This window comes from Micromys minutus (assembly GCF_963924665.1).
Source record: "Micromys minutus genome assembly, chromosome: 1".
Lineage (NCBI taxonomy): Eukaryota > Metazoa > Chordata > Mammalia > Rodentia > Muridae > Micromys > Micromys minutus.
In genome coordinates this window covers 101,829,007-101,973,185 of record NC_137969.1, presented here as the reverse complement: position 1 = coordinate 101,973,185, position 144,179 = coordinate 101,829,007, and the positions used below count along the sequence as shown (strand labels likewise).

Sequence of the window (144,179 nt, the reverse complement as noted above, 5' to 3'; positions counted from 1 at the left end):
ACCTTGGAATCCTCTTGTCTTTTCCCTCTCTCCCTCCCCAGAACTGGGGTTACAAGTGTAGACCATCAGGCCCCAAAATCTCATGTTAAAAAAAAAAGATCAACCTGTCTCATGCTTTGGAGGGATTTTGCTTGTAGAGGTAAATCTTGAAAGGATGGTTTATCCTTTCATCAGCCCCCACAGTCTCACTCAGCTCTGCTCTAGTGTGGAGCCGAGCTCACAAACTCTGTCACACAGTCCACAAGCCACCCTTTCCATGAGGTTCCCTTCCCAGGTGGTTCACTCCACCTGCCCTGTTACTTCTGTCCTGGGTAGATACAACTACCCAGCGTGTTCCATTCCTCCACCACCTGGCACAAATATGACTCCAAAGCCTGGTAGCTTATCAAGCAGGTTTATATATTAAATTCTCAATCCACAGACCCTCTACACAATAAGAATACATCCAATGGATAGAAATGCAAACTGCCCTTCTATATGAGATAAAATGTCCTCCAGAAACCCTTAAAAATATTCATATCTACCTATCACCAATTAAGACCACCTGGATCTAGATCCTCCTTCTCCAGCTCCATCTTGATTTCCTCCTGAAATCTCCCTTTCTCTCCTCCTCTTTCTTTTTTTTAGTCTTTTTCCCACCTACCTCTCTACTGAGCAATTCCTCCAGCCCTCATATATGCTTGTCTATGTACCTTTCTATCTACAAGTCTCTATCAGATCTGCTTGGACACAGAAAAGCAGATATATTTGGTACAAACTGTACCACCCCTTTAATTAAAAAAAAGAAAGAAAGTCTATAACCTCCAAGTTTCATTTTAACGGGAGAAACTTCTGGAAGGGAGAGAGATATAGATTTTATTTATGTTATATTTATACAGTGTCATCCATGGCCTCTCTTCCCATGTTAATCTCAGAGTGAGCTAGCATGCTGCCCAGGTGGGTTCAGGAGGCTTCTCTCTACCTCCCTGCCATGATATTCAACACGGGGCCTGTTAGCTGTGTACATCCCAAACTTAAACAAACTTGATGGTTCCATTCTGAACCACGTTACCCAGATTTCAAGAACATTGTAGCTTGTGGCAATGTCGGTGTTAAGCATTTTCAAGGTGAAAGGACTGCTGGACCCTAAGTTAGACCTGAACCGGCCACCATACTGGGAGAGTATTAGGGGAGTCAGGAAATGGGAGGAGTTTTGTCAGCTTTGCCTGGCTGTGAACTGTGTCACTCGTGTATGTCCATCATGGGTAGTACTTGCCATATTTCTGTTGTAGGAACAGTCTCCCCATTGCCATAGGTTTTTATTCATTTGTCTTGACAGATACCATTGTCCAAAACAACTCTGAGGAGGAAAGGGTCTGTTTCAGCTTACACTTACTCCCATCACTGAGAGAAGTCAAGGCAGGAATTCCGGAAACCATGGAGAAATCCTTTGGCCACAGGTTCACGCTCAGCTGGCTTGCTTATGCAGTCCAGGCCTACCTGCCTTGGGCTGATATCTCCTATTGTAGGCAAGCTCCTTTACATGCTGAGCCATCTTACTGGCCCTCTTCTTTGGTGTTTGAAACAGGATCTCATTCAGTAGCCCAGGATGTCCCAGAATTTATAAAGGTCCTTCTCTCTCAGACTCCTAAGAAGTGGAATTACAGACTGAGCCACCACATACAGCTGATGAATTTGTGTGTGTGTGTGTGTGTGTGTGTGTGTGTGTGTGTGTGTGTGTGTGTGTGTGAAGACCATCCTTCACGAGCATCCCTGCAGGCTAGTCTGAACTAGGCAATCCCTCAGTTGTTGAGGCTCTCCTGACATGGAACTCCAGTCTATGTCAGGTTGACAATTAAAGCTAGGTCAATCCTCTTAAAGAGATCTAATGTCCTGATCAGAGAGGACCTAGGGTCCTAACTCTCCATGCCTTAGCACAGCAGTCTCCCTTACACACACACACACACACACACACACACACACACACACATACACACCAGTGTGGTCCACTCAGTGGCATGCTACTTATGAGTCATAAGAAAAACTGAACCGGTCCCAGTGTCTTGCTGAAGTCTTACAGATGAGAACGCAGCCTGTGAGAAATTGTAATGAGTTCTCACCTTCTCACCTTAAACAGAGACATTGGTTCTGTGTACATGTAGCCCTCCCAGCCACAGCTTCCTGAAGACTGATGCAGCCCCAGACATAAAGTATTTAAAGACACCTCTACTTCTGTCCTACGTGCACATTGTTCTTTATGCCCTACAGTATATTTACATTATATATATATACACGCACACACACACACACACACACACACACACACACACACACAGCATTCACTATGTGTTGTGTTATGTATCATAACTAATCTAGCCATGGATAAAGCCTGTGTGAAAATGTGTGTGTTGGTTTGAGTGAGAACAGCCTCCATAGGCTCATTTGAAGACAAGGTTTCTAGTGGGTGGAACTATTTGGGAAGGATTAGGTATCATCTTGTTTCCTTTTTTCCCTTCTTCCCTCCTCCCCTCCCTCCCTCCTCCTCTTCCCCCTCTGTGTGTATGTGTCTGTCTGTCTGTCTGTGTCTATATGCAGCACAAATGTGTCCCTCTGCTTGTGGACCCTAATGTAAGCTCTCAGCTGCTCCTCTAACCTGTCGCCCTGTCCCCACTGTAATGTCTCAGACTCTAACTCCTGAAAGCGAAAGCACCCATAACTGGTCACGGTTTCTTTTCTAAGTCGCCTTCTCACAGCAATAGGAAAGTAGCTAAGACAACAGATGTGTTCTGCACAAGGCTAAGGGCTCACATGCCTGCAGAGCTGGGTGCTCCGTGAGCATCTGTGAGCCAGTCCTCCTCAGGTACAGTGCCCTGCTCAGTTCCTGAAACAGTCATTTTTAAATAGCGTTTTTATTTCCGCTCTGGCAGTTTCATACACATTTATATAATGTATTTGGATCATAGTCACTCATTCTTTTTTTCCATTTAACATGCACCCGGCCACCTTCATCTCCTCCTCCTTTCCCCTTCTCCTCACCGCCCTGCTCTCCTCCTCTGCTAACCCACGGAAAGCAGTCAGGGTTGCCAGTTCACATGATGGAGGAGCTGTGCACCAGAACCTGGATAACCTATCAGCAGCCACACCTCCAAGAAAAGGCTCCCTCACTCAGCAGCCACCAACTTCCATTAACTTCTCAGTGGGGGGAGGGGGCTTTGCTGCCCCTCCTCCACCCGTGCTGTGGAGTTGATTGGCTTGGTCTTGTGTGGGTTTTATGCATGTAAGGAGTTCTGCTGTGAGTTCTTGGAAGGGGTTGCCTATGGCACATCCAGAAGGCAGCAGCTCTTCCCCATGCTCTGGTTCTCTCATTCTTCCCATTCCCTTCCTCCACAGTGTGCCTTGGTGGGACACATAGCCTTCAGCTTTGGGACAAGTGCCGTCATGATATAAAGGCCCCAATTAGGGCTGAGTGCTCACAAAGAGTCTTTTTTGTTGTTGTTGTTGTTTGTTTGTTTAAGAGGACTGTATAAGGATTGGGGAGATCCTTGGTATCTGTTCATTTCTCCCCAGTTTTAAAGAAAATAGTCAAGGTCTGGGTTGGAACTCAGTGCTAAAGCACATGCCTACCATGTATGGGGTTCTAGGATTTTAAGCCCTGGTATTTCATGTATAGCCATATGTATACACACATGAGAGAGAGACAGAGACAGAGAGACACACACGCAGAGAATACCATTTTAGTGCATATTTGGAGTCTGAAATTTGTCTTTCTTCAAAGGAAGACAAAAAGAGGGATCATGTCTCTTTCAGGGGAAAAATGTAAAAGCCATGTTGAACAAGTGGCCCCATTTGGTTACTAGGACAGAGCCCCAGTTGCTATTAAATCTGAGAACAATTGGAAGGACCTAAGCCAGCAAAAGGCCAGAACACCCTTAGATACTTTTGGTGGACAGAAGTGAATGGGAACCTGGTGCTATCCCAAGGACTGGGGACCCCTCCCATTGGGCCTTGTGTTGCATTGGAGAGAGGAGGGCTTTCTGTTATTGCCTATTCCTGTAGCATGATCAGGGCAAGGGAGGAAAGGGTTGGCATCTGACATCCTGATAAAGGAAGTGGTTCAAGGTGGACTTTGGATTGGTTTGTTATATGTGGAATGTTTCACTTTCTAGAGGTTGGTCAGTGCTGCAATGGATAGCTCCCCTCCCGCCAACATCAGAAGATAAAGAGCGAAAAGCTGTAGTTAATACACACAGCTCACTAGGTTATTATCATAAAGATCTGAGAAAGAGGCTGGGGGTGTAGGAATAAGTATAAAAAGCACCTACATCCTGCATAGGACATGGAAGTCCAAGACAAAGCACGTGGTTAGAGCTACACTCCAGCTGGGAATTCCCCCAATGGATTCCTCACTTCAGAACCCTCCTCCCTTTCCGGGCCACTTATGGGACAAAACTTCTACATTGGAGAGGGGTCAGGGCTTGAAAGAAAACATAATAACAAAAGGGTTAGATATCCAAGGAGATGTAGCAACGGTAAACATGTATACACAGATCCGGAGAACATAAAAATGCATGGGGTAAACCCTGACAAAATGGAAAACGGAAAGAAACAAAGCCAATATTATGGTCTGGATCTTCAGCTTCTCTCTCTCTCTCTCTCTCTCTCTCTCTCTTTCTCTCTCTCTCTCTCTCTCTCTCTCTCTCTCTCTCTCTCTCTCTCTCTCTCTCTCTCTCTCTCTGTAACTGATAGAACAAACAGAAAATCAATAGTCATGAAGAGACCAGAGCAGGACTGTCAGCCAACCTGACATTAGTGAAATGTTAAATCTACTGACCAACAAAGGCCTTCCTCTCAAGTGCTCATGGAATATTTACCAAAATAAAATTCATGCTTGGAAAACCCATTAAGTTTGCATTTAAAAAGCCATGTACATTTGTTTTTAGAACACAACAAAAATAAACCATATATCCATAACAAAAAATATCTGGAAGGTGAATAATGGGTTTTCATATAACTAGTGAGTTGGGGGAAAAAGTCTCAAAAGAACTCTTATGATACTGTCACTCCATTCTCAAGGTATCTGATGTTCTCTTCTGACATCCATGGGTACTAAGCACATGCACGATACACATCCGTATATGTAGGCAAAAATACTCATATACATAAAATAATACATATTTTTTGTAAAAAATGAAAATATGGTTTACCAACATTTTTCAAATGATGCTAACAGTAGTGTTTAGAGGGAAATCCCTAGCTCTAGGTCCACTGCTATAACAAAATTCCTGTGGCTAACTACTTTATAAAGAAAAGGAGTTTCATTTGGCTAGCAGTGTAGGGCTTAAAAGCCCAAGTTCAGGCAGTCACATCAGGCGAGCCCTTTATGTTGCATGGTGTCTTGGCAGGAAGGCTGTGCTGGTAATGACTGTGGATCGAGCCAAATTGGTGGAATGAACTTGCTTGACTAAACTATTCACTGTCAAAGTTACAGGCCCAGTCCCTTGAGACTTAACTCTGCCCTCTGAGACAGCCATCAATCTGTTCCAAGGCTGGTGCCTCGTTGAACCTGCTCCCTCATACCAGATCCCACCTTTCAAAGGTTCTGCCGTTTGAACATGCCACACCTCAGTCAGTCAGGCTTCCAGCACAAGAACCCTTGAGAGGCACACCCAAACCCTGGTGATGTGTCAGCTCAGTCACCTATAACTTTCGGCAATGATGCTCTAATTATAGCAAATTAAGTTTTGTAAGAATGATAAAGAACTGTAGTACATTAAGACTAAGCCTCAATGGCGAAAAGAAGCAACACAGAAAAACTTCAAAGCCGAAAAATAGGAAACTGCAAACAAAAATAAACAAAACCCACTTTGAGCCTTTAAAGATGATCATCTGAACTAGTAAATCGTCAAACAGGATATACAATAAGATGACAAGACAGTTTTAGCCAGCACGCATAAGAAATGTGTGAGAGTCGGTGTGCCCATCCTGGTCAAGAACCGCCATGTCTACTGTTCCTCCTGGGCTAGCATGTGTTTGTTTAGGATCCCTGCCTTCTGACTGTAACTTCTTTTTGACTATGAAATTAGCAAGTGACGCCCCCCCACCCCTCTCACTTCTGCTTTCTGGCTTGTCTTGCTTACTGACACTTTGAGGAAAAGCCACTTCCCTAGTTACAAACACCACTTAACAGCAGGAAACCTCCACTTGCTGTTCTCTGCCTTCTCTCCGTGGTGGCCATCTCCATTTTCAAGCCTGCTCAGTCTGGTCCCTTCCACACTCCATGCTGCCTGGTGCCTGGGAGCCCAGGCCTTTTGTGACTCCAGGACAGGAAGGTAAGTCAGATCTGTAGCAATCGCTAATGGTGACCTACCTCATGGCTCTCTGCACCATGCGGGCATCAGAGAGCACACCGGTATCTGAGTGATTGTGTATGCTTCTCTACCCGATACTGTCCCTGTCCCCTGGGCTACGATCCACCAAGCCCTGGCCGACAACTTGTTCGTCCTGAGCTGCTGAGGAGTTGACAGTTACTGCAGTTCTCACGTGGCAGAGCCATCTTTCTCCCCTGAGTACATTACCGTTGGCATTTTCTTTAAGCGCTGGGGTTAACGTGTGTCTTTAGATACAGCTGTGAAGTCTCGGGAGTAATTCCACTGTAATCTCCTTGAATGTTTTACAGTCATGAATTTCAGAAAAAACAAAAAAAACAAAAAAACAAAACAGGTTTCCTTGAGCAGGTGTGGCATGTCCCTTGTGTCAAATTTGGGTCGTTTTCGGCTTCTCTAGAGGCCTTGAGGGCCCTGTGCACATTGTTCTTGTGAGGTGGGCAGGTGGGGAAGTAAAACAGAGCCAGTAGCTTCAGCCAGGCCCCACGGCCTACTGAAATGGAGTCTGCTGGTCACGTTGTCCACTGTGGCCTCGACCTCAGCCACCCAGCTGGGATTCTCTGGGAGGGGGCTTGAGGGAGGAACCAGAAGAATACTGTGACTTGACTGTTCCCCAATCCTAGATACTTTGTCCCAAAATGATGGCAGGAAAAACTAAAAGACATTCTTATCATGAAGTGTCTGGTACTTGATCGCTTGTTGCTATTTTATGTGTTAGTGTATGTGGTATGTGTATGTGTGTATATGTATATAACCGTGTGTATGTGTGTGTGTGTGTGTGTGTGTGTGTGTGTGTGTGTGTGGTATATGTATATATATATATATATATATATATATATATATATGTGTGTGTGTGGTGTGTGTGTGTATTGTACATATATATGTGTGTGTATATACCTTTATGTGTGTTTGTGTGTGTGATGTGTGTGTTGTGTGGTATATGTATATATGTATATACCTTTATTTGTATGTGTCTGTGAGGTGTGTGTGTGTGTTGTATGTATATATGTGTATATAACTTTATATGTATATGTCTGTGGTGTGTGTGTTGTATGTATATATGTGTATATATCTTTATGTGTGGTGTATTGTATGTGTCTGTGGTGTGTACACATATATGTGTGTATACCTGTATGTATGATATCTGTGTGTGTGTGTGTGAGAGAGAGAGGGCTGTCATGTGCACGCATGCTGCACATATGGCAGTCAGAAGACAACTCTGAGTGAGTGACAACCTCTTTGTTATACAGTGCTGCATGTGTAGTCTCCGTGGCCCATGAGCTTCAGGGAATTCTGTGTCCACCTCTCAATTTCCTGTACAATGATAAGTGCTTCCAGGAAAGTGGGAAGTGGCTTGAACAGTTCCTTGCTTGGCTTCTCTGCCATTCTGGGGGCTGTTCAGAACATCTGCTCTGCCTGCCCGGCCAGGCCAGGGGGATTATGGTCTAAGTGCTTCCCTCACGAACAGCGTTACATCAAGAAGGAAATTGCTGACATCCAGCAGAACTTTCCAAGTTTCCTTCTTAAAAATCACCAGGGGAGATGTCCTCATGAATTTTCTATTCTTTTGTCTCCTCGTGGAGTCCGTGTGACTCTAAAACCATGTGTGGAGCCGGCCCCTGAGCAGGTAGAAGCTTGGACCTGCAAGTATTTTCTTCCTTTGTTCCAGAGTCATCTGCAGAAAATGTTAGTCAGTCACATAAGGTGCGAAAAGTACCCGTGAGAACCACGGTTCATGCAGGCCTGGCTAGATCATGGCCCCTTTTATTCCCAGACTTTCTTCTCTCTACATGCTGCTAGGGAAACAGTGCACCTAGGTTCTCTCAGGCACAGTTGGTTGTTGATTAACTTGTGATATCCATTCTGCAGGTCTGTTCGGTGGATCCATGTTTTAGATTTGAAAGTTATATAAACAGGGGCTGGGGAGATAGCTCGATTGATAAGGTGCTTGTCACAAACACAACGACCTGAGTCCCGTACCCAACACTCAGATTTTAAAATGCAGAATGTTTAGACAAGTGGGTGTAATTCCGGTGGCAAGAGGCAGATCCCTGGGGCTTGCTAGCTAGGTGGCCGGCCTCCTTGGCAAGTTCCAAGCCAGTGGAACAGGAATGGGTGGATGGCACCCAAAAAACAGCATCTGAGATCCGTCTCTGGCCTCCATACGTGAATACCAACATATACATGAGCGTGTACAAACATGAAGTGTGCTTAGGTAGGCTGACTGCCTGCTCATAAGTAAACAGTTAATCTGTGGACTACAGGCGTCCTCTGTGACTTGTGCTAATGACATCCAGGTAGGCACAGAGACTAGCTTAGAGAACTTGCCTGTGAAACCTGAGGATATCCAGCAACCAGCTGAGACAGTCAACCTGTGCTGGGTGCGTTTCGGGCATTCTCTGCTCTGAAGCTGCCTCAGAAGGGTCAGAATATGCTTTTGTGTGTGTTATTGGCTCAGTGATAGTGGACATCAAGTAGGCCAGGCTTGGCTGTGCTTCCTGTCTTTGAGGCACGTCTCCTGAGCTGCTACCAGGACAGAATGGGGAAGTGCTCCACAGATAAAGGTGTGGCTCCTCCTTGGGAGGCTAGGTGTCTGTGCTGTGTGACATCCAGTCAGGGTACAGGATATCTGGGGGACAGAGCTCCTGTAAGAGAGCCTCCCAGATGATAAGCCAGTATCTGGCAGTGAAGCTGACTCAACTGCTCTAAGAGGTTCGGACCCAGGATCCTTTGTGTTCCACTCTTCCCTGCTTAAGCCCCACGTTTGGGCCCATGTGTTTTCTTCATGGTGAGACCTCCGAGTGGAAGCCATGTGAATACTCACAGTTCCAGGAAAAGAAGTTTCCGGCAGTCAGCTGTAGAGCTCAGTGCAGTGGGGTGGCCTGTCATCCACCAGCCTGGCTAGCCTAGTGAAACTCACTCTCCCTCCAGGTCAGGCTCATTCCTCTTTTTTTATGAAAATTAGCATAGCCCCTGGAGGAAGTTTTTCATTTAAATGAAGTTCTAGCATTTAATTACTCAACTTATGGCTGCAAGGAAATTTCCCAGGTACACTTGAGCGGGGCTGTTTTGCATTGGAGTGGCCATGTGGTTTCAAGTGCCGATAAACCTGTATTTGCATCTTCCTGATTTTGTTTCCCTGTGTGGCCCAAAGTGGGCAGATGTTACCCTTGGGTGGTGCTTTCCCAGAGAGCTGTTTTCTCCAACCACAGTCCACAATACACCAAGGGCTCTTGTGACCATGTGATGGGAGCACCAGCAATCTTAAATGGCTAGGACCTGCTAACAGTGTCCTGCAGGGAAGGGTCAGGGTAGCTGTAAGGGGAGGGGAGCTGCCTTACTAAGAACCCCCCTTGATAACAAGGGCAGAGGCTAGTCAGAGAAAGGGAACATGACACAGGCTGCCTCTTCTCTCCCAGTTCATGTCTAGCTAGAAAGTGTAGGAAATAAATTTTAATAAATAGAGTTGCATATAGGTGGATACCATCTTAACATACAAGGAATTGGTTTTCTCTAAACTGCTAAGGCAGCATTCTGGGTCTTTGTGAAAGAGATCGGGTCTTTTCATGGAAGTGTATGGAGAAGGGAGGATGTTACTTAGTGCCAATGAACACTTACTTGGTCATGGATTCCTTATTTAAGGATTCACCGTTTCTTGATCCTGGGGTGGATAGTGCAGTCAGCATGTTGCCTTGCAAGCACAAGGACCCGAGTTCAATCCCATGCACACTTACAAAACAATAGCAGTGGCAGCAGGCATGTTGGTTCACACTGCTCAGCCCTGGAGAGGTAGGAACCCATGGATCCCTGGGGCAACCTAGCCAGACTAGCCTGTTTGGAAAACTTCATGCTCGTAAGAGACCTGTCTCAGGAAACAAGACTGGTGGAGGGGGTCTGGGGAACAACAGCTAAAGTTGACCTCTGTTGGGTGTGTGTGAACACACACATGTATGCAGGAATGCACACACAAACATGTACAAACAGTGCACATGCACACATATTTTACTAAAATGTACTTGCAATCCTAGTCAGCTAGGGCTCTCTGTCTTTGTCTGTGGACATGCTCTAAATGATTTAGTTCTGTCTCTGTGAAAAAAAAAAAAAAAAACCCTCTGACCAAAAGTAACTTGTGGCAGGAAAAGGTTTATTTGGCGTACACTTTCAGGTCACAGTTTGTCATTGAGAGGAGTCAGGGTGAGAACTTAAGCAGGAACCTGAAGCCAAACCATGTAAGAATGCTGCTCCTGCTCACTTTCAGACTCGTGCTTATGTAGTTCTCTTATACAGCCTAGGACCACCTGCCTAGGGATTGTGCTGCCCATGGTGGGCTGGGAGTTCCCACATAAATCATCCATCCAGACGACCTCTCACAGACATGGATGCAGGCCAGTATGACCCAGACAATCCCTCAATCGAAGTTTTAGATGACTCCTCGTTTGTCAAGTTGACAGATGAGGCTAACCAGGACAGTGGCCCTCTTCTTGTCTCACAGCATAAACAGTGCCCATTTTCTCAATCTATTTAGGGTCACATTTTAATAGCAGTTTTTGTGCTTTTTGTTGGTGACGTCCCTACTGAAAATAGTCCCAAGCATGAGGCTGAAGTGCTGCCTACTGTCCCTAAGCACAAAAATTATGTGTAACTCATTAAATAAATTCCCGTGTTGGGTGAGCGTCTTACAAGCACAGGAGTCCTGCCCAAAGTTCAATGGACAATGGATATGAGTTATTTCTTTAACCAGATGCATATAAGGTTGTTCCTTGTCTGGCTGGCGGAAGTGTAGTCAGGGGATCTCCAGGATTAACCTTAAAAGTTTCCTGAGAAACAATGGTTGAAAATTTGCAAATGCTTAGACACTTCTGTAGAAAGTATCTATTTAGTTCCGTGCATTGGAAAGTAGGATCAGGGTCAAGGGTATGGATGAAACGTAGAAAGGGGTAAAGAGAAAGTCATAGCACTGAAGATGTGTGAGCCATGATGATTGTGATGATAAAATAACCTGAACACTGGGGTTCATCCCTGACCCCAAGCACAAGATGTTAAGTCCTGGGCTAGGATACTGCTGCCCCTAGGGAACCCAGGCAGAGTACTCTGGCCCCTGGCCCTTTCTGTATACATAGAGAAGAAGCGAGGGAAGATAGCATAAGGCTGACAGCATCCTGGAACATACCCTCAGGCATGTGTGTCTGAGCACCTTCTTTCCTCGACTGGATTCTCCTTCGCTCTAAGATGCTGGGTACCAGAAGGCCTTCTCCAGATTGCCAGAGCCCAGACCATTGGTTTATTGACAGTATATTGAGATATTTGCTAGGTGCTGCTTGTACCCGTGGCTTGCCTTTTGGTACCTGCTTTCCGGGGCAGTGCCTGTGCCTACCCTGAGAAATGCAATTCTTTAATTAGCTCAGTGGCCATCAGAAACATCATACTTGCAAGGACAGGCATAGCTGTTGCTCAGTGTCTCTGGAGGTCACTGACTGAGAAGATAATGCTACATTGGTGCCTGTAACAGGACAAAGGCACGGTCCTTTCTCCTCAGTCCTGGGGAATTGGCATGTGATTGTCTAATGGGAAAGGAAGTTTAGAAGTCAGTCGGTGAGTAATGTGCTTGTTCTGCAGCATGGGGACACTTCCAGCACCCATGAAAAGGCAGGGCTGGCAAACGTAATCCCTAGGATAAGGAAGCAGAGATAGGCAGAGCCCTGGAGCTCTGGGTTTAATAAAAGAAGCTGTTACAAAAACTAATGTGGAAAGAGAAGATACCTGATGTCAATCTCTAGCCTTCCTTCACATGTGCATGCATTATGTTCCCCCTCCCCCCTCTCTCTCCCTTCATCCCTCCCTCCCTCCCCGACTCTCACTCACTCTCTGTGTGTATTTATCACACACACATCCATGTCCACACACAATCGCATGCACACATACATGCACAGACACTCACAGGCACACAGCAGTATAAACTGGTACCCTGTCACTGGTTATGAGGACTGCTGACAGATGCTCAAGGTTAGCAGAAGGAGAGAAAAACTGCCCAGCACATAGCATTCAACCTTCTCCCTTACCTGAACTACATGTTTAGAAAGGCACCTTTAGAGAATGTGCCTTTGCCCTTGAATGTCTGTGATCTCTACTCTGCACACCCACAGAGTCTGCTTTACAATTGCAGACAACTGCTGGCCTCTGCCTATAGCAGCAGGAAGCTGAGAATCAACTCTGAGGGCTCATGTCTGAGCTAGGGGTACACAGACAGCTGCCATGCCTCTGGATTGAGCATTTCTTTCCTGGTGTCCTGGGGCTCCTGAGAAGCCTGATATGGATTCTCCGTCGTATCCAGAGATTGCAGGAAGTGTGCTCTGGTTAGCCCCTAGCTTAAACCTAACAAAGACCAAGCCTATGAAGAAGAATGGCTGTGCTCTGGACTTAACCAGCACAGTGCTCTGTGGGTGGGATGTGATTTCTGAGCATCCCACTTTTCTCATCCTGTTGTGTCTATCCCTGTTTAGCCAACCCATGCCTTTTTGCAAGCACATACTTCTATTGCTCCTTCTATCTGCCCAGAGCCTGCCATCATGGGGCGCCAGTTGCTGTGGTACCCATCTTCTTATCCATACCCAAAGCACTACAGTTGCTCTGACACTGTCCTCCATGTTAATAGGAGGATTGGTGAGGTGCACAGGCCATGCCAAATCAGATGGGACACCGGCAGATCTTGATTTTCGCTTCTACCCTGCATCCCAGCCCTGCTGCCTTCTAGGCTTAGAGGGCATCATAGCCAAGAGTCCCTCCAGACCCCTGCTGTTGGACAGCCCCATGCTTAGAGAAAGAGCTGGCATCCTCCTCAGACTAGTGGCTTCTGCTTGCAGGAGTCCACCAGGAGCCAGTCTGTGGACTATGATGTGACCTCAGAGAAGGAGGGTGTGATCGGGGTCATTAGGCCCACAAGCAATACTATAGACAGCCTCCCCAGTCATCTGTAATTGTGCCCTACTTATGTGTGCATAGGGCTTGGGGTCTCAGGGTGGGGCTGGAGTATGTAGGATGGGGGGAGAATAGAGAATGAGGGTTCTAGCTATGCAGCCACGGGGAAGCCATCATCCATGCTGGGTACTGATCTTCTAGTGTAGGTGTTTTATGTCCTCCATGGTCCTACCCATAAACCCCTCACCCATGTTCTATAACTAAGCCAAAAAAAACCCATTGGTCCCGAAGAGTGAATTTTGGTGGATTCTTTGGACCCTTATGAGGAAGGTGGAGATGTTGTTTATGTTTCTGCTGGGGAGGATTTTCCACAACATCTGCTCAGTGTTGAGAATGATCATCAAATAAATTGGGGGGGGGGGCTTTGAGATATTTAATAGATCAGTGAAACCAAAGACACAAAAACAGGCTGCATCAAATCTGTGGTCACATCACGCAACTAATCTTGTGGTTTTCAGTGTAGTAGAAGAGAAAGTTCCCACACCCTAAACACATACCAAGGACTAGTCCAGCCCCTCTGTCCTGTAGCTATGAGATGAAACCGTGAAGGGCTCTGGAGAAACTAGTGGACAGGAGTGGAAGGCAATGCAGCTGTTTTCGTATGTAGGAGTGGAAAGCAATGCAGCTGTCTTCATATATAAACAGAGGGTGGGGAGGGTGTTACAACTGCATGTGGAAGCGAAACTCCTCATTCTCCAGGAGCCTAGGGCAGATGCTGAACAGCTAGGACAATCCACAGTTGGGTTTGTAGACCCTTGGCCTAGACCAGAGATCGGGGCAGCAGCTTCAGGGCTGGCAATGCCTTAAAAAAAAGATTTATTTATTTTATGTATAGGAATACACTGTAGCTGTCTTCAGACACACCAGAAGAGGGCGTCAGATCCTATTACAGATTATTGTGAGCCACCATGTGGTTGCTGGGATTTGAACTCGGGACCTCTGGAAGAGCAGCCAGTGCTCTTAATCACTGAGGTATTTCTTTAGCCCAATGCTTAAAAAAAAAAAGGAGCCTGTGCAACATGAAATTATGTGAGAAAATTAGGGAAGCATGCACATGCTAGAGATATGGCCAAGTAGGAAGAATATATTGACTGCCTGTGGACAAGCCTTTGTGGTACTTGAGAGCAACACATGTGAATGGTGTCCTAGGGTTGCAGAGAAAAGGTGGGGAGTCCGATGAGATAGCATTTCATTACTGAAGCATGGAGCGTGTGACAGAGATCCCGTCACCACAAGAAACACGAGTTTGTGTAAGACATGAGTGAACTCCATCAGCACAGACATGGGGCTAGGCATTTGGACAGCTGGTGTGCAGGAACTTCTGGACTTAGACAAGTTGGACTTTTAGCATTTTCATTAGTAAAGTAACATCTACCCACAGTAAAATTTCTAAAGGAAAGAGGAACATGTGCCCGTTAAGCACAGGTTTTATGGACATCTGGTAAACCCTGAAACTTACATTTTCATATAATGGAAAGATGGAAGCAGTGTAGAAGGGAAATTGATACTTAAGTGAATTTAAATCAATGTAATGGGCAAAGACATGCCAAATGTGTATATGTATATGTGTATGTGTATGTCAGATCTTGAGGCTGTAGAGAGGATGGCAGGAACTTAGACCACAGGCCCAGGAGGGAAGAAAGTCATTAGGAAAAACTGTTGTAACCAGGACAGAATAAACCTGGCATCTAAGGCATGGAAGTACAGTGTGGGACACAGCTAGAGTGGCTGGAGTCAGGCCAAGGAAGGTCTTGTAGGCTGGGCCTGTAATTGCCAAGGAGGAAACAAAGAATGAGGACCAGAGGAGAGGACCAGGTAAGGCTGGGAGGTAGGAGTTACCACAGGCAGTGTTGAGAATGTCTGTAGAACACCAGTGGCTTGAGGAGCTATTTGCAGACTCTGTGTTACTAGGTAAACCCTAGAAACCTGACATCGAACCCTCTGGACCCTTCAGTTCTTGGCCACATTGGTAAAGATTGGGACTATTCTGCCCCAGCATGTACCCATGCTTGAAGAGAGTCTTTTATGAATCCAGGAATATGGAGGACAGGGGAGAGGGAAGGCTCCAAACAATCTTCAGCATAGTTTTTACATCGTTTTGCAGTTTCTAGATCACCTCTGTTAGGGGAGAAAGCAATATGGTGGTCCCTCAAGATGAGGGATCAGAGTAAGGAGTGGAGTTGGGAAGGTCAAGCTACCTTTGGGCATCCAAGAGTAATTTAGGCGAGACTGGATGTCCGTTCAATCAGCAAATTACAATCAGCAAAAAATTCTATGAGGATCTCAAAATATGGAAATTAAACATTTCCTTGATATGGGTGGTAGCTTAGTGGGTAAGGCGCTTGCTTTGCGGGCACAAGGGCTTGAGTTCACTAACCAGAACCCATGCAAAACATCTAAGCTTGGTGGTACATGCATGTCTGACATGCATGTCTGGAATCCTGCCTCCAGCCTTCAACACCTCACTGGAAAGGCAGCAATGGGGGTATGGAGTCAGCATTGAGGCCAAGGTTTATTTCTCTTTGGTAATTCTTCTGTGTGCAATGCTTTGCTATTCTAAGGCTAAACACCATTGGCTTCTGGTTACAAACTCTTACTAGCAGCTGCAGAGAAATGAGAAGAAAACTGTCTTCATTGCCAGTGGCTTTCTCTCTCCAGCTCAGATTCTTGCTGCCCAAGGGAGAAGTTTGGAACTTATTAACTCTTTGTGAACCAGAAAGAAAAGAAAAGGAGACCTCAATCACATGCACAGACCCATGCAGACTCTAGATGAAAAAGAAAAGAGGCTTGATTCATTTTACACACACACACACACACACACACACACACACACATACACACTCACAAGACCTGGTTCCAGAAATCCCACTCTGGCTGAAGAAAGGGCGGCCTCTGCCACCTCCGACGCTGGGTCCGGCTGCACCGCTGGGTCTGGCTGGTGCATGCGAACTCAGGTGAATGGGGAGAAAACCCAGCTCAGCCACAGCTTTTCTGCTGGGTCCAGGAGATGAGCTTTGCTGTTTCCGTTGCTGGGCTCAGTGAGGCGAGCTTTTCTGCCACAGCCATGGGGCTCCAGGCCAGGCTGACCTGAGCCTTCAGGATGCAAGTAGCTTTGGAAGAGAAAATCTCTTCCCAATTGGTGGTGTTATCATCTCTTAAAACAAAGGATCTCAGGCAGATGAATGACTTTTACACATATCTCTTTACTTTCCAACCAAGCTTCTGTATATATAGTTTTAAAATGGTTCAGAGTCTGATAACCAGTACTTCCTATTGGCTTGGCCTGAGGGCTAGTAGGAAAGACCTTGTCATATTTGTGGGCAGTCCTGCTTCTGCCTGTAGCTTCTGCCTATCTTATGTGATCACAGGTCATGTCTACCTGTGGAGGAGGGACTTGAGGTATGGCCAGTGCCCAAAGAGACAGTGTTGTGCTTATAGCAAGGATTCCTGACCCACGGAATTCCAGGAAGCTACCTGCCGTCTCACTCACTATTCCTGGGGCTTCTACCATCTCAACCGATAATCAGGGTTCCCAACACAGCCTACCTTCCCCCTCCAACATATATATATATATATATATATATATATATATATATATATATATATATATATATATATATATATACACACATATTTGGTAGATAGAACAAAAGCTCCCATGAGCAAGTTCCACTGAGAAAGTGCCAACACAGACGAAATTCATTTATTCTGAATGAAAAATAAGCTCCAACCTTTATTGCTCAGAGAAAGAAAAAGCTTCTACCTTTTTATTGTTGCAAGTAAGAAAAGACCCCTAAATAAGAAAAAAAGACCCTCCTCTTCATTGCTAATAGAAAAAAGCCTCGTCTCTCTTATTGGTGAAGGAAAAAAAAAGCCTTTTCCTTTTTATTGCTGGATGAAAGAAACCTTGTGTCCCTCATTCCTAGTTCTTATACTTTCTCAGGAGAATAGGTCAACATGGTTTTCCAAACATCTTTACATTCCGACAAAAGTTCATAGCAAGTTCAAGACATATCGAATCAATAAATCGAATAAGGAGTCACAGCAGAATTGTTTACATGTGTTTCCATTAAGACTAGTATCTAAATAAACATCCATTATCTATCGTCTAGACCCATAAGCTCATTAAAAGTTTAAAACCATAATTCTTATGTCATAAGTTAGCATAGTTTTGTCAAAAGGCAAATCATCTGCCTTGTGTTTCATTAGTATTGAAGTTTTGTATAGTTAAATTCAGGCAATATTTTATCTTTGGTTCTTTCACCTGTAATAAATTTTCCTTCCCAGTTTATGACCTTTAGTTATCAGAGAATGGTTTCCCAGCAAGCCTAGAAGGAATTTTTTCCTGATCATAATTTTTTCCAACCCTGCTTCCTTATTCTAGTGCAATTAGCTCGTGACACATGAACAGTTACAGAACTCTAATTTCAACTTTCATACTATGATGGCTCAAAATTACTTGGATAAATTTAGGAATGCTATATAATCTTTGTAACCATTATTAGGAATTACAAAATTATCAATCCATCTATACAGCATTACTACAGGAGAGTACATCCTCGTTGATCTGCAGAAAATCTGCCCACCATGGTGAGCTAGTGCCCAGGAGTCATCAAAATATGTAACGATGACAGGAAATCTCTTGTGGCCTTGCCTCTCAGAGCTCACCCATCAAAGGCCATGCAAAAATGGTGGCCCACTTCAGGAAATCATCTGCTAAACTTTAGCCCTTCCTAAATGGCTCCTGACATAATCACAGCACTGGGGATGTAGAGACAGGAGGATCTTGGGATTTGCCAATCACCTAGTCTAGAATATCTGACAAGCTCAAAACAAACAAACAAACAAAACAAAAAAAAACAAAACAAAAAAAAAAAAACAGAGTGATTGAAGACAGCATCTGAAGTTGAACTCTGGCCTCTAAAGGTGCACATGCACAAGTATTCACATGAACTATCATGTGTGCACACACATTTCCATGCTACTAAGGCCTTGCATGCGTAACTTACATCCTACAGGGCCCCAAGAGAGTGAGAGGTTTACTGTGCTCTGACAAGCTCCTCATATACCTCACTGCTGCAAAGCTGCCTATAAGGTGTGTGCAGAGGTAAGAACTGGCTAACTCTGGGCACCGGTAGAGTGAGAAGGAGTAGGGGGTCGGTTTTACTGGACTGGGGTCTTGATATCTTCCTTGAGTCAATGCATTTACAAAGTGGCTTCACGTACTTGTTGATGTCAAACTATTCAAAGATAGTGTTGGACTGAGAAGGAAGAGTGAGAGTCTCAGGACTGCCTAGGGTGTTCACTGTGAGCTGTGGATTCTCTCTGCAGTCAGAAGAGGGGAGCTCAGACATGACATGCAAGTCACAGTGGCTGGTACAGTGAGTTCAGTGGAGCCAGAAGGAGCACACGCGTTAGATAATGTTGGCTCTTCAAGAGGTGGCAACTATGGAAGTGCCAAGGGTGTGTGTAAGAGTAAATGCAAAACTGACTCTCTTCGGTTTTGTTTGTTCGAGGTCCTTTAGGAGTTGGTTTGGTTGGTTAGCTAGTCTCATTTCTATTGCCACGATACAATATTTTGACAACAAATAATTTAGGGGGAGAAAGGGTTTATAATTCCAGGTTGCACTCACTGTTGTGTTGTGGTAACCTGAAGGTGGGGACATAGAGCTTCCCACCCAGTCAGGAGAAGAGGGAAACACACGAACCCACGCTTCCTTGCCTGCCTGCTCGCTGCTTATGTGCCCCAAGCTTCCTGCACATGGCCAGCTGGGGCCCTGGAGGTGAAATGGTTCTGTCCATATTTGGAGTGAGTCTTCCCACGTCAACTAACAGCTGAAACAATCCTCCACTGATGTAACTAAAGGCCAACCCGATCCAGACATTTCCACAACTGGAACTCTCCCCATGCTGTGTCAGGATGACAGTTAAAACCTGCTTTGTTTCGATGTTTGTGTTTGTTTAGCTAAGATCTCACTGTGTAGTTCTGATTAGCCTGAAACTCACTGTGCAGCACAAGTTGTCCTTCAGCTTGAGGCTTACCTCTTCCTTCTGTGCTGGGATCACAGGCCTGTACCACCGTGCCCAGCAAAAAGCTGAATTTGTGAGTTTGGCTTCTTAGGCACAAGCTAATGTTTCAAAGCAGAGGTGAGACCAGTACTCAGTCTTGCCTGCCTGACAGGCAGAAATCATGTGGCCATCTTATAAGGTAGCCCATGGAAGAGGAGGATGGAGACCAGGATAAGGTTCCAGGTGGGCACTGGGGGTGCTAGCCCTGGAAAGATATGTATGTGGGGGCAGGAACTGATGTTATTCAGGTTTCGAGTTAGAGCAGGATATCACAGGAGCTGCCTCTGCACCCAACTGCCAGTGTCGCAGAGAGCAAGGTGCATCCTTACTTCAGCCAGCACCTGTATTGCCTATGACATCAGAAGTCAAGTGGCCAAAATTACAAGAGCTGATGAGCAAGGAGAATGCCAACACCAAGCTTTTCCCTTCCCACTGACACTGAAAGAGGCAGGGGAGAAAGGCTATAATGTACCATGTGGAGTGGTAATTCCCTAGGCTATGGGCCATGGGGGGGACAGGGTATGGAGTTACAGCAAGCCCCCCACCAGTGGGTCAGAAGTAACAGACTGCCTATTTCAAAACAGCTAAAAAGCAAAGGTTCTGAAGGGTCTCAGCCACAAAGCTAACAAATGTCTAATGTGACATTCGAGAAACACATTGTATCATCAGCCCTAGTAAACATAGATCAAAGCATCAGCTTGCCACATTGCAAGGCAATCACAAATGAATGGTACTTTGGAGTTGACTCCACAGTTTAGGGTGCTTGCTGGGCAATCATGAGGTCCTGAGTTCAAATCATCAGGACCCATGTACAAAGCCAGGTGTGGTTGTGTGATTTTGCACACACTTATAACCTCAGTGCTATGGGATGGGGAGGGAAGAGGGATCCAGGAGACTTCGAAATCATGAGGTTCGGGCTCAGTGAAAGACAGACGGAAAGTAGTACTACAACAGGATGCCTGATATCTCTCCTCTGTTCTCTGTGTGCACACACTCAAGTCCTGGCATATGCCACACACATGTGTGCACACAAAACAATAATCAAGCAAGAGTTAACTAATTAACAAGTGGCAAGGTCTAAGAGGCACCACGTATGTTCCTGGAGGGGTCCATAAATCCCCTATCCCTGGGCCTCAGCACTCCCTGCCACCACAGCTGCCCTCAACATGAAGACCAGCTGATGAGTTAAGGGACTGTAGTTGACATTCATGTAGTGAATTATGAAGCATTTGAACATGATTGTCTTAGTTGGAGCTATTAGTTAGTAAAGCTACATATAAAGAGGGGAATAAACGCCGGTGGAAACCTGAGGAGCTGGGAATAGTTGCTCTGCCCACCTGTGTGATGTTTGTGGTTGAGGCAGGTCTGCAGGGGAGGCCTGAGAATGGGACAGGGAAGGGACAAAAAAAATTGCCTCTGGAATAGAACCTGAGGGTTAGAGTAAGGCAGAGGGGCCATAGTGGCACTAGGCTGATGTCCAGCATGCTAGACTTAAGGCTTCCAGCAGGGAAAGCAGATGGGCTGTAGGGAGGATCTGGACCACGGAAGAGCAGCTGCAGGCAGTAAGGAGTGGGAGGTGATAGGTGAAGGCCACTGCAGTGCATAGGGTAAGGCAGTGAGAACAGAGATCATGGACACAGAGTGGTTTGCAAACACTGAGAAACTATAAAACCCTGGAACATTCCATGTTGCTTAGGCTCCTCCCTGTGCATCTCTCCGGCATAGACACCTGTCGGTTGGCATCAAGGTGATATATGATTGGACAGTAGAGAGTGGGGGAGCACAAAGTTTTTGTAAGGCTGGAGAGAGAGGGAAGGAAGGAGAGCCAAGGTAGAGTTGGAGAAGGAGGATCTAGTTCCAGGTGGTCTTAATTGGCCACAGGTAGATATGAATATTTTTAAAGGTTTCTATAGGTCAATTTGTCTCATCTAGGTGGGTGGTTTATATCTTTGTCAACTGGTCATAAGGTAAGCTTATTGTGTGAATAGATTGTGAATTGTGAATTTAACATAAAAATCTGATTGATAAATTATGGATTATTTGGTCATGATTTTGCTGGGCTGCAGGGAATGTGAGCAAAGTTTCCAGCTGGAAGAGAGACATCCGGGAGAGGGTGGCTAGGGGACCATGTGGCAGAGAAGCAGCAGTGGCTCTCGGCTCCGCTCAGATCCGTGGGAACCGGTAGCCACCGATCATTTTAATATTTACCACAACAGACACCCTGATGGGCTCTGCTAGATCAGTGAGTAGCATGTGTTGCTGTGGTGTCTGAGGGCTCTGCAATCAATCGGATACCAAAGGTTCCTAGAAAGTGTGATAGGGACAAGCTGAGGAGAGGTAGGAGGGCTCGGCAGAGAGAAGAATGTGACAATATGGATAGACTGAGAAGAAAAAGGTTGGCTGTCATTGTATGGGGACTGAGATGATGCTGTGGAGACTGGCTGGACAAAGGACATTCAATAGTCAAATATTAGAAGAAGCCCTGCATTCTGCGGACTGTTGGAACACAACAGAATTCACCTCCGTGGGGCTGCTTCAGGGTACGGGGTCAGGACACCATGTCATCTGAGCTTACATGGCATCTTTGGGTTGTGCAGCCACAGGAGGATACCTTTCTTGTAACTCCATGTGGTGTGAGTGTGGCGCGTCTATTCGTGTTCTTGCTGTGTTGTGTATATGTGTAGCATGTGCGTATGCTGTGTTAAGTGTGTGCAGTGTGGAGTGTGCTTGTGTATTCTGGGTACATGCCTTGGCTCTGCATGTATACTGTGCATGGTATGTGTGGGCTATGTGTTACAATGTATGTGTGCTGTGTGTACTTGTGATACGTGACATGTTTATGTTGCACATACCACGTGGCGTGTGTGCATGTGATATATGGTATGTGGCATATATTATGATGTGGTATGTGTGTATGTGGGTAGTACATGCATGTGGTGTGTAGGAGATATATGTTTGCAGTGTGCTGTGGGGGGGGGGGAGGTAAATTGAGAACACCGAGAGGTAATTGCTCTTTCCCCAGATAAAAGAATTGCATCATCCAGCATTTTCTTGATACCAGCACTTTTTACTTAAACATGCTTTGAACACTTTCTAGGTTGGTGCTGTGTATCTTTTCCATTCACAAATGTGTCCATGCATTCCTGTTCCTCAGAGGTTGTGTCTCCACAAGTCAAGTTCCTCATTACTGACTGTTCATCTGCCATGTGGGGGAGGTAGACCGAACCAGCCAGGGCTCTGGATGTTTCTCTTAGAGGCTCCCAAGGCCAGAGAGGGCACTCTGGGTAGACATCACTGTTTATAACTCAGTGAGCCACTAGCTGCTTTTTCTACCCCAGGCAGGAAATGAGCAAGCCTGTGGTAACAAGGCCATGGCTACAGCTTCCTAAGGTGTAACAGTGCTTGTTTATGTGAGGTAGGATCCACAGGCTTCAGATGTAGCTCAGTTGTATAGTGCATTTCCAGCATGTGACAGTCTTGCCTGAATACCCCATGACCACATAACTCAGATATGGTAATTTGTGCCTCTGATCTCTAACTGGGGAGAGGGAGGGAGGCAGAGGGATTAGAAGCTGAAGGTCATCCTTGGCTACCTGCTGACTGAGGTCAAGTTCATCTTGGGCAACTTAAAACCCAAGAGACTGAGGAGGTGTGCATAATTTTCCTTAGTATGTTCTGTGCCTCCTGGGACCATCTAGGGCTCTGAGTTCTCACTGGTTCTGTCCCATGAACCACTGTCTCAGGGTATGGAACTGTGTCAAAATATTACAGTGCACTTCTCTTTTTCTGTGCTTCCTAGAATTTCTTGTATCAACTAGAGAAAAAAAAATAATAGTGAATTGGGTCACCTTTGTCAAAGGCCATGGATTTGGTTAACTAACTTCAGGATATGTACTGGGAGACTGTGGAAATTAGGGGCTAGAAAAGACCACACACCAAATGCACACACCAGTGTGAGCATTCTAAACTAGAAAGGCTTGTATCCCTGTGGAAACAGTTCTGGTGGGCATAGCCAATGTCTCTTGCAGTCTGGGTGCCTCATTTTGACTCTCCCTTCTTTGTGGTCCCCAGGTACTTCTGCACATAGCTCCCGGAACTCTGAAGAAGTGCAGACATGGCGGGCAATGCCGCGGACAGTGCCAACCACCTGGCCTATTTTTTTGGCAACATCACCCGGGAAGAGGCTGAAGACTACCTGGTCCAGGGAGGCATGACTGATGGGCTCTACCTGCTACGCCAGAGCCGAAACTACCTGGGTGGTTTTGCTTTGTCAGTGGCATACAACAGGAAGGCACACCACTACACTATCGAGAGAGAACTTAATGGCACCTACGCCATCTCCGGGGGCAGGGCCCATGCCAGCCCAGCAGATCTCTGCCATTATCACTCCCAGGAACCAGATGGCCTTGTCTGCATCCTCAAGAATCCCTTCAACCGGCCCCCGGGGGTACAGCCCAAAACCGGACCCTTTGAGGACCTGAAGGAGAACCTCATCAGGGAATATGTAAAACAGACCTGGAACCTTCAGGTAAGTCTGGTGGGCCTGGACCACAGGACCTTCTAAACTGACTCAGAAGCCTTTGCCTCTTTTACACAAAGACTGGGACAGCAACTACCTGTGTGGCGCTGCCTCTCGCTGCCTTTCTTCCCATCTGCACATGGGCGAGAGCAGAATCCTCACTCCCCCTCTGCTCCCTGTCCTCCCCTGTTGCCATGAAGGAGAAGGTTGTGTTTTAACTTTTACTCCTTCGGGATTTTATTTTATTTTTGTAAATTAAACTCTGGTTATTCATTACGAAGATCTGTTGGGTTTTTTTACTAGGAAGGTAAAGGTACTTACTCCATTTCCCTCTTTTGATTTCCTCCTTGTTTCCACCTGCTCGCCTGGGTCTCCTCTAATGGCCTTCCTGCAGGTGTGTTGGGGTGGGGAAGATGGGACCAAGGACACAGCTGAACCCTGACAGATATGAAGCCACAGGTGACATCCTCACTCACATCATCCTTTCAAACTTTCTTTGGTTACATGTATCGATTTTGTGTGTTGGGGTCGGGTATCTACAGGTCGATAGCGTGTGGGGGGGGGATCAGAGGATTTGCAGGAGTCAATCTCTCTTCCACCATGTGAGTCCCAGCAATCAAATTGAGATTCTCAGGCTCAGCAGCAAGAACCTTTACTGAGCCGCTCTCTCATGACCCCCGACCTCACACACATACAGCTCCTTGCCTGTTACGAAAGTACTAGGTTTTCACACTGAAACTAGTTTGAGTATAGAGCTGTCTTTGGAGGACCTTAGCCCATCGGTATATGATCTACAGATTCAATTTGTGTGTGTGTGTGTGTGTGTGTGTGTGTGTGTGTGTGGCTTTTCAAGGGTCCATCTCTTAATTTCAAAGTATATACCTTTATTTATACACTTGAAGACATGCACGTGATATACCAAAGTCTTACTGGTTCCCTTGTGGATGAGAGAAAGATGAACGGGGGGCGGGGGGGGGGAGTAGAGTTTAGTATTGATAGGACCTGGGACAGATAGGTCCACGTTCTCTCTACCCGGCCAGCTCAGTTTCTTCATTCGCTGCAGGGCCAGGCTCTGGAGCAAGCCATCATCAGCCAGAAGCCCCAACTAGAGAAGTTGATCGCCACCACAGCCCATGAGAAGATGCCCTGGTTCCATGGCAACATCTCCAGAGATGAATCAGAGCAGACGGTCCTCATAGGGTCAAAGACCAATGGAAAATTCCTGTGAGTAGCAGGTCATCTACATCCCTACTCAGAGGTAACAGCTTCCCCCATTTAGAACCCAGGTGGCCCCAGGAAGATGTCACACATCACCATCTACCAACATGGGAGCTGCTGTCACTTGTGACCCAGCATGTGCTTTATCTAGTCTGACCATAAACTGTGACATCATGCCTAAAGAAATGGTGCTCAGCCCCATAAGGGTTGAGTTTGTTACCCAACATGGTGAAACCCGGAGTGCTTTGGATTGGGGGTGTTTTCTGATGGGGGAAAATATCTGTACACATGTAATGAGAAGTCTTGGGATCTCATCCAAGCCTGCATTAGAAATTCATCTTATGTTTTCAAAGCACTTGATGTTTATAATTTCTGGACAATTTCTTGTGTGTGTAGATTTTCCTGCTCATGCATGTAAATGTGTGTGGAGATCAGAGGTGGACATTGAGTAGCTGTACAGTTGCTTTCTGTCTTATGTATCTTAATATTGATTTCTTATTTATTATTTTGTGTGTGTGTGTGTGTGTGTGTGTGTGTGCACACGCACACATGCTGGTTGGTTAGTACTCATGCTGGTGAGGGGAGTACTTGTGCCACAGTGTGCAAGTGGAGGCCAGAGGGTAACTTTCATAAATTCAGTTCTCCCCTTTTACCTTTGCTTGGGTTTTAAGGACTGAACCCAGGCCACTGGGCTTGTGCAGTGTCTTAGTCAGGGTTTCTATCCCTACACAAAATATCATGACTAAGAAGCAAGTTGGAGAGGAAAGAGTTTATTCAGCTTACACTGTTCACATTGCTGTTCATCACCAAAGGAAGTCAGGACAGGGACTCACACAGGGCAGGAACCTGGAGTCAGGAACTGATGCAGAAGCCATGGAGGAATGCTGCTTACTAGATTGCTTCCCCTGACTTGCTCAGCTTCCTTTCTTATAGAACCCACCAGGCCTAACATCCCAGGGATGGCACCACCCACAATGGTCCAGGCTCTCACCCTTGATCACCAATTGAGACACAAAACCAACCAGTATACGAGGCAACCACCTTTATCCAATGAATTACCTCACTGGCCTTCCCTTCCACCATGCATTTTGAGAAACAGTCTCTCACTGAATCTGGGGCTTGCTGATTTGTCTATACTGACTGGCCAGCAGCCCCCAGGAGTCCTCCTGTCTGTACCACTCCAGTGCTGAAGTTACAGGTACTTCCTTCCACACCCAGTTTTTTACATGGGTTCTTGGAATGATCTTAGGCTTTCATGTTTGTTTTACCAACCGAGCCATAGTCCCTGCCACCTAGCATCAAGGCAATTTCCCCACAATATTTTTAGTGTTTTCAGGGTGCTTGACCTGAATTCTGCCTCCAACGAAGACATGGGACACAGAGTGTGGTAGTAGAGAAAGGTATGGTTTGTTCCCTCAGATCTGCCCCCAGATCTTGGACTTGAATTCTGTCTGTGTTTGGAGCTGAGGGCTAATGCAGACATTCAGGAGCAAGCTCCTCAGAGCAGCTTACACCAAATCTGGATGCAGCTGTCTGAACAGAAATATGTCTGTGGGCTTCAGCCTGGCCAGCTCAATAATGTGAAAGCTTGAATCTTGGATTCTTGACTTGGGTGTTTGCACTGGGGCAGTGTGAGCCTAAATCCAGAAGGTTTTGGAGCAATTGGACAGTGTAGTTGAGTGGAGTAGCTGGATATGATCTATGGTCCAGAGAGGTTAGGGGCAATCCTTATCCTTGTGTGGGTAAACCTTCTAAAGATGAGCCTGCCAAGGTAGGAATGCCTGCGTTTGTCACCTAGTGTCCCTACTCAGAGGCCTTCTAGGAACCACCACCCATTTTTCCCAGCAAAACTTTCTCACATTCAGTGGTTTAGCCTCATGGTCAGGTACGTTGCTCAGCACCAGACTGTCTTCCTAGAAACATAGCTGTTTTCTCTGCTTTTGCATCTAGATAAAAAATTTCCTCTTACTTCTGATATTTTTTTTTAAAAAAGATGATTTATGGTGCTGAAAAGATGACCCAGTGGTTAAAAGCACTGGCTGTTTTTCCAAAAGACCTGAGTTCAATTCTCAGCACCTACATAGTGGCTCACAACTGTCTTTAACTCCGATCCCAGCAGATCTATGTCCTCTTCTGGCCTTTGCATGAGCTAGGCATGCATGTGGTGCACAGACATATGTGTGGGCAAAACACCCATAGACATAAGAATAATAATAAAATAAAGGTTATTTTAGATTATATTAATCATTTCTTTTTGGAAAACGTTTTATTGGTTCTTTGTGAATTTAAAATCATGCACCCCAATCTCACTCATCTCTCCCTCCCCTTGTGCCCTCCTCTTGCAAATTCCCTGCCAACAGAGAAAAAAATAAATCTTGTGGAAGCTGTAACGTGTCACAGTGTGTCCCACAGTGTACGCCAGTGTCCACATGTCCGTGCTTGCAAACGCTCATTGGAATGACTTGTCGATCTGGTTCAAAGCCTGTGGCTTCTGCTACTTCCTCAATACTGGGACTCTTCTCAGATGTCCATGATTGCCCTGTGTCATGGCGATCCTGGCGATCCTGTGGCTTCGGATCTATAGGACCAGCCCGCACGTTCATAGATGGGGTAGATGTTGGGATGAGCCATTCAAAGCCCCAAGTCTGGGCAGGTAGTCTGTGTGTGGCTGTGATGTGGGCATGGCACAGGATGCACAGGTCACTCTGGGTGCCAGGGTCCATGCCGCTCATGCTAAGACAGACCCATGTCCTCTCTGTTTCTCCATCCCGCTATGAGGTACTCAGCAAGGTCTCTGTGTCTCCTCCTGTACGTGAGCTTGTGGACAGAGCATGCTTCATCTCCACTACCCTGTCTTGTTCTCAGTACTCATTGCAACAAGGAGAAAGCCTAGACAGTCACGCAGGAGCTCTTGGTAGAACCAGGAGACTGCAGCTCGATTCCATTCGGATCTGATTACGGTCCAGTGTGGCAAGTCCTCTGTTTTTGGGACAGCGTGCACTCTTGAATCCCGCATTAGTAGTGATGCACGGCCACTTGGGTGTGAGCACAGAAAGATCCAGAAGCCTTTCCCGCCTCTCTTTCCTTCCCCACTCTCTGTTAATTTCCCACCCTAATCTATCAGCTACCTGAGGGAGAATCACTGGGAATGGCAAAACAAAGGGAGTAGGGCCACCAAAGCTCCTGCCACACTAAAGGACGAACACAACCTACCTGTCCTCAGCCATGGTTTCTTCCCAGCCATCTGCGATGAAGCCAAAGGATGGCTACTCTGCCCTCGGGGCTGAGTTCACCCTGGAGTTCAACTCCTACACATGGAATGCCACTGTGACAGCTGAGACTCATTACCATGTCCTTCATCCCCCATTCCCTGTTCACACCAAGGAATTCAAGAGGGAATTCCCTTCAGGCCTTCGGCCAGAGCCTGCAGGAGCTGCTGACAGAACTGTGCAAACTATGGGAGTCCCCGGGGCAGTTGCGGAGGCTTCCCAAGAGCTATGCCTTTCAGATTTGTGGAGTCATCAAGCCAGGAAGTCACTGAACTGCTGTTTGAGCCGCAGTTCCTACTTTCTGACTTGTGACATACATTGTGAAAAAAAAAGTAGCACAAAGGCAGTTATTCATTCAACAAGAGAGCTGTCATGTGTCTGACTGTCAGGCAGCATAGCGGGAGCTGGGGCTCTATGACCATGCATGCACACGGGCCTTCCCCCCACATCATCATGCTTTTTATGTCAGGGAAGATGGCAGTCATTCAGGTCCACATGCTACAGAGCCCGTGACATGAAAACATGCCACTCCCTGCCATGGTGTCTCATAAAATATGTGTGTGTGTGTGTGTGTGTGTGTGTATTTATGTGCATGTATGCACATGTGTGTATGTATATGTATATAATTATGTGCATGTATGCACATGTGTGTGTGTGTATGTTAGGAAGGGGGTCAGAAGTCTACACTCAATGTCTCTCTATAACTTTCCACCCATTCTGGGTCCTTCAGGAACAGGAACTAGACTCTTGTCTTCAACAGCTGTAATCCTAGCTTGTGTAACCTCTCAGTGGGAGGAACTCTCTGAGGACGTCCAAGGAGCTCTGAGAGATAAAGAGAGGTTAGCTGAGGATGGTCATGTACTATTAGGAGTACCTCTGAGAGCCCTAGTGATCTTGTATTGCTGGAACATGTTACATGTGACCAGCCACGGGAAAGGATGTTCCAACGATGCTGTGGCAACTGCATTAAAGTCTTTACTTAGTGATGACTCAAGAGAAAGAGTAACGATGCTCAAGAGAAGCTGTGCTTGATGTGGTACTTAGTTCAGTGCCTTCTAGTTTTAGGCATATGCTGGGAGTCATGGCACGTGCCCCCTGTAGATCAGTGTGTGCTAGCCTCTCTCACCCTGAGTTATGGTGGAGATGAACTGGGCCAGGTGCATAGACGAGCCAGGAACTGTGATAGACGTGGGGTTCCTACATCCATGGATCTTTCCAATCAACTCTGGAGAATGCCCACTTCCCCTTTATCCTTCAGAGGAAGCATGCTGGGTTCCTTCTGTATCCTCTGCAGCCTGTTGAAGGTCTGTTGCCTCTTTTCTCGTGTCACATGGGTCTGTCACTATGTTTCTTCTCATATTATCTTTTGTCTGATCTCTGTCTAATCTGTAATCTGTTCTTTTACTCCTTGACTTTTTTAGATAGCTACATTTTTTTTAATGTCTAGAAATTAAATTTGGAGTAAGGTTTGTTTATCTTTCAAAATGCTTTCTCAACAATTTTAGGAGCAGCTCATTGATTGGTTGGTGATTCCTGTTTTATTTCTTTAAACATTCCATGCATAGCTAGTTTATATTCCATCTTTTGTGCTTTTAATACTGAGCATCTGCAGGTATATAATCCCATTTTCACTAGTATCTCTCTTGCCCAAATGCTCTTTTCTCAAAACTTACGCTTACTTCATCTGAGGTAATCTTTTTGAGCTCGTATATGGTTGATGCTCATCTGTGGGGAAGCTAAATGTCCTGTGTTATGAATGCTTTCCTTCAGGATTCAAGTGGCAGCTGCTGATCTGAAGCCCAAACTCTGCCCAGTGTAGGGCTGGTAATAGTGTTTGTCCTCAACCCCCCTATTGTCAGTGTGTGTGTGTGTGTGTGTGTGTGTGTGTGTGTGTGTGTGTGCAAATGCATGCAGGTGTACATGAGAGTGCATGCATATAGAAGGCAGAGGTCAACCTTTTATGTCACCTCTCTAGAGCCAATCACATTGTTCCTTGAGACAGGGTATCTCACTAGAACCAGGAGCTCATCAGTTAGACTAGGTTTCTGGGCTAGTGAGTCTCTCCACCTCCTCAGTGCTGGGATTTAAGGGATGCTTCATCTCCTCATGCTAGTTCAGCAAGCATTTTACTGACTGGACTATCTCCCCCAGCCCTGAGCCCACTGTTGCTTTTATTTGCCAAACAAGCTTGCCTCCTCAAGTTTTAGCTCAGGTTGTGATCTATGCATTCTTTCCAAAATTATGCTGTGGGCCATTACGCTGTGGGCATCAAAGAAATCCTTCTCTTTGTTCGTTAAGGGGTGGAACAGTGGCTGTTGTGATCCGGGACCACAGTGATAGCTGAGTTCAGTCAGTCTTCCCACACTGGTATGGGTGATCAAAGCAGGTCAAAAAAGCATTCATTTGATCTGTGTGGGTTTGCCTTAGGGCCATTTAAAAAAAAAAAAGAGCATCATAGGCCATCTGAAGAAAAAGTTCAAAGACAGCTGTGGTCTGTGTCAGGTGTCAGTTTACTGATGCTGCTCAGAGGCCCTGGGAAGATGGAGGAAAAGCCACAAAAAGGAACTCTACCTTTAGGTACTGGAGCAGAGAGACAAAGAGAAAGCTGTGTGCACCTTACACAGGGAATATGTGTTAATACTGGCAGTCAGCCTCAGGTGGTAGTGCTCAGGAGTTGTCCACCGAGTTGTTGAGCAGGGTATTCCACCCAGACCCGGGCCTTGTTGATTATGCTAGGATGACTACCTGCAACTCCCAAACATCCACCTGCCTTTGCCTCCCCAACACAGGGACTGCAAGCAGAAATCATGATACTTGGTTGTGTTTGCTTGTTTGCTGTTTGCTTGCTTGCTGCTTGCTTGCTGCTTGCTTGCTTGCTGCTTGCTTGCTTGCTGCTTGCTTGCTTGCTGTTTGCTTGCTTGACGTTTCCTCATTTGCTTGTTTGTTTTAATAGGGATTCTAAGATTGAACTAAGGTTATCCTGGCTGCAAGGCAAGCACCTTACCTTCTGCAACGTCTCCACAGCACGGGAAAGACATTTGTGAAAAAATGTTTTAAAAGATGTGTGGGTAGAGAACAGAAGTTTGGCATGCCTCAGATCTGGTTTGCTTTAGGGACTTATCTTTCAGGGTCTGCACAGAGGACACTCAGTGTGCCTATGTGTTGCTACTTCAAGGGTTTGGCAGATGCAATGTTTCAGTACCAGATGCCACTTAGTCCAGGATCCCTATCTTCTGTTTTCCTTAGCCCTCCTCGAAAAGCTACTGTGCTTTCTTAGACCTGAGCAATGATCTCTTTCTTATCTAGGATTCGCCTCTCTCTTCTCTTTCCCTCCCTTCCCTCCTCCCCCTCCCACTTCCATCCCCTCTCCTGCTGCCCATTCAGACAATTTTCTTCCTCTTGCAACTCTGACCCCACCACAGATGCCCCTGGACAATAACAACAGAGACTAGGGTTCTGTTCTCTCTGCATCAGATGCAGACCACATCCCTAGAATCTTAGACACCGCAGCCTTCTGTGTCTTGTTATCTCCCAGGCCCTCCACTCATTTTCTGGTCTCATCACCACCCACACCTTGAGCTACCGACCCTCCTACCTTGACCTCCTGTTGGTGTGATGATGTGTGCATTTCCTCCTCCCCCTTACCCTCACCCTTACCCTCACCCTTACCTTCCCCCTTACTCTCACTTTACCCTCCATTACCCTCTCTTTACCCACCTCCTTACCTTCCCCTTTATCCTCCCCTTACTCTCTCCTTTCCCCCTTTCTCGATTCACCCTCTCTTTCCTTCCCCCCCCCCACATACACACACAGTATTCTATGCCTACTTATTTGTGTTGATGTGCATACTCATGAATAAAATACAGATGCCTGAGGAAGACTTCCAGAATCTTCCTCTGTCAGTTTCCATTTATTCCTCTGAAACAAAGTCTCTTATTGAACAAAAAGAAACTCACTGCTTCAGCTGAGCTGGTCAACCTGGGAGCTCCTAGCATTTCTCTCTCCAACCTTCATCCATCACTGTGCTAACAGACACATGTAGACATGTCCAACCTGATTTTACAGCAAGTGTTCTTACCCACTGAACCATGTCCCCAGCCCCTTAACATATATGTGTGTATACACATTGTCTTCTCTGCAAGCCGCTTGTGTCTCTAAGATAGAGCCAGCACACATTGTGAATGGCTGCCCTAAAAAACAGGTTTAACCCTCTGTTTATATATGGTGTTTTATTGTGTGACTAGGCATCACCCAATAACTAACAAAGCTTTAATCAGCCACTTGGTCATCCAAAAGGAGTTAGCACCTCACGGTGCTGGTGACTCACTGTAGGAGGTAGCAAATGTCTCCACAGTGGCAAAATTTCAGAACACGCATCTACAGTTTCCCAGCCTTCACTAGCTGCCCCAAGCTTCAAGCAGAGGCTAGGAGGGAGCTCTGGCTACTCAGCCTGAGGACATGCATATGGCAGCAAAAAGGGAAGTGAGGTCACATCTGGTCCCAAGGCCCAGCTCAGCCTGAACTGTGGCTGTGGCCTAGACATTATGTACCTGGAGAGAGCTGTACAAATCACCCCAGTTTGCAGACATCCTTCTCCAGGTAGCTGGAACTTGACTGAGCTCTTCCCGAGTCCAACGCACTTGGATGTAGCTGACCGCTCTGAGAGTTCATCTTCCTTTCCTTAGCAAACACAGAGGACACAGAGGTCTCAGAGTTTCCCAGACCACACAGATGTCCTACAGACTCGTCCTTACCTGGACCTCATGATCAGAAGTCATGAGTTCCTAGAAAGGGGTGTAGTGTGGCCTCAGAGAGATGAGGCTCTGAACTGGAAGAGTCACACCTCTTGTTGCCATGTCAGCCCAGGTCACACCCTCTCTGGGGCCTTTCCACAAACCGATTCCTCCTCTGATGTCGGGACTGCCTTGTGCATGTGTCTCGCTCGGTTCAAGGGTGCACTTGTGTGTTGCCATTTGTCATGGGGGCCTGGAGTCCTACACGTAGCTCCTGATGTCAGGGAAACAATGAAGTCCTAATCCACCTACAGATGCCTGTTGGGCCTCAGGGGTGTCTCTGCTGGTTCATGCCACAAGGCTATCATTCCCGTCTCAGGTAGGGGATGCCAGCTGCTAATGTCACATAGTGTTTTAAGCCTGTCCCTGGCACTGAAGAGAGAGTAAGAAAGGGAAGAAGGCCATGGGAGTAGAAGCATTCATAATCTTTCATGTGTGCTCCAGAAAATGCTGTTGAAATGCTCACTGGATTCCCATCTGCCCTACACCTGAGTCTAAGGCTTTCACAGATACCCCAAAGCCTATGCCTGTTTCCCTGAGCTACACACAACCCAAGCTCTGCCATTGATCTCCAAAGTTTCATGGCCCTGCTGGACCTTTGCCATATCCATCTCCAACCCTTGGAATTTCCTTTATGCTGTCACACTGGCCCTGGTACTGAGCCCTCCTGTGATCTCGAGGTCTGGCTGCTGCCTGCCCACCACTGCTTGTTGATGCTGGTGACCTTCTGCGCACTAGGGTCCCCAGCTGTGGAGACGGTATTGCTTGTTCGGTTGAAAAGTCACAGTAGGGGTAATATGGTGTGCTCTCTCTCCCAGGATCAGGGCCAGAGACAACAACGGCTCCTATGCGCTGTGCTTGCTGCATGAAGGGAAGGTATTGCACTATCGCATCGACAGGGACAAGACCGGGAAGCTCTCCATCCCTGAGGGGAAGAAGTTCGACACCCTCTGGCAGGTATGTTTCTCTCTCTCTCTCTCTCTCTCTCTCTCTCTCTCTCTCTCTCTCTCTCTCTCTCTCTCTCTCTCTCTCCCCACCTGCCTCCATCTGTGTCCTTCTGTCTGTCTGTCTGTCTGTCTGTCTGTCTCTCTCTCTCTTTCTCTCTCTCTCTCTCTTTCTCTCCCCACCTGCCTTCATCTGTGTCCTTTTGTCTGTCTGTCTCTCCCTCCCTCTTCCCCTCCCTTGTCCCTCCCCTCTCCCTCTGCTCCACCCCCTCCCTCCTCCCCTCTGGAGGGCACAACGTAGGCCTACTAGACTGCTCTTTCCAAAACTCTGCTTCATACCCCTCATGAAAACCCATTTTCTGATTTCTAGAAGACTTATTTGAGAAATGCCCATACAGACCATCATCAAATCAATGACACCACAGAGGTTTCTGTCACCTGTTTAGAGCCATTAAGTTCCTGATGCCTCAGGATAATGTATTTCAAGGCAGTGTTAAGAATTTAAGAGAAAGCTCTGCCATCAGGAACTGGAGTAACATATGCACCTACACATACACACTCACACACACAAATACACACATATACACTCACACACACAAATACACACACACAAACACACACATACAAATATGCACACAAACACATTCACATACACAAACACTCCCATACACACAAGCACACACACATACAAACACACTCACACACAAATACATACACAAACACACTTAAACACACAAACACACAAACACACACACACACACACACACACACACTCATACATAAAAACACACACACACTATAAATGACCAAACAAAGAACCTAGGGACTGTGACCCAGCTGGTCTTGGAGCTCTGAAATACCAGGGTAGACACTGAATTTCAGGTGACATCATGGTGGCTAACCAATGTGGGGAGCACCCGCATAGACAAGCAGCCTCATAGCCGAGCCACCACAGGAAGTTAAAACAGCTTAGAGAGCAAGTCCACTCTTCCTGGGCTCCAGACAACTGCCTGTCCAAGGAACACTGCATGCCTGCTTTGCAAAGTGTTCATTCTCAACCTAGCCATCAGTAAACCTAGAGGAAACTCAAGCACCCCAACACTATTCATCCAGCTCCCCACACTTGCTACTGAGCACATTTCACTTCCTTAATCTGACATCACAACCAAATTATCTGTGGAGGCAGGAGGATTAAAAGTAATAAATTCAAGGCCAACCTGGGCTACATAGAAAAATCCTATCTCAGCAACCAAACAAAAAATTAACTCAATAAAGAACTATGTGGTAGAAATGGTATGGAAACCTCCAAACCCCAAATATATCATTATCTGGCTGCATGATTGTTAATTTTAATTGCTAATTTGACACCATCTGAATCACCTGAGAAGGAAGTCTCAAGGATTGTGTAGATTGGAGAGTGAGTATATCCATGGGGATTGTTTTGATTACATTAATTGATGTGGGAAGACTCGGGCCATTGGTGGGTGGCACCATTCCCTAGGCTTGAGTTCTGATCTCTATAAGACCAGAGACTGATTGCTAAGCAGTAAGCATGCATACACTCTCCACTCTTGACTATGGATGTGACCAGCTGCTTTGAGGCTAAAAAGTTCTTTGACTCTATCCTAGGACATCTCACACCCATCCCCAAGTACCCTGTGAAAGAGACTGTCTGGCATTTTGATGGTTTTAAAACCAGTGAGAGCTGTGACTTATACCAATGCTCTCTTTCAACCATTTTCTTCCTTGCTTCTCTTCCAGCTAGTGGAACATTACTCCTACAAGCCAGATGGGCTATTAAGAGTCCTCACAGTACCATGTCAAAAGATTGGCGCGCACATGGGTGAGTGATTGGCACAGAAGAGGCTCTGATTTGGGGGAACTGGTCGCTGTCAACCTGGTATCAGATCTGCCTATTCCAAACTCATACATAGTGAGGCTTTGATTTTACAAAAGTCAATGTCACGCCAATTCTCGGACTCATTAGCTGAAAGATAACCCATCACTATAACAACAAAAACACCCAGTGGGATTTAATTGCATGTCTTACCTGGATGGTGGCACATGTCTTCAATCCCAGCATTAAGAAGGCAAGGTAGGGAATATGTGATTTCAAGACCACCATCAGACCCTGTCTCAAAGAGAAAAACTTACTTAACTGAATGTGTCAAAAATTCAGGCATATTGATAGATATGAAATGTATGTGGTTTGTACAAACAGCGGCGGAAATTGAACTGCAACTATGGTATATTCTTCTTACAGGTCACCCAGGAGGTTCAAATACCCATCCTATGGTAAGTATTATCATAGGTGTCTCTGCTGGGTGCTGGGGAAGCACATAGGAAGGTCGGGTTTTAGTCAGCACAGGAAGTGTACTCCAAATACATCCTTGAAGGCCTGGGAATCTAATAAGTCTGGGAAACCATCAGCCTGTTGCCACTGCTAAGGGAGACATGTATTCATGGTTTTTTGTCTGTTTTATTTATTTATTTATTTTGTCTCATTCTCTAGAAGTAGTGTGCCGAGTGAGACAGAAACCCACTAGGAGATCAGAAAAGCCACTGATCAGACGTAGAAAAAGGAAATGTATAGTCCAAGTTCAATCTTGCGTTGTCTGTGTGAACTTGTGTGTGCCATGCATAGGCCTGCCAACATGCGTGTCAGTAGAACATGGCCAGCAGATAGGTATCTTTTTGAGGTTGGCTATCTAACTACTTTGGCCAAACCAACTGACACCTTATTACCAGGGACTTGACCTAAATTGATTTGACTAATGGTTAGGGGAGAGAAGAGGTGAGAGGGAACACTTGGTAAGATTTCAAGAGAAAGGTCCAGGGAAGGAAAGAGTCTTGGCCAGAACAGACACCCCTCTCTTTGTCACTAGATAAGAACGTACCCCAGGTGACCCTGTTTCATTGCAAAGAAAGAAGAACCGCAGGTCCCTTCTTTATCCAGAAGGATGTCAGAGCTGGTACTTAGGTTGTTACTTCACAAGAGTTGCTCTTCTCACATCGTAGGGACTTCAGGGTGCACATCCCAGCCCATAAGCACCACCAGGAAATAATTCCTGACATTTATCCTGCTAATTGCTAAGAAACAAAATCTACCAAAGGCCAAACACTTGCCCGGTCTCTACTGGCGGTGGTTGGCCACTTGCTACCAAAACTGTTCATCCCGGGGCTAGAGCTTCTTACCAAACTGAGAGACCTTGTGTAGACTAACACACCAGCGAGCTTGAGGGCCCTCTGAAACACAATGCCCCCTGGGGGCCTCACCTGGCGTTTATCATTCTGAGCTCTTGAGACAGCTCTGTGTCCAACTTGTAGCCTGAAGGCTGCATATGTTATAGGATTCTGTAGATAACAATATCATGTTGTAACCAGTGTCACCAAACAGTGACACCACTCAGCAGTCAGTGACTTGAGTCTTTTGTGGACCTCAGGACACAGGATTTCCATAGACAACATGGCTGTTTCATGTCTCAGCTTTGATTTTGTAGCCCCCAGTGGAAAATATTTATGGAGTATCTTAGACCTCTCTGCTCGGGTGATAGACTCTTCTGGGAGCATCTCAAATGATCTGAACTTGCATGCAGGAAATCTCCCTGGGGCAGGTGAAGGGAGCGGGCAGTGTGTTTGCAGAATCAAGGCGGGGTAGCATGTCATGAGGAAGAATGTCTTGCATGTGTTTTTTGAAACTAAATGCTCTATTCCTCTCTGCTGTTGTGGTTTCTAGACTTGGTCACCGGGTGGAATAATCTCAAGAATCAAATCCTACTCCTTCCCAAAGCCTGGCCACAAAAAGGTGCTAAAGTGCCCCTCGCTTGCAGCCCCTGGCTAAGTGGTAGGATAGACTCTCCTGCAGTCCATGCCTGGCTGGCTGTCCTGTAGCCAAGGAAGCTCTGCCCCCATGCCTCCTGCCTGCCATGACCTTGCAGCCCCATGCTGTTGTCTCCACACATCTCTTGATGCAGTGCATGCATGCTTTGCTCGTGGCTTCTCCATCACTGCTGCTGCACCGCCTGTCCTTGTAACCTCACTCTCTACCAACACATACCTCCAGTCACTTCATGAGCACAACCTTCTGGTTCTCATATCAGATGCAGCATTATGGCTTCCGATACATAAGGTTCTTCACAATGGAGCAAACCGGGGTCTCCAGGGGTGCTCTGTCCCCTGAAACATCAGGTTGATTTTTGCGTTTGGTTACGTGACTGAATTTTGAGGGACAGTGAAAAGGAGACCTTAATGGGAAGATGGCTTAGAGGCCAAAGGCAGTTGTCACCAAGCCTAACAACCTGAGTTTGGTTCCTGGGACTCACAGGAGAAAACCAGACTCCTTCCAGTTGCCCTCTGATCCCCGAGTGTGTGCCTTGACTCTTACACAGATTTTCTTCAGGGTTTAGAAATCAAACTCAAGTGCTCCACCACTCAGCTGTGTCCCAGCCTCTGGTTCTTGTTTGTTTTTAGTTTTGGTTTGGGAGACAGGACTTTACTCTGTAGCCAAGACTATCCTTGAACTTACCTCCACCTCCCAAGTTCCAGAATTATAAGACATCCTATCCTGACCTTTGTATTGTCTTGTTTATAGTGAATTACATATACAAGCACACATACACACATGTATATGTATGTATATACACAGATATATGTGCATATATACACACATATAATGTGTATTATATACATATATATATAATATATAGGTTGCTCTTTCTTATCTATTTTTATCTTCTTTAGGTAAATAATAACTCCAGTAACAGTTGTTTTATCTTTATATCAATGTTTTCCCAAGTATGTGGTTATATGATTAAGCCAGTGCACACAGAGTTGAACATGAATGTATTTATTAGAAACAAAAGCATAAATGCCCATGAATTTTGCTCAGTAATTATCCCCTCTATTGGCCGCTCACTAGAGAGTCCTAGTCCTGTTGGCCAGAGCACAGAAGAGAGAGGAGCGTGGTGCTTGAAGAGGAAGGAGGCCATGTTGTGCTAAGTCCAGTCAGTGGTGGAGAATCTGGAGACTCTTCTGAAGCTGCCTGATCTGTGCTCGGAGCCTTACACACTCTCCTTGCTGAGGGCCCCATGTGACTGAGGTAGCTCATGTCCTGCAAGCCCAGTGGGATCCAGGCAGCCTGGTACCGCACAGGTTAAGGCAACTAAACATCCCGATGGAGGGAGATTTTCAGGGGTGTCCTCATGTGTGCAAGGCGGGTGTCTTAGAGGCCAAGAGAGAACATTGGATTTTTCCAGAGCCAGAGTTACAACTGGCTGCGAGCAGCGAAGTGTGGGTGCTGGGAACCCAAACCTGGACTCTGCAAGTAGCAAAAATCAGTACATAATCTTAGCCACTGAGCTTACTCTCCAGCCCCAAGGCAGGTGAATTTTAACTTTAGGAAATAGTACTGTGTTTTGTACTCTTTACACTTAGCTAAGGCATAAGAGTACTTGTGGCCATTTAAAAATCTCCACTACTGTGCATCCTAGCATTTCTGCTGTGTTGGTTCCCTACATCTGTAACTATGGCCACGTAGACTGAAGGAGGCTTCCTGGCTATACACACTCCCTCCCTAAGACCTTTAAGTGGAAAACCACATACCCAGGATTTCTTATTAAACCCCAATTTCATGTTTTATTCAATGCAAACCTTGATGGCTGGGATTTGGGGAAAGCATAATCAGAAGAGACCAGGTCTCAGTTCTTTGCTGTGAAATAAAAGACTAATTATACAGGGCACGTTCTCATCTTTGGGTGAACCTGACCACGTCCCACCTTCCAACAGTCTGCCCTCAGCACACCACTTCTCCCTAGCCTAAGACTGGAAACTGTACCCAGCTGACTGAAGCCAATGTCCTGGGGCCCTCTGGCTTCTGGCCTGTGGGTGGGGAGTGTTACCACCCACACTGCCACCCTTACCTAGCTGGGAGCTGGGAGTGAAAGCCAAGGTCCAGGAAGCAAAAGGCAAGGCTGTGGAAGCAGGACATGGGGCGGAGGCCACCAGCTCCACAGGACAGTGAGTTTGCTGGAGAGCTCTGGTAATCACAGGCCTAGAGAAACAGACAGGCAAGTCCCCAGCGCCTACTGACAAGCCATTCAGCCAATGGAGATCCAGTGTCAAAAACTAGGGTGGATGGTTCCTGAAGAACAATGCCTGAAGTTGACCTTTGGCCTCCACAGGCACATACACACAATAAGCACTCAGCCACACACAGAATACCACACACACACACACACACACACACACACACACACACACAAGCATGTCTAGTGCATCCCCACTTTTAATGCATTGTGACAGAGTAGTTCGAACTCAAAATTATCTACCCAAGGTTGGATACCTGGCGCCATCTAGAGGCAACTAGAAGTTATGCATAGGTGGAAAGGTAAGGCTGATGCTGTCTGTTCTCTGTGCAGAAAAGACGATGCCAGGGAAAGGACAGACCACCAAGGACAAAGTGGAGAGATAGATACCACATGTTAGCTTTGTCTGCCAGCATTTCTTCTCAAAACAATTCACACTCCCCTCCGTTTTAATCTCAACCCTTGCCTTTGAGCTCATCCCTTAAAGAGACCCCTTGTTCATTTTCCAACTGAAGCTTTACTTCCAGAGCTCTCAGTGGTGACAGTGGTGACAGGAGTCCCAGGAAGGGCCTGTGGGAAGTCTGGAAGTGGGGCTTTGTATCTTCCTCTACACCTCAAAGCAGCCAACTGCTGCTCTGGTAATGGTCACAGTGCAAAACCATCCGTTCCTTCTGCAGGACACTCGAGTGAGGTGCCAATGTTCTCCTAGTCCCGGACAGGAGGCAAGAGGAGGTGGGTCCTGGGGCTGAGGCATCCAGATGAGAAAGGTTATGTGTCTCTTGGATCTCAGAGGCTCTGCCTGGATCTTGAATGCTTGGTCTCATACGGTGCTTTCTATTGGGCGGCACGGAAGTGAAACTCTGAGCCATACCAACTTGAAGAATCCTATTTTACAAAGGAGATGCCCAATTGTTTCCTTTGTCTGTCACCTAGACATAGAGGTGGCACCTGTCTATCTGGGTGTGAACTCCCTCCAGGAGCTTGGATGCTCAGGGCTCCACCTCACTGATCCCCTACATGCTTTTGATATACTGCCCCCCCCCCCACCTTTTAACTGATTTCCTAAGACCCTCATCTCTGCTATAAAAATATTCCAGGAGGTTTTGTTAGGAAATTGTGAGTCCTGGTTTTATTGTAACAAGCCTTTTGAAGTCCCCTTTCTCTAGAGAACATTCCAGAGAGCCTGCGTGAAGCCCCCAATTGGGGGCACTGAGTGTCAGAAGGCAGGAGCTCTTATACCCACAGGGAGGGTTATTATATATATACTGAGATACTGAGATATCCTTTAACTCTGTGATGAGTTGGGGATTGTTCTGGGAATCTCAGAGCTTTCCTGTGTACAGAGAAAAGTCAAAAGACTTAACACGGTAGTCACGCTAACCTAGAAAGACATTTAAAAACAACAGCCGGGGTCTGCTTATGGAATGAACAGAGCAGCAGGGTATGTACGGTAGGAATGCTCAAGTCCAAGCCAGGGAATTTCTGAGGCCAGGCCTCCAAGCAACACCCAACATGACTGAAGTTGTGTGTAAATGTCGAAGAGGTTACTGGGACTTAGGTCCCTTCCAGAGTGCAGACTAAAGAGAGAATTCGTTTTAAACCATGTAAACCTACATCTCACGCCTTTGTCTTCTGAAAGAATACTTTTAAATCAGTCTGTTCAACCATCCACCCATCTATCCACCCACACATCCACCTGTCCATCTACCAACTCACTGATTCAACCATCCATCCATTTATCTATCTATCCACTAAGCCATCCACGTATCCATCCACACGCCCATGCATCCCTCTATGGATCTGTCTGTGCACACACACACACATACACACACACACACACACACACACACACACACTCACTCACTCACTCACTCACCTATGCATCCATCCTCTGTGCTTTCATGTGTCTGTTGTGTGGCTCTTCTTGGCATCTATTACTAGTGTGGCACACTACTGAGCTTTGATTTAATGCCTAAGTCTGCATAACTTCTGCTCTGTTGCCATGGTTAGTCCTATCACATGGTCCTGCGGGAGAGTTGAGAGGGAAGGTGAGAATGTGGATCCTGTGACATCTGAGACCAGATGTCCTCTGGCTTCACTGAAAGAGGCCTTTTCCACGGGCATTGCCAGCCTCTAACTCGTGGTGAACACCATGACGCTAGTGAGTTGTAACGACAGAGTCAGACCCTGCTGTTGGTGGGTGGGATTTGTCACGTCGGTGAGGTGGATGAGATTTTGACATGTGCTTCAAGACAGTGGCTGCGTGATGTTAGCTGGATGTCTCTTTCTTTACACTTTCCCTCAAGTCTGGTGCTATCTCACTTGTTCATGGCAACGTGTGGATGCTGACAAGGTAAGTAGATACTCAAGACAAGACAATAAAAGGAGAAACCAGTCAGATCTGGACAGTGGATGGAGGTTTGCCTGAGAGACAGGTTTAGCAGCCACCACTTTGCTTTACTTTGTGAGTAACGATGGGTCAGAAAAAGAGAAAAAAAAATATGTTTCAAATAGAAAATCCTTAGGACTGTAAGAAGATTTGCCCCCTCTGCCTACTTCACGAAGCAAATTGGTGTTGACGGACTGAGAAGCCTTCACATGTAAGGGCCAGTGTGCCTTAGTGACCAGCCACAGGGAAAAGCGGAAGAGTTCTCTTCCCTCGGGAAGGCAGAGAGCGTCTCTGACAGTGCATGCGCCTGCTGCCATTATCACAGCCCTTATCATGAGAGTGGCCGCAGTGGGGGTACAGCAGGGTGAAGCTCCCCTCTTTGGAACTTGCAGCTCGTTGGCCTGGGCTACCCTGTGAAAGCAATGCCTTGCATCTAAATCTATATGGAAGGCAAAACTGGTGGGCATGGTCGACTTCACTTTTAAAATAACTTCCACATGACCTTAGATGAGAGCAGAAATGAGCCCATGGGGAGTAAGTGATGTCCTGCCATCTTCTGGGAGGTGTGGAGGGCACATAACTAGAAGAAAATTCTGGGGTGGACAGAGCAGATGCTCTCCCTCTCTGAAGCCATGTCGGGGGGGGGGGGGAGTTAGAGGCCATGAGCCTGTCTAGCCTTCTCAGGTCCACACAGTTGCCTGAAGAACGTGATGAACCTTTCTGACCTCTTCCGAATCCTCTTGTCTCCTGGCATAAGTTATCTGTGCATTTGAAAATGGTGGCATCCGGGCAGAAAATAACATCACCATCTGTGTGCTTCAGCCTGCCCCAGCCCAGGGGAGCCGTCCGGAGAGCACCGTGTCCTTCAATCCCTATGAGCCAACTGGAGGGTCCTGGGGCCCAGACAGAGGTGAGAGATGCACTTTTACTTGATGAACAGTAGAGCCGGGTGCACAGCTGCTTGCTGATGTGTAGAGTCAGCTTACAAATTCCTGGCACCACTCCAAATTCGCCTTAGAGGGATGGTCCTCAAACAGTGGTGATACCCAGCCACAGGCAGAAGATAGCACCTATCCATAAAACAAGCAGTTCTGCCTGGTGAAAATGGTCTCCTATAATTAAAACAAGCAAGCAAACAAACAAACAACAACCCCCAATGAGGTGTTAGCATTGGCAGTGTCATGCTATGTCTGTCACACTCCGTGGACCCCGGTTGCCTTTCTTGGAAGAACATGGTGGCAAAGGATGAGGATAGCATCTGGGTGCTTTTGACAGTAGGGACAACTCACAGGTTCCTCTAGATTTGTTCAGGGAGCCGTGATGACTGGGAGGCCACAGGGAACACAGTGTAGGAGGACACACGTGACTTGTTCCCAGAAATGGGTCTTCTTGGTGCCTTTCTTGGGTTCATGAGTATCTGCCTGTTATTTTTTTATTGGTGAGCTTTGTGTTTGTTTATTGCTATCAATCGCCTCTAAGGCTTAAAGCAGCAAGAGTCAGTCATCTCTCATTTAATTTATACCTTATGGCTAGGGGTGTGCGTAGAGTGTGTCTAGGATGCCCGGAGCACTGGGCTTCATCCCCAGCAGGGCATGAGCCAGGCATGGTGTTGCGCACAGTCAGCATCCTTGCTAGCTGCAGGTTGAGTTCGTAGCCTTTCTCACATGAGCTTCAGAGTCCTTAGCATCTCAGAGATTAAGCACGTTGGCATTTCAAAGCCTTGAGAAGCCCATGCATCATTTCTCTTGAGCTCTGTTGGTTCAGTTACAAAAAGCCAACAAGAAGCACATTGTCATTTGTGCCACCTCTCAATAGGAGACTGTCACACCTGGCTTAAAGCCTAAGGGAGGTTTTATCACCATTACTACTGATGTAGAAGACCATCTTGCCTCTTCCCTTGCTTCACCACTTGGCTGCATCCAACTGCCCTATAAGATGTAAGGAGTGGGGAGCAGGGTGGCCAAGGAGTGGTCCACATGAGTCTAAACTGGCGTCATCTGTTCCCTGACTATGATGCAGGCCTTCAGAGAGAAGCCCTGCCCATGGACACGGAGGTGTATGAGAGTCCTTATGCTGACCCTGAAGAGATCCGGCCCAAAGAGGTCTACCTGGACAGGAACCTGCTGACCCTGGAGGACAATGAACTGGGCTCTGGTAACTTCGGGACTGTGAAAAAGGGATACTACCAAATGAAAAAGTAAGCATTCCACCGCTGTCATCCTCAGCCATGACCGTGCATTCTGGAAAGTTCCCAGAACGCACCTAGAATGTTCATCTAATCCCAGACATTGAGGTTCAAGTACATGGCTAAGGACTTTTACACTAACATTATACTTATCATTTCTGATACAATAATTCTTAATTTTTTTTTGTGTGTGTGTGTGTGTGTGTGTGTGTGTGTGTGTGTGTTGCAGCACTCATGTGGTCAGAGGATATGTCAGTTGGTTTTCTCCTCCTCACACAGGTTCAAGAGATTAAACTCAGGCCATTAGGTTTGGCATCAAGTTCTTTTACCAACTGAGCCATCCTATAACCTTCATTTCTGACTCATTTATAATAAAAGCATCCTTTGCATATGCTAACTGTAGTGACAGTAATGATGCTTATTTAAGTCCATAGTATAGTATAAAATAACTAAATGGAAGTAAGTAAATTCATAAGAAAATAAAAATATACCTCCAGAACACCACTATCTGTGACTAACCTTGGTGTAGGTATTTATTGGGTCTTTATATGTGTGTGAAATCTTTGCTTCTGGTTCCTCACTTTCTGTGCATACACATGGAGGTCATGATGCTTAGTTTGATTTACAGTCACTTTTGAAGTTGAATATTAAGGAATAGAGAGATGGTTCAGGGGTTAATGGACATATTGCTCTTATAGATGACCCAAGTTCAGTTTCCAGCACTCATTAGACAGCTCACAGCTGTCTGTAACTCCAGTGCCAGGAGTTCTGCTGCCCTCTTCTGGACTCTGGGGGTACCTGCACTCAACAAGCACATACTCACACACAGACAAACACTTAGATACATCATTAAGTATAAATCTTTTGAAAAACTAAATATCGCTTTTTAGGTATTTGAACATAATCTTTCATGATCTGCTTTAGTTTATTGTATTTTAATTTATTGGTTAATTACTATGAATTAATATGGTTAGTTAACGTGGATTTATATACAATTTCAATCACAGAGAGTTGAGAACTGGTTTCTACCAAGACCATTGTGAGACAAAACTTAGCTCATTCTTTACTGTCTTTCAGATTTCTCTCAGCAGATTTGTTTAGCTTTCTGTGTCAGGGCTTAGTCAACTTCTCTTACATGCATTCTCAGGTTTTTTGTATGGAAATACTAAGTGCTTTTTGTACTCTTAGTAGTTTGATGGTAATGTGTGGCATCATGTAGCATTTTCCATTTCTTGGTCTTTTATATGAACTAAAACTGATTTTACACAGAGATGTGACAACCAGCAACACCGGTGAGCTCATTTGTGTTCAGTTGCAGTTTATCTAGCTAGTCTTTAGTGCAGAAATGCATCAATTATGAATGCCATATCTATATGTGTATGCATATATGTGTGTTTACTGGTATAAGTGTATATGTTTAGATATGTTTACAAGTATGTGTAGGTTGTAAATATGCACTTCTGCTCATACAAATGCACTTACAAATAAAAAAAAATCATTCCTCAGGACAGATCCACCCTGCTTTTTGAGGCAGGGTCTCTCCTTGAGATCTGGAGCTTACCAATTAGGCTATGGAAACTGGTCAGAGAACCACAGAAATCCATGTGTCTCTGCCACCCCAGTGCTGAGATTATAATTGTGTACCACAAACATCTTTTTACAGGTTGGAGTCTTGGGACTCAAACCCCAGTCCTCATGATTTCATAGCAAGCCCTTTACAGACTGAGCTGCCTCCCCAGTCCAACATTGGTACTCCTTAAAGAAAACCATGCCCAATCTTTATCCTTTGAGTATTTGTCCTCACTTTAGTGCCTTATCTAGGAATTGTAGAATCATGCGTTATAACTGGTTACAGACAGAGGTTCCATCATTCCCTTTGGCTTTGGGTTATATCTGTTCATGAGGACTGCTGTCTGACAGACTGAAGACATGCCATTCTGTTTTGATATCTCTGCAAGTTCTTAATCATACATCTATGCTGAATTTTGGTGAAGACTCTCCCTGCTCCACAAAGCTCATCCTGGGCTTCTTTTTCTCTACCGTGGTTCTGTGATGGGTTACACCCATTAGATTCCAGATCTTAAACATGTCCCTAGATCTTGCAGTAAACTCCCCTAACCTTTTGTCCACTTCATCTCTTTTCATAAATAACTGATTATAATCCATCAGTATTTGTCCCAGAATTTTCATGTATGTGCTCATGAAGTGCCTTAATCACTGTTCTATTGCTATGAAGAGACACCATGTCCAAGGCAACATATAAGAGGAAGCATTTAATTGGGGGCTTGTTTAGTCTCAGAGGGTGAGTTCATGAACACTGTGGCAGCAGAAAGGCACAGTATAAGAGCAGTAGCTGAATTTATATCTTATTCACAAGTTGGAGACAGAAAGCAAGAAACCTCAAAGCTCACCCCCAGTTGCAGGTCTCTTCCAAGAAGACCACACCTACTCCATCAAGGCCACACCTACTCCATCAAGGCCACACCTACTCCATCAAGGCCACACCTACTCCATCAAGGCCACACCTCCTAGTCATTCTCAAAACAGTTCTACCAACTAGAGACTTCAAATATATGAGCCTACAGAGGCTTTTCATTCAAACCACCACATGAAGTTATCAGCCAATCGCTTTCTTACAGTTCTCATAATGGAGCCTTTCTCTCTTATCTATAAAAGAGCCCAATGCCTGAAAGACTGGGAGTTTTATAGTCTCTTCCTAGGCTATGGTAAACAAACATTCAGAAATCAGAGCAATGGTCGTCTCTTAGAATTATTGGGGCATCGGATTTCTGTTCTGTTTCTCTAGGAAACATGGTATTTTCTTTTTTAAATGTTTAGAGAAACCAAGAGAACTTTGTTAACTTCTTAATTTAGATCTCTGCCTCACACCACAGATGTAATGATAGACCAACTATGAAAGCCAAAGTAGATGGCTAGAGATGACAGAATGGAGCCTCTCCTCTTCCCAGGAGGACCCAGAGAGATTCCCTGGTGCTGATAATATCAATATCCTCCTTTCAGACCACAGGCTGCATTCTAGAGCACCACACTGGCTGTGTGTACCTTCCTGGGTGCCTGTCCCACATATTCTGTTATTTGACTGAGTGAATTTGGTATGTGTGTGTGCCTCTGTGTGTGTATGTGTGTATGTTTATGTGTGGTTTTTGTCTGTGAGTGTGTTTGTGTGTGTCTGTTTGTGTGTATGTGTGTGTATGTGTGTATGTATGTATGTATATGTGTGTATGTGTGTGTATGTGTATGTGTACATGCATGTGGGCTGGGGACCAAGCTCCAGTCATCAACCTTGGCAGGAAGCATCTTTAGCCACTGAGCCCCTCACAGCCTCTTTCCTGATTAGTTCTGTGTTTATTCTCCAAGTTCAACAAAAGAAACAACTTCTTACACTTGTGGGAATCTTACTACAAGTCATTTCTCAAAGCACACGTAGCTAATGTTTGCTCTTTCACCTAAGCCACATTTTTGTTAGAAAACTTTCAAGAGTTCAGCATGATCTGTGGTGTGTGTTTTGTAAGAAAGTGAGGGAAAAAAAAAAAACCTATATTTTTGAAATACATTAAGACTTAAAAGTAACAAAGCCCAGTGGGAAAGAAGTGTTTCTTTTTCCTTAACTCTGAGCTTGAACAGTGTGTGGGCTTTGGATTGGGCAACTTGGGTTCACACCTGTGATCCCCACCGCCCCAGAGGCAGAGACAGGAGGATCAGAAGTTTAAAGTCATTTCCTGCTCTACAGCAAGTTTAAAGCCACAGTGAATTACATAAGATCCTGTTTCAAGAATTTTTTAAAAAATGTAAAACAATGTGTTTTTAAAAACCTTCTGGGTTCAGAGGTTCATTTTCAATATCATAAAGGAACTTTCTCTTCTTTTATGCATATAGATATAACCCAGCTGATAGATCAGGTGACATAGCAGCAAGCTGTTCGCAGGTCACAACTGGTGGGTTTTACTGAAGCTGTTTTGACTGTTTCACAATTCAGGGGCTTTCCTCCCCTTGGACGATTCTCCATTGCTGTCCACTAGACAATTTTACAGGAAGTGGGGCATATTTTCTGTCAATAAAAGAACAGCTGTAGAGAGGATCTCCTGTGTACGGTGTGGAAGTATTACCTGTCAATAGAAAGCTGGTGACCATTAGCTGATGCAGGAAATAGGAGGTGGGAGTTCCGGTAGGGAGAGAGGAACTCTGGGATATAGGCACAGAAAGAGACTCACTGCAAACTCTGAGCAAGACAGTCACATGCAACTGAAGAAAGGTAGCAAGCCTGGTGGCAGACTTAGGCTAGATTAAACGGAATAGTTAAGTTATGAGCTAGCAGGAACAAACCCAAGCTTATGGCTTAGGCATTTATTCATAAATAATGAATCTCAGTTATAATGTTGGGAACTAGGCGATGGTGGAAAAGCCCCCAGTTACGAACAGTTGATCAGGAGACTCGCTACTGTAGAAGCTTTTTGTAAGAGACGTGAACAAATATATATTCCTTCATACATAGCACCAACCACAAATCAGAGAACAATCCCGTAAGTCCAACTCGGGCTTACGTCAGAACAAGTATGCGGGGTTACCAACGAGAGCTGCGCCACTGAGAGGTCTGGCCTCAGTGTAGGTGGTGGCCTCTACAGGATGCGTAAGGTCCTCTAGACATCTCTCAGACTCCTGTTAACTTTCACACAGTCCTAGGCTCTAACACCTCCCAAGACCGTGCGTTTATATTCACTTAGGACAGAATCTCACACAGATGACTGTGAAGTACCAGAGGGAGTTCCAGGAATCCAGGGGGCAATCCAGGGACCATCTCTACCTCTTCCTCATATGGGCGAGCAACCAGCAGTCGGAGCTGGTCTTGCTTGTCTGTTGCAAAAGGCACAGCTGGCCAGATGGAATTAGCAGGTGTTACATTCAGAGGAAGTTAAAGACATGAAACCAAGGATCCTCTTGTCTCTACCTCTGGGGCGCTAGGCACCACCATGACCAGTTTGAAGCACACAGATTGTTCAAGCTCAGAGTTAAAGGGAAAGAAATGCTTCTCTCCCACTGGGCTTTGTTAGTTTTAAGGCAAGCCTCAGCGTGTTTCGAAAATATGGATCTTTTCCATTTTCTCACAAAAATATCACATGGATCATGCTGAACCCTTCAAAGTATGCGGACTGTGTTTCAGATGAAAGAACAAACATTAGCTATGTATGATTTGAAATTTGATAAAATTTCCCCAAGAATGAGAAAAACCGGTACTAGCCATTTATTTCTATGTGTGTGTATGTGTACGTGTGTGTCCATGTGTGTGTGTGTACAGGTATTCCTGCCACAGCACATATATAGAGGCCAAAGGACAGCCTTGGATGTCACCTCTTACCTTTCACCTTATTTCAAACCCTTTTTGGGGTTCACTGCTGACTCCACAAATATTTATAGATTCTCCCTTCTCTCTCTGCCTCTCATCCTTCCCTAGAAGCTCTGGGATTACAGACATATGCTACTGCATCCAACGTTCTGTGGGTTCTGAGATCTGAACTCTGGTCCGAACTCTTGCATGGAAGCACTTTCTACACTGGACTGTTAACCCAGCCTATGGCCATTTTGTTGTTGTTGTTGTTGGTTGTTTGTTTGTTTTTTTTTCCCTTTCTTCCTTCCTTCCTTCCTTCCTTCTTTCTGAATGTCTTTAAAAGGTTCTCATCAGGCAGCGGGTGTGTTGGCATCATTCCCCTCCGCCCACCCCCGCCCCCCTCCCCGCCCTGCTCCGCAGTGGCCACAGAGAAGAGAACCTCTAGGTAGTATGGAAAGTTCCTCACAAGTTACAATCTGTGTTACAGGGTTGTAAAAACAGTGGCTGTGAAAATCCTAAAGAATGAGGCCAACGACCCGGCTCTAAAGGACGAGCTGCTGGCAGAGGCGAACGTCATGCAGCAGCTGGACAACCCCTACATTGTGCGCATGATCGGAATCTGCGAGGCGGAGTCGTGGATGCTAGTCATGGAGATGGCGGAGCTGGGGCCCCTCAACAAGTACCTGCAGCAGAACAGGTGCCGCAGAGCTCACATGCATGGGAGTTGTGCGCAGTGTTCCCCCACTTTGGGCTGTGCTGGGGCATGATTTCTAGGGGATAGCTCTCTCTCCCTCCCCCCCACCTCCTTTTTCTCTCCCTCCCTTTCCTCCCTCCCCCTCCCCCTTTCCCCTCCCCCTCTCCCTTCCTCCCTCCCCCTTCATTCCCCTGCCCCCTGCACCTCCCCCTTTCTCTCTCCCCTCCCCCTCCCCCTCCATTCCCCTCCCCCTTCCTCCCTGTCTCTTTGAGGGTGTACACCTGTGTGAATGTATCATATGTCAATATCAGATATCGCCCCTCTATCCTCTATTGATCTCCATCTTTAATGTTTTCTTTTTTATGTGTATGTTGGTATGAGCGTGTGCCACACTCGTGCAGATACTCCTGAAGGCTAGAAGTCAGATCCCTTGGGGCTAGAGCTACAGCACTTGTGAGCCTCCCCACATAGGTGCTGGGAACCAAACCCAGGTCCTCTGCAAGAACAGTACCTGTTCTTAACCGCTGAACTATCTCCTTTGCTCTCCATCTTACTTCGTGAGACAGGTCTCTCCCTAACACAGGAGCTCACAAGTTCAGCAAAACTGGCTACCCACTGAGCCCTGGGGACTACAGGTCCTCACGGGCATACCTGGCTTTTGTATGAGCGCTGTGTATCCCGACTCAGATCTTCATCCTTGTACATCAAACATCTCCCTTAGCCCTGTCAGAGAACAACTCTGTCCAGGGATAAAATTCTCAGTGTGCGTGGACAGGGCACTGCCTACCAACAGGCAGAACATTCTTCTTTAGTAAACACTGTGAATAAACATGTTCCTAGGGCACCAGCTTTGTCCTGTCTGGCTGACCTCCTGAGTGCCTGCATCCAAAGGGGCAGCGGCAGCTCATTGATTCTGGTTACGTGGTCCGGGCACAGCTAGTTGCTCTTAGATTGCTGTCAACATAGAGTAACTCCCTGACTCCTCTGAGCCAGGGCTCATTTTGTAAGGTTCTTGTTATTACTTCCAGTACACATCTGTGAGTATGACCATGTGTGCAGGTGCAACAGGTGCAGCAGGTGCAGCAGGTGCAACAGGTGCAACAGGTGCAGCAGGTGCAGCAAGTGCAACAGGTGCAACAGGTGCAAACCACAGGTCAAGCTAAAGCAACACCCGTCCCTGGGATACCTTCTGCTTCCTTTGAGACTGGGGTCCCTCAGAGGCCCAAGCCCATCAATTAGACTGGTTGGGCAGGGAACACCAAAAATCCACCCATTTCATTTTCTCAGCTTTGGGATTCCAAGCATGTGTCACCATGCCTGGCTTCAATTTCACAGGGGCACTGGGCATCAAACTCGGGTCCTGGTGGTTGCAGGCTGAGCAATTTGCCAAAAGCTTTCTCCATAGCTCTAAGAATTTTTGTCCATCTCAAAGCATGCATGAAAATGAAGCCCACCAAGCACAGGGGAATGGTGTTCAGTCTGGAACAGCTGTGTGTCAGCAAGATTAACTGCCACACTCATGCCTCCTGTGGGTTTTCGAATTTCTGTGTGTGTATAGTGTGTGTTTGTGTGTGTGCGTGTGTGTCCATGTGTGTGGGTATACATGCCCATGCATACATGCAGAGGCCAGGAGAGAACGCCGTGTGTCCTCTATCACTCTTGCTTTAGCCACACCAAAGGGACTGACTAGGTTGGTGGGTTTCTGTGAGTTTGAGGCCAGTCTGCTCTACACAGTGCATTCCAGGCTAGTTAGGGTGTATAATGAGACCCTGTCCCCCCCCCCCAAAAAAATGGTTCTTCCACTAAACAGAAAGTTCTACTGGTTTGGTTTGGTGTGGTTTTGGCTATTCTGGTGGCCAGCGAGCCTCCAGATCTTCCTGTCTCCACCCCCTCCCAGTGCTGGGAATTACAGCACATGTGACCACGTGGGCTCAACTTTCTCACGTGGCTTCGGGGGATCAAAACTTAGGTCCCCAGGTTGTGTGTGCCACAAATGTTCTCACACCGAGTATCTTCCCAGCCTGTCCTGTTGTTGAGTGGACCCCTCTTCTAGGTGCACTGGGAACATGGCTGTGTGTTGGGAATGGCCATCATCCACTCTTGGTAATGATGATATCATGTGATTCTAGGCACATCAAGGATAAGAACATCATAGAGCTGGTTCACCAGGTTTCCATGGGAATGAAGTATTTGGAAGAGAGCAATTTTGTGCACAGAGATCTGGCTGCGAGGAACGTGCTTCTGGTCACCCAGCACTATGCCAAGATCAGCGATTTCGGTCTTTCCAAAGCCCTTCGTGCTGATGAAAACTATTACAAGGTAGGACAGCTCAGTGCAGGCCCATGGAGGAGGGTGAGGGGGCAGCTGAGTGCACAGTCAAGGGTGCAGGTCATAAAGACATAGAAAGATAAATGTGTGCTCTCTGTATTTTATTATGGTAGAAATCTCATTAGTAATCTTGGGGGAAAATATTCTTAAGATTGATTTTCTCAATCAAGAAACAAGAACCAAAAAATACGATACTTTTCGACTGGAGTCTTGTTCAGACTAGCGTCCTGTGTTGATTTTTGTTTTGTGGATTTTTTTTTTTACATTTACTTATCTTGTTCTGTGTATGTAGGCATGTGTGTCATAGTGTACTAATAGAGATCAGAAGGCAACTTAGAGAAGTTGATGCTCTCCATCTGCCGCGTATATCGGAGGAATCGAACTCTGATCGTCAGGCTTGACAGCAGGCACCTTACCCATTGGACCATCTTACTGGCCCTGAATGCTTGCGCTAACTTCCTTTGAAAAATAGAAACTGAAGGAGTTGGTCTTTAATTTTTTTTTTAAGACAGGGTTTCATGGGACCCAGGTTGGCATCCATCTCCTGAGTGCTGGGGTTAGAGGAATACACCACTATGACTGGGTTAACCAGTAGTTCTCAGTCTTCCTAATGCAATAACCCTTCAACACAGTTCCTCATGTTGTGGTGAGCCCCAACCATAAAATTATTTCATTGCTACCTTATAACTGTAATTTTGCCACTGTTATGGATTGTAATGCAAATATCGGATATGCAAGATGTCTGATATGTGACCTCCAAAGGGGTCACAACCCACAGGCTGAGAGCCACTGGGAACTTTATGCGTATTGAATGAAGCCATTACCAACTGAGCCACTTCCTTGGCCCCAGAACTGGTGGGTCCTTGAGAGATTTTCCCGAGTTCCTTCCGTTTGGTTTGACACTGTGAATTCCAGCAGATGCCTTTTCCTGCTCCTTAAACCCAGCCCCTCTGTGCATCATGCGCACGCCTGACCTAACTCATCACAGAATGTTCACTCTGCTTCCAGGCCCAGACCCACGGGAAGTGGCCGGTGAAGTGGTACGCCCCCGAGTGCATCAACTACTTCAAGTTCTCCAGTAAGAGTGACGTCTGGAGCTTCGGGGTCCTGATGTGGGAAGCGTTCTCCTACGGGCAGAAGCCATACAGAGTGAGTCATGCTTAGATGTGTGTGTCCTGTCTCAGCCTCCTGCACTGGGGAAACTGTCCCTTGGCATAGGGTTATTGCCACAGGAACCTGAACCCCTGGAGTCTGGGGACACCCTGGGGTCTCATTACCTTCTAACAGTGGGCGGTTAGCACAACCTAACCTAAGCGTGCACTCACTTGGGGAAATGACATGTGATGCTAAGTGAGCACATTCTCGCTGTGTGCTACACACATACATGCACCAGACACAGCCTCAGACCATCTTTCCTGACAGTAAAATAGAAATGGTGATACTGACAACATCAGGTATTTTAGTTATCATATGTGTGCACACCTGTGTATGTGCATGTGTGTGTGTGTATCTGTCTGTGTAGATCAGAGATCATTCTCAGGTGTCATCCCTCAGGGACTATCCACCTTGCATTTGATACAGTCTCTTCATTAGCCTGAGCTCACCCAGTAGGACAGCTGGCTAGCCAGTGAGCCTAGGGATCTGCCTGTCTATACCCTAGCAGTGAGGTTACAAGAATTCAATACCACTCTTGTCTTTTTACGGGGGTTTTGGGAATTGAACTCAGGTCCTTGTACTTGCAAGGTAAGCACTTTGCAGCCTGAATTATCCTGTGTGTGTGTGTGTGTTTCCTGAGTGTAGACAGATCCTAGGGTGTCACTCAATGGATTATCACAAATGAAGCTTCCCACAAAGCTCATTCCCTAAATGAGGGATCAAAACAGAAACTCCAAAGCACACCCCCTTCCCTACACACCCAGCCTTTCTCACTGGGCAGCCACATCTGACTCCAGGATTCCAGAGGAAGGGCTCCTAGTCTTGTGACTGATGTCACTTGAAATCTCCTGTGTGTCTGTGGGTGAAGAACGCTTGTTTGTATATTTTGAAAGCTTATATGCCTTTTCACATCTTAGGGGATGAAAGGGAGCGAAGTAACTGCCATGCTGGAGAAAGGAGAGCGGATGGGGTGTCCTCCAGGATGCCCAAGAGAGATGTATGACCTGATGAACCTATGCTGGACTTACAAGTGAGTGCCCAATCCTTCCCGCCATGGACCTGAAGGTTCTAGAAGTAGGTGGCATGGCTGCTGACCTAGTTTCATGTCTGTCCCTGTAATAAAATTCTGGGGCCAAAATATAACTTGGGGGGGTGTCTTAGTCAGAGTTTGTATTTCTAGACAAACATCATGACCAAGAAGCAAGTTGGGGAGCAAAGGGTTTATTCAGCTTACATTTCCACATTGCTGTTCATCACAAAGGAAGTCAGGACTGGAACGCAAGCAGGTCAGGAAACAGGAACTGATGCAGAGGCCATGGAGGGATGTTTCTTACTGGCTTGCTCCCCATGGCTTGTTCAGCCTGCTTTCTTCTAGAACCCAGGTCTACCAGCCCAGGGATGGCACCACCCACAATGGGCTGGGCCCTTTCATCCTTGATCACTAGTTGAGAAAACGCCTTACAGCTGGATCTTGTGGAGGCATTTCCTCAACTGAGGCTCCTTTCACTGTGACAACTCCAGCTTGTGTCAAGTTGACACAAAACCAGCCCATATGGGGGAAAGGATTTATTTTAGCTCAGAACTCCAGGTTACAGTCCATGACCACAAGAAAGTCAGGGTGGTGGACACTTAAAATCGTGTGGTCATAGCATATCAGAATGCTAAGAGAGAAGATGGAACACATGCTTTTTGGGTTCAGTTCTCTTTCTCCTTTCTTAGAGGAAGTCCCTGGTCCAATGACAACCCATGGTGGCCTGAGTCTTCACGCAAATAACACAATTAAGACAGTTCCCCCACGGGCCAGCCTATTGTCAACCGGTCCTTGTAGAGATTCTTCCCCAGTGGTTCCAGACTGTCAAGTTGACAATTAAAAGGAACCACAGCTGCTGTTATGGAATTTGTGATCCCTGGGAAAAGACCGCAGACTCGATTCAATTATAACGAAAAGATGTATCAATTAACTGCAAGCAGGACAAACAGTCTCTGAACCACGTTTTTGGAAATTGCTGTGAAGTGGGGGGTGTAAGGAAGGGTTTGTTGTTGCTGTTGTTTGCCCTTTGTTTTTGTTTTTTAAAGAGGAAAACCACAGGAAGACCTTCGATGTCTAAACAGACAACCAAAAAATAAGTCTGAAAAAAAAAATCTTCAGGTATCCGCATAAGCAAAAGGGCAGTCAGACATGTCATAACAAGTAGATGGCCGCTTCCATATCTTTTGGGGTGGAGATCGCTGAGTTGGGGTTACTGGGAAATTATCTCCCAGGGAGTGGGGTCAGAGACAAAGAACTAGAGGGCACCAAGATGGATGCTTGGGTAGAGCCATCACACTGAGTATTAAACTAAAGTGTGGGTTCTCTTGATGCATCAGGAATATGCTGCCTTCTCTGTAATGTCAGGCTCTGGGTGTGTCTCTCCTCCCTGACCTTGGCTGAGCCCTGTGGAGCTGTGGTTGTAACAGGACAGTTGGTAGAACGGGACCAACTGAAAACTTTGTCTGCTCCATCATCACAGACCAGAATCTAGCAAAGTAAGAGAAGCAAGGTTGGCATTCCAGGGTCTTAAGGCAAGCGGTTGATCCTCAAACCCCACGGTGTCTGCGCTAGCATGTTTACTGGATTATTTTTTAATCGCATCTGGGGTGAACATGTTTTTCTTGCCACTGTTGTCTGCATGCAGCATAGATTGACAGCTGTTCTCAAGTGCTACCAGAAGCCTAAAGGTGATTTCAAACATCAGAATTATGTGCAAAGACTGATCCATGTGAGCAAGGGGTGCATGTTTGTGTGTGTAGGTGTGTGTGTGTGCGAGCGCGCAATGCATGCATACACATGTGGAGACCACAAGCTGACTTGGCCTGCCTTCCTCTTTTATTCCTGTTTCTCTCCATCTAATCTCGAGGGTGTGTGTGCACTCTCGCACGCACATTCATGCGCATGCATGTGCATGTGCATGCATGTGCATGTGCAGGCATGCACACAGATGGAGGTCAGAGAACAACTCAGGCTTCAGTCCTCCTCTTTTCCCATGTGGGTGCTAAGGATCAAACTCAGATCCTGTGGTTTGGTAGCAAGTGTCTTTACCCACCAAACCACCTCCTGAGCCTCTCTGCTTTTTTCTCTGAGACAGTTTCTTACTAAGCTCAGATCACACCGCTTCTGCCTTACTTAGAGGGAGCAAGCCACATGGGATTGGCCCGTGTCTGTCCCTCCCCAATGCTGGGCTTACAGAAATGTACCCTCATCCCAGGCATTAATTCTTGGTGACCCCTACTCAGTCCTCACAGTTAGACAGAGGCACTTTTGTACACTCAGATGTCTCCCCAGTCCCTGAGCCACTTTATAGAAGGAACTTGAACGCCAGAGGACTTTGTTCCCCTTGGGGGCCTGGAACCATCCCCTCGTGAGCACAGATGGGGGTGAACTCCCTTTGAATTGTCAGATAAAAGATTCACCCATCACTTGCTCATCTCAGCATTTAACTTGTCGACGACAACACAGGTTTCTGGGCAGATACTTAGGGTTGGGTCCTCACCCAGACCACAGCCACAGAGATTTGTGACTTCTAGCAAGGGCACAAACCAACACCCCTTGAAAGTCCAGCTTGAGTGTGGGCAGGGTGTACTATAGCTGTGCCAATATTCTCCTTGTAAGATTTCGAGCCAAGGACTAAGGAGATGGCTCTGTTGGTAAAGTGCCTGGTGTGTAACTGTGGGGACCTGAGTTCGATCCCTAGAACCCATATAAAACAGGCCAGGCATGGTGGCAAGTGCTTTTGGTTCCAGCACCACCAAGGAAGATGGAGACAGGAAGATCCCAGATGCTTACTGGTCATGGTCAGCCAGCCTCACCTGCTTGACAAGTTCCAGGCAATAGAAAGACCCTGCCTCAAAAACAAAGCAAAACAAAGCAGGAGAGATGGTATCTGAGGAGGGACACCAAGGTTGTCCTCTGGTCACCACATACTTAAATCACACCTCCAAACACATGTGCATACACGGTTATGAAACTATACAGAGAGACTGAGTAAAACATCTGTAGATGTTTGATGCATCCGAAACAGAGGGTGTTCTGTACCTTAGTACCATAGTGCAAAATCTCTTCCAGATCACAAGGATATGTATCCTCGGGATGCTATAAAATGCGGGCTTGAATTCAAGCCCGATGCAGTCACCAGCATTCACCACCACTAGGGGGCGCAATGACTCATGTTTCCACAGGCCTACTGACAAACACTAATACATCCATCTCTTCCTCCTTCAGTGTAGAGAACAGGCCGGGATTCACAGCTGTGGAACTGCGGCTTCGAAATTACTACTACGACGTGGTTAACTAACAGCTTGGGTGCCTGTCCGTGGCAACCTCGGATTCTCACTCGATCACAGGAAATTCATTCATTCAGGTGAACTGGCTTTCAGAGTTTCTTCTCCCTCTACCCAGAATGAGAAGCAAAGCTAGGACTCACGCTCACAACAGTTCTGACCCCAAAAGACAGACAAGCAGCAAGACCTCGGGGGGCCTGTGACTTCGTCTATCTGGTTTTTGTTTGTTTCTATCTGTGTGGTTTTCGTTGCGGGTCACATTCGGGAACCAGTTCCAAATTCTCTTGACGTCATCATTCATCTTGACCTCTGGGTCCAGGATTTTAGTGTCCCTCTGCAGGTCAGAAAGAAAAGTGATATGCTAAATGACAAAGGACATAAAGAGAAACCTCACCAATGCTGTCGGCAAGCCGGAAGGTGGTTAAGAAAAAAAACGACAAGCCTGGGCACAATCTTTACTCTCAGCACTGAGACAGAGACACCATGTGGATGGGATACTGAGACATGCTGGCTTGGCTTACACACCCCTGGATCCACCTCCCTGCAGAATGACTTGAAGCCCGCTGTTGTGTGCTTGCAAGAAGAGGTGTAAATAGCATTCTGCATAGAGGCTGCAGGGGAAGATGGGCTCCCATGGTCCTCTGGGACTGAGCAGAGTGTGTCAGGCATGGGTCAGACTCCCTCCCCTCTGCAGAGGGAATGCATCCAGGACTTCTTGTTGCTGCCACAAAATACCCGACCAGCAGCTTCCGGGAGGAAAGGCTTATTTGGGCTCAGAGTAGGAGAGGATAGGCCATCATGGTGGAAAAGACATTACAACAGGCAGGAAAGGCTTGACGGCATGAACGGGAAGCTGGAAGGTCACATGGTATCTGCATTCAGGAAGCAAAGAATAAGCAGGAAGTGGGACCAGGCTAGAAGGCCCCAAAGCCCACTCCTGGCCACCCACCTCATTCAGCGAGGCCCCGCCTCCCAACGGTGTTCTACAAGTCTCTCAGACAGTGAATGCCAGTGCTTGGGAGCAAGGGTTCAAATAAAGAACATGAGCCTTTGTGGGGGGCACTTCACAGTTAAACTGTAAGAGGGTCCATCCATTTTCCGTTGCTGTAATGAACGCCTAGACAGGGTGATGGACAAAGAAAAGAAATGCATCTCTGAAGGTTGGAACCGCCACCAGCGAGGCGCAGTAGCAGTAGGGGCCTTCCTGAATGTCACAATGTGATATCCTGACAGAGCAGGTGAGCCTTCTCAGGTCTTTCCTCCTCCTGTGAGGTCCCCGATACCATCTCAGAGCCCCCCCCCCATGACCCTGCCTCATCTTAATCATCCCCCCAAGGCCCATGCCAGTGAGCCTAGGTACTACGTCTTCAACACATGAACCCTGAGGGGACACATTCATACTAGAGCAGATGGCAATGTGGTGACCAAGGCCGTCTCAGGATGAGCTTCTGTGTAACATTTAAATTCACAGTGAAACCAGAGACATGACCTTCCCCACAACTAAACCTTGCTAAGTGCGAGACTTTGAGCTGAGGACTCATGAAGTGAGAATTCCCCCTCTATCCTCCAAGCCTTGGCTAAGGTGTGGCTAACCACTGACCGTGCACCAAGTGTGACCCGTCCACAGCACAACTGCCGAGGACCTAAAAAAGGTAAAGGCTGCGTCACCTTTGATCTAGGTCTAGGGAATTGTACAAGTAAGAGCAACTCATCGTCGCCTTGGAGACACTGTGACGTACACAGCCAGCGATGGTACAGGAGGGCCCGCAGGCGGTGGCTTCAATGAACAGAAACAGTGAAATGAGTGTCTCTCTTTAGACCCGTGGTTCTCAGCCTCCCTAATGCCAAGACCCTTCGATACAGTTCCTCCTGTTGTGGTGACCCCTAAACCTATGACCACTTCATAACTGTTCGTTTTGCTACTATGATGAATTCTAGTGTAATATCTGATAGGGTATGCGATAAGCATTCCCGGGGAGGTCACACCCCCACAGGTTGGGAACCACTGCTTTTGATATGGAACCACTACACTTAGATGGTGGTTAATTGTGCTAGTGGGTCAATCGTCCCATTAAGTAGAGATCCCTGTATGCTGAACTCGCTGAACAGGTCTGCAGAACACAGCCTTGGCAAGGAAATCCCGTGGGACAGGGCTGTAAATTTAATCAGGAGAGGAAGAGCCTCTATTGATTATGGCTATTGGTATTGGTTATGGAGACAGGGCTGTCTGGTCTGAGCAAGAAGTTCTCTGCTGAGCTCCTGACCTGCCTTCCCCTGTCCCCAGGTAGAGCTATAAAAAGACCACCTTGAAGGTCAGGGAGCAGGTGTGAGAACCCTGTGAGGCCTCTGTCCCCTTCCTGTTTTGTTTGCTTTCTGGCCTCTCTAGCACTGTCTCTCCTTTCTCTGGAAAGGGCTGGTGGTACTGACCACTCGTTATCTGAATGTGACTAAGCATAATGTAGGCACAGGCTTTGCCTCCCTCCAGAAGGCCAGAACGGGTTCTTCTGCGCATGCGCAGAAGTCATGTGGCCGTTGTTCAGGGCTCTCATCTGGTGAAAACTGTGTCTTACGGCAGAAGAAGGCAGATGGGGAGAGGATCCTCCCTAGATGATGTAGACTATGGGTGCACACTAAACTTGCAAGGTCAGAAACTAGCCAAGGTCCTTCAGGCATCTAACCTTGGCTTAGGTCTCTTCACAAGCATCTTCTGATACTCTGACCTCCTTCTGCTTGGCAGCTGGGTTCACTGTGTGCCTTTACCTATGACCCTTTGTCTGCAGAGTACAAGGAGCCCCCAAACCCCACATCCCACTAAGTGCAGGCACCACATACCTCATGCAGAACCGAATGTCTCTCCAGTAAACACCCAAGCCAGCCATTCATAAAAACCTGTCTCTGTGTGCACTGGAACATGTCCTTCCTGTACCCAAACCTGCTCTGTGTGCCAGACGGGGATGCCACAGGGATGCCAGGCCTGTGACTGCATTGCTCCCTGCAGGTGGAAGCCCTGGGTTGTCCGTCTCCCACCCAGAGCAGCACACAGTGTTTCCCTGTGATTTCAGAAGTTATTTTTAATAAAGATTTTCTGTTAGTCTTGTGCTGATTTTTATGGATGCAGACAGGAGACTGGCTATACCCTAGACCAGAGTTGACCAGCATAAGAAATACAACCTGCTTGTGAAATATTGAGTTCTCAGCCATACTGCTACATTTGGGTGGTCACAGAGTCTCCAGAGCTCACATATTCTGCCACTGGAGGGAGCCTGCAAGTACGGCCTGGTCTTGTTGGGGGAACATCTGTGTCTGGGATTCATGGGCTGAGGACTGACAACCCAACTCAAACAGAGTAGAAAGTGGTACAAGGAGACCCAGAAATGGCCTGGGAGGGCGGGGCGAGCTTTGCCACTGTCTGTGAAGACAGCATGAAAGCAGCAAGGCAGACAATGTGACAATGTAAAGGTCCAGCACCCTGAGCTTCTCTCATCCTAAAGGGAGCTATGAGCAGGCGCACATGCATACACTACATAGAATCACACACGCACACATATTCATGTATGCATAGACAAGCATCTTATGCATGAGTACACAGGGACACATATACAAACACACATGCACAAACATGCAAACAAAAGCACACTGTGCACACAAACGTGAACCTGTGGACACATGTCCACGGTTACATGTACCTGCTGACATACCCTGGCTCCCGGTGCCACCTTGCTCACTGGCTAATCTGGACTTGGAGATCCTCCGTGAAGGGTCCCTTCCCAGGTGACTCTAGGCTGTGTGAAGCTGATAGTTTGAATCTAAGCGCGGTATGGAACCCAATGAGAACCCGAGTTTAGCACTCTGTGCCTACGGAAAGAGGCAGTGCATGGGCACATGTCTGCAGCCCCAGCTCTGGGAGGGAGAAGCAGATCACTACACAGATCACTACCGCTCACTGGCCATCCAGCCTCACCCAGCGAGGCTGCCACATTCCAGGTCTTCTGATCCTGTCTTAGAAAAATAAAGTAGAAAGCAGCGGAAGACTACACTCAGTGTCAACTTTCTACGTGCACACGTATGAACATGCACACACGAACACAGGCACACACATACACATGCATACATATGAACATGTATACATGCACACATGAGCTTGTGCACACACATGCACATGCATACATACAAGCATGCACACATGAACATGCACAGACGAACACAGGCACACACGTGCAGGCACACACATGCATATGCATACATATGAACATGTATACATGCACACAAGCTTGTGCACACACATGCACATGCATACATACAAGCATGCACACATGAACACACACACATGCATGCACACGCATGCCAAAGAATGCAATACTTCTGAAGAAACTCAATTTAAGGGCACTCACTGCATGTGCATGGATCAATGCTAGTCTATCCACACATGGATATGTGTGTAAGAGCCACAGACTTTTAAAGCTGGTAGGTTCGCACATTGAACTAATCAGTTTCCTGACACTGTAACAAATACCCCAGAAAATGAGCTTAGAAGGAGGAAAGGCTTATCTTGGCAACCGTTTCCAAGGCCTTGTTCCTGGAGTGATGGGTTGAAGCTGAGGCCCTTGGTCAACCTAACAAGCCAGGTCCGGCTGCTTGTTTTAGTTTCCAACGTAACCACATCAGGAAGCCACAAGCCCTCCTAAGCCCATCTTCTGGGGTCCAGGGGTGAAGTTTAGGTTTAAGTAGAGGACCAGAGATATGTCCAGGAGTAAAACCAGCTCCCCTCCTTGCTGGCACCAGCTTCAGCCTTTTCCTTCCCTACCAACTCCTTAGCATGCAGCTCTGCTGTCCTGATGGTCAAGGGAGGACACAGGGCTCTCGCTCCAGTAACCTTAGCCAGGACGATACAGCTGTGGTCACCTGACACTGCTGATTTGTATCTTTGGTGGCATAGCCGCTCACCAGAGGGACGCAGGGTGGAGGAGGCGCCTTTCTTACTGTGGTCAGGAAGCAGAGAGAGCTGGGAGGGATGTTCCCAATGTCTACGACAGCATTCCCCAGTGAACTGCTTTCCTTCCACAAGGCCCCACCTCTTTGAGTTTATTATTTTACTTTTATTTGTGTGCACATGTTTGCGTGTGTGTGCTTGTGTATGCAAGGGCTCCTACTGAGGACAGAGAGAGTGTTGGAGCTAGTTACAGGCAGGGGTGAGCCACCCAGATGCTGTGAACTGAACTCTGATCATCTAGAAGAGCAGCATATTCTCCTAACCACTGAGCCATCCTTCCAGACACAGAGGGCCTACCTTCTAAAAGTCTGATTACCTCCCAACTGGGCCTCAGGCATCTCTTTCTCTCTCTCTCTCTCTCTCTCTCTCTCTCTCTCTCTCTCTCTCTCTCTCTCTCTCTCTCTCTCTCTCTCTCCCTCTCTCTCCCTCCCTCCCCTGCTCCCTCTCCCTCCCTCCCTCCCTCTCTCTCTCTCTCTCTCTCTCTCTCTCTCTCTCTCTCTCTCTCTCTCTCTCTCTCTCTCTCTCTCTCTCTCTCTCTCTCTCTCTCTCTCTCTCTCTCTCTGCAACTCTCCTTCTCCCTTTCCTTCCCGCCCCCCTCTCTCACACCCCAGGGCAATAGAACCAAGAATTCCTTTAAAGAAAAGACCTTGATATCATTTGTCTACAGCAGGGGGCGCTCGAGTACTCAGTTTGACAATTCATCACAGAAAGCTGTATTTACAGCCACTTAACACTTGACAGCTTTGCAAAGTGAACCCACAGGAAGAGAAACACTTCCAAAGTTGCCACTACCAAACCCAGGAAATGGTCCTGGGCATGCCTCAGTGACTAAGCTCGAATCCTACCTCTTGCTGCCATCTAGGTTCATCCTTGCCAGCCATCACCAGGGCTGGAAGCCCACCGAGCTCTTTCCTTTCTCCCCTTTTCCTTCCTCTCTTATTTTTTTTAAAGCTAAGCATCTTTTGCACTGAAGCCATTAGTCACAGGCCCTGGGGCTCAGTCTCCGAGGTCTGTGGGTGACTCAGTGCACTGTGGCTGTCATCGAGCCACGGAACAAAGAGTTCAAAATGCAGACTACTCATAAACAACTCTCCCTCACTCATGGAAAATAAAGAGCCAGTGTCTAGGACACTTTCTTCCCCACAGCTCCTATCAGATGACAGCACCAATTTCTATAAATCACCAGGTCTGACGAAACCATGGGATTGCAGGCCATAAAGACTCTACCGCCTGGGAACGGGTTCTCAAGTTCCCCATGTCCCTCTATCTTTTATGCAAGAGAGAAAGGCCTCTACTCCAGAGGGTGAGGAGCGGGTGAGGAAGCAGAAGGCCCACTCACTGCTCAAGAAAGCTCACTGCCAGACCGGAAGTAGCTTTTCCCGGCAGGGTGGGCCAGCGGCATCACTGCACCAAACTGCATGAGGTGTGGCTCTAGAATGAACACAGAGGTTCTCGGAGCATCTCAGACAGCCTGGTTCCTCCCAGTTGTAAAAGTTCCAGACCGATTGTGTTCTGTTCTGCACACTGTCCCCTGCAATGGACACCCCCTTCTTGTTTTCTTTATTATTCAGCTGTGAAAAACAGAGCAGAGAATACTTGCCTAGAAAGACACTCTTAGAGACCTCTGCCCTGTGAGTGCAGCAGGGGAAACCCCATAGAGCGGAGACCAGAAGCTAAGCAAGCCTCCTGACAGGAAGGAGGGCAGGTCTTCAGGGGGTGGAGAGATAGAATCCTAGGAATATGGTGCAAACACCTTGGTTGATACTTTTTTCTGTGAGTAAAAAAAAACATTTAGACAAATGTTCATTCCAGAATGAATTTCCCTTGAAGTTAATAAGATACCACACATCAGTGTTTTCTCAGGAAACTCGTTTTTCTCAATTTCTTCCCAGCATTTTATTCTTAATTACCCCATTTTCATCAGTTCTCTCCCTGATAAAACATTTCGTCTGGTGGGGAAACCTCCTTAAGATTCAGGAAGCAAACAACTCAAAAGCTTCAGGAAATCCCTAAAACTGAACAAATGCACTAAGCCCCTCCCTCCCCAAGCTTATATAAGCAGTAAGGACTGCCAAGAGATCTGACAACCCAAGCTACCTAGAACAGACACTCTTCCAACCTATTGAGCTGCCTGGGAATTGTGCAGTGAGCTCCGAGGCCCTAGCTTCCATGAGCCATCACCCATGGTAGGGTGGACTTTTTTTTTTTTTTTTTTTTTTTGGTGTTGCCTTTATGTCATCTCTGCCCACACAATTAAGCCCTCACCCATACTCCTACTAGAGATGCCAATAAATTTATTGGTTGACCAAGTTTAATTTTTGTGGTAAGGTTACTTTGGTGTTTCATATAAATTCCCTATCTGTGGCTTGTTCATGACTCCCCAGAAAAAAAGGGTCATGCGACAGCACCAAGCAGTAGCCAGCCTCCTATATAAGGCCTGTGCAGGCGGGACTGCATGTGGCCCAATGCACCTGCACAGCCGTTGCACCCCAATTGGGATGTGGAGACAGTCTAGAGTGGGGTGCTAGGCCTTTGTTCTTTTGTGGTGTGATTTGGGTGTATCTGTTTTTTGTGTGCTTGTCTTTGTATGTATATGGTTGTGGAAGGGGCTCTATATGTGGTGTCTGTGGTGTGTGTGAGTGTGTATATGTGATGTAAGAAAGAAATGTGTATCTATGTTATCCATGTAATATGTGTGTTTGTGTCTCTCTGTGTATATGTATGTGTGGTGACCATGTGCATATATGGCACTCCTGTCTCACACCACCTACCACTGACTCTGCTGTATGTACTCATGTAACCCCAGAAAGCATGATACCATGAGAGGGCATGATCTCACAAGAGACCCTGACTGTAATGCCATAGAGCCAGGCCAATTTTGTTTAAGCAGTTGCAGACCAGTTACTCCTATCCAAAGTGGGAGTACCCTGCCCAGGAAGCCCAGGAGAGTCCCTGGCTCAGCCTTGGGAGATGGGGGTGGTTACCTCAACTCATAGGTATGCCCTAGGTAGAATCTGGACTCACATGTGACTAGAGTCTTTCTATAGCCAGTGCCTTCACCTGGCCATTGCCCACCTTGGAGTCAGCTTTATGACTGTCAGAAACACTGGCTTCCACCCAACAGTGGCCTGACTCAGGGAGCTAGCCTGTTAGGGACAACAGTGGCTGTCTGTTCCAATACAGCCAAAATCTGAGCCCCCATCATGGTAGACAGGGGAGAGATTATTCCTCTGTTTTCTCTCCTTCAGGTCTCTGGTGAGTTTCAGACATGCTTTTTTTCCTCATATTTTATTATTTGTATGTGCATGTGCACATACAAATTTAAGTTGCCAGATGTGGGTTCTGGGAATCAAACTCAGGTCCTTTGCTACCCACAACTATCTTTTGAGAGAGTCATTATTATTAACTAACTATAAATGAAACCAGAGGACACACACACACACACAAACACACATTCACAGAGACACAAACACACATACACAAACATATACACTCACACAAACACAAATTTACACACTCACACAAATACATATTCACACACACACACACACACACACACAGAGAGAGAGAGAGAGAGAGAGAGAGAGAGAGAGAGAGAGAGAGAGAGAGAGAGAAATGATCCAGGTGTCAGACTCTCAAACCTGACTGACCTTCAGAAGCAACCAGAGTGAGATTGGATATAATGGGTCTGTAGTGTGGCTTAGGGCAGTCCTCAAATGGAATGCCATAAGGTGAGACTGTCCATTCCAGCAAACCATGTGGCAGTCAGTAATTTACTAAGGTTTGGAAGCCACCTAGAGCCAGGTGAGCTCTGTTTTAGGGAGGAGAGGGTCAGACCTGACAGAGCCCTGGTCCTCTGGAGTGACCAAAGGTACAGGTTTCCTGTGTGGGGATGCTGGATTATCAGATGACCTCGGGGACATTGATTGACCTACGATGTCCGACTACTCCAAGCTGGGATTGGTGCTGACAACTTTTCCGATTCTGCCTTTTAAAACTTGGCCCTTTTATGATTTGGGTTTCATGGAAGAGTCTGTAGGTGACCTAGAGTCTGGTGAGGACAAAGCTGTGTCCAACCACAGTGATTTGGGAACAGAGCTGAAGCCTTGGACATACCTGTGACTCCTTTGCCTGAAGTGTGTGAGCTGGAGTTTTGGGCATTGGGGAGAGTCTGAGCCGGGCTTCAGGAGCACACATCAGCCTGGGGTAACCTTACAGAGGCACCGCTGTTCTAGAGAATCCAGACCCTTTTGGAGAAAAGAAGCCAGAAAACTCCAGCCTAGAGCACTCAGTACCGCCATGTCCGCCCCTGCTAGCTCTACCAGTGCTAAGTGATGAACGACACCGGAGATATTTTCAGCTTGAAACTATCCCATGCCAGCATCCCTGGAGTCTGTGTCTTCAGTGTTGAGCTATGTGTAGGAGATGCTGTCATCCTTGGACATGTACCTCTCTCACCAGAGAAGGCAAGGGTCTCCCAGGCTATTCTCGGGGGTCGGGGAAGATGTAGAACTTGATACTCGTGTGGCTTGGGAGATCTCCTTAAGAAAGAAAATGTTGGGGACTCTGGCTCAGGTTACGGAACCGCCAGCATTGCCAGTGACCAGGGCTATAACCTAGTCCCATGGCTGCCAACCACAGGGTGGGCCATTCTGTGTACAGCTGCTGCGCAAGGGGCAGCCACCAGCTGTTAAATTTCTTCTACATAGCTTCATTCAAAAGAGAAAACCCAAGCCGTGGAATACACCTAGTTGCATATGCAGGTGAATTGTCCCTGATTTTAAGAACTGGGCCTTTCTCTATAGCATCTCTCTGGGAGCCCCCTTCAGTGAGAAGATCATTGCATGAGTCCTCCTTGAAGCCTCCTTCATGAGAAGTACTCCCCAGGAGCCCTCCTCTGTAAGATGCCTTTCCCCAATCCCTTTTCAATGACAAGAACTTCCGCTGAGCCATGCCCCATGGTAAGACCTTGAAGTAACGCTGTCTCCATCTTGTCAAACCAAGATTGTCTTCCGTGTCCCCCACGCATTTAGGACTCTATACAATGAGCCGTGTGTGCATCCTATGCAGCCTTCGTGTCTCGAAAGTGAGTGGACAGTGAAGTGTGGGGTGAGCCACGCTGCCCTAGGTAGCTGGCAAAGGCTTAGCCTCCGCACAGAAGGAGGGTCCATCCCTTGAGTGAGTACCTGACAGAGTTCAGACTTCTTGTTTTCCAGCTCCCTTTCTTCCCTCTCAAACTTTGAGAGTGCCTGTGGCTGGGACTCAAAGGACAAAGAGACAGCTGTCCTGACAGATGGCGGGCAAAAAATGTGTTAATTTGGGAAAGTTCTTTTTAACAAAACATGACTGCCTTGGTACATCCTTTCTCGGGATCTTGGAAGGAGCCCATGCAGACACCAGAAACAGAGGGTCGCACTGAAGTGGCGGTCTGGCCAGGGGACAGTGTGCCAGGGAACAAGGAGGCATTAGGTTAGAACTCACTGTGGAGATGGAAAGGGAGACAGGATGAAGAAAGGGGCGTGGCAGGGGAGGAGAAGAGGAGGAGGGAGAGGAGGAAGGGAAACAAAGAGGGGATAAAAGTAGAAAGGGAGGGGGTGAAGGAAGATGGGAAGAAGGAGAGTCTGAAAGAAAGAGAGAGGGAAGGAAGGAGGAAGGAAAGGGGAGGGGAGACTGAGGGAGGTGGGCAAGGATGAGGGAAGAGAGAGGGACTGAGGGAGGAGGGAAAGAGTTAGGGAGGAGAAAGAGACCAAGGGAGGAGGGAGAGAGAGAGATTGAAGGAGGACAAGGAGGGTGTGTCTGTTTAATAGGTGTACTGAGGATGGGAGGCCAAGCACAGCCTGATAGGGCTTCCCAGCCCAGACCCTGACAACCCATCAGCACAGCCCACTGAGTGCTGACCCCCCCATTCCCAGGACCTGTGCATCATTAGCCTCCAAAAGAGCTGCTTTTAGCTCTTAGCATCTGCATCCAAACAACATATGCATTCTCTTTGGTGGCCACTGGCTACTTTGGTTAGAGATATGGCACAGGTAGGCTGATGTCCTGGCATTATCCATGTGGGGAGGGGTCCCTCTAGATGTCAAGGTCCTCACCTTAAACAGCTTCATGGGCTTTCTAGACCAAGACAGAGAGCAAGTGTCACCAGGTGAGAAGGAAGAGAAATTATGCATGTCACTGCTGACCTTGGTCCCCACAAAAACAACCCTTGGTGGAGTCCACCCTGTGCGGGCAGCTCCCAAAGCAGCCTGTGTGGCAGCCCTGGGCTGGCTGCTATCAGAGCAACCTATGTGGCTTTATTCAGCAAGATTTGTGATGTACCAGGATTCTTTCTGGTCGCATAGGAATAAGCACAGGGGTAGGAAGTCCTATCTCATAACTGCCTGGTCTCTCAAAAGACCCTGGAACAGAGCCATCTCTGCACCCAGGGGTATGTGTGGGGGGGAACACTTTGGAGAGAAAAGATGAACATCATCATTGTTGTCAGCCTTCCACAGAGGAACTAGGGGATCACTAGAAACACGCACACACATAGACACACATACAGACACACAGACACACACACAGACACACATACAGACACACAGACACACGTACAGACACACACACAGAGACACACATACAGACACACAGACACACATACAGACACACATACAGACACACAGATACACATACAGACACACACAGACACACATACAGACACACAGACACACATACAGTTACACAGACATACATACAGGCACACAGACACACATACAGACACACACAGACACACATACAGACACACAGATACATAGAGACACACACATAGACACACATACAGATACACACAGACACAGATACAGACACACATACAGACACACAGAGACACACGTACAGACACATAGAGACACATACAGACACACATACAGACACACAGACACACATACAGACACACATACAGATACACACAGACACACATACAGACACACAGACATACATACAGGCACACAGACACACATACAGACACACACAGACACACATACAGACACACAGATACATAGAGACACACATACAGATACACACAGACACAGATACACACACAGACACATATAAACACATACAGACACACACACAGACACACACACACAGACACATATAAACACACACAGAGACACATATAAACACACATACAGACACACACAGACACATTCACAACACACACACGTGTATGAGTGGGAGAGATGGCAGGGCAAGGAAGGGGGAAGACAGAACACAGGAAACAGTGGTGGTGATGTACATGCAGATGTACAGACAGAGACAGAAACAGCACGAGAAGACCTGAGCCATTTTGTGAAGCTAGGCTTGGCCGGCTGTGTCCTGTTCCGGCGGAGACTTGTTCTAACTCTAAAAGGGCATTCTTCTGAGGAGGGGGAGCTGAGAGCTGAGGTGATGTGTCACAAAGCCCCAGTCACTCTGACACATGCCAACAAGAAGTGCGACCGGCTGGGTTCCCGTTCTCAGAGCCCCCCACCCCTAGGCTTGTAGAAAGCCACTGTAAACTTCCCTTCAACTGTTCAGTCAGTCACAGTTGTGCCACTGCCCTCAAGACTGACTCGAGTGTCCTCATATCCTGCCATAGTATGTCTGTCTGGCCTCAGCCAGTCACCGGGATACCCAGGACCAGCTCTGAGCCCACATGGGAGAGAAATTCATTGGCCACCAGCTCAGGGTCTTTTCTTGGCATGTCTGTACTGCAAGCCCCTCAGAAGGCACCACCCAGAAGCTGAAATTCAAGCCCAATACCCAACCCTGAACTCCTTGCCTTGTACCAGGGTTTCCAGGGCTTATTGTATGTATCTCAGCCCCGGAACATGCTGTCCCTGTAACACCAACACAGACTTCTGGCCAGCCCTCCTGTACATGTATACCTGGGGGATGGGTCACACAGATAAGGAAATCCTGAAGCAGAACACAGACGATCATGAAGCAATGTCCAGAAGGCGGCTACTTCCTCTTCTGGATCATTTATTTTAGCCTGAACCATGTTAAAAAGCAAGCAAAACCAAGTCGGAGGATATGGGAGGAAGAAGAGGAGGAAGGATGGCTCGATCATGGCACCAAGATCCTAACATAAAGACGGGCATGCCTGGCCGGTGGTCACCTCTCCGTGCTGCACAGGAACACACACTTGTAAGAACACCAACTAAGAAAGTCAGCGCAAGTTTTCGGGAATTCTTCTGTCGGTGCTACTCTGCAGATGTCCAGTAGGTGGCACCAGATCCTTGGACAGGAGCACCACGGGGCAGACAGGCAGAAAATGGAGCCACTTCCTCCGTAACAAAGTACCTGTTTTAACAAGAGTCAGCTCTGCCAAGTGTACACGGCGGGAATCACATTCCAGCAGGTGCAGAAATAATATACAAGAAAGCAATTTCTAATCTTGGACATCAAAGTACTGCTGAGTAGGATTTTAAACGGATCTCTTTATTTATTCTTTCTCAAATCTACTTGGAGCTGAGGTGGTGGGTGGCTCAGTCAGTAGATGCTTGCCTAGTGTGTTCAAAGCCCTAGGTTTGTTTTAGTCCAAGTCCTGAATAAAAGCAGGGTGTATACGCTTGTTCTGCCACATAACATATGCAAAGCCTGACTGGGCAACTTGAGACCCTGTCTCAAAAGGGGGTGGGGGCAGTCCAATTTGCACAAAATCATTTCTGCTAGTTTGACATCAAAATAGTCATCTTGGGGCCTCTGATCTGCAATGGTGGGGTGCAGACTAAACTAGAAGGACCCCCATATCCCATCCTATTGGTCTCTGCTCCAGAGCCTCTTAATTAGTGGAACCTTGGTTCGTTTCCCACGAAGCCAGCGTTCTCCCAGACAGCAGGAATGCTCAGGTCTGCTAATGGCACCCAGAGAAAGCTGGGGTTTTGACCAAGGGAGAGTGCTTTGAAAACAAAGCTGTGAGCTTATGCGTCGCTGACTGACTCGTGAGTCATTCCAGACCAGAAGATTCGAGCTTCCAGCATGCAGGAGCCAGAGAGACAACCGTACTATACAAACCCCGCCTGCACTTTTGAGTCAAGGAAATGGCACCAGGCATATCCATGAAGCTTTCAGATGAGCGTGGCTTGAGACCTTAGCTCCAGGCTCTGCCCCGCCTCCACCCTGGTCCTTCTCCTGGTCCTAGCACCTTCTCATGCTCAGGCATGCTGTGTTGAGAGAAACCACAAGACAGGGACAACTAACGTCTCTCCTGGATTTTGAGACATGAGTCAAAACCAAAGATGAGCAATCCTCCTGACACAGCCAAGAAAATATCTGAGAAATGCCCGGGAGATAGGCGGTGCTTGGGTGGTGTGGAAGCGTGTTTGTCTGCAGGGCTCTCCTTTTGCTGACTGGGACCAAGGCCTAACGATGGTGGCGGGAGGGGAGAAAAGGGCTAGCCTGAGCACCTCACCAGGAAGCCAAACTTACTATTCAGTGCTTTGATCCTCCTTGGGACTTAAACGTCCTGAATGAGCATCGTCTGTCTGGAGCTGTCCCTCTCACGGCTAGGAATGTTAGCCATGCTTATACCCTTGTGGTCATAATATCTGACATGGCATCTTAAGGAGAAAAGATTACTTTGGGCTCCCAATTTTGGGGCTGTGGCTCATGAGGGGCCCGTGGAAGGGAAAGGCAGGGCAGAGGGCTTCAGCTGCTGACAGGAGTAATGGAGGGAGGAGCCTGTTCACACCATGGTGAACCAGAAGGCAAAGAAGGCATGTGACCTGGCTTCAAAGGCCACCCCCACAGGCCCACCCTCACAGGCCCACCCCCACAGGCCCACCCCCACAGGCCCACCCTCACAGACTGTTTCTACCACCTAGACCTCGCCTCTTAAAGGCTCCATGACTTCTCCGAACAGAGCCACTAGCTGGGTCCAATGTCTGTGTGAGACATCGGAGATTAAAACCACAGCCCTGGGACTCTCCGATGGGAAATCAAAGAGTGGACATGGAGCGATGCCCTTAGTGGCACGTTGGCAGCATTTTTCTCTTTTTCCCATTCTTCTGGCTGAACACTCTGCTTGGTACCAGAGGGAGCGAGATGGTGCCAGCACAGGGCAAGAACATGGCTGTATGGAAGTGAAGACATTATCTGGCCCTTTGGGCTCCTTCGTAATTCTGAGTTAACAGACTAAAAAGGTAGGTTGTGGTGACTGCTAGGGTGACTTGTTTAATGTCCTGAGAGAAAACAAAGTAGGCTATCACAAAAGAGGTGGCAAGGAGTCTGCCGGGGGCACGGGAGAACCCTAGCGCATCTCAACATTACTACACCTTGCACACGAAGTCAAGGATCGTGACAATGCGCTATAATGACATATTCTACGAGACAGGAACTTTCGCTGGACCTCACAGCCAGAGTTAATAATGCATCTTGAGGTCACTTAAGATGTAAGGCTGCTATCCTACTGTGGACTCAAACTGTTTGTTTAGTCTGCCTCTAAGAGAACGCTGTAATAACCCACCCTACTTGCCTCCGATTTCCCATGCAATCAGCTTTTAAACCTAAACTGATGCATGGCTGCAACCTTAAGTTATGTGCTCTTCTGTGCCCCCGACCTGCAATGACACATGTGTATCATTTGCTGCAGGCAGCAAATACAGAAGTTGAAAGCTTCCTAAAACCTACCATAAGATGGCAAGCATCCATTTATTTATGGATGTTGGTTGATAAACAGTGATGTTTCTTGTCTGGGACAGTTAGGACCAGTTGGAGCCAGTGATTTCATCCCTTGTAAAACTCTGTTAAAGATTTCTGAAAAGAATCCCATTCCTTCCCCCACAGGATGGTCTCCATGCCAGTCAATAAAGACAGAGGGAAGGCCTGTGGTAGGTAGGAACAGTCACATCACTCCCACACAGACACCAACCATACAACAGATACAGGGGGAGATCCTAAGGACAGCCTTTATTCAGGCACAGGCTTAGACTCATGCAACAGACAAAGGGCACAAGACCTGGGGAGTATAAAGTGGAGAGTTTGAATCTGGAATCCCCCTTGGTTAAATGGCTCCAAGGGCAAGTGCTTGTCTTTCCTTCCCCAGAGCAGTACTGACGCATTTTCGGTGGCTTGGAGCTAACCACTAATGTGTCTAATCTGCACAAAGGACAGAAGCCTAAGTCGGACTCTGGGGTCTAGATCCTTTAGGAATGGTGTTGTGGACCACCAGGCAATGATGAGCCAGAGAGGCTTGGAGTCTGACAGGGGACGGCAGAAGAGGTGACGAGGCAGCTGTAACCATGAGACAGGTCCAGGAAGCAGAGCAGTGGCTCTGGAGAGATATGCTTGTGTGTCAACACAAAATCGCATTCTGTTTCCTTCCCTTACTGTCTTCTCAGACAACACACAACATGCAGACTTTATGTAAGGATCTGAGTGCTGGTAAGTGTGACAGTTAAGATTGTCAAGCTTCTACGTTAGAATCTCCAGGGAAGGAAGTCTGAATGAGGAATTTTCTAGATAGATCGGCCCGTGGGGATGTCTATAGGGGATTATCTTGGTTGCTTTAATCCATGTAGAAAATCCAGTCTGAAAATGGGTTTGGGTTGTGTATAAGATGGCGAAGGGAATCTGAGTGGTAGCCACGCGTGGATTCACTCTCTCTTGACCTCACAGGATGTGGCATGACTAGTAATTTCCAGTTCTAGTGACTAGTTCCCTGTAACCTCGAATTGAGAACTAGAATGACCACCCTCTCCTCAATCCATTACTGTAATAAAACACCATGATCAACGCATCATGTGGAAGAGAGGCTTTACTTCAGCCTAATGTTCATAGCACAGTTCATCCCTGAGGGAAGTCGGGGCCGGAACTCAAGGCAGGAGCTGAAGCAGAGGCCGAGGAGGACCGCTGCTCACTGGCTCTTCCCTCATAGCTTGCTCAGCCTTATTTACTATCCAACCCAGCTCCACCTGCTCAGAGGTGGCACTGCCTATGGTGGATGGAGCCTCCTACATGAGTCATTCATCAAGAATTTGACAGATCTGACGATAGGCCAGTCTTACAGCGACATCCTCTCAATCGAGAGTCCCTTTTCCCAAATGGCTGGAGCTTGCGTCAAGTTGACATAAAACTAACGAGTGTGGTCAGGGTGTTTGGTTACAGTGGCAGAGAAGGGGTTTGGGGAAGGTTAGTTTTACAGCATAAAGACAGACTGTGTCACTCAAAGGTCTCTCTCTTCTGGTGACAAATTAGTGAATCTGAAGTTATGTGCCTCCTACTTGTATCATATTAAGTGTCATTAAGACTTTGAGATCACCCGACTGGTAGCTAAGTATCATTTAATGGTATGTACACTGGGTAGGCCCAAGATGGCCGCTTTTGTGCGTCATCTTCACCAGGCTACAGGTTACCCAGATGACTGGTAAAGCCTTCAGTATGTCTGTGTGGTTCCTTGAGGAAATGTCAGAGAGAGACTGGCATAGTCCTTGGTAGGCTGAGCTGGTAAGGTCCATTATGGGTGGGTACCATCCAAGCTGGTGAGGGGCTAAGCAGCGTATAAAGATACAGGAGGGTGAATTTGCTCTTTGAGCTCGACCAGGGACACCCACCTTCTTGCCTCAGGCAATAAGGGTTCTGTTTGTCCGGAGGGTCTCTTTAGTTACACCTGGATACACACCATTGGCCTGCTCTGCTCTCAGATCTTTGGAGTAGGCCCAAATGACACTGCCGGTTGTCTGGGGTCTCCAACTTACAAGTAGGACATTGTGGGACATCTCAGCCTCCGCAAGCACATGAGCCAGTCTCTACAATAAAAATGCATCTACTATGTTTCTCTGGAGAACCCTGGTCACCACTATTTGCTGTAGAGGAGATTAACTCATGTCCTTCTAGATCCCTGGGGCTCCCTGTAAGTCTTACACTCTGCAGAACAACTGGACAATTAAATCCAGTGAAACAAAAATTGATTATTTCGTAGCTAAAGCCTCACTGGGCAACTGATATTCCAAACACCAGCCTTCAGTCTGTGCATGCTGTAGTCATTGCCAGAGACCCCGGAGCTCCACGGGGAAGCAGCTGTTCAGGGAAGACAAGGCATCGTGGGGGACGCTAGCTCACAGACCTGCATCTTCTATGTGACATTTTTTCTTTCTTTTTTTTTTTTTTTTTTATTTTTTCAGACTGAGTGGATTTGCAGCAGGGTCACTGATACTTGCATGTTTCTGAACCATCTCTTTAGACGTCACCAATAAAGGGACAGAATAACCACACCTGGGGACTTTCCATAACTAAAGGCCTCAGGGCATCTGGTGCCCACAAGCCTCAGTCACGTGGCCCTATAGAGCCTCCAGGCCTGAGATGAAACCGCTGAGATGCCGTTCCAATCTCCACATCTCTATTGTATCTCAAGGGCCTTCTCAAACCCTATATGAAGATAGGCTCGGCCTCAGGAGTCAAGAACACTCCAGCTTGAGGATATTGGCTGTGCTTCTTTACCGGGTGGCCTTGAACACACGGTCTAGCCTCTCAGAATGCGGGCAGCTGTTTCTGCCGCTGCCCAAGGTAATCACCATGGTGATGGTTTGGGTACCTGTCTCTATTACCTCCTCGGAGCATGTCAGCTATGAAAATAACAGCACTTACCAGCTGCTGCTTCTCCATGCCCAAAGCCCAGGGCCAAGACTCTCACCACAGGGTGGGTCTGGAACATTCCCCGGAGGCCTAGCAGTTTAGGGAGCTTGGCATTCATATCACGAAACCTTTAAGAAACCTTCTGGTCACCTGAGTACACACCCGGAGAGGATTTTGAGAACCCGGTCTCTTCCTCTTTTTCCTCTGGCTCCCTGGTACGATGGGAAATGGACGCTTCTCTCTGTGTTTTCTTCTGTTGCCATGGTGCCCATGAACGTAGGAATCTCTAGCATTGAGCCCAAACAAACTTTTTTCTCTTTATAAGTTTATTCTAAGTTCCCGGGCACACTGACCCTCAGATTCACTGTCCCCAGCCACACTGCCCCACGACCCCCCTCTTAGATGGCTCTGGCTGAGAGGGTTTATCCTAGCCTCTTTCAAGGCTACAGAGAAGACATACCAGAGAGCAAAGTTTGTCTGGCACGTTTGTCAACAGTGTCCTACATCTGTTTCATCAAAACGAATTGTATTTAAAGGATGTAGGGACATTTTCCATTCCTGGGTATCTTTTGAGTGTGTATCTACATACCTGGACGTCTGTCAGCACATATCTTTATATACACGTGTCTGTATTTGTATACACGTGGCTGGATGTCTGTGCTCATTCTTGTATGTATTTGTGTATGTATACATGTTAGTATGCCTATACTCCTTTGTGTGTTTGTCTGTCTGTGTCTATATGCATGCATGTCTATATGTATATGCCATACAATTATGTGTCTGTATATCTATGTATTTGCAAACACATCCATGTGTTTGTTATGCCTATTTGCTTCAGTATGGTGTGTCTGTACATGTATCTGTGTGCTTATGCTTATATATCTGTATATGCATATATGCCTGTGTTTACATGTTTTATATGTATATATACTCATATATGTCTGTGTACAAATGCGTACACATTTCTATGCATACCTGTGTTTATGTCTCTATATGTTTACGTGCCTTGCTTGTGGCTATGTGTCTGTGTATGTGTCTGTAATTTCTGTCCTATGCATGTCTGTCAGTATGTGTGGAAGCACATTTACCAGCACATGGACCTACAGTGTGGACGTGGGCAAGTGTATCTCCTCAAACAGTACAGAACTTTCCTGCCCTGTGCCCTCCCTGATTCCCTCCCTGGGCTCCCTGGGGGACCACATGGTACAGGTCCTGTTCAGCATGTCCACAGGGACACTGTGTTCCTAAACATCCTTAGTATATCAGCCTATCATCCTACAGTTACAGCTCAGTCAGACTATGCCTGGGTCATTCCAGAATCCTAGTGACTCTGAGGCCATGCTACAACTCTGGGGAGAGAAGCTATGAAGAGAGAGCCCTTTCCGTGGCAAGAAGTAGGTGACCCCATCTCTCTGACCTCATACCAGCCTACCTGATGTTCCCAAACCCTACAGTGCCCCTGACAGCTCCACCAGCACCTGCCGCTGTCCAGTAAGTAAACTTCAAAACTCCTCATTACCCTTGAAGGCCAAAGTCAATTTTGAGAGAACAGCCTCTGAATCTGGTGGATACCTGAACCAGGGCTTCCTCTCTTGGATACCTGTACCCAAAGCAGGATGGATGTGCACACACTGGTACTAAATATAAAGCCTCCTCTTCCTTCACAGCTTCTTACTTCAGCCTAATGTTCATAGCACAGTTCAGCCTTGCTTCTTGGCTTGCTGTGATGTTTCCCAGTTACTCGATGTCTCATCGAGGACAAGTTTTAAATCTGTGGTTCTCAACCTGTGAGTCGTGACCCCTTTCACAGGGGTCACCTAAGACTGCCCGTAGTATCAGATATGTACATTACTGTTCACAACTGTAGTAGAATCACAGTTATCAAGTGGGAGCACCACAGCACTGGGAACTGTGTTAAAGAGTTGCATTAGGAAGGTTGAGAACCCCTGCTTAAGATGATTAGCATAAACCTTGCCCTTTGTACAGTGCCAGTTTTATGTGAAAATACAAGAAGGATTAAGGTGCGTGAGAAATTACTTATTGGTCCTACACAGTTTGCATTTTGTATCTCACATATGAGTTTCTCTCTCACCAGAACAGTGGATGCACTGCACAAAGCTAACTTAGTGTGCGAGTGCATGTGTGTGTGGCCATGTGTGTTGAGTGTGTGCATGTGCTTATGTATATGAGTGCCTTCATGTGTGAGTACGTGTGCCCATGTGTGCATGCATGAGTATGTACATGCTTACATACATGGGTATGTGCATGCATATGATGTGTGTGCATGTGTGTTTTTGCACGTGAGTGGGTGTACATGCATGTGGAAGTCAGAGGTTGATATCAGAAAAAAGTCCTTGGTCACCCATCATCCTTATTCACTGGGGTAGATTTCTCGGTCAAAACAAAGCTTGCTGATGACCAGCCTCACCAACTGGCTTGCTCTGGGGATCCCATCTCCTCCTTCTGAGGCTGGGATTACAGACAGGTAAGCAGGCTGAGATACTCACCCAGAATTTAGGTGGATTTCTACCCTCCAGTCCTCATGCTCATGAGGACTTCAAACCACAGGTGCTTTAACCACCTCACATCTCCCTAGCCCCTAACTCTGCCATTTTATTCCACTCATTGACCCGTGCACACTCTGTGTGCTGCTTTCCATGATCCACATGCACTCTGTGCACTACCTTTGGCTGCCCCATGACCTGTGCACACCACACGTACTGCCTGAGGTTATCCCATGACCCCTGCACATTCCATGCACTATCTCTGGTTGTCCTACAAGAAACAGTGAAAGAGCAGGCAGCTCACCCTCTGCCCTCCCTCTTTCCTGGACTGTCATGATATATATCTGGATGATATTGAGAAGTGGTTCAAAGGTGACAGGGTGTGACACGGCGCCCTAGTTGTCACTCCTTTCCCAGGAAGTCATTGACTTCTCTCTGTGTGGAGCAAGGTATTCAGATCAGAGCTGTGACCTTCCTAGGTCTGTATTCTGGTGGGATTTCAGGAACAGGAACATGTTCAGCACAGCAACTTGACCACCCTCACATCACCAGTGTAGTTACCAGCTTTCAGATGAAGTCTTGGGATGGTGCCAGTAAAAATGAACCCACCAGCCACAGGGACACAGAAACACAGTTCTATCATTTAAGTGGGACCTGTCGACTTCAAAGGATCTGTTTACAGAAAAGACTGGACTAAGGTCCCATCTGAGCCTGTTCGTAAGACCAGAAGGGGATGCTATGATCTGTGACATTCTATCATTCACAGAAAGGGAAACGGAAATTTCAAGGCTGTGCTTTCCAACTCTAGGGAAAAAGCAGATAGGGAGGGGCTCTGCTATCTGGGATGGACTTTTGGGGGAAGAGTATTGTGGATGGATGGATGTCTTGTTTCTCATCAGAAATAGGTGAAAGTGCCCATAGGGGGAGAAAACTGTTGTTTAAGAAATGGGTCTGCATGTACTAGTAAGTGTGTTGTGTATGTGCACACTCATGAATGCACACATTCTTATGTGTATTCTTCAGTGCACATGCATGTTACCTACCCACTCTGAACTGTTCAGGCAGTGCAGCAGGAATGAAGAAGTCTGTCCTTCTTTATCTGAGGTGCCAATGTGCTGTGCTCCTGAAGGCTGACTGGATTCCTCCATTTGAAGAAGCCAGTTTGTGGGCATCACATCATCTAGACCGAAGAACATTCTAGACTCAAGATAAAGTATGAGCTTAGCGCCCATCTACTTACCTGTCTCAGTGATGTTTGACCTCCTGCTATATCGTAGAGGAGGTCTCGCCCACTGTGCTTCTGCCCTTTTCTAACTCTCAGCCTCCCAATTCAGGATCAAGCATGGCCCTGGGCCTTTTATTTTTCGGGATAGCCCTAGAGCGCTCGTGTTGGCACCAGCTACCACGACAAAGACAAGTTATGTCTTTTCTTCGTTGGCATCTTCACAGCCAGGCCTTGTCCCAGATATACTGGCAGCAACTGGTCATCTCAGCCAATGCCCCTGAGCACAGAACTTATAAGCCTGGAAGCACCACAGACCAGAGCAAACAGGAGATGAGAACTTAGGGCTAAGAACAGTAATGTCTTAAAAAAGCCCATGGGAGTTCACATGTCACTATGTCTACAGCAGGCCTGCCTGAAAGCTTTGATCTTGCTTACATTAAGATCTAGAGAGACATATTCATACATAACATATATATGCTTGCACACACATATACATATGAAATACATACATGCATACACACATTTCCAACACATGACTGCATACGTATGCATGCACAGTATTACTCATACATGAGCATGCATGTGTACAAATACACACAACACACATGCATACACATATGCAACTCATGCACATAACACACATATGCAATGCATACATGTATGCACATGTGCATAGAGCATGCACACAGCACACAATAAACTCATGCATACATACTGCAATAATTTGGGCCTCAAGTATCCCCAAAGGTCAGTGTATTCCAGGCTTGTTGCCCAGATTGGTACATAGGTGAGCCAGTGGAAACCGTAGCTGGGCCTGGAAGGCTTTAGGCATTGGGATCTGCCCTTGGCCTTGAAGGAAATGGTGAGACACCATTCTTATTCTCCCTCTTCCATGATTTTATACCCTGGTCATGAGGTGAGCAGCTATGCCTCAGCACATGACGTCACACTCTCTCCATGATGTTTTGCCACAAACCCACAGTCAACAGGGCCAATTGATCAGGGACTGTATGAGCTACATAAATATTTTTTCATTATAAGCTGATTGCTAGTATTTGGTATACTTGCAGAAATAGAATACATGTGACCTACATATAATATGCAACATACACCTGAAGATATATACATATATTTAAACTTTCATTGTACACATATGCATGATACTATACACTCATATGAACACACATATACATATATACACAAAGAAAAACACTGCCTAAACTTCAGTTACCAAAACAACACATACATACACACACACACACACACACACACACACACACATACATAGATAATATATACATACCAACAGCCACATACATGCACAGAGACAAGCTCATGTATGCAACACACAAGCATACATGGCATACAATACACACAAGCATACATGGCATACAACACACACAAGCATGTATAGGCACCATAAACATGCATGTGTATACAAACAACACACATGAATATGCATATACAGTCATAAATACATACAAATGTATGTACACACATAAACATGTATATAGTCACATATATGCACATGCATACCAACACATGCATTACAATGCACATATACCTAAATACTTGCATGCATACCTATACATATATGTACATATATTATACATACTCACAGTTGTGTGAACATACCTTACATGCATGTACAATACACGTATGCATGCACACATGAGTACATGCACACATAAACATATGTGGCATTCATATCTCTTAACTGTAGTTAATTGGATTATCACAGATGATGCACACCCATGCACTGGCCCTAAAGAAGAAAGAACCATGTCAGCACTGCGACAACTGGCCTTGGTCTGTTTCAGGCTATGAGCAGGTCATGTTTATCCTGGCTTATTCAGTGTTTGGCTCTGCTTTATGATATCATTTGGGCTCTCCCATCCAGGGACTTGGACTCTAGCGCCACCTGCAGGAGTCCCACACACCTACATCAGGTGCTTAGACCACACTGTACTCAATCTCAGGCTTATCCAGTAGGAAGATATCTGATTCAGTCATTGTCCCTGCTGGTGGCTATCATGGAGGGCTCAGAGCTTGTCTCATTAAAGCAATGGCTCTCAACCTGTGGGCTGTGAACCTTCAGGGCACCAGTGACAGGGTCACCTGAAGCCATCGGAAAACAGGTGTTTGCATTATAATTCATAACAGTAGAAAACTATAGTTAGGAAATAGCAGCAAAATATGTCTATGGTTGGGGATGGGGGCATCACCACAACATGAGAAACTGTATAAAGAGTCACAGCAATTGGAGGGTTGAGAACCACTGCTTTAAAGAGTGCTGCCAAGAACCACATGAGAGAGAGGTGCTGGGATGGAGGTGAGGTGGAGGTAAGTGGAAAAGGAAAATGTCTTCTCAGACAGGAATGAGGCTCACTTAACCACCACCAAGGCCTGAGGACAATAGCTACCAGAGGTCACATATGTCAGAGCTGCCTTCAAAAACATAGACTTAACACGTTCTCAATAAAAATAAATGATCAGTACGTGAGCTGACAGATATGTTAATATTGTTCACATATATTAAGACTTCCCATTGCCTTCCTACATGTACAGAATTATTAGACGATTAATAATAACAATGTTTAAAAATGAAAGAACAAACTGTATCCAGGTGAGTTTTAACAGAAAGAAGGAGAGAGAGAGAGAGAGAGAGAGAGAGAGAGAGAGAGAGAGAGAGAGAGAGAGAGAAGAAAGGAAGGAAGAAACCCAGCTCCATACTGTATACAACTGACTCTCCATCATCCAGGAGGGGCATACAAGCCCTCTCCAGATCCCTTGCAATGGTCTCAATTTTTCCTCTGAAGACAGACAGTGTGGACAGATGAACATATGTGGACAGTTCCCTGCCGGTCCCCACCCCAGCTTGTAGCAGATCTCAGAGAAGAAGAGTTGATCAGGTAGAAGAAGCAATGTTCAGAAACACACAGATGTTGTATTCCACAGAGAGCTTCCAAAACACTGCACTTTAGCTGAGAGTCTGGGTCAGAGCTGAAGAATCTGCTACTTGCTCTGAGCCCAGCTCTCAACATGCCATAGGCCTGGATCCAGGACCTTTGCAAAACCTGCTGCAAAATGATGGGGTATCCCTAAACTGCCCTGTAGAAATAGCAACCACAGAAGAACAATTCCTTCCCTTCTGCCTTATAAACTATCCGTACATGGTTTGTAATTAAACAGAAAGAAAATTATGTTCAGAATCTAGTTTCAAGAGTTTAGAAGATGTGATTTTTCACTTCCCAGACTCTACACACTAGGAGAATAGACACCATGTAGAATTCTGGTCCACCAGAATCAATCATGACTCAGGATACAGATGTATCAAGACCTCAAATATGTTTTGGTTTTTTTTTTTTTTTGTTGTTGTTGTTGTTGTTGGTTTTTTTTTGGGGGGGGGGTTGTAGTAAGCTCTTGTACATCCCAAGTCTCCTGGAACCACACCTGTCTCTCCCTGTGGCTCTAAGACCAGATTTTATACCCAATAGTAATAGCCCATGCCTTGGGTTTTATAACAACATAAAAACCCCAATAAAGTCAAGAAAGATCACTAGTAGAAACATTCATGAATCAGTTTGATGGAAAATTGTCTAAACCCTGTACACAGCAGCAGTTGATACCCAATGCCCACTGAACCACATAGGATTAGGCAGCCCCACATATCACCACTTGTTGATAGACTCTCCTTCTGATTAATAATACTATCTACTCACCAAGAACTAGAGTCATCTAGGAGGCAAACCCTGGGAATGTCTGTGAGAGAGAGCCTAGGTTCAGTTCATTGAAGCAGGACAACCCGTGCTGACAGTGAGCAGGACCATCCCGTGGGCTGGGGGACTGGACTGAGTTTAAGGAGAGAGAACTGAACAGCAGCTTTCACCACTCCCTGCTGCCTAACTGCAGATATGATGTGACCAGAAACCTCATGGTCCTGCCACCATGACTTCTCTGCCGTGGCAGATGATGAGCCAAAAGAAACCCTTTCTCCCTTAAAGGGCCATTGAGCAATGAAATAACCTTAAAAACTAAAGGTAAATAAATTACCTAAAACAGCACAGCTGATATAACTCCCGAGGGAAGTGGGTTTTGAAGCCTACAGGACCCTTGAGAGGTTTTGAGAGGCAGTCAAACACCTCAGAGGGTATGATTTAAAAAAAAAAAAAAAGTGTGTACCATGGGGTAGCTCCTGGCAGCAAACTGGGGCCCTATGAGACACGCCTCTTGGGATACACAGGACTCAGCTTCTCAGAGCAGCAGCCTATGCAGAGGGCAGGGTGGTATCCATCCTTTGAGACACCCACAGAGCAGCTGAAATGATGGCATCATAGCTGCTGTTGCAACAGGAAGCTCATTAGAGCCAATACTTATGGTGTTCATTTCATAGAATTAGGTTACACTCAGCAGAATTTGGGACTCGGGGATATTTGTGTTTACTCAATATGTAAAGCACTCGGCAGGGACTGGGGGTGGATATCTGATGTCAACGATAGTCCTGTCCCGCTGAGATAGCCACATTGCAGACAGCATTAGTACTTCAGTGAAACTCTTCTAACAGCTGAGGTTGCCATCTGACTGAAGAGTGAGAGTTGAAAGTTTGTTCTCTGCTAACCAAAGGGCTGCCTGGGAATGCTTTTCCCATTGGCATCTTCTGATGCTGCACACACCTGACAGTCTTACTAATTCTAGCACCCAGTGCAGGTCCTGAATTATCAAACATCCCATCACTACTGAGACTGAAGCCCCATGAGGGATTCAGGGGTTCTGGCAGGGACTCTGTCTGGAGAAGAAGATCTGGGTTACATGTCACCGCAGAAAAGAAAAAATGGGAGCCTGGGGTCATCTCAACATACCCCATAAATGGAAGATGCCACTTCTGTCCCCAAACTTGATAAGCTCCAAGTGTCAAGAACATAAGGCTGTAATCCTGGAAGAAAAGTCTTGAGAGAAATGTGGACTGAGAAGGCCTGGCTAGTGAGGAAGGGAGCAAAGACCTAATTAAGAACTGGGCTAATTAGGTGACAACTTGGATTAAGAATCTCTGTGTGCTAATGGGCTTTTTAAAAACTCTGTGAGGTTTGTTTACTTCCCGAGTGCAGTAATCCTGCTTCTAGGAGAGGATGCATTTATTTGTAGCAAGAAATTGCTACACAACACTGTTTCTCAACATGAATGTGTGCACACTCCACGTGAACCCAGAGGACTAACTCCATAATTAATAAAGGATCTGTCAAAGGTGTTGGGGATTAGGTGGCTCAGCTGGTAAGGAGCACTTGACATCAAGTTTTGGAAACTGGATTTCATCCCTGGGACTCACACGATAGAAAGAGAGAACAGACTACCAAAAACTGTCCTGGGATCTCCACCCATGTGCCTTGGCACATAAATATATATACTCCCACACACAATAAATAATTGTAAAAAACTAGAAAGAAGAGATAAAAGGCTCTTCCTGATATGTTAATTTTGGAAGTGTGTGTAGGTATCAGTGAAAGAGCTGTTCAGAATCATGTCATCAAGTTCTAAGGAAAAGAGAACTGAATGTCAGCCTTGATGCAGAGAGTCCCTAGTGTGTGGAGACAGAAACACAAGTTTATTTTAGTGTTGTCCCTGAGTGCTGGGCAGATGAGGGAACTCCTGGGCCTCTGCTCAGAACAGACTGCCACACCCCCGCCACACCCGCCACACCCATCTATGGTGCAGCTTGGGCTGGAGTTGCTTCCACAGGAAACCCCAAGATAACTTCATTCATATCATTTTCACATCAAAGTTTCATGAAACTTAAGTCTACTGTCTCCAAAGTACAGCAGCATGTCTCCAGGACGAGTTGCAGTAACCCAGGGTTGTGACTTTAAGACAAAGAAGAAGAAGAAGAAGAAGAAGAAGAAGGAGGAGGAGGAGGAGGAGGAGGAGGAGGAGGAGGAGGAGGAGGAGGAGGAGGAGGAGGAGGAGGAGGAGGAGGAGGAGGAGGAGAAGGAGAAGGAGAAGGAGAAGGAGAAGGAGAAGGAGAAGGAGAAGGAGAAGGAGAAGAAGGAGAATGTCCTTCCCATTATGTACAGAGTTTGAGGCACATACAAGGCTGACTTCCATTCCCAGCACCCACTTTGGACTTAAAGCCTGAAACTCCAGCTTCTGGGAATCTGATGCTCTCCTCTGGCCTCTGTGAGCACATAATCTTTACAATAAAGAGGAAATGAATACACCAAGATGGCGAGACCATCAGATCGAATTGCTCACCTTTCGATTCATGCACACAGTTTGTGTGAAAATTATGGCCTCGTGCAAATGACCTCAGATCGTTAAACCAGAATCGTTCTCAGAAACCGTAGAGTATAACCATCTTACTTGTGAAGCTCAAGCACTGGTTGGACCTCATTTTATTCCTCGTTGCAATTTTATGAGGTCATTAGGATGAGAAATGCCGGAGCTCACGGGTAGGGTGGTTGGCTGCGTGCAGCTGATTTCCAGTTATGCTTAGCTGGCGATGCCTGAGTTTCATTTATTAAGTCTGACCTATTCTGGCGCTGTGGGCTGTGATCACATGGCCCTTTCTCCAGCCTCCCACAGGGATGACATCGCTAGAATGGTCAGTGACCACATGACCTGTCACCTATCACAGGTCCTAAAGGACCTATCAGTTTGTGAAACACATGAGACCCAGCAGGGTCCATGGTTCCCACTTTTGAAAACATAAATTTGGTTCTCAAATAAATTAAAATAATTTAAGTCACATTCCATAACTGGCAGGATCTGTAAACAAGGCTGGGCAGGAACGAGGCCCAGGGCTACGTACATTCCTGTGAGTGATCCAGACACAAATATATTCTCAGAAGAATGCTCACGGCCACAAGCTGTCACCAAAAGTACCTATGTAGATGGCTGCTCAGTACATGCAGTTCAGGACACTGTAGAAGGACTATGAAGGCTTCATCATGTGGCCCAATGAACATGGGGCAGAGAGAAAGGCTACCTTTGAGTGGGTATTACCTTATCCATGATAGATGCTCTAGTAGAATGGTAGGTAGATGTCAGGCTAGCTGATTTATTTGTTTCTGCCTCTGCCCTGGTACAGTCTTGAGCCATGTTGGCTCCAAAGTTTTGTTATACAAAAGGTCTTGAAACAGTAAAGACAAGAGCCCACCAGTTCTACATGCACACAAACGACTGCAAAGGTTATGAATGAATCGTGTGAGTGAAGTGGACATAGTAAGGAGTCATGCTAGGTGTTGGAAGCTAAGGGTGGAGAATGAGGTATGAGGCACCAGTCCCTGTCACCATCAAACCCAAGTCTCATATCATCCCATGAGGCAGAAGTATGAGCCCTCTGCATAATTAATAGCCTAAGATATCAGTTAGATATATTTTCTTACTCAGTAAAGTCAGCACCAGATAGAGGGTCTGATTCAAATCCATCTTTGTGGGTACCTCATGAGAAAATTCCTCTGCAGAAAAGTGCCTACAATGCACTTTCTACTAACGGTCCTGTAATGGTTAGAACTGTCACCTTGACAGAATCTAGCATCACCTTGGGAGATGACACTGTGAGCATGTCTGTGGGGAAACATCTTGATTTTATTAACCAAGGTAGAAAGACCTGCCTACCATGGGTGGCACCACTCCTTAGGTAGGGGATCCTGGGCTTGCTCAAATGGAGCAGATGCATGCACTCACTACTCTTTTTTGACTGAGATATAATGTAACCAACTGTGTCAAGTTTCTGCTGCCCCACACAGAGACTATTCCTTGAACCATGATCTAAAACACACTCTTCCTCCCTTAAGTTTATTTTGTCAAAAAATTTAATAACAGCAACAGAAATGAAGCCACAACACTTAAAATATACATTGGGACATTACCTAGGGATGAAACCCCAGGCCTGGTATGTGCTGGGCACACATACACACACATAAACACACACACACACACACACACACACACACACACACACACACACTTCAAAATGATGATTCTGTTTTTCCTTTGCCTGCTTCTGTTGAGCCTCTTGTGTTCTCTGCATCAGATGCAGAAATATCACTTATTATTTCTTGCATGTGAATTCAGGTTGTACACAATTTCCAATCAGTGGCTATGAAAGATCAAAATGAAAGGAGACTGGGGTTCTCTTTAAATAGTAGTCAAGCAACACCTCCCTTGTGCACGGTCAGGCTGAACCTGACCTTCGGCAACCTGCAAACTCTGCCTCCCAGGCTGTGACTTCCTCGCTCCACACAGTCCTGATTAACCAGGGGTAGGGAGGGAGGCTCGTGTGCCTAGCCTGTGGGCACTTTCACTCTGGGTTATCCTGGAGTAAGTTCTTACAGCCACAATCCATTTCAAACCAACTTGCACCTATGAAGCGCATGAGTTACAAATAGGCTTGAAGGTCCTAATAAAACTCTAAAAATACAGTTGCTGAAATAGGTTTGCTTCCCTTTGATCTAAGAGAAAATGGCCAGGGCAGGCAGAGCACTTTGTTGCTTTCAACACGGGCCTTTTAGCTCTAGGTTCTCGGAGCCATTTTGGTTTTCTAGGTCAGCCTTTTCTAAGGCTTCATTGTTTATCCTCTGATCTCGTTATTTTTATTTTTAATGATTTAATTTATTTTTGTGTGCTTGTATGTGCTTGGAAGGGGAGTGTGCACATGAGTGTAATTGCCTGTGGGGACCAGAAGAGGGCACCAGATCCCCCGAAGCTGGAGTTACAGGCTGGTGGGAGCCTCTCGACAAGGGCTCTGGGAGCTGAACTCAGGTCTTCTGTAAAAATGGCATCTGCTCTTCACCTCTGAGCTGTCAGTTCATTCCCCATCTCACCAGCTTTTTTACTTGGTTGCATGGCCCGAGAAGAGACTAAGAACTGTGACGTTAGATGAGAACCAATGGGGTCAGCAGGTTCCTATTCCCAACAGGAAGAAAAGATGATGGGATGCTGAGGCAGTGCCTCAGCTGTCTGCTGGGCCCTCATATCCTCCCTTTTCATCTCCCAAAAGAACTCATGGGGGTTGCCAGGACACCGACATCAGGAAGCACTTGTTACTGATCGCAGTGAAGACACAGGTTCTCATAGAGGCTGCAATGCATGACAGGCGCCACCCACAATGCTCTCCGGTCTTTTCTCTGTTCCTTTAATAAATAGCCTCTTTAAAGACGTCTTATTTTGACTTGTGTGTCTGAGGTAGGGAGCAGTATGTACTCACGAGCACAGTGTCCGTGGGAGCCAGAAGAGAATGTCAGGAGTCAGCCCCTGGGGGTTGTAAGCCACCTTACAACAGTGCTGGGAACAAAACTTGGGTCCCCTGCAAAAGCAGCAAATACTCAACCACCAAATTGTCTCTCCTGATCCAAACACTCTCTTCAAAGAAGCAACTGTGTGAGAGAGATGGACTGCCCACTGTTCCTTGGTCATCAGTTTATGTGACATCCAGTTAGAATACAGAGCCAGAAATGCCTGGGTCCAAATCCCAGCTCTGCCAATAACTATGAGGCTCTCACAGGACTTACTTAAATATTGGATGCCATCTTCCTTACCCCTTATAGCTCGTGGAGAGTTGAGAGTATATTTAATGGCGAATCTGTTACATGACAGAAACTCAAAAAAGAGTCTTTACCATAAACTCCAGTTTTCCAATCTAAAAATGAATGTATGTCTGATGATGCGACTAAGGAGGCATGGGAGTCTTCCAGAAGCTTCCACTGTTGCCTTTCCTTTCAGGGGCCAGCCACCCTGGATACACAAGCTGGACCTGGGTTGGAAAAGTGGCCTTGTTCAAGATAATGTGCTTTATAGGCAAGGATGGGATGATCTACCAAATCTAGAATTGCCTCTGTGATAGTTAATTGTGATTGGATCTACAATCAACTAACTGGCATATCATTGGACAGGCCTGTGAGAACATTTCTAGGGAGGGTCAACTGGACAGGAGGAAGATCTTCCTCCAGAGTGGGCAGTACCTTCCAGCAGCTGCCCAGACATAACAAGGCTGGAGAGGAGATCACCCATGTTTGCCTGCTGCCTTCACTCTTGCTAGCAAGTGCATCAACCCAAGATTGCGGTTTCTGCTCCACCATCAGTCCCTGCCTCTAGGCTCCAGCCTCATCTGCCTTCTAACGTGGATCTTCTAAGACTTTGGCATCATATTAGGACTACCAAGGCACCCAGCTTAATGGGTGGAGCAACTACTGGTTTCTTGGTTTCACTGATCTGTAAGCATCCATTGCTAGACTACCCGTATCATGTAAACCAAAACAGTAAAAGTCCCTTTGTAATTTATATTCCCCTTGACAGTGCTGTCCTCCTAAAGGCTTTGTGCTGTATCTGTGATCCCATGGGATGTGGCATGGCTGGGATTTTAGCAGATGGGGCTGAGTGGGACTTTGCAGGTCATTGGGAAAACAGCTTCGCAGGATCTCCACTCTCTTTCCGGATCTCCTCAGCATCCTGGCCTTGAAGCAGTGAATGACTTTGCCTTGCAAGGCTGTTTTATCACACTGTAGTGCTTTTCTACAGGCTCAAAAGCTACGGATCCAGCCAATTCTGAACCAACAAACACTCCTAAAGCCATGATCCTAAACAGTCCTTTGATTATCTTAAGTATTTGTGACACAGAGGAACACTGGCCAGTACCTCTCTGATGGACCCCTCCCGTCGGACCCTCAACACTCAAAGAGTTAAAGCCTTCTTGATGTGGGCTGAGTATCTTGGAATTACAGCTGGCAGACAGTGGTCACATGGTTTGGAAGATTTGCAGGAAAGCTTGGAATGTTCTCTCCTTGTGGGTCCTGTGTAGGCTCCCTCGGCCATACAGGTGTGTGTCTCTGCTTCCTAGGAGTCTGGTATGCCCTGCTGGTTCTTCAGTTCCACGTGACCCTGACTTAGAATCCAATGTCCTGCACTTGGTGTCACATCTCTAAGAGACACCTTCTCCAGTCGAAGGAATCTGCTCCAATGGTCTCCATGACAACCCTAAAAGGCCCTGGCATGAGCATCTAACAGACCTTGCCAGTAGGCAGGCCCATCCCACTAATTGGATAATGTATCTGGAAGGGCTGATCATTCCTGGCACCCAAATCAAAGGGTGAACTCAGCAGACATGACTCACGCCAGCTTTTTAAGTAGGCGCAAGCATTTTCGTTCCTGGCCCTGGTAGCGATCCTACTTTTAAGAATGTGTCATCCCCCGGGTCTGTCTGATGCCCATAACAACCCTAGGCTTTGCAATTCTATTTTTGTGAATGTGCGAGAGACTGAACCGGAACAGAGTGTAAAGGTTCTTATTTTCTTGGACTATTTAAGTGGAAACGGATGCTTGGTTTTCTGACATTGTGTCCAACTATCAGGGGCAGAAAAAAAGAATAAAGGTGAAAGGAAGGACAGCCACAGATGGGTTATGTGAAATAACATGGACACGAAGCCACCATGTGTGTTTGATACACAGATCTTAAATATAGAGATCATAAAATCTCCCATCCCTCTACGCACACATGCGGAACCAGAGACAACAAAGTATCTTCTCATTAAAGGTCAGTTGTATGCTTTTGTGAATCTAGTTGTGCACATGTGGGATCCAGGGACCACTGTCCCACGTCTTCCACCACTAGTCTCCACCTTAGTTTTTGGCTTTACTCTATTTTTCTTACAGGGTCTCACTATGTAGCCCTAGCTGGCCTGGAACTTGGTATATAGAGCAGGCTGGTCTTGAACTCACAGAGAGATGTATCTCTGCCTCAAGTTCTCAGTTAACTCATTATTTTATCCAGACTAACTAGGCAGGAAGATCCCATGATCCTCCTGTCTCTACCTCCACTAGTGCTGAGATCACAGGCGCACCAACTACATTCCCCTGTTTACAGAGGTCCTAGGATCCAAATTCAGTTTCTTGTGTTCATTTGGTAAGCATGTTACCAGTGGGGCCATCTCTATAGCCCCAAGAATGCGCTTTCCCAAAGCAGGAGAAAAGAGCAATGATGCTGGATTTGGGAGATGGCTTATTCAGTGAACTACTTACCTTGCAAACATGGGACCACAAGTGCAATGCCCAAAATCATGTAAAGCAACAACAGCAGCAGCAAAATCCAGGGGTTGTGACCTGTGCCTATAACCCCACCCAGCACTGGGGAGGCAGAGACAGGAGGATTGTGGGGCTCAGTGGCCAGCTAGTCTAGCTGAATCTGTGCAGTATAAAAGTAAGAGATATTCCTCAAGGAAAACAAAGAGTAAAATTGCAAAGGTACCTGAGGATGACTTTTGGCGTCCACGTGCGTGCAGACACACATGCACACACATGCACACATGCATATACAAACATGCAAACATATTCACAAATATACACACACATGCACACATATGTCCATGCACATATGCACACACATACACACATATGCACACATACACACATGCACACACATGCACCAATGAGTCCTAAAAAACAGTAACTTTCTCCACCATCCCCCAAGCCCCAATTTTCCTGATTTTCAGGTGGGGAAATACCCACCCAGGCATGTTGTTTGTATAAGAATCAAAGGGCCAGGCCACAGCAGAGCCTCTGTCACCTGCCAGACTCCTCTCCTGCTGAGTCACAGTCTGCCTGAACATTTACTTCGGATGAGGCCCAGATCTCAGCAAACCAAACACTCCTCCCAGAATCCAACGGGTGTCAGACTCCAGAGCACTTGCTATTTTGTCGTCTTCACATAGAACCTACCAATCAGCATCCCTAATCTGAAAATCCCAAACCACAAGACCTCTGAAGTCAGAAACCTTAGATATTATGTCCTAAACTTTTAAATCTTGGCCTCCGTAATTTGGGGCTGGGGAGGCTGGACCTGTGCACTGTTTAGGGGGAAAAGTGACGTGTCTTACTTTACAGAGAAGAGTCAGATCTAAAAAGAAGTGAAATTTCTTCACTTGATCCATTCTAAAACTAGAAAACACACAAATGGCCTGCGTGTGGGAGGTGAGGCAAAGAAATCCAAAGAGAGCGCTGTTGCCTCTGGAGTCCGTCCAGGTAGGTGATGGAACCTTCTATGTCAGGATGGCAAAGAGTCACTGCACATGCTCAGCCACATGTAGCTACAACACACCTGTGGGACATCTATGGAGGGAAAGTCACCAAGGGGCACTGGAAAGGACAGCATGGGTCAGGGCTTGTGTCCTCTTATTCAGACTTGACACACACGCCCATCGAAGCCTCATTAACCTCAGGGCCTGATGGTGTGTACGAAACAGCAAGAGCCCTGTTGGCAGAGAAAGGCCTGCAGCTGATCACTGGCCTGCTGCAGCCTGCCCATCCCTTTCCTCCCTCTTCCCTCCTTCCTCTTCCCTCCTCCCTCCTCCCTCCTCCCTCCTCTCTCTTCAATCTTTTGTTCTCTGAACATAAAAGACCTGACAAGTCTCAACTAAGTTTAAATATGTATTCATTCCCTCATTCTGCAAATGCAAATGTTCTTTTCCCCTTGTAGCTGAGGAGACCTAATGCTTCTCGTGACAGATAGCAACCACGGCTGGCCCTGTTCTGGCTTTGAGGATTCTGGACATCCTTGCATTGTTCCCTCCTATGGTCACTGGCACGGTTCTGTGTTCACTGAGTCATGACCAGGGTAACCATAGCTCTCATCTCACCATTCCCAGGGAGGCTTTTGGGAAGCGGTTCCTCTGCATTTTTTTAACCCCCTGGTCTGTTTTAAATGCATTATTATTACCATCACTTTTTTATTACCATGTGTATGTGTACATTGTGCATGTGTGTGAGTGGTATACGCAGAAGCACACATGCCTTGTCATACATGTAGAGGTCATTGGACAAATTTCGGGTGTCAGTTTCCTCTTCCACTGTGGAATTCGGGGCTTGAACACTTAGAGGTCATAAGATCTCCCTGGTGAGGACCTTTCACCTCTGACCTTTAACCTTTAAGTTCTTGCTGGATTCCGTGACTGTTTTAATCAGTCAAGAGCAGAGGGCGGTAGCCCTGCCTTCATCTGACAGAGTAAAGCCTGGTGCAGGACTTTCACACAACAGATCTAAGCAGATGAGAAGGAAACACCTTTCTCCTTCCTGACCTGGCAGAAGACACCCTCCTAGGGGAGCCAGCTGCTGCCTGTCATGAGCAGAGCTACCTGAGGGGTCACAGCACCCTTCAGCCAGACAGCTGCTGCTGGGTTCTCCCCTCCCCTAAGAAGAGGGGGTCTACATCCCAGCATGCTCAAATCATGAGTAAAACCAAAGCCAGTTCTCCACAAGTGCACAGCTACAACCTCAGCCATAGGAAGGCTGGTGCAGAAGAATTGTAAATTCCAAGTTGTTCTAGGCCATAACATACCTCAAACATATCATCATCACTACCACCTCCACCACCACCAAAATGTCAAGCGAAACCAAGAAGACTTATTGTGTCCATGGGAGAAAATGTGCTCTGATATCAGTGTAGAGGGAAAATGTTGCAAGTAGACTTTGCAGAAATAATCTCATCTTTTTTTAAAGTGCATACTGCTAAAAATAGTATTTGTTTATGAAATCAATCTGAATGAATAGGAATATGCTGTAAGCTCTCTCTCTCTCTCTCTCTCTCTCTCTCTCTCTCTCTCTCTCTCTCTCTCTTTCTGTGTGTGTGTGTGTGTGTGTGTGTGTGTGTTAGAGGTTGACACTGGGTGTATTTTTCAATTACAGTCAACCAATTTTTTTAAAAACAGTCTTTTACATGTGCGCTGGGGATCCAAACTCAAGATTTCCATGCTCTGTAGCAAGCTCCTTACCGGCTGAACCATCTCCCCTACTTGGGGAAGTCAATGCGTTAGAGTATCGGGGATGAGACCCTCACTGCCCACTGCGCCTTTCTCTTGTGTAGCTTATCACGGTGGCCATTCCTGTGCTTATGAGTCAGGCCAGTAACCCTAGGTTCACGAGTTCCCTGTGTCTCCTGGGTGAGTAAGCATCCTATAAAAGACAAAGACAGCAGTCACTTCATACTCAGGGGTTTTATGGGTTCCTGGGGGTCCCATAAAAGTGAAAAGGGAGAGGAAACAGTGAACTGAGGAACCAGACCCCAAAGCAGTGAAGGTCCAAGGATTTTAGAAACCATCACTGTATTTTTGAAAGGTGACAGAGGTAAGAGATGCTATGGGAGTTTTCACTTCCTCAGCCCAGCTCAGGTAATCCTTAGGATTGTGGTGGGAGCTACAGGGAACTTGGCCTTACTGGGCACTGGGAGTGGGGCACCATAGTTCCTCACTTCACTCCAGCCTAAATGAGTCTTCTCCAGCTGAGCCTGGTACAAGCCAAGCCTTCAGATTCTGGTCTTAAGATAGTTAATGTCGATCAAGAACTTTACAGAATCTAGAATCACCTCCTAGGCAGTAGCACCTTCTATAGTGACCTAACTGAGGTGGGAAATCCTACTTTAAATGTAGATAGCTCCCTCCCATGAGCTGAGGTCCTAGACTAAATAAAAAGGAAAAAGCAACCTGGGAACTTGCATCCAGCTCTCCCTGATTTCTGCCTGTGGAGGCTGCGTGAACAAACCACCTCCCCTTCCTGCCTCCATGACTTTCCCCTGTAGGTTGATGTCAAGGTGATACATGAATGGACAGTAGAGAGTGGGGTGGGGATAAAGTTGGTAAGATGGAAGAGGAGAAGTGGGAGATTCAAGATGAAAGACGTGGATGACCCATCTGCTCCATGTGGCTCTAAGTAGCTATGGGTAGATAGGTATACTTTCTAGGAATGGATTTCTATAGGTCAATTAATCTTATCTACATGGGTGGTTTATATCTTTGTCAACTGGTTGTAAGCTTATTGTGTTGAGGGATTGTGAATTGGGAATTTAACATATAAACCTGTTTGATAAGTTATTGGTTGTTGAGTCATAATTGTACCAAGCTGGGGAGGACAGTGTGTGGAAAGCAATGGCTGAGAGGCAGCTGGAGCATGCAGTTCCAGCTCCGTTGCCCACACAAGGAGAGGGCACATGGGGCCCATTTAATGAGATGTGTGGGTACCAGGCTGGGTTATTAACTGTCTAGGGGATTATGCTCAACTCTGCATGAGAGGTCCTGCAGATTAAGACCACAGGACCTATAGCAACAGAACCTTTTATTTAATATTTACTACAACATTCCCCATCATGACAGGCTGTAACCTTGAACTGTGAGCTAAAACAAAGCATTGCTTAAGTGGATATGTCAAGTATTTTGTTGTAATAACAAGAGAAGTAACTAAATCTGGTTCTGTTGATGGCACAAGATAAGCAAGCTGTCTTCCTGGGACAGGCAAGATGCCAAGGCAGAGACAGAAAGCCCAGGGCAAATCTATCTGTGAAGGTTCCTCAAGGGAGCCAAGTCAGCTGCAGAAACTGGGTAGTCTTGGTGTTTAAATGACTTCCACAGTTCAAGTCTGCAGGAATGAGGATTCGTGGGCCACCCTACCTGTGCCATTCTTGTTACCAATGGCGAGTCAGAAGAGTCTTAGTCTCTTGTCTACAATTTTTTGACACCAAGTGGTCACATGGAGGGCCACCCGATTTCTCCCCTCAGCTGCCCCTGTCTTGCTTGCTTTCCTCCAATTCAGGAGCCCCACAACCATGGCTACAACTAGACCAGTACAGTTCCACATGAGAGAGGTTTACTGGGGAGAGAGAGCAAAGAGGGTAATGGGAAAGAAAGAGGGGAAAGAGAGAAGAAGAGGCAAAGGTCAGGAATGGTCTGCCTTTTATTTAGGCTGTGACATAACCCCTTGCAGGCAGAGGTGGGAAGCGGATCCTGGGGATGTGTGGTGATTGCCATGGCAACAAATGTGTGGGTCCCTGTCGCCTATGGGAAACATCACTATTATTACTGGATTCAGATCTGATCTACAACCAGAAAGCCGGTTCCTGATTGTAAAGCTGGTTTCTTGATGTCAACAGAAAGCAATAGAGGAAAGACGCCCATTGTCAAACTCTGGCCTCTACATGCACATGTGCACACATGTGAATATGCATATACGTATGCACACACAAATGCACAAAAGGTTTTTAAAAACCAACACAACAAATGCACAATACTAATTAGAAATGTACAGTGTTCAAAAATGTTAATCAAGCCAGGCATAGTGAAGCATGCCTTTAATTCCAGAGCTTGGGAGGCAGAGACAGGTGAATCTCTATGAGTTCAAGGCCAGCCTAGTTTAGTTTAGCCTAGCCTAGTAAGCTCCAGGACAGCCAAAACTATGTAGAGCAGTGAGCTGTTCTCAACCTGTGGGTTGTGACACCTTGGGGTTGAATGACCTTCTCACAAGGGTCACCTAAAACTATCATAAAAATACAGATATTCACATAATACTTCATAACAGCAAAATTAAAGTCATGACGTAGCAATGATGCAGCCACATGAGAAACTGTATTAAAAGGTCAGCATTAGGAAGGTTGAGAGCCACACTTTTGTGTGTGTGTGTGTGTGTATATATATATATATATATATATATATATATATATATATATATATATATATATATATATATATATAGATCCTGTTAATCAAAAATAAAATCAAATGTCAATAAAGGTGATAACTGAATCTATAGAGCTTTAATGCCAAGCACAGGATTTAGATATATCCATCCAGTTCAAACCCTTCATTTGATTCAAAATATTCCCACATATTGAGACACTGAAACACACTCATGATTGTCTGGGGACATGTACCCCAGCTGACCAGGAACTTGCATTCTATAGCTGAGGATGATCGCAAGAGTCTGTCTGACCACAGCTGGTTCATGCCGTGCTAGGCTTCCTGCACCGGGGCAGGCGTTCTATCCCCTAAGCCAGGTTCCCAGTTCCACTGCGATTTGTGAACGAGGAGGCAGCAGTTAGCAATAGGTTCTTTTTCTCTTCTTCTTTCTCCGGGACAGACAGACTGGAGGATGTAGAAGTTGCTTTAGGCCTGCTTAAACTGTGACCATCTAGAAAGCCCAAGGGAGCCCGGCCAGTGTGCTGGCTCTTCACAGTAGACCACACAGGCACCTCTTTCTCAAGTCCACTGGGCTTTGCAGAGAGCTGTGAAGGAGCAAACATTGTGTCTCCTTGAAACAAGTCAAATAAACATTGTATCTTTTTGAAACCAATCAAATCAACCTGAGGGCACTAAGATGATGCCAAGGCCTGCTGCTCCAAGCACCTTTCCCGTTCTGCTAGGATTCCCACCTCCCCCTCCTCTGCACTGTTCAAGGCTTGCAGGAGAGAGGGGGAATCATACGGGTTGTGACCGTGGGTGTGTGCAGAGCTAATCACCAGCTGAAGGAAGTGCGTTAGCACACCTGCTGGGAACCCTTGCTGGGGACCATGGACCAAAACCCTTAGAGGAAGACAAAGTAGGGAGTCGAGCCAATGGAAAGTTAAGCTCCAAGAGGCCCACAGAGCACCCAGCACTGTGCAGAACACACTGGCAGGAGCTCTTAAGGAAATACTCTAAACTAGAAAATGCCCTTTGCTCAAAAAAAAAAAAAAAAAAAAAAAAAAAAAAAAAAAAAAAATACAGTGAGAGATTTCCATTATGGCCACGGTAAACAAATGAATAGGGTTAAGAATTCCCACCCTTACTAGGCATAGTGGTGCAGATATTTAGTCTTAGCACTAGGAGACAGAGGCAGGGGGATCTCTGTGATTTCGAGGTCAGCCTGGTCTACATAATGAGGCCACCTCTTCCCACCCTTGCCCCCTAAAAGAAATAATTCACATTATAGTGAAGAATGATAAGAAAATTATTGGTAGACTTCTAGGATTTGATGACTGTCGATGTCACGGGGTTCGAAAATAATCACACACACCAGAAGGATTATAGAAACTTAAATTAGATTTTCTACGTGAAAGCAGTACAGAAATGTCAGTGGAGACGGGCTTGGCATTTGACTGAATTTCCTGGCTTATGCTCCACTCTGTTTTGTAATACAATGGCAAGGAGCTACAGTTTTGTTTGCTTGCTTTTATTTTTTTACTTTAATGTTTAGATTCTACAGAAACTAAGTTTTCTGTTAAAGGAAACTACTTTGAAGAGGTTTGCCTAGCTTTCTAAGCTATTGGTGGTTATCTTGGAAAAAGAAGAGGATTTGGTTTGGTTTGCTCAAAAGAAAAAAAAATCGTAATTGTTGTTATTGTTGTGTTGGTTTTAGTTTTTTAAGTGCAAAGAGCGGTGCAGCCCCTGATACCACCTTCAGCAGTGGTGTTGGTTCTTCACCATGACAAGTGGCCATCGAGTGACACTTCTTACAGAGACAGGTCGATGGTGGACAAATGTGTAAGAGCACAGGAAAGCACAGGTGTGAATTGTGCACTCACACACTCTCATGTGCACACGCACACACACACGTGCACACTTACACAGGCACCAACAGAGGGACAAGACAGCCCAGATTGAAACAGACAAGAGTCTGAGCCAGCCTGAGAGGTCAGAAATGTTCTTTCCTATTTTCTAGAATTTTGAAGGTCTCTTTGTGGGGACAGTAAAGAACCTGCTGCCTGGAGTTGGGGGGCATACCTGAAGCTCACGGAGTGTTCCAGACAGCTGGACTGGGGCTCTCAGAGCACCCCCATTAAACATGCATACCTACTTGATTACACACACCATCACACAGTCATAAACCTCTTCTCCAAGAGCATCTAACACTGATGAGCAGACCCACAGCAGGTGAGTAGACCATGCACTCTGGACCAGGGCCAGGTCTCTGCTCAGACAACTTCTCCTTGTCTCCAGATCATCTGAGGATCATCTGGGCAGGTCACTCCCACCATATCCTGCTCACTTTTATGCTAAAGTTCTGTTTCTAGTTGAGTGACCGGATCAATCCCCGTCCCAACTCTGCTGTACTGGGATTTCCTTTGTAGGTACACAGCTTCAAGCTCTAAAACCTTCCAGTTTTGAGATATGGGCCCTTTGTGAACCCCAGAAGCCATTAGGAAGCAAAGTTCACTTCTACCTCCATTCTTTCTTTGGAAGGGATGACTTGCATCTTCAAATAGAAAAAAAAAAAAAAAGAACACTAGAAAGTCAGACATACATAGGAAAGGAAACTGCGGGCACATTCTCATTTCGTGTGGAATGGAGGCGGCACATGGTCTTCTGGGTTTCAGTATTATCATTATCATTATTATTATTATTATTATTATTACCTAAAATAATGATTTCCTAAGATAACTGTATTTATATTTTTTTAAAAAAAATAGATTTGAGCATTATTTTGTCCTTAGTATTGGACCTCATGGATCTAAACAGTCATCAACAAGAGCAGATGTTCCTAAGATGGGGTCTGAGGGTTCGCTAAGAATTTGTAGATGAGGGACAGGAGGCAGGAAGCATCCATGAACAGAATTGGGCAGAGTAAGCCTCTGCCTTAATTAGTCTCACACGAGTGCATATACGCAGCCCTACTTTTATGGGAACATTCTTTTTTTCTTCTGTTTTCCCTCTGAAGCACAGTACAGACACCCTCTGATTCTCTTCTCAGAAAACTGACTTAGTGTAGAGCAGGTGTCTGACCTGGCCCTCAAACAGAGCTCCTGAGAGTTGGGGACTCTGGGTTTTGGCCCTTTCTCTGTCCCTTGATGCCTGGGACCCACATGACCCTTATCCCTGCTCTGTAACATATGTTGGGGATGTAGCCAGTGGATAGAGACTATGGTCTGCATGGTAGGCCAGTTGGTGATGCATTTGGTGTCTAAAGATGCTTAAGTCAGCTATCCACTCTGGCCCTTCAAATTGAACTTGGCACCAGAGGTAAGAAGGGCCCTTCATGTCATGAGACAGACCCTGTAAAGGCCCCAAGTGACAGGACTCACTGAGAGAAGAAGCCTCATGGGACAGGACAGAGCCAGCATCTGGGATAAAGGGATGCTCTGGGGAAGAAGGGACCTCAGCTATGCCTGAAGCTTCCAACTGGGAAAGAGCAAGGGCGTAGCCGGCCTGTGGCTGGCAGGTCACACTGAGCAGACCTTCTTTTTACGCAACCATTTCTGTGGTGGCTCTCCTGCCTGGTATCTGGGACATCTGCCGGAAACCAGGCCCTGTCTGTGGGATCCGCAGCCATCTCAGCTGGCGAGCTGTTGCCGTTGACTGAAGCCACAGCCCTGGCCTGCATTTTAGTGGAGGGATAAAAAAGTCAGCCTGGCCAAGGCCGTCAATCAGCTCTTGGGGTTTCCATCCAAGGTGAATCTCATACAAAAATAAAATCAGAACTCCCCCAGCCTAAAATATCCTCCGAGGGAGGCAAGCACCAGCACCGCCTGCGGCGGGCAAAGCCTGGACCACAGCATCTGCTGCTCCTAATTATAGGTGGCCCACATCCATGTGTGTCCGGCAGGAGCTGTGATATGACCGGGTCTAACTGCTGTCCTGGCCACCACCCTTCCCCTCAGCCACAGCATTGAAACTCCGACTTCCCTGCAGCCCAACGAGCCTTCTCACACACCTGGGTGCTGAGGCCCACCTTCCTCCTCGGGATTTATGGCAGACTTCAGATCAATCAGTGGTTCCTCTCTAGAGAGACCCAAAGAATGGCTTAAAATATAATAATAATGAAGCCAATTCTTGGTTTTGGTTTTCATGGTTGATGCTTTAAAATGTTTTTCACTAATGATCTATAGGGGGAGGGAAATCGGACATTGGATGTGTAGCCAACCGATGCTGAACCATCTTGTTTAGCATTGTGTGAGAAAGCTTAGTTTCCTGTCTCCATCTTGCCCCTCACCCTCACACATGTGGATCACAACCTTAGGAACAAGACGTGGATTTTTGTCGGCCTTCTTGGTCCCATCAAACTTATTTTGCCCCAAAACTGTCACCATCCAAATCTTTTGGGCCTGGAGAGAAAGTTCAATTAGTGCTGACAGGGCCCAGTGTTGTGCAGATAAAGACTGGTGACTGACCAGCCAGCTTGCTTACTTGGTGAGTCCAAGTCAGTGAGATACAAGTCATAACAAAATAAGATAAAGCATGGATGGCATTCAAGGAAGGACAGATAGACAGACAGACACACACTTTTGATTATAAATTCTTTCATGTTTTCACAGGAGCAGGGAACATGCTGTTTCCTTAGAGACTGGACTTTCTTCTGTGCCAGAGCATTACAGGTACCACAGGTACCATCTATTTAAACACTGAAGCTTCCCGAGCCTGTAAATATTGCTTGTGCACCCATTTCACAGATAGGGTAAAGAAGATATCCAGATTTTAAATAAAGTGCCTTAATTTACATAAATGGAAAGAAAGAGAGAAATAAAGAGAGAAAGAAAGAAAGAAAAAAAGAAAGAAAGAAAGAAAGAAAGAAAGAAAGAAAGAGGGCAAGTGAGGGAGGGAGGGAGGGAGGGAGGGAGGGAGGAGAGAGAGAGAGAGAGAGAGAGAGAGAGAGAGAGAGAGAGAGAAGAGCATGCTTAAGTTCTGTACCATGGCCTTTACCATCCAGAGCCTGAGTTAGCAACCAGGATTTGTACTTAGTGTCAAATATATAAGAACCAGACCAAAAGATGTCAAATGTTGGAAGAGAATAGGAAATACAGTCATCATTTCAAGACAGAAGTTTATACCCCAAAAATCCAAGGTGATTTCTGACCAATCACTGGACCTGGTGATTCAATCTATTACCAAATGAATGATCTGCAAATAAAAAAAAACAAAAAACAAAACAAAACAAAAAGACCCATAGCAACAGCCAATTACACACCGAGATGCCAGAAAAGCTTCTGTCCCCAGAGGAGCAAGTCCAGGTTATACCAACAGGGAACAAAAGCTGTAAGGATCCCTGAACACACAGACACAATGTGTCTTCGTGGGCTGGGAGATTCCCAGGAAAGCAAAGTGCTTCCTGTCCTATTGTAAAGATCCCCAGCCCCTATGTAAGAGTTGGGCATGGCTGAGTAAACCCTACTGGCCAGCCAGCCTGGTTAAGAAACAAGCTCTAGGCTCAGTAGGAAACCCTGTATCAAAAAGATAAGGTCCTCAAGTGACTGAGGAAGAGATGCTAGCATCAACCTCTAGCTTCGGCATGCACCTTCTCACAGGCAAACTTGCCTGTACAGGGTGGAAGATACCCATTCCCTTCTGAGGGAGGCCAAAGGCTCAATTCGAGTTTTTCCTAATATTTTATTTCCCAAATGATTCTATTTTATTCACTTCTTATGCACATGTATGGGGACAGAGAAAAGCACCCTTATCTGGGAGAAGTAGTTCTCTTCCTTACCTAATGTACCTAGAGATCCAACTCAGGTCTCCTGGCTTGGTGGCCATCTTGCCAGACCACCCTAATAGTTTATTTTAAAACTTCAAACATAAAAGTTGGGTTTCACTGAGAGCCTACCTCTCTGGATCCTAGACTAAAGGCTTGACTATATTCATTTTCTCACAAAGAGTACATTTATTTGTCTCTTTCTGTGTTGATCAATGCAGACTAAAGTAAAAAAAAAAAAAAAAAAAAAAAAAAAAAAAGGCACTGTCTGCCCGTACACATGTCACTAAAGTCCCATTAGCTAGAGTCACTGTTTGCTACAGTTCTTTTTAAAGAAGAGTTTACATGCAGCTGAGTGCACAGATATTACAGTGAATGGTCTGCCTGTCTCCACTGCCAATGCCATGGGAAAGATCTGTTCATTTTGTCTCCCCTGAGTTTATAAAAACAAACCTAAAAGTTTCTGGGTTTTGTCTGATTTCCTTCAATCAACACAGTTATGTTAAGATCCATCCAAGTGGATGCAAGTATCTGCAGCTTGATCCCTTTTTAAATCCCCAAGTGACATTGGTCTTAGTCCATTCTTGTTGGAGTACAAAGTATACAAGGATGCACATGTTAAAAAGAAAATGGGTTTATTTAGCTTAGCGTTCCAGAGCCTGGAAGAGCAGGTTATGGAGAATGTGAGCCGTTTGGCAACATTGCATATAACATCAAACACTTCATGCAAGTTTACGCATGAGCAGGGCTCGGTGAGTTCAGAGGAACCATGGGATGACAGGAAGCAAGAGACTAGAGAGAGGCCAACCTCATTCCCGAAAAACAAGCTCTCTCAGAAGTTAATCTGGCCCAAAAAGAATTGCCTTATCTTCTGGAGAGTTGTCCTAGGACCTACATGCCTGGATAGAAAATAATAATAATAATAAAGGGAGTCCATGAACCCATTAAGAATATCTAAAAAGGGTAGCCATTGTTCCACCCTGGTAGGCATTGTTCTGCCCCAGTCGTGATGCTGCCCACTGAAGTGTGTTGCTGCGGGTGGGAGTCGGTGGTGCTGGGTGAGGGTCAGACCTCACACATGGGTTTAATAGGACATTTTGTCTTGTCATTAATCTTTACATGGGGGAGGATGGAGACACAGGAGAGTCAACGGTCTCATGGTTAGGGATGCGTGTATTTCACATGCTTCCATCCTACAAGTATGGGACTGGCATGTGAACAACCAAACCAAGACAGAGAGTGAGTACACTTCCCATCATTGCTTTGTTCCGTTCTCAGCTCCTTTGTTCCTCGGGAAATTTTCCAAACACTCCCTGGGTGCTTGACCAGAGAATTAACAACTGTCGCTGAAAACATGAAATTCCCTGAGAGGAGCTCACGGGCTCCAACATGGCCTAACATCTTATACAAGGAATTCTGGCAAGAGGGTGCCCTGTCCCTCACCTGTCTGAAAGGTTATTCTGAAGTTTATTTCAGGGACTAATTCCCAGGACACCAAAAGAAATTTATAAGCAACTCCATTTTTTCATAAATGGTCCCAATAATATGTTCCAAGCCACAGGTTCTCCTGCAATAAGGAAGGCCAGGTCTTCTGCTTGCTCTGACAAAAAGAGCCTACACCAGGGGATGCTGTGCCTCATGCCCTGGCCTGGCAGCTTCCCACTTTTGTCTCTTGGAAGCCAAGTACCAGGAGCTGAGAATGGCTCTGGGGCATCTCCACCACCCAGTGACCCTGAAACAGGAGGACTAACATATATGAAAAGAACAAGTTGGGCCAGGGATATGGCTCAGTTGGTAAAGTGTTTACTATACAAATGCAAGGACCCTGATAATAAATATAAATGTAGTAGTGTGTACCTGTAATCTTCATTATTGGAGACAGACACAAGAGAATCCCTGGGGCGCACTGGCCACCAATCAAGTAGAATCTGTGAGCTCTGGGTTTAGTGACAGACTCTGTCTCCAAAAAATAAAGTAGCAAATGATGGTGAAAAATACATAATGTTGACCTCTGGGCTACACACACACACACACATACACACACACACACACACACACACACACACACACATATGCCCATACCCTCCCACACACATACACACATATATACACCCATACCCTCCCACACACATATATACATACTTACACACGTATCCATACACATAAACACACACACATACACACATACATATACCCCCACACACATATTATACATACACACACATATACATACACACATATTCACACATAACCCACACATACACATACATTACACATACATACATATACCCATACTCACATACACACAAACATGAACAGATACATGTGCACACAGAGAGAGAAGAAACATGTTACCAGACATGGAGAGCACACATCCCATTCCCAGTCGGATGATACAGAGATAAGCTGACCCAGCTGAATCCTTTCCAGATCCAGACCCTCAAATGCACAACTTTAAGCCATTATGTGCTGAGTTGATGTTACAATGCAGCAGCAAGCTCCAGTGTGCACCCCAGATTAATCAATCCCAAACTTTAAACTGGGGTGCAGTCTGGTAACCTTTGCCTCTGTTTCCTAAGGAGAAGTGAGCTGAGCACCAGCATTCACCTCTGCATCTGCCTCATGCTCCTGCTCGCTATGTTTTCTCCACAATGGTGGATTGTACTCTCAAACTGTAAGCTAAAGTAAACCGTCCTTCTCTTCTTCCTTCCCTCCTCCCCTCCCTCCTCTTCTCCTTCCTTCTCTCCCTCCTCCTCTCCCTTCTCCCTCCCTCCTTCCCTCCCCCTTCCCCTCCTTTCTTCCTACTTCTCCTCCAACCTTCCTCTTCCTCCCCTCCCTCCTCCCCTCCCTTCTTTCCTCCTACTTCCCCCTCACACCATCCTCCTCCTCCCCTCCCTCCTCCCCTTCCTTTTTTTATCCCTTCTTTCCCTCCCACTTTCCTTCTCCTTCCCTCCCTCTCTCCTTCCTTTCCTCCTTCCCTCCTACTTTCCTTTCTCCTTCCCTCTTTTCTCCCTCCCTCCTCTCCTCCCTCCTCCCCTCCCTCCTTCTCTCCCTTTTTTTCTCCTTTTCCTCCTACTTTTCTTCTCCTTCCTTCCATCGCTCCTTCCTTTCCTCCTTCCCTTCCACCCTTCCCCCCCCCCTTCAGTTGCTTTTGTTAGTATTTTGCACATCAATGAGAAATGTAACACAATCGACTTCAGCACATTGCTTGGAAGTTTCCTTAGTGCTCTGTCCAAGCGTACTGCTCAGAGGTTTATGTTCTACCTGACTGTCAGACACACTTTCCCCTAAACTCTGTCATTCTATAGCCCACTTGCCCAAATCCTAGTAGCACAGCCCTCTCTTTCTGCTTTGCCCTCATAACAACATCCCTAGTGTGCAGACCACTAACCTTTCGAGGAGGTTTAGTTTTCTGTGAGAAAATTCAGATTTCTCCCCAAGGTCACCTACTTCTTTCTGAGAACCAATATACAGGCTTTACTATTGTGTCTATCCAACAAGCCACCAGGAAGAGTCCTTTCTAACCCATCAAGCCAAACAACACCCCAGCTTCCTTACTGTCTGAAAAGCAAGAAATTTGATTGGGTTAGAGGGATCACTGTGGATAACGAGTCTTCCTGCCAGTTTTGATGTCTGAGTTCAAAACCTGGGTCACACATGGCTGAGAGAGAAATCTGACTTCCACGGGTGCTACATGCCCAAACACATGCACACACATGCACATGCACACATGAGTGTGTGCACACACATGTACAAAATGCACATGTACACATATGCCTACTTACACATACATACACACACACAGGCATGAGCACACACAAACTGAATGTGTTATCCACATGCTGAATGAATGTGTTATATATGCACATTGAATAAATGTGATAAAATAAATCAATAAAGTCAGAAACTATCATTTCACATTCCTTCCACCCGATACCACCTCCTAAGAGTTACCAGGCTCCTGTCAGCTCCAGGTCATATACTTGGCATCAACTGTATCATTGTGGGTCATGCCTTATACATCATCTCTTAGAGCCTTCTGAGAACTTTATTTAAATACAGTTTATAGGTTCTGAGAAGGTTTACCCATCGAACAACCATCTTAAGAGAGGCCACCAGTATTATCAGGCAAAGAGAGTTCCCTGCAGGGAGGAGAAAGCAACATTTTCATAGTGCACGGAGTCCCCAGAGGACCTCTCTTTTCATTGGTTAGCTAAAAGAACTCATCTCACAGGGCTCCGTAGACAGCTATCTATACTCTCTGCCATTAATGTCCCAGGACACAAAATGAGTAAAGGGGGAAAAGTGAGTGGGACAAAGCCTGGGGGCATCCAGGTGACAATTTCCAGGGTCCTTCCCAGTGCGGTCACATAGAGTGCACTTAATTTCTCCAACACTGAGTCGGAACAGTTTTTGGAGAATGTCACCTACTGCTGGGCCAGAAGCTTCGGTGCCAGTATCTGTGCTGAGAGCTGGTCAAACTGACAACCCCTGGGCTAGCACACAGTACTCAGTACAAAACAACTGGGGCTGCTGGCAAGAGACCATCTCTAGTTGACATCCCATCAGCTGAGAAGGGGTGGGGAGGGTCACTGGATCTCACCCGAGGTTCCAGCCTCTGTTCCCAGATATTGGTATCCAGTTGTACTGTCTTCAGCAGGTGGTAGAGCATATATAATCTGAGAAAGTTAACTGAAGGGGTTCTATCTCTATGTCTACAGATTAGCTGCCCTCCATGCTGGGTGAAGATTTTCCAGCGTGGCTGCTTAGAGTGCCCCACTCTCTGTTAGTAACCCCTCAGCCATACTCTGTAATCAAACCCAATAAACTCACTGGTTCCCAGGTAGACTTATACTTTGGTTTGTCTTGGGACCTTATAAAGAAGAGATTGGTGCTGTTTACATCTCCCCAAAGAAGGAATCCTTGAAGCACTTAGAAAAGGAAACCTGATCTTGGCATCAACCAGTTTGCACAAACAGAAAAGCCAGTATGAATACAAGGCTCTTCAGAAGTCAGTGAAGAGCCAGTCTTCAGAACGACCATCTCTGGCTCGCTAACTCCTTCACACCAGTGCAGTGAAATTCAGAGTTCTGAGTCCCCACTTCTCTGTATCTGATCACAAGTTCCCGTTCCAGTTCCCATGATGCCCCACTCAGTGTTCGAGCTCTACTAGAAGAGACCTTATGGGCTTGGGAACTCCATTTCATTGTAATTCAGCCATTGCAAATAAGACGCTGGCTTTACTCGCTGGTACAATTAGAAGGTGCCTTTGTGATTCGGTAGGAATGAAAGAGAGGTGCTAGTCACCCCACAAGAGAACAAACTGTGCCCCATCTCACATGACTCTTGTATGCTCACCTGAGTTTTCATATAGAAGGAGAAACCTGATCATTATCTGAGCCCACAATCTGACACTCTGAGTGTAAATACAGCGTCTAGGAATCTAGCTACGTTGGAAGATAAGAGGAAGCTGTTCGATGTTTGTCTTGGAACAGTACCAAGCACACTTCAGAAAATCACATTCATGATGACAAAACCCATTTATCACTTGAGTCACCAAAGTACCACCTGTGTCATCTGCCCACATCTGTGGCTGGGGGTTCAAAGACAGTCTCTCCCCACCTCCGGTGTGTGTGTGTGTGTGTGTGTGTGATACAGAAACAAAAGTTTCCTTTTTTTATTAAGAGAAGGGATGATGCCACACGGCATGGCACACATGTAGAGATAGAGAAGAACTTGCAGGTGTAGGTTCTTCTCTTCTATCATGTGGACCCCAAGTGTCAAACTCAGGTCATCAGGACTGGTGTCGAACGCCTTTATCCACCAAGCCATCTCACTGGCCCAAGGTCTTTATTTCAATGTTGACACCGTTCTCTCAGTTTCAGACTCACAGCTAATTATTTTAAGTAAGTAAATCAATGACCCGTATAGATCTCTTTCTGCCCGCTTTGCCCATCAGTGAGCATATGACCAAAAGTCTCACATGCAAGCAAGCACTTCTGGTTCTATACATACAGGCCCCAGGCTGGGGAGAGATTCAGCCAGGGAAGTGCTTGTCATTCAAGCATGAGGTTTTGAGTTCAGATGCCACATATATATATGTACACATACATGAAAGTATACACAGACAGACAGAGAGAGAGAGAGAGAGAGAGAGAGAGAGAGAGAGAGAGGGAGAGAGAGAGAGAGAGAGAGAGAGAGAGAGAGAGAGAGAGAGAGAGAGAGAGAATCCAGATCTAAACATTAAAAAGGAAGGCAGCCCTGGACAAGGAGGAATTTCACCAGACGACTACACCTGCAAGCATCTATAATGTATGGTGTCAGATGTCAGATACTTTGCTCTGCAAATCATACAACAGAACACAACACAGCACAATAGTGCAGTACAACAGGGCACAGTACATTATAATGGAACATGGTACAGTACAGTACTGGAAAGTCTGACACAGGCTGATACAATGTTGTAAAACACAGGCTGTTACGATGCTATAAAACACAGGATGGTACAATATGGCAAAAATACAGTACAATTGCCTTAAGTACAATGGGTTTTAAAAGGCCACTGCAGGGGTGACCATGTGGTCTCACCACTGTGTCTCTACCACCAAGCCATTCCCTGAACAGCATGTGCCTGTCAAGGAACATGATACAAAGAAATGGTGTTCATTTTATGAAATTAGTAACTTACTTTGTAATATATTGATCCCAAGACTGTTTTGGTCTTTCATTTTCCCACTAAAAATAAATCTTCTCCCTTAAACTCTGTTATTTTTATTATGCTGAAGCTCGTACCACGGTGATGTTCATATATGTTATCCTACATTGTAGGACAACCCCAGACCGGGTGTATGTCGTTTTGTTAGTCCTTTCTCCTGTCCCTCTGTTTCATCACCAGGTGCATAATATACCACACATATGAGCACGCATGTATCTAGATTGGAGGGATGTTTACAGGATTCATCACAGAATAATGATGGGGCATGAACAGACGTGCTTTTAAAGGAAGAAGCTGGAAGAAAGAAGGACCCCAGCACAGTGGATTCTGAGGCCTCCACTCAACACCCACTCCTCAGCAGTGATACAAGAGCCCCCTACCACTTTTGCTGCCTACTGCTGTCTAACCAAATCCCCGAGATCGGTCCTCTTGAAATAACTCCCTTTCATCTGCATCGCTTCTACTGCTTCCTGTGGGGGCAGAGAGTTGAACAGGAAGCGCCAGGTGGCTTATCTCTACCCCATGGTGTCTGAAGTCTCCACTGGAAAATATCCAACATGGAAGTTGAGATCACCTGATGACCATTCTCTGATAGGGTTGCTGACCCATGCTGGTTCTTGCTGGCTTTCGGCTCAAACACACATGTGTAGTTTCTTCTTGGGACCTGGGCTTCCTACAAACAAGGTGTATAACGCCCAGGATGAGAGTCCAAGAAAGCTAGGCAGAAGTCACACTGCCTTTAGGTTTAGTCTTCCACACATCTCAATGCCATCTTCCCCATATTCTGTTGACCACGGCAGTGACAGGTTTCAAAGGTACAAGGCTTGGGAAAGCCACAAGTGCTGTGTGGCGTGCTTCCCAGTGGAGCGGCTCCATGCTGGACCAAAAGTGTGTGCAGTGAAGTATACCTCTGCAGAAACACTTTCTCTCCAAAATCCAACCTTTCCCAGTCCCATAGCATTTGGGTGGAGCGATGGTCAGAAAATGAAAAAGAAAATCGAACTCTGTTTGAACTAGGATAGAGCATTGTTTGTGTTTAGACTCTTAGCAGTTCAATCAGTGAATATTCATAAGCTGTTGAAATAAAGACTCTCCAAATCGATGCACAATGTGTAACTTTTATGTGCATACGCGAGTGTGTGTGTGTGTGTGTGTGTGTGTGTGTGTGTGTGATGTCATTGGATCCTATCACACAGTAGTTACAGGCAGCTGTGTAACATTTGATGTAGATGCTGGGAACCAAACTTAGTTTTCTGAAAGAGCAGCAAGTTCTCTTAGCTGCTGAGCCACCTCTCCAGCCCCCCATCATCCATGGGTCATGAAGGAAAGTCTCAGCAATGCCTTAAAGAGTTACCCATGATGTCCCATGTCAAAAGGGGACTCTGCTGACCATGCTGTCCTTTGGCACCTGAGTCTTCCCCTTGTGCACTTGGGAAGAAGGTGGGTTTTGCTTCCATAGGAAGGAGAGTAAAATGTCAACAAACCCAAAGAACTCTGTCTCTGGACTGAGGATGGAGGAGAAGGAAAACGAGAGGAAACACATTCGGCTTCTCAGCCCCCTGAATGAAATGTGATCAGCTTCCCACACACCAGACAGGCTGCAGAAACCAACTGCCTCCCATCCCATGACTCTTCCCCTGTAAAGTGGGTCTGATACCTTTGCCTGAGCCCCTTCAGAAGCCAAATAGGGCAGGAGGGGTTTCGCCAAATGTTTGATTTTCTGTCTATAGACCTAGAACCTGATTGCTCCCCTCTACCCAGGGAGGCAGGGAGATTGGAGCCGAGTTACCTGAAAGAACAGTCAGGAGAGCCCAGAAACCTTTAAAGCCTGCTCTCTCCTTCCTCACAAGGGTCTCGTTGGTCCAGTTCTTTTAATTCATGTTTTTGAAAGGACAAAGAAATGAATGAGATGATCCCAAAGTTCTAGAAGGCTCCCAACAAACTGAGAAAGAGTTGGGAGGGGGGATGGGTAGAAATATGACTTTGATTTAGGGGTGGGGGGTGGCATTTATGGACTACTGCAAGAGTCACACCATCTGTCAAAGGCTGAATCACCAATGACCACATTTTTTTTCTAGTTACCTTCCCTGAGTGACAGAACACAGGCCTGGAAGAGTCCCAGCCTGCCCAAACCTGGGCCCCCCAGCACGTCTGGACACATGCCTGCAAGGCTCAGAAGGAGCCTGTGTTTTCCACCGGGGAGTTCACCATGACACTGAGAACAAGCACATTTTCGGATGCTAAACAAAGCTCTGTCTTACAACCAGCGAGGTTCCCATCTGTGGCAGTGGGGAGCGCCATCAGCTCCTGAGCAGTTTGTGTTTCAACAGCGTGGCTGGAAAATGGGTCACGTAATCGAATCTTTAGAGGCTGAGAACAAGATGTGACATTTCACCTGCAGGGCACAGGCAAAGCCGACACGTCTAATTCTCATTCCGATCTCACTGTTCCCGGCCCTGCTGTTTGAACGTGTCTTAAGAAAACACAGCATCAAAATAGCCAGAAAGTCCCCGGGGGACCAGAGAGAAACAATAACATGTCATTTAGAAGCAGCTTCCTAGCCGGTTTGCTTTTTTTTTTTTTCATTATTATTTTTTTGGTGAGACATCGCTGACTTTATTTCCCATCGTCTGCCTCCCGCGCTTAGGTGGTGAGTTTCCCAGGCTTCCTCTCTGAGGTCCCGTGAAAGGCTCCCTCCCACTCACAAGGCCTGTGTGTGGTGTGGAGAGATCTCAGGGGAGGTGCCTCCCATCCTGCCATCTTGTAAAAAAAAAAAAAAAAAAAAAAAAAAAAAAAAAAAAATGCCTGCCACTGTGGGCCATGGGGAGTCTTGTGCCTTTTCCACTTTCTAGAAAACAGTGCTTATAAGGTGACACTAATATATCCCGCCCAGATGTGAATACAAATGTCTCTTCTAGTGATGCTAAGTTCAGTCTCCATTTACTATTAACACATTGCTAGCAGTATTTTCTGAGACAAACGTTCTCGGTATTGTATTTAGATTCTGGACTTCCAGAGGAGGGGGTCCATCTACATTTCTAGTTTAGAGTCATTTTCTTTCTTCAAGTAATGGTTTTTGAAGAATTTCCAATTTTATTTTCTTCCCCTAATGCTATGCAGGAAGAGTAGATTTCACATGGAAAAATTAGAAAGAACGGGAAAGGGGAAAAAAAGAATATCTAGACCTCAGAAGTTCATTATACTTAGTGTGTATCCACATGTGCTGTGCATGTGTGTGCACGTAGGCGAACTTGCCGCAGGATGCCTGCTGGGGGTCAAAGGACAGCCGGCTCCCAGGGGTCAGTTCTCTCCCTCCTCATCTGGGTCTCATTTGCTCTTTTAACTCACAGGGCTTCTGTGAAATGACACTCACCCCCCACCCCCAACCAGCTTCAGAAGGCTCACAGAAATGTGACCTTTGATTTGGGAGTCGGGAGGTGGCATTTGTCCAGCGCTGCACAGTGTCAAAGGCATCAGTGGCAAAACGGGTGGCTGCTAAGATGCAGCCCCACCCAGGAGCAACTCAGAAAACAAAGTGGGCTCATCTTCCCGGTGTGGGCCGAGAGCCCGTGACGTGATGCTATCTGTCCTTAATGACTTCCAGTGTGTCGTCTCAGCTATTTGCTGGCTGGAGTCAACCACGTCTCTTAGACCTAACATATCCTAATTAAATACATCCAGTGGATGACCTCAGGAGGAAGCCGAGTTGCATAAGGAAACTGCTCCTTCTCACCCACCCCCTCTCTTGCACAACAGGCTTTAGAACAGAGCTCACAGGGGAAAAAATCGGGCAGCTCTCATTTGGGACCCAGGAACCCCAGTTCTGACCATGGTAGGGCACAAGGGCACAATGGCCAGAGCTTTCAAATCGAGAGATGCAGGGGCATGACTTTTTAAACAAACTGCCCTCAGGAGTATTTTTCACATGAATCACTGTGACTATGAGGGAATCTTGGTCTCTTAATTTATTAAATAAAAACATAGTGTGACATTTTCAGCACACTCTCATCCTATATAAATATATCAGAAGGGCCAGTGGGATGGCTCAGCGGATCAAGGTGATTGCTGCCAAGCTCCATAACCTGAGTTCAATCCCAGGTTCCACATGGAAGGAAAGAACAAACTATTGCAAGTTGTTCTCTGACCCCACACAAGAACACACATACACACACACACACACACAAAGAGAGAGAAATAATAATAAAAAACATATATGACATAAACTTATTATAACTGTTGTAGATGAAAGACTGTATTTTTGTTATTGTTGTTTTACAAGACAGAGTTCTTTTGTGTAGCCTTGACTGGAATGCACTCATAGACCAGGCTGGCCTCGAACTCCTAGAGATCAGCCTGCCTCTGCCTCCTGAGTGTTAGGATCAAAGGCCTGGCTGAACTCTGCACTATTGACATGTCAATTATTGGAGCACAGGATCCAGGTATGCCATGGTCAGAAGTCAGCTCAGAAAGTCAAAATACATCAGGTAACTTGGTCAAGAAAAAGGCTTAGTATTTACAATTACGTGTTTTAAAAAGTCACTGTAGAAACAGGCTTTAGGCTGTGATTCTTGGAATGGCTTTCAGAAAAATAAGGATTAGAGGCTCTGAGGTCACTCCGGGAGCCATGCCACGCTGGGTCTACTAATACCCCAGCCTACGGAGCAGCGGCTCTACTTGACGTTCAGAACTCAGAGGAGGGCCCTGGGAACATTGCTGCAGAAAACAGGATCCTGCTAACCTATTGATGTAGGAAAAGCCTCAGGAAGAGGCCAGGGCTCCCCAATGCCTGTTAGCAAAGTCATTCTACAAAAGGCCAGAGGGTACAGAATTTTCTTTCCAGCTTCCACAGTCTCTGTAACAACTGTTAAATGCCATTGTTCTAGAACCTCTACAATGTGGCTATTTCCTTCAAATCGAAATATTCTGAGTTAGAGCTGAGGGAAGCCCATTGAGACTAAGAACATAAAACGCACAAGTCAGGTGGCGGTGGCGCACTCCTTTGATCCCAGCCACTCGGGAGGTAGAGGCAGGTGGATCTCTGTGAGTTCAAGGCCACCCTGGTCTACAGAGTGAGTTCCAGGACACCGTGAACACAGAGAGACGGTCTTGAAAAACAAACAACACAGACACTTAGAAGGTTCACACAGCCTTTGCCAAGGTTATGTGAACGTAACAGTAGCTGCTGTCCAACTGGCCAAGTTACCTGAGAGTCAGACGGAGCTCCACAGTACCACCCACGATGGGGTGGAATTTCTCAATGATACAGGTGTCTTCAAGTCACCCACGTTCCTGAAGGTAACCCCTCAACCCTGCTTTGGGTAACTCCAGTCAGCTCCTGACTGACTAAGCTACACTCGGACATATCATTGCTCTGTCTTATCTGAGGTAAAGTTCTTTCACCCAGGAGACCACACGGCAGCCGCAAGACAACCAGTGACAACTCACACTTCATGAAAACCCCAGGACAACAGTGCTTTGGAGCAGGTTTCTTCACTGGCCCTGACGGCTCAGACTCAAAGTCAGTTTGGAGTCACTGATCACACGGTCACATTTCTGAGCCTAAGCTGAGCTGTTTATTTGACCTTCTGAAAACTTAAAATGATAGGAACCACACCCTTCTCCCCCCCCCCCCCACACACACACAGTTTCAACTGGCATAATAATTTGACCTCACAACAAAGTTCTCTCTGGTCTAATCCTTACAAAAAGGTAACCTGAGGTAAACCAGTGTTAAACCAGCAGCCTGATTCTATCGTCCACCTCACAAGGAAAAGATAAACAATTCCCCTTGTGTTCTGTCTCTGCTTCCTTCAGCCCCTTTCCAGTTATAAAACCAACCTCCTCAGCTCTGCCTATTGGCAAACCCAGCTTATTTTATGGCATGAAGTGTAGCCAAACTCTGCAATGGAAAAGTAAGTTAATTAAGGTCTGTAAATAAGTCATTGTAATCCTGTCCTCTTGTAGAAGTAAATAAGGGCTCCGGACAGTAGACACACACACCCAGACCTCATCCCTCACACTCTGCCGGTTCTTGAACACAAGAGCATTCAACCCACCTCTGAAATCAGAGCTGTAGAGAGTCTAGAAAACAGTTTGGGGGTTTTCCCGTCGAGTGCTATAGACTTTAGAAAAGGTTCTTGTTCTTGTCTGTGCAATGCCTGCTTCCGCTGTTTTGTGTTAACGTGAGCACAGAAAACATATCAGGCAAAAACGAAAGGTGCATGGCAGGGGACAGAGGTTTGCTCCAGCTCAAAGGCGACTCTTGGAGGATAGTTGTGGTTACAAAGAATATTGGTGGGCTGCCTCTCCATATGGAGAGGAGAGGAATCCACCACACCTGCATCTTACAGGCCTTTGGAGGTGGCATTCACAGCCACAGCTTACCTTGGGTGTTTTCCATGCTATTGGGATGGCAACTCCGGGAGTTTGCATGTGGCCAGTTCTGTAAGAATTCATCAACATAAGCAATTCAGCTCAACTGTATATTCAGGAGCAATTTAGGAGGTGATGTGATTACCCCTGGTGGTGTTAGAGAGCTGATCAGGACAGTGGCCCAAGCTCCTGTTCTTCTCTGAGTAGTTGTTGATGAATTGGTTGAAGTGCTCTGAGGATATCGAGTCAAAATACTGAAGACATGGGGGTTCCCTAGCCTCCTGCCTCCTAAGGACCACCTGCAACTCCTCGACATGGTTAATGGAACTTCCTGGCATAGCTTCAACAGCATCACCAATCACACATGTCCTAGGATAATGTGATCCTGATACTTCTGCCCTCAAGGAGGTTGACCGCTCCCTCCTCTTGAACCTGATTTTGCAGAGAGTGGACCATCTGGGACTAGTCACAAGGGATGCAGCACTGACCTATTGGCTCCCTGCAAGAGATCTTAGGGAAAGACCCCTAGCCTGCTGCCAACAGAGATGCCTGGGTAGCCACAGATCCTGCATCCCTGCATCCTACATGTTCCTACTGTTCCCATGAAAGACCCTGTCAGCACCACACTGTGCTTCAGGACTTCCTAACACCATGGAAGAAAATGCTGCAGGGATGGGGTTGGAGGAGGGCTGTGGACTTAAGGTACCAAGATCCATTGTTTGTAAAACATCAAAGGGTGATTAGAACTGTCCCCTGTCACCTGGCTTTACCTTTGTCACCTCTTCCTCAGAGTGTATGGTGTCTGAATTCCTTTGCTCATGGTCATGAACCCCACACAGTTCTTATTGAGTCTGTTCTTTGAAAGACCAGTCCCCTTCAAGGTATTTTTCTTATGTAGTAAAAAGCCCCAAGAATGGTTAGTTATAGACTTAAATAAAAGACATGATCGTCCTACCCCATGTGTGTGTCTGTCTATCTCTTTGTCTCTTTCTTCTCTGTCTCTGTGTGTATCTGCCTCTGTTTTTCTCTCTCTTTTGTCTGTCTCTGTGTCTCCCTTTCCTCTCTCTTTTTCTCTGCCCCTATGTGTCTCTGTGTCTGTCTGTTTTTGTCTCTGTCTCTGTTTGTCCCTGTGTCTCTGTCTCTCTGACTGTCTCTGTCTCTCTGTCTGTCTCTATCTCCATGTCTCTGTCTTTGTCTCTGTCTGTCTGTTTCTCTCTCTGTCTCTCTCTGTCTGTTTCCCTCTCTGTGTCTGTCTGTTTCTCTCTGTGTGTCTGTCTGTTTCTCTCTCTGTGTGTGTCTGTTTCTCTCTCTGTCTGTCTCTCTGTCTGTCTCTCTGTCTGTCTGTTTCTCTCTGTGTGTGTCTGTTTCTCTCTGTCTCTCTCTCTGTCTCTCTCTCCTCTCTCCTCTCTCTCTCTCTCTCTCTCTCTCTCTCTCTCTCTCTCTCTCTCTCTCTCTCTCTCTCTCAGCTGTGTGAGTGGTTGTCCAGAGCACTTACCTCCATGTGGAAATACGGAACATCACAAATGGTGCAGAGAACGAGCTACCCTCCTCACTTCTCACTAGAAGAACTAACCTGATGCTGCCAAAGAAGAGAGAGAGCAGGGCTGACAGATTCACACCAGCCGTCCTGTCTTTTTTCCAGATCCACGAGCTGCCAGTTCACACCTGGACTCTCCCAGTCCTTTAGGTCACCCGAATGCTTAAAACAAGTTTTGCAGCCTATGGCCCTGGCCCCAGCACCTGCAAGCTCCACTAACTACCCCCACCCTACCCCCACTCCCCACCACAGACTCCTGGGGAACCTGGCTTGGTCCAGAACTGGCCCTTGCATGCACACAGCCAGTGGAGATCTGATTACCATCAGCACCTAGAGTCCTGTACTCAGCACTTCCACATGACCCCTTCTATGTTGGTGACCTTTGCATGGCTGTGACCAAAATACATGACATAAACAACTTAGGCAAACCCTGAGGAAGACTTGTTTGGGCTATGATTTCAAAGAGGTCAAGTATGGCAAAGAAGCTGAGCAGCACCATGGTAAGGGTGAGGAAGCAGAGGCAGGGGGCCTGCTTCTCCTCTGTGGCCTTGGCCCTTTCTCCCTTTGTTCTTTCACGCAGCCCAGGCTGAGGCATGGAGCTGCCCACATGCAGGGGTGTGTCTCAAGGCCCCAAGGGATTCTGAATCCAATCAAGATTGCAATGAAGATTAGCTATCATACTTCCTCTTGGGGTGCGTCTTATTACCCAAGTCACAGAAGGACAACAGAGTCATCTAAAACGTCCAAGAACCAAGGCTGGTGGCATGACTAGCGTGTGTGTGTGTGTGTGTGTGTGTGTGTGTGTGTGTGTAAGGACTTACCACCAGGCCTAACAACTTGAGTCCAATCTCTGGGGACCTACGAGATTGGAAGAAAGAGCCTAAAAGTCATCCTCTGATCTTCACATTTATCCCACATGCTCCCACCACAAACAGACAGACAGACAGACAGACAGACAGACAGACAGACAGACACACACACACACACACACACACACACACAAAGAAACTAACCAATACAAATTCGCCCACTTCCCTTTCCTGACTCTTGTGGCTCGATTCTCGGTCTGAATCCTAATCACAGGCAGCCCAGGCCATGGTGGTGGTCTCTTCCCCTTCGCAGAAACATCTGGAGCCAGCAACTCAGGGAGTGCTTGGGTATCCTTGTTGTTGTCACCAGTGACTACAAACCAGCTTCCAGACACTCAGAACACATCATCAGGTGCCCTTTCCCTGCAGGAGCCATCCATCCATTTTCTGGCGGAAACAGGTCTAAGTGGACTCTGTCAGGTGCCAGGGAGAGAGTGCTGAGATCAGTAACTCAGCCAGAGCTACACTTCCTGGAGTCGAGAAACTCATGAGCCCATATTACAGTGTTCCTTCAGGTGCAGCAGGATTATCTACCGCCATCTTGGAGTAGAGATGTTCTTGGGCCAGGTGGTCACATCAAGGAAGTAATGAGAAGACCAATATAGAGGTAGCAAGATCCTCAACAACGGTAATAGAGTTGCTGATACTCCATGGGAAGAGGATAGGGTAGGGTCACAGGACATCAAAGGCAGGGAGTGGGGTGGGTAAGTGTTCCTTCCTACACCAGCCCCCAACCCCACTCCAAGAGATCGGGGGAAATCCTAGAATATATATTTTTTAAAAGTAGATTAACTAGACATGGGCCTTAATGGCACAGCATCTATGAGCCATCGTTCATATAAGACTTTACAGTAATGCAGCTGTTATGTCCCCTCCCCCAGTCCCATAATCTCTCCTGTTGGTGCCGTGTAAGGAAGCCAAATAAACTCATTGGCTCACCAACTTAGCCTTGAGTCGAATCTGTCTCTGGCCTGTCCTATATGAGGTGAATATATATATTTGCTTATGCCTCCCCAGGGCAAAGTCACAGAGCATCATGCTGACCCCTCCTGGATCTTTCTCCACAGGGTCTGTCAATCATCCCTCCACCCTGTTACATCCTCATGGAGGGCTTGTGGCCACTTGAGGCCTGGATGCCTTAGTTACATTTGCCAGATGTTTTGCAGTCCCTGCTGCTGTTAGTGGTGTTTTATTTTCTGGAAAGTTGAGGTTCTACTATTCTGTGTTCAGATCCCATCCAGACAGGATTCACGTGCCCGAGGCGTGAGCATAGTTTGTGAATCACTAAATTTCAAGAGGCAGGGAGAGAGGGGATGCACCTTATATCTTCTAGAACTGACAGTCTAATTATTCTTTGTATGATCCCTTAGCAGCTTGTCCTAACAGACTCCAAACTCATCCTCTCACCCACAAGTATGCATTCATTAGCAGTGTGAATGGTACTACAAGCGAAGACAAAGCCAGATGCCTTTCTCAGGAAACAAGAACTCAGACTCAACTATGAAATGATACTCGGGGCCATGATAAGCAGTTGGCAGAGCACTTGTCCAGGGTTCATAAAGCCACGGGTTCGAGACTCAGCACTACATTTACTGAGTGTGACATCTCTATCCTCGGCACTCAGGCTGTGGAGGCAGGAGGATCGGAGCACACAAGGCTACAGAGTGAGCTCAAGGCGAGTCTGTGATATATGAGACCCTGTCCCTTTATAACTCCCAAACCGATACTTACTTTGGGAGTTTGCACAATTAAAGTAGAAGACAAAGAAAGCATTGCCAGTTCACATCCCAATGTCCTTTCCTTGTTCGTTGGGAACCTCACACTTGCTCCTGGGGCACTGAGAACACAGACCAGGGATAATGGTGAACCTGGATCTTCTCCTCCCCGTGGCACCGGAGCAACCCTCCTTTTAATACTATTTTCCCCTTTGCCAAAACTCAACTACTATTAATTCCAACACTGCAGAAAGCAAACACATCTATTGGGGCTGTGTTTGTAGCTTCCTGGAAGAGCCTTTGCCTAACACCTGTGTTTAATCAATTAAAAATGGGCCATCGGACTCTTTCACACATATCCCGTGTGTATCAATCCCCTGGTTATCAGTAGGGATCTTTACTGTCCCTGCCTTAGAATCAGAGGCACGTGCCCAGACTGGACTCGACCCCTCCAGGTTCTTACCTCCCAAAGAACTCCTTTATTCAAATGACAGAGCTGGATGTAGCACATGACTTACGCAGGAGACAACACCTCGAAGCCTCATCCCACAGAGGGAAGAGTCCATGTTCAGCTTCCTATGGAGCCTCTGGAAGCCACTATGTACCTGTTTCTTAAATATTCAGGTCCCCAGTCCCATGCTGAGCCTTTTATCTCCCCACATCTGCAGATGACAGGCTTCCTGAAACTGCTCATGGACCTGATTCTGAATACCCCACTGCCCCTTCAAGGTTAACTTGCTTCTGCTAAAACACCTCAGTGGGTCTCTCTGCCAAGGACCACACTATACCAGCCTCTGACAACTTGGAAAAACTAACATCTACCTGTCTGCTGCATATTAACCACCATGACCACCTTAACCAATATGGCCTCCCAAATGTTCCATAAAACATGGAAGAATCTACCCAATGTAGACAGGTTGGTCTTTGTACTGTGACTACTACTTCAAGTTCATTTCCAGCCTGTAGTCAATGCTAGGCTTCTGCTGGCCTTACAAAAGACACATGCCTGTAGTCTGCAGGTCTGGCCCTTGGGCTTGAAAAGAGGAGTGTCCATTTCATCTAACCCCAAAGAAGGCAGACCTGGTCCCCCTGCCAATTAGTCATCACTGAGGCACACAGTGTCAAACATTGAACCTGCAGTGAGATATGTGTTACCTGTTTTAAAATTCCTACCAAAGAGGGTGTCCAAAGACATGTCTTCCTTTCCAACCTCCATCCTGGGGTATGGGGTCTGCTGCTAAAGGTAGTCTCTGCCTCCTCCATCCACCTCTTCCCAAGCATGGCTGTCCCTCCTCTCCCACCCGACCTCAAGTGTAGCTGAAGATGTCCAGGGCAGCAGTGACAGAGGCTCAGCACTATACTGTCACCTGTGGCAGCCCAGGGACACCCTTTAACATTTTAGGGACCTCAGCTCCAAGCCTCTTCTTGACTTCTGTACAGAAGAGAATGTCAGGACAAATGAGTATGGGGCAGAGCTGGATCCCACTTCAACTCAGGTCTTGAACACAAGGCTAAGAAAGAGGTACTCAGAGGACAGCCACTGAAGAGCCTGGTGGGCTTCTCTGAGCTTCCATGTTACTGTCTTCACCCAAAAATAGGATAACGGACACTTTAAATCTGCTGTCTGTAAAAGATGTCTGGGAAATCCTGTGACAGGACTCAGCGGAGATGGCCCAAGATTACAGACAGGTAGGAAATTTCCACTGTGAACAGCACTCACAGGCTGGGGATTTCCTGAAAATACCCAGGGGCCCAGGCCGCAAACATTCAGGTCCTGGAACCTACCCTATTGCTATCTTAACATTACCAGAAAATGTCTCTGTATCAATGATCCCTTGTGTTGGCAACCTTCAGGATAAATACTAAATGTACTGGCATTCGGTTCTGAGCTGGAGAAGGACCCTCCAGTGGACTCCATTTCCTGTGTACTGGCTGGTTTTGTGTCAACTTGACACAAGCTGGAGTTATCAAAGAGAAAGGAGCCTCCCTTGAGGAGATCCCTCCATGAGATTCAACTGTAAGGCATTTTCTCAACTAGTGATCAAGTGGGAAGGGCCCAGCACATTGTGAGTGGTACCATTCCTGAGTAGACCTGGGTTCTATAAAAAAGAAGGCTGAGCAAGCCAGGGGAAGCAAGTCAGTAAGCAACATCCCTCCATGGCCTCTGCATTAGCTCTTGCTTCCTGACCTGCTTGAGTTCCAGTCATGACCTCCTTTGGTGATAAACAGTGATATGGAAATGTAAACTGAACAAGCCCTTTCCTCCCCAACTTGCTTCTTCATCATGATGTTTTGTGCAAGAATAGAAACCCTGACTAAGACAAATTGGTACCAGCATAGTAGGATATGCAACAACTTGGGAAGGACTATGGAAGGACATTGGAACTTTGAGCTAGAAAAGCCATTGACATGTTAAGAGCTCTGTGGGATGTTTTGTAGGAGCTTGGAAGATAATGTTGAGAACAGTGCAGAAGATAGAGGCCTGGTTTGTGAAATTTCAGAGGGAAGATTAAAGACTCTTGTCAGGGCTGTTGCTGTTTTGATTGTGAAGATTCTGTGGTTTTGATTAGCTGAGGCTGATGAATCAGCTGTAATGAACAAGATACCAGAACTACTAAAGAAAAACCCTTGCATTACTGGGACTATTGATGTTGGTCAGCTGGAGCTAAAAAATTAGTGGTGATTAAGAAGAGACCAGCATCACTGGGGTGAAATCTTTTGGGAAGTGTTTCCTGAGAGCACAACAAAGCTGTGTTCCAGAGATAGCCAAGGTTGTACCTCATGCTGTGGCTGGACTTGGTAATGTGTAAGAGTCACCCAGGTGGTACTTGTTTTGAAAGAATGAAGGGGTCATGGAAAGCAGCTGAGGCTCGGCACTGTGAGAGGCCATGGAAGGCCATTGATGAAGGTGCAGCTTCAATTTCAATTAGTGCCCCAGGACTGACAGTAGTGTTTTGGAGATGCCAGTACTATGAGATGACCACCAAGAACAACAGTGGCAATGGAGAACAGGTAGCTGGAGCCTAGAAGACAAGGCTTGTGCTACAAAGGGTAGAGCTGGAGAATTGACCCAAGCCTTTAGAGGAGCCCAGAAGTTTATGAGTGGATCCCCGACATTGGATAGAGTTTGATTCTGCTTTTGACTGTGACTGTGCCCTGATATTTTTCCTTCTTGAAAGAAGAAGTGGAGCCCACAATTAGGAGACTTTGAATTATAAAAAGTCTTTGACTTTTAAAAGTGACTGAATATTTTAATATGTAAGAATTCGTAAAGACGGTGGGACTCTTAAGGTTATTTATATCTTGGGGATGAATAAAAAAAAGTAAGGATTGAGGCTCAATGGTGTTGGATTTGTGTGTCAAGTTGACAAGAGTTCAATTGTACTGGCTGGCTTTGTGTCAACATGACACAAGCTGGAGTTATCACAGAGAAAGAAGCCTCAGGTGAGGAAATGCCTCCATGAGATCCAGCTCTAAGGCATTTTCTCAACTAGTGACCAAGGGGGGTAGGGCCCAGCCATTGTGGATGGTGCCATCCCCGGGCTGGTAGACCTGGGTTCTATAAGAAAGCAGGCTGAGCAAGTCAGGGGAAGCAAGCCAGTAAGAAACATCCCTCCATGGCCTCTGCATCAGCTCCTGCTTCCTGACCTGCTTGAGTTCCAGTCCTGACTTCCTTTAGTGATGAACAACAATATAGAAGTGTAAGCTGGATAAACCCTTTCCTCCCCAACTTGCTTCTTGGACATGATATTTTGTGCAGGAATAGAAACCCTGACTAAGACACCCTGTATCCCTATAGTTTTTATATCTTTCTATAGTGTATAATGGGCACCTTCGGTCCCTCGGGAGTAAAGGTGGCTGGATTTCCTGATAGCCTCAGTCTGTCCTCACCTGCTGTTTCTTTAGGCTCACCTCAGTTTTCCTGTGATCCATCTCTGCCTTGGTGGGGGCTGATCCCCTTCCCTGACGTTATTTTTCAGACTGGGAAGCCACCCAGATCCCACTTCAGCCTCCAATCCCAGCCCCAGCCTGTACAAGAACAATGTCAAGTCTGCCCATACCTTACGTTTTTAAGGACCTCATCCCTTACTAGTTTGTGTGTGGATAAGTATCAGCATGGTCACAGGGAGGCTATTGTATTTTTGCCCCACCCCAGGGGCTAGCAGGTTTTGGTCCCAGCCAAGATCAGCTCGAATGGGCATTTTGCCTGGCTGCCTCCTCCATCTACCTCTAGGGAAGCTCTCTAGGAAGAGGCCTATTAATAATTTACCCAAGACGCACTGCAGACCAGCAGTGGCTGCAAGCGTTAACAAATGCCCTGAAGGCACAGGTGCCTGGCAGGTCGAACTCCCTACCAAGCAGCATGGACTGTGTGCGGTGTCCTCTGAAGACCTGGGGCCAGTCCACATGGGTGTGCATGTGGGCATTCTAGTTTCTTGGGTGGTGCTCATGTAGAGCACTTTGTTCCCAAGGCTCAGTAGCCCCTGGAATGTCTCTAAGTTATGTCCTCCTGCAGGGTCCTTCTTGGTTCTCTCCATAGGCAGAGCCCTCTCTGGGTAGTAACTGCTTTCTTCCAGCTTTGCGTTCATTACAGAAACAGACACTAGGGGGCAGTCATCAGACATGGCACAGACAGCTGCTGGGGTCCTTGACTGGGGCAGCTGGGTGACAAACACTGAACAGGAGCCCATCGCCACAACCAACTGTTGTTGGCAGTCTTGATTCAAGCCAGGCTGGAAGAGAGATTCCTAGCCCCACGGAAACACATACAGGTTCCAGCCCAGGCTCAGGGTTCACAGCTGCTGAGGCTAATTTAGAGGGTTTAGGGTTTTGATTTCCGTGTTGTCTTCTGGCTCCCATGGGATGCCTTATGGTTTCAGGGTTATAAAATGGTCCGGCTCAGGCTTGCCCTGAGGAGGTAGGCAGGTTGTTTACTGACTGAGGAGCCTCTTAAGTGTTCCCTGAGGATGTGACTGGTAATCTACCTTCCACACAGAAGCAATGGCCCTGGGCAGTGCTGCAGACACTGAGGGCCAGAAACATGCAAACACTAAGTCCTACAAAATGGCGAGTTAAAGAGAGACCTCTAATGAGGTTCAAAGGCAGTCTAGTGACATAGCCACAGAGTGACTCCCTCCAGCCTGGCAGACAGGACTTTCAGAAACATTGAACACTCAGGGGAACAGGGGGAGCAGTTAAGGGCCCTACTGCTGGGAGGGATGGAGCAGAGCATAAACATGGCCCCTGAGGAGAGGGGATGATGGCCAAATGATTCGGGACTACTCTCTCATACTTGCACAGGCCTGTTTCTAAAGGCAGGGACCTCCCACAAGGTTCGAATTATTATGCAGCCCCTGAGATGCCACCCTGGGTTCCCCCCTTCACCACCTGCTTCACAGACTTGAAAGTGCTGTCCCCACTGAAGTCTGGCCAAGTTAGACACATTCTCAAGCCTCAGGCTTAGGTCACATGAGTGTACTGATGGGGATGTGCATTTATATCTATAGGAACACGTGAACTGTTTACCAGTGTGGAGTGTGACTGTTGTATGTGGGCTCTGTGGCTGTAGGTATGTGTTCATACCTGATATACATGCATGTAGTGAGTGTACCTGCCGATGCTGGGACTGCCTGTGATGTGTATGTGCATATGTGATCTGTGTGTGTGTGCAGGGTATATTCACAGCCGTAAGTGAGTGGGTGTGGGGGGGAATAAAGTATGAGAGAGGGCATGTACCTGTGAGTGTCTGCATGTGTGTGCAGCTGGCATGTGAGTATGTAGGCAGCAGTGTATGAAGACAGGTACAAGCAAGACTTCAGAGTCACTAACCTGGTTGGGCCACTGGTGTCACCACATGGAGGCTGAAGGTCCAACCTGTGCATACTCAAACACAAGGCAAATGTGTCTTTTGTTGCAGAAGGTGAGAGACCTCACCTGTGCCTCCTCCACATTGTCCCTTTCCTCTGCTTCCTGCTGGAGTCTCTACATGTCTGCTCCACAGAGCCAGCAGCTCAGCTCCCTGAAACAAGACACACCTTCCTTCCCTGGCCTTCGAGGGGTCTGTGCCTCGGAGATCACGGTGTCAGAGCCACGGAGCACCTGGCCATACTCGAGGGCCGAGGCTCAGGTCTCATGAGACAAAGCCAGCACACACATCTACATCATATACATCACATCATATACATGCACATACACACCATTTACATACACATACATGTCATACACACATACGAATCATACACATACACATCATATACATATACATATACATCATTTACATACACATACATGCCATACACACACATACACATCATATATATATACATACACATACATTTATATACACACATATACATCATACACATATACATCATACACAAACACATACAATCATATACATATATCATATACATACACATCATACACACATGCATACACATACAAATCATACATATACACATCATGCATACATATTATATACATACATGTCATACACATAAACATACACATCTCTGAAAACCATGCCCACATACATGCACTCACACACAATGCACACTCTCACACCCTTTCACATGCATATTACACACAGACATCCTCAGACATGTAAGATATATATTTGTGTGGTCATATATTCATATTTCATGTACATAAACACACAGATTCACAGCCCACATACACATGCTTCTCTTCAATGTGACACCCCAACTCCATGTTCCCCTTCTCCAAGGCCTTCTCTCATCTCCTGCTTGCTGGTCAATAAGATGCCTTCTCCACCTTCAAGGAGGTAGGACAACACTAAGGTTGAACCACCAATTTATGTTCAGCATCCAGCAGGGCAGGTTGCTTCTTGTTTATGGCACTAGAGTGCCCAGAGTGGGCCACAGACCCAAGGAAGAAATAACGTTGCTGGGGTCACTGATCTCACACTTCTGCCACAGGACAAACTCATCCTGACCTGTGTACACATCACTGTGCACATGATCATTGGTTGGCTTTATATGTCACTCCTGACAGGCAGTGGAAGTCTAAGCTCCACAGGGTCCTAGAGGTGACACCATGTTCACCGCTCAATCGGGCAGACGGTATTAAGGGTTTCTCCAGCCAGAAGGCAAGAGCATCCTGAAGGTCCCAGAAAGTCATGTCCAAAGCTAACATGTCTGTGGTCCAGGTCTGGCCTAAGAGACTTGCTATGAAGAAGATGAAGCCAGAAAGTGTCCGTGTGTGAGAGCATGTGTGCATGTATGCCTGTGCATCTGTGTGTGTACACGTGTGCACATGTGCATGATTTATGTTGCCATGTGGGGAGCTCTTAAGTTTCTGTGTGCCTACATGTGGAGGCCAGAGGTTGGCATCAGGTGTCCTCTAAGATCACTCTCCATTATAATTGAGGCAGGATCTCTCACGGAGCCCACAGTCAGCTGATAAGGCTCGGGTAGTTGGTCAGCCTGCCCATGCCTTGTAAGCTCTGGATGACTGAGGTCACAAGGATTAGGGACTCTCCATTCCAGGAGACTCAAGCCTGCTTGGCAAGTGCTTGGTCGACTGTGTCATCAGCCAGACCCTGTCCATCCTTATGTCCTGTTTTTTATTGTTCCCTTTATTGCTGATTTTTTTACCCAGAGGGGCAAAAGGGCAAATCAGGTGGTTTAATTTCAAAACAACAACAAAAAAAACCTTTGAGATGGTTTCAAACTAGTGCCAAGCTCTCTTGTCCACGAGTCCCTTTGTCTGAAACCTACATTTCCGACATTTCCATTAGCAGAGAGGTCTACCGAGTCTGAAACTCTTTTGTGAAATGGTCCAGAGAAAAGATGCTCATTCACACACGTGCAACAGTATTCACTAGTTTATCACCATGGGTGTCCTGCTTTCTCGTTGGCTGTTGTTAATCTGGCCCGGGGCCTAATTTAGAAATTAAACTTTATCATATATATTTAGAGGAATATCAGTATATGAAGGCTTCAGCATTTTCCCTGGTCTTGAGCTTTCGCTAGGGTCTAATAAGAGATACCATGGATAAGAGGAACCACAACATCCCCCAAGCTCCTCTTCCCATTAGCATCTCCCTTAACCATAGGACAGTAGGACCGACAGTTCTACAGAGCTACAGCAGCCTGATTTTAGCAGGATGCTCACTGATGTCCTTCTGTCCCAGAACCCTAGGGGCTGGGGCCATCATGCCCTTGTGTCTGTGTGTTCAGGATCCTGTATCTTCACCCCCTTGACTTTGGCAGAGAACCAGGCAGCTGATCTGCAGCCTGGACCGAAGTTAGGTATTGTCCTGATTGGATTAGATTGTGGGACCTGACACCATGTCTGTACATCCTCTGTTCCAGGCATAAATCTACTTCCCAATATGTCTTCATTTTGCTTGGAGAACATAGTTGATCCCTTTGACTTTCTAAAACATTGCATTAAGAGGCCCTTGGTCCTGTGGAGGCTTGATGCCCCAGCATAGGGGGATGCTAGAACAGTGAGGCAGGAGTGGGTGAGTGGGTGGAGGAGCACCCTCATAGAGGCAAAGGGGAGGGGGAGAGGGGGATGAGATTGTAGGTTTGTGGAGGGTAACCAGGAAGGGGGATATCATTTGAAATGTAAATGAATAAAATGATTAATAAAAGAAATATTGCATTGAGGGTTGGAGAGATGGCTCAGTGGTTAAGGGCACTAAGTGTTCTTCCAGAGGTCTGGAGTTCAATTCCAAGCAAACACATGGTAGTTCACAACCATCAGTAAAGGGATCCAATGCCCTCTTATGGTGTGTCTGAAGACAGCTATAGTATGATATATATATATATATATATCAGATTATATTTTATGTGTATATATGTATATATAATCTTTAAAATATTGCATTAAGACACTGTTGATAAGTAACCACTGAGATCCATCTTCCTGACTGATTTTATTCTCTGTATGATTGTCTTGCTTCTTCACCTTAGTCCCAGGGCTGTATATGGTTCAAGACCAGGCACACATGTCCAGTTACAGAAATGGGAGTAGACACAGTAGAAAGCCATCTTTGGAACAAGTGCTCCCTGTGGCTTCTGGTCTACCTTCACTAACTGAACAGAGATGAGTCAGCACTGAATGGCCCGCTCTCCTACAGGATGGTTTCTGAGGCTGTGTCCCTCAGTAGCAGTGAGAGGGGATTATACTCAAGGCAGAGGCAACCCTGGGGCTACAAGAAAAAGGGTCAGATCAGGGATCAGCCACTGTACTGTTCAAAATACTGTTAGCTAGAATGTTCTGCTCTGCACCCTTCTCAGAGGCCGCACAATGAAGGGCATGAAGGGGTCTCTTATTATAGGAAGAATACTTGGAGGTCATCATCTGGGGCTCTCCCCTGATGGCACCTGAGTAGGGCCCTGGAGAAATGGATTACACAGTGTCTGGAGAAAGTATGTAGGGTTTCCAAAGTCCCTGCAGTGTGCAAGAGGCTAAAGACCTCAAAAATTAAGTTCTTGACTCTCCAGCCCTCCAGACTTGCCAACTTCTTGGCACATGCTCAGACCATGCTCCCGACCATATCCAGCCTCCTTGGCTGCTTGACTCTATACACTACAACTCTCTCTGTGCAAGATCTCCTTTTTCAATTGGTGGCTGTGGAGGGTTGAAACATTGTAACCTCGAAGTCAGATTGTCTCCGGTTCCCTTTAGTCTCATTATTGGGTTATTACTACCCACCTCTGTCTCTGTCCTGACATCAGAATGTTGGGCAAACTCTCTGGAAGATGTTATTAGCAGACCTCAGTTCCAACAGCCTGCAAGTGTAAAAAGCACCAGGAAGCAGCTGAGACCAGTAGCAGAGTATTTGCCATAACTCACCTACCTGTGGCTCCCAGTAGTGTGTTTGGTAAAAAGCTTTATTTGCAGCTTCTCCCAGTGATACTTCCATGGGAAAACATGTCATCCAGACCCAAGTCACTCGTATTCGGCGCAGAAGAAAAATCATCCTCTTTAGATTGAGAGCAGCCTTCTTTGTAGACACTTCCCTTCACAGTATCCAGCCTCCCTTCCAGAAGCCATACCATGTCATATTTAAAGTAAGAGCCTCAGCCCCTCTAGCCATGCCTCTGCCACCTCATCTAAAGAAGACAATCTTAGACCAAAATTTAGAATGACCACACCCTCTCCAAGGAACCAGGATGGGACACACAAGAGCTTCCAGCTTCTCCTGAATTTGCCCCTCATTGCTGAGCATGACCAGAAGCCTGGAGAGACAGGCATGGAGAACATTAGATGCAAGTGCCTCATCAGCCACAATGGCCTCTTGGCCCCAGGACTGCATCAGGGCTATGTTTAACCACAGTGTTCCTATCTGTATCACTTCAGAATGCTGGCCAGGTTAGTACCCAAATCTCAGTGAGCACCCCAGAATAGCTCAGGGCTGGTCTCTTGGTGGTTCAAAGGTAAGAGCAACAGGAATGATCATTTCCCTCTCAGACTTCCCCAAAAGCACATAGCCACCTCTGATAAAAGCATTTGAACTACAGGTGCTCTGACTTCTCAATTCATTCATTTAATTTCACACAAACTGTAGAATGCTGTAGACCAGGCCTGCAGTAGTATCCTACTGAGGAGAACATCATCTAGACGGACCAGAAGCATACATTCCATCCATCTTCATCAGTCACTCTGAGACATAAGAAGAACCCCAAGACTCTGCTTTTGGGGTTCTTTCCTTTTCACTGTTGTTAGTTTGAGGTGGAGGATGTCTGTTTGCTCTGAGAAAGGGCCTCACTATATGGCCCAGGCTATCTTTGAACTCACTATAAATTCCAGCTGGTTTCTAACTTGGAATTCTCCTGCCTCAATCTCCCTGGTGGTGGATTCCAGGAATTCATTAACACAGCAGGTTCAGGTCTGTCCATTCTTGAAGAGTTTGGTGGCTTTGTTTGGTTTTGGTCAAATCCTACTAAGTATTCAGCTAGCTGCAATGACACATCAAAGCCAGGCTTGGGAAAGCCACCTGGGGCAAAGGCACCCCTCCCCCGGTACAGTTTTTATGTAGCAGGTTGCAGCTACAGTAGTTTCCTAGGATCCTGGACCACTGAGTAAGATGACTGTCTTGGTTTCATAAAAACACTTTCTCCCCCTACTCTGAGTATGAACAATTGAGATTCATGTTTAAATGGGTCCAACTGCTGTCGATGGGGTTGAAATGATAGAACCACATATTTGTAAGTTTTTCCTCTGTAGTAGAAATTATTTAAAATCCTGACCCAGGGCTTCTATCCTGCCTTTGGTTATTGAGTTCCTGGATGAAAGACACTTTCAACAGCCTTTATATTCCCAATAAGCCCTAAACAGTACAAGGGCTAGGCTACCCTCCATGCCATTAGAATCTATTTTCCTATCAATAATGATATTATTACTTACTATTCACTATGTTCCATCTACACTGCTTTTAGCTCCAACTGGCCAGCCAGCCCACATGGCAATGCTCTCTTAACCCTTAACTCATGGTGGCTTCCTCTTCCTCTTCTCCTGCATGTTCTTCTCAGCCCCAAGCCCAGGAAACCTAAACCCCACCTACGTCTCTTCTACCAAGCTATTGGCTGTTGACACCTTTATTTACCAATCACCATTAACTAGAGACAGGGTCACTTAGCTAGTGTCTATGTGTGAACTCTTTCCTCACAGGGGGTGGAGGTGGGGGACAACCAGCTTCGGGGGGGACCCAAATTACCATTAAAAGTGGCATCAGACCAGGTGTCAGACATGTCATGTAAGCAACATGTTTCTTTGTGTCTCTGTCTGTCTTGGAGGATAGTTACTCTCTATGGGGTTGGTGCTACAGAGAAGCTACTGTTCATAAAGCACACAGAGCCTAGGCCACTGTGGAGTAGTGTAGTGGGTTGGTCTGAAGTCCCTCAGCTGGTGCACAGTGGAGTCAAGCCCATGTCACAAAGCCAGAGCCTGATCCACACCACAGAGCAGAGGCTTTACCACCACCAGAAGTTTCACTTTCTGTGCCATGAAGATCAAGCCCTGATAAGAGTGACTGCAGAAGGGAAACCAATTTGGTTTCCTCTCCTTTCAACTTCAAATTCATCTACGGAAGGAAATGACCTACCAGCTTTCTTTTTAACCTAATGCCAGACTTAAATTTTATTCTTGACTCTCCAGCTTTCTGAGCCGGAGTTATCAGAGAGTCAGGTGCGTGGCTTGTTCCTGGAGTCAGCTTCATAGCAGCATTGTTGTCTTTAGAGTGATCCTAGAGTTTGTGATGCAAGTGCAAGAGAGTTGCCAAGCTGTACTGGGCTGGAGTACTCTGCTTCGAAGTCTTCTTTGTCTGGAGGCTTAGGGTCACCTGTGTGTTTGTCACTCCCATGACTCCCAGTCCCAGGATGTTTGCAAGCAACTTAGTTACTTCCAGCCTTGGGTTTCACATCTCTATGAGATGTAATAGAATAACCAAGATATATCATTTGTAGAGATGTAGAGAGAAAAGAATAATTTGTCTCAGTTTGGGAAATTCCAGCCCATGGTCACTATGTCCTGCTGCTTTGAACCATAGAAGTAGGCATATTCACAGTGGAAGAAAATGTCAAAGCCTAACTACTCACCATATGGTCATGGAACAAAGAGAGGTAGAGGATCTGGCTGGATTGCTACTATTCTCCTTGAAAATTGACTCTCAATGACCTAAAGACCCCCACTCTCTATTAAAGATACTCTACCCTGGCGGTGTCCCCACTAGAATCTTCTCAAAGCTGTGCCTGTCATTCTTACTCATTTGGCTTTCCTTGTCTCCTCCCCAGTTCTATGACAGTGGGGCCTTCTCCTCAATGATGGTGTGAGCCCCAGGTGAGTGCTGGGAAAGCATCCAGCAGATGAAGAAATGAGTGTTTGGATGCTTCTGAAGATGCCTTTCAATTTGGAGTCAGTGAAGCTTGAGGTCTCCTAGGCTATATTTAGGGCATTTTTCTAAAACAAACAAGCAAACAAACAGAGTCCTTATGGCATGGCAGGCAAGGACCTGAAATTAAAAGCATATGCACACATGACCTTATGTAGGAGAAATCTGGATTACCATACAAAAGAATCCAGCAGAGCTGGTAAATAAAAGCTGACCAGAACTGCCAGGCACTCAACACAGAAGATGAAACAGGATGGTTAAAATAGCAACATGAAACTTTAACACTCACCAGCAAAGGTCAAGTGTAGACACTCAAGTTTGCTCGAGCTCAAAACATAGAGGGTGTGAATCCTATGACTCGCTTGCATAGAAGTTAGAAGACAAAAAGTATGTAAATACTGAACATTAATGAAACACACCATTGGAATCATACTGTGAAAGAGACTGAGCCACAACAGTAGTGGGGGAGGGGAAAAGGGAAGGGTAGAGGAGTGAAACTTCTCCAGGTGACTAAAGTGGTTATCAGATCAAGATCGATACTAATGAAGGAGGCTGCAAAGAGAATAGCAGTAGTAGATGCACAACAGAGAGTGAGAAAGTGAATCAGAGTATCATTTCAAAACAAATCATCCTATCACAAAGAGGGAAGGAATAGGAAGAGTGGGGGGGCAGCTAAGTTACTAGAAAACAACTAATAAAACTCCCACAATCAGCCCCCTCACCTACCTGTGATTACTTGAAATGTAAATGGGTTAAAATTCCAGTAAAACACATACACCCACAGAATGAAGACTGTAAAGATGACTCAGCAGACAAATACATGGACTCACATGTATTAAAACTGAAGTTCTAGATCTCTAGAATCCACTATAAACCAGGCCTGTGATTCCCTGCCCTCAAGAAGCAGAAATAGGCCATCCCTAGGGCAAGCTGGCTAGCTAGATTCTCCTGAATTGATGAGCTCCAGGTCCAGCAGAAGACACAGACTCAGTAAGTAATGTGGAGAGTGATTGGCTCTGGGACTCCATGGGCATGTGCACCCATAAGTATGTGCAACTGTACATGCATGTACCCATATACATGTGAACATGAACATATACATGCACACTACACACATGTACACTTGAAAAAAAGAACCATAGAATAGTTAAATGGATACTTTAATAAAATACCCAGCTATGCATCCTTTAAAGTAACTAATTTTCATTTAAGTACATGTACAGGCACAAAGCTGGAGGAAAGAATGTTCTGTGCACACCGGAGCTCAAAAGAAACAGACCTCCTGTCACAATAGAGGCTTTAGGTTCCAACTGTCATAGGAGACAAGCTGCTGCTGCTGTTACTCGAAGGTCCTAAGATCCAAAAGGCCTAGGAGATATTTACATAAACATAAACTCATGGGGAACAAATATGGAGCTACCTAGGAAAACGCAGCAGCACAAGGCTAGGGGGAGACCTCAGTACTGCATATCCCATAACAAACAACATATGCATGTCAAGAGCCAATACGGAAACAGCTGACTTAAACACTACGGGTAATCCATGTGGTCCAAGCAGGCAGGCATACAGCGACATTCCACCCTCAGCTGCAGGACACACTTTCCTCCTGAGCTTGGACAGATCATATCTCCTGCGTGTCAGGAAAAAGGAAGAAATTTAACAGCCTTCAAGGGACTCATCTTTCAACTTTGTGAGATCCCTAAGGAAAGGGAACTAAGAAAAAACAGTGTGAGGAGGAAGACAGGAAATTTACACATGTGGAAACTAAACAATGTACTCTTGAACAGCCCTGGATGGAAAAAATAAATAAAAGCTAAAGGCAGATTAGGAAAAAGGCTCAAGACAAAAGAAAAGGCAAACAACGCATACAAACTTGGGTGAGGCATAAACAATTCTCTGAGGAACTTGTAGCCCTGACTGCCTACAAAGGGAGTGGACTCACATCAACTGCCCAACTCCAGCCACCTTAAAAACCAGAAGGGAAAAAGCACAGTGACCCAGATGAAGGAAATAATAAAGATTAGAGCAGGGTGAACAAAACAGGAAGTCGAAAATCAGAAAATAACTGTGAAACTATAAATTGGCATTTAAAAAAAAAGAAAAAACTAGAAAATTCTCATTAATTTAAATTGAAAAAAATAAGAAAACACAAAGTTAGAAATATAAAAACAGCACTGTAACAACAAGGTTAAAAGGGTCATAAGAGGAGATGAATAATTACACACCAGCAAACTGAATAACGGCATAAACAGACAAGCTCCCAGAACCCTAACCCCTAAAGGAAATAAAGGCTGTAAGGATCAGTTCAAGGTTTAGACAATAGGATGCCAGTGTGAACTTCCAGAATGGCTTAGCTATGATGGCCACTATCAGATGTCCCAGAACCATGAGTAAGCAATAAATAATGTTCAGCTTGTCCTGTGTCCAGTCTGGCAAGAAAGTCACTTCTGTGTGACATTCTACAAAACGCCTTTGGGACCATGGGTACATGCTCTTGTTCCAAATAAAGAGTGTTGCAGATGCCAACGTCTCTGAACATCTTTAATCTCCCTGCTCCGAATCCTTTGTCACTGGTCCCCATGCTTAGTCACCTCCCACTCTAAGAAGGCATCAGTAATGGGTATAAAAAACAACTGGACCAGTAATCGATAAAACTCTCCACAGGAAAAGCTCAAGACCGTACCAGATGGCTTTTCTGGCCACATCTCTCTCAAGATTTAAAGACTGTTCCCCCAAAAATAGAAGATGGAAGAACATTTTCTCACTCGCAAGGCCATAATTCTTTGATTCCAAAACCAGAAAGAAATGTAGGAGAGGCAAGCCTTGCAATTTTAAGCTTATTGTTAATGAGATGATGCAAAAGGCCTTTTCTCCCAAAATGGAAGAAAAATCTTACCTTGTTTTGAACATTACATTAGACATAGCAAGGCACCCTACAAAAACAAACAATTCTATGTGTCAAATAAAAAATTAAATTAATTTTTAAAAACACTAGCAAACTGAATTCAATAACATATTAGAAGAACCGTACCTTATGACCTAGTAGATTCTTCAGGGCCACAGGGAAAAAATTTTGAAAATTCCATGGTCTATAGATATAGGAAATATATTTCAAAATATCCAACCAAGTTCTCACCAAAAACTTTCAGTAGTCTGGGCACAGAATAAATTAACCACAGTCCAATTAAGGCACATGTAGAAAGCAGATGGACAGCATCCCATTCAGTGATGAGAAACTAAAGAGAGACTTAGCATCCTTATTTAAGTCCTGGCCAGACAGGAAAGACAAGAAAATGTCTTACAGATTGGAGAAAGAGATAAAATAACACCTTATGTAGATGACATACTCTCACAAATCAATGACCCTAAAACCATAGAGAGGGCAGAGGGAGGAGCTCTGGTGGCTGCCAACTGTGTGTGTGTGGATATATATGTAAGCTGTCTACTTCACCTACTGGTTTTTCTGTTGCCTTCTTGTTTAGTGGGGCCCCATGAGATGAGATTTCTCCCATCTACGCTGGCACATCAACTGGTGTTGTCCTTGCTCAGATCTTATTTGAGTAGCCAATTGTTGAGACTTCTTTGGTGTATGTTCCCTGTCATATCTAGAAGAATGAATCTCACAACAGATTTCCTGGTCTTGTGGCTCCTACACTTTGGTCACCTCATCTCCTAAGATGTTCCTAAGCCTTGGATGGAGGGGCTCTGTTGTAGACTTATCAATTAGGGCTGGGTACTCATGATAAGTTGTTTTCTGTTTATTTCCAGTTAAGGCTTTCTGTGACAGTCTCTGTCTGCTTCATAGAGAAGCTTCTTTGATGAGGGGCTAGTGCTACTTATCTGTGGGCCCAAGGATATGTATTTAGAATGTTGTTATGAATTATGCTGGTTAACTGGCAGTAGTACAATTTCCTCAGAGATCCATGACCTCACTAGTTATGGGTAATTGATTAGGTTTCCAATACCGAGTATGAGTTCCCTCCTGTTGAGCAGACCTTCTGTCCAATTAGACAGCTGTTGGTTACCACAACATTGTGATCACCACTATTGCTCCTTTACGGGTATCCTGTTGTGCTTGTCATTGTTGGGGTTCATAGGAATCATGGGTGGGTTGGGCTATTGATTACTTTCCTCCTTCAGCAGCCAGGATAGCATCTTCTGGTAACTAAAGCTATTCCTCAGGAAGGAGGCTTTCAGGTTAACCCTTTGATACCCATGTCCAAAATGCATGATGTCTTCAGAAATAGGGACTTACCTTTGATTTCTGGGAGGCATCCAAGAGCAACAGCAATTACCTAGAATGCTTCAAGAGTCTCCTGGAGACTCAACAACTCAACAACCAACGCAAAGGGTTTTTCCACACCTGGATGTTAGTCTTTGGACTACAAGATGGTTATCATATACTTTGCATATATCCAGGTTAAATCTTCCCCCTCATCCTGGTGTTTGAGTGCAGAGTCCCTCCCCTGAGCTGTATCAACAGCCTTCTTTAGCATCTGAAGATACTTCTGTTTTTTCTTTCTCCATGGAGATTCCCGCACCTCCCTTTAATGTAAGAGAAAAGATGGATAATAGATTTTTTTTCTCTGCTTTAAGATGGTCAATCTCTTTAGCTAACGGGAGAGGGAGGTAATAAGATGCAATTAGACATGACATGAAGCTAAAAGTGGGATGGCAAAGACAAATTATTTCTTTAGACTAAAGCTCCAATGTAATTGGTTGCAGGACTAGATGGGTTTCAAATGTTTTGCATTATAGTTATTATTTTCTTCATAGCTGTTCATTTTTATAAGCCACCAAATCCTTGGCAGTACCCACCACACACACGTGCTTGTCTACCATGCCATTTATAGTTTCTTTCGATTTTATATTCATGAACAAATATATTTAGATATAGGTAATACCATTGTGCTTGGGTTAATAGTACATGGTAATGTGTGATACACATTTTGCTCAAGCTGGTGATCAATGCTGACCGCTCTCTTGTGGCTTTCAAGTTCATGTGCAAATGTGAATTTTATGCAAAAGTTCTGGCTTTACTCTTATTTTGACATTAGTGGAAGCTGATGTCAGTCAGTAACAGGTAAACTATTACTTTTGTTTTCTATCTCCCAGCCTGAACAAAATGTAGCATTTTTATTATGTAAGGATTCCCTTTTATATCTCAATTATTTAAAAAAAAAAAAAACTCATATAATCCTTTTCTTAAACAAAATGCCCAAGGTGTAAATGAAAAAGGGAATTTAATAGGCACATTTGTTTAAATCAAATCCTCTGGCAAGAAATGGAGAATCTTCTGTCTTGGAATGCCATGAAAATAGTCATTTGTCAAATTTATAGGTGCAGCTCAATGCTGGAAATGAGAGTTTCCACCACATGGTTCCTGAGGGAAGTCAACTCTCAGATGTTTCCTTTACCCTGTGGCTCTCTCTTCATTCCATCCATGGCTTAGGGATGTCATCATCTCAAGCCTGACAAAATCTCAGCAGTGTGTTCCTGAATCCCTCACCGGGATCTGTTCGCGTCCTAGGAAGGTGGTTCTTTTTTTTGCATTTAAGTAGTTTCATGTTTTCTGCATTTTTTTCTTAAACTGCCTCCCACTGACATGGGTTTCAACTGATCACAATCATGGCGTGATTCCGGCCTGTGAGATTCCTTACCAGATCAACCGACCTCTGGGAAAGATACTTGCATCCGCAGTTGGAAGGGAACCTGCTGACTCCAGTTAAGATAACGTCAGTGTTCACAGACATACCTGATTGAACTCATACATTAGGCTTGATTTTCGCTGTGAATCCTATTGTAATGGGAACAACCACAGCAGCTAGCCTTTCAGTGTCAAGAAGGTCTAGATGCTTCTGTGGTTGCCTCTTGGTCTTTATTTCTTTTGAAATTTTCTTCTGTAATGGGAATGTTCTTTTCCTGGTGAACTTTTCCAACAAGACTTGTATCTTCTTTAGGTCTTTATACAACTCCTCCAAAGCAGAATCCATGGGCAATGGGTCAGGCCCAAGGCCCCAAGTTGCACACACGTACCGGGAACAGATAGGAAGCATACCATCCAGAATGGCAGGGGCTCATACTTAGCTCTGGCTGCTCTAGAACATATTCCGAAGACCAGGCAAATATCAAATCACAGAGATTCTCCTGCCTCTGCTTCTCAAGTGTCACTATATCTGGCCTCCTTAATTAAAAAAAAAAAACAAAAAAACAACAAAAAAAAACAAGATGTTGAGTATTTTTGCATAAAGAACTAATAACTAGAACCATGTGATCACCGACCCAGCAGGTCTACATTAGAAACATGGCTGTGACCAATCTAGTGGATACTTGTAGAAGAGCCTTGGTGTTCCTGAAGGCTGCTTGTTCCCTAGTAAATCCCACGGGACTCCAGTTGCAGGTCATCTCTTAGTTTGTTGCATAAGAACACACCACATGTCACATCTTTCCTCCAGTGTAAATGACTTCATACCACACTGTCAAGAAAAGGACTAGAAGAATTTTTTGGTGACCCAAAAAATTGGGAGGAGGAAAATGTCAAATCTGGAGAAAAATCCAAATCCTGGACCTGCCAGCAGCTGAGGGACAAAAGTAACAGAGACTTACATAAGCTTTGATTTGTCCTTCTGAAGGAAAGAAACATGCTTCTAACTCTAGAGCAGCACCACAATGTTCATAGCAGCTCTATTTATAATAGCCAGAAGCTGGAAAGAACCCAGATGTCCTTCAGTTGATGAATGGATACAAAAATTGTGGTACATTTACACAATGGAATACTACTCAGCCACCAGAAACAATGACTTAACCAAATTCTTAAGAAAATGGCTGCATCTAGAGAATATCATCCTGAGTGAGACAACCCAGTCACAAAAGAACAGACATAATATGCAGTCACTGATAGTGGGATGCTAATCCCAGAGGCTTGCACTCCCCCAGAAACAACTCACAGACTGTGTGAAGTCCAAGAAAGAAAAAAAAAGTCATGCTCAATCCTTACACACCAAGAACACATTGACAAATTCCGGGTTACAACCTGTATTACATGTACTTTTTGCTCATTGTAAAAAAAAAAAAAAAAAAAAAAAAAAAAAGAAAGAAAAAAAAGAAAGAAAAAGAAAAAAAAAGCCAAGCACTGACACAGTTGTATTTGTATACATTTATGCAAAAAATGTTTAAAAAATTTTTTATCTTTGTTTTTTAAAATAAAGTCTAAAAAAAAAAAAAACTCTAGAGCAGGAGGCCAAGCAACAGAAATTGCTAATGCCAGGTCCAGAGCGGTTATAAAAGGTTATTGATTCCATGGTGCCTTAGATAAAGTTGTCCAGGAGAGGGAAGATGCTTCAAGGCTTCTTCAGACTGGTCAAGAAAAACCAAGACCTGGTGCTCAGAGAAGGGATATCTTTGGATGAATCATCTGGAACAAATTCAAGTAGTGGCCTATACCTTGGTACCTAAATAAGAGATACAACAGGAGACAGGTGGTTCTTCGAAACACCTTACGTGGATCGCTTTATCAGACTGGGAATTGAGAAACATGCCCACACTGAAGCAAAGAAAGAGAAGTTTACAGAAAAAGAAAAAAGTTCTCCAGGCAAAGTTCCCAAATCTCTCTCAAGACCAGAAATCTAGTACTGTCTAAGAAGAGACCCTGAAATACCATTCCATTGTTCATAAAGGCTGTGCTCTGATGTGATTGTCTGTTAAGCAGTTTATAAAGAAATGTTCTTTTCAAAAAGAAGAAAGAACTATCAACTGGGTATCTAGGTGTTTAACCTTATTTAACCATTTAAAATGCATAGACCAAATAAACCACAGCCGTGATAAACAGGTGTAAACTTAGGGGGTTTGGGTTTTGGTTTTATAAAAGCAGAAAATAAAATATTCTAGGGCACTGAAAAGGTAGATTAGCAGTTAAGAACATTTCCTGCTCTTGCAGAGGTCCTGAGTTGATTCCCAGCATCCACACTCATGGCTCACAACCATTCATAACGCCATTTCCAGGAGGAATCCAATGCCGTCTCCTGCCCCCTCCAGTACCAGGCACACATATGGCACACACATACAAGTAGGTGAAACATGCGTTAAAAAAATTAAAATTAAAATAAAAAATTGAAAGACTGATATTTTACTGTGTATGGTCTGGTTCTTGGGCCATGTATAGCTGTTTTCAGGTAGTGAGCAGGGCCTTGTTTCTGTACCCAGTATACGGGTGAACTATCAATGGCCATTAAATTTAAACGGTTACTGTGGGAAACCGTCTGAACAGACTCTCAATATATGAGCCCCTTTGTTATGGTCCCCTACTGGAACATGACTGGACTCATGCCCCCATGGAAGCGTTTCTGTACTTGAGGAGAGCTGCACGTCCACTGCCCTGACTGCTTGTGTAAAGCAGTTCCCAAAAGGTGAGTTGGAGACAGACCTCTCTGGAACACTCCGTATGGGAACTACTCCTTGACTATGTGGTAGAATCCGTGGTCAAACCATCTGCTCCTGGCATTTGTGCCACTCTGAGCGAGAAGCATTTAACTCCCCTACACAGTTCCCACAGCGGTTTATGGCCTGTTTAGATTCACTCTTTAAAAGGGGATTGTCTGTTTTTTAAGGTTTCCTGTTGTTAGTGGGTTATCTCTGCCTCCCTTCCTCCTCTCTTCTGCCCCCCTCTTCCTTTCCCGTCTTTTAATATCCTATTGTTCCTGAGACAGGCTCTCATTCTGTAGCCCAAGCTTGCCTCAAACTCAAACACCCCTTCTCAGCCTCTTACATGTTAGAATCAGTGATCAAGCACCACACTCAGCTTACTATTTTGCTACTTCCTACTATTGTGGTTTTCTGAGACAGGGTCTCATGTAGCCCAGGCTAACTCCAGCTCCCTATATAGTCAAGGATAAGCTTGAACTCCTGATCCTCTTGCCTCCATAGCTCCAGTGCTAGAGCCACAGGCCTGTGCCAAAGCCCCCCATATTCATAGTGTACCATTTAATCCTCAAAACAGCCACCTGTGTCTTCTTGGCTGCCCCTAATTCCTGCACAAGTCGGTAATTTGTTTTTTTTTTAAGTTGTGTATATGGGTGTTTTGTTTACATGTATGTGTGTGCACATGCTTGCAGTGCCCACGGAGGCCTGAAGACTAAAGCCACTGATAGTCGTGAGCTGCCACAAGGATGCCGGGAATGGAGCCTGGCTTGTCCGAAAGCTGCTTCTTCCTCCCTGTTCTAGTCTGTTTGCAATGTGTCATGAAACCCAGTAGATGAGTCAGTGTCTCACATGTAATGTAGTGGTGTACATCTGTGCTCAAATCCAAGAGCTCCCGAGTTTGCTACTTTGCTCACCGAGGTTGGACATTTCATCTCCAATCCAAGAATTTAGTCTCCTCTAACTTCTGGAGAGCAGTTCTTTTACTTAAGCCCTTGACACGAACCTAGGCTTACCTAGGGTAGCCTCAGTTGAGAAAATATTTCCATCCGTTGCCTGCAGGCAAGTCTCTATGGAATTTTCTGGGCTAATGATTGATGTAGGAGGGCCCAGCTCACTGTTGACAGTGACATTCTCAAGCAGGTTGAACAAGCCATAAGGACCATTTCAGTGGGCAGTGTCCCCGACGGTCTCTGTTTCAGTTCTGCCTTACCTTCCTTTGGTGGACTGTGACCGAGAATATGTAAGCCAAATACACCCCCCCCCAATTGGTTGTTTTTGAGCCTTTATCAAAGTGACATAAGCCCTGATAAGCTGTATCCCAGTAGCTCCAATGTTTGGCTACTGCATTCTAATACATAGTTGATAGCCTTGGGTTTCTGCAGAACCCTCCTCCCTTGAGAACCCACAGATGCTCCAATATCATCTGTAAAATGTTCTCAGTGTTGCAGACCATGCATGTCTACTCATGCCTAGGTTCTCTGTCTCACACACGATGAAGGGAAATACAAGGAATGGCTGTTACATTGTGATGCTTAGGGAAAGTGACAG

General features: G+C 46.1%; 2 protein-coding genes and 1 pseudogene across 5 annotated transcripts; 2 read left to right on the top strand and 1 right to left on the bottom strand.

Moving 5' to 3' along the window:
* Positions 1-23,520: 23,520 nt before the first annotated feature.
* On the top strand, positions 23,521-58,719 carry SYK (spleen associated tyrosine kinase; the record flags this gene model as incomplete). The annotated part of the gene is made up of 13 exons (XM_080929174.1): positions 23,521-23,934; positions 24,989-25,149; positions 34,024-34,162; positions 35,911-35,992; positions 36,413-36,444; positions 37,886-37,954; positions 43,444-43,531; positions 44,641-44,818; positions 50,638-50,847; positions 52,974-53,163; positions 54,181-54,321; positions 55,245-55,357; positions 58,586-58,719. The coding sequence occupies 13 exons, from the start codon at positions 23,521-23,523 to the stop codon at positions 58,656-58,658; spliced, it is 1,890 nt and encodes a 629-aa protein (XP_080785300.1). The 3' UTR covers positions 58,659-58,719.
* Positions 58,720-58,789: 70 nt separating this feature from the next.
* Positions 58,790-118,961, bottom strand: LOC308430079 (uncharacterized protein; the record flags this gene model as incomplete). Of its 3 annotated transcripts, none has more annotated exons than XM_080929182.1 (4): positions 118,723-118,961; positions 117,240-117,297; positions 80,778-80,914; positions 58,790-58,978 (listed from the first exon to the last, which is right to left on the bottom strand). In XM_080929182.1, exons 1-4 carry the CDS (start codon positions 118,726-118,728, stop codon positions 58,790-58,792), a joined length of 390 nt encoding a protein of 129 aa, XP_080785308.1. In that variant the 5' UTR covers positions 118,729-118,961. The 3 variants fall into 3 exon arrangements, 2 of the variants coding, with proteins under 2 accessions (XP_080785308.1, XP_080785309.1); XM_080929183.1 differs by lacking the exon at positions 58,790-58,978 and adding an exon at positions 71,735-71,959; XR_013975337.1 differs by lacking the exons at positions 58,790-58,978; positions 80,778-80,914 and adding an exon at positions 98,538-98,984.
* A 21,556-nt stretch (positions 118,962-140,517) lies between these two features.
* LOC308434220 (large ribosomal subunit protein uL29m-like) lies at positions 140,518-141,852 on the top strand (annotated as a pseudogene). The gene is made up of 2 exons: positions 140,518-140,875; positions 141,450-141,852. The product of its transcript is annotated as a large ribosomal subunit protein uL29m-like (transcript).
* The last annotated feature ends 2,327 nt before the right edge of the window (positions 141,853-144,179 follow it).